General features: G+C 48.7%; 6 protein-coding genes and 2 long non-coding RNA genes across 16 annotated transcripts; 3 read left to right on the plus strand and 5 right to left on the minus strand.

Moving 5' to 3' along the window:
* The first annotated feature begins 3,478 nt into the window (after positions 1–3,478).
* Positions 3,479–10,109, plus strand: LOC129519237 (uncharacterized). 2 transcript variants are annotated; one of them, XR_008666383.1, is made up of 4 exons: positions 3,479–4,477; positions 5,288–6,900; positions 7,913–8,039; positions 9,128–10,109. It is a non-coding gene; the product is annotated as an uncharacterized LOC129519237 (long non-coding RNA). The 2 variants fall into 2 exon arrangements; XR_008666382.1 differs by having other exon boundaries at positions 4,178–4,477; positions 5,577–6,900.
* A 1,591-nt stretch (positions 10,110–11,700) lies between these two features.
* LOC129519877 (spidroin-2-like) lies at positions 11,701–14,837 on the plus strand. The gene is made up of 4 exons (XM_055340704.1): positions 11,701–11,724; positions 12,895–13,525; positions 14,581–14,635; positions 14,786–14,837. The coding sequence occupies exons 1-4, from the start codon at positions 11,701–11,703 to the stop codon at positions 14,835–14,837; spliced, it is 762 nt and encodes a 253-aa protein (XP_055196679.1).
* A 12,048-nt stretch (positions 14,838–26,885) lies between these two features.
* LOC129519878 (speedy protein E4-like) lies at positions 26,886–31,758 on the minus strand. Its single transcript, XM_055340705.1, has 7 exons — positions 31,749–31,758; positions 31,306–31,449; positions 30,599–30,793; positions 29,890–29,948; positions 29,322–29,407; positions 27,623–27,791; positions 26,886–27,463 (listed from the first exon to the last, which is right to left on the minus strand). Exons 1-7 carry the CDS (start codon positions 31,756–31,758, stop codon positions 27,404–27,406), a joined length of 723 nt encoding a protein of 240 aa, XP_055196680.1. The 3' UTR covers positions 26,886–27,403.
* Positions 31,759–34,220: 2,462 nt separating this feature from the next.
* On the minus strand, positions 34,221–35,076 carry LOC129519238 (uncharacterized). Its single transcript, XR_008666384.1, has 2 exons — positions 34,354–35,076; positions 34,221–34,292 (listed from the first exon to the last, which is right to left on the minus strand). It is a non-coding gene; the product is annotated as an uncharacterized LOC129519238 (long non-coding RNA).
* A 3,340-nt stretch (positions 35,077–38,416) lies between these two features.
* On the plus strand, positions 38,417–51,847 carry ZNF12 (zinc finger protein 12). The gene is made up of 5 exons (XM_055339579.1): positions 38,417–38,528; positions 39,396–39,460; positions 45,258–45,384; positions 45,635–45,730; positions 49,049–51,847. Exons 2-5 carry the CDS (start codon positions 39,446–39,448, stop codon positions 50,899–50,901), a joined length of 2,091 nt encoding a protein of 696 aa, XP_055195554.1. The 5' UTR covers positions 38,417–38,528; positions 39,396–39,445; the 3' UTR covers positions 50,902–51,847.
* A 120-nt stretch (positions 51,848–51,967) lies between these two features.
* LOC129519231 (zinc finger protein 271-like) lies at positions 51,968–82,558 on the minus strand. 3 transcript variants are annotated; one of them, XM_055339570.1, is made up of 6 exons: positions 82,295–82,558; positions 81,738–81,882; positions 80,100–80,155; positions 68,556–68,697; positions 68,190–68,285; positions 51,968–65,905 (listed from the first exon to the last, which is right to left on the minus strand). In XM_055339570.1, exons 3-6 carry the CDS (start codon positions 80,151–80,153, stop codon positions 63,351–63,353), a joined length of 2,847 nt encoding a protein of 948 aa, XP_055195545.1. In that variant the 5' UTR covers positions 80,154–80,155; positions 81,738–81,882; positions 82,295–82,558; the 3' UTR covers positions 51,968–63,350. The 3 variants fall into 3 exon arrangements, with proteins under 3 accessions (XP_055195545.1, XP_055195546.1, XP_055195547.1); XM_055339571.1 differs by lacking the exon at positions 81,738–81,882; XM_055339572.1 differs by lacking the exons at positions 80,100–80,155; positions 81,738–81,882; positions 82,295–82,558 and adding an exon at positions 71,416–71,533.
* A 16,069-nt stretch (positions 82,559–98,627) lies between these two features.
* On the minus strand, positions 98,628–118,408 carry ZNF316 (zinc finger protein 316). 4 transcript variants are annotated; one of them, XR_008666380.1, is made up of 7 exons: positions 118,324–118,408; positions 113,870–114,252; positions 113,552–113,733; positions 112,555–112,681; positions 111,898–112,011; positions 101,329–104,007; positions 98,628–99,685 (listed from the first exon to the last, which is right to left on the minus strand). XR_008666380.1 is itself a non-coding variant. In XM_055339569.1 (6 exons), the coding sequence occupies exons 2-6, from the start codon at positions 114,222–114,224 to the stop codon at positions 101,684–101,686; spliced, it is 3,060 nt and encodes a 1,019-aa protein (XP_055195544.1). In that variant the 5' UTR covers positions 114,225–114,252; positions 118,324–118,408; the 3' UTR covers positions 99,814–101,683. The 4 variants fall into 4 exon arrangements, 3 of the variants coding, with proteins under 3 accessions (XP_055195544.1, XP_055195542.1, XP_055195543.1); XM_055339569.1 differs by lacking the exon at positions 98,628–99,685 and having other exon boundaries at positions 99,814–104,007; positions 113,552–113,691; XM_055339567.1 differs by lacking the exon at positions 98,628–99,685 and having other exon boundaries at positions 99,814–104,007.
* Positions 118,409–129,442: 11,034 nt separating this feature from the next.
* Positions 129,443–136,716, minus strand: ZNF853 (zinc finger protein 853). 3 transcript variants are annotated; one of them, XM_055341313.1, is made up of 4 exons: positions 136,432–136,716; positions 136,091–136,185; positions 135,515–135,632; positions 129,443–132,958 (listed from the first exon to the last, which is right to left on the minus strand). In XM_055341313.1, exons 3-4 carry the CDS (start codon positions 135,597–135,599, stop codon positions 130,821–130,823), a joined length of 2,223 nt encoding a protein of 740 aa, XP_055197288.1. In that variant the 5' UTR covers positions 135,600–135,632; positions 136,091–136,185; positions 136,432–136,716; the 3' UTR covers positions 129,443–130,820. The 3 variants fall into 3 exon arrangements, with proteins under 3 accessions (XP_055197288.1, XP_055197286.1, XP_055197287.1); XM_055341311.1 differs by lacking the exon at positions 136,091–136,185; XM_055341312.1 differs by lacking the exon at positions 136,091–136,185 and having other exon boundaries at positions 135,515–135,637.
* Positions 136,717–139,950: the final 3,234 nt, after the last annotated feature.

Genomic DNA, 139,950 nt, shown 5'->3' on the forward strand with positions numbered 1-139,950 from the left:
TGCATGAAAAATGGGACCTCCGACCTCTACCTCAGCAGAGATTCAAATTAAGTAATGTGCAATATTTGATGGTATCCCAGGAGGGGATGGACGTGAAAAAAAACCCTGGTTTCTTATTGTCTCTCCGTGGACTCCAATCCATGGACTCCCAGCTCCTAGGAGTACAACATGATGACTCCACTGAGCTCGTTCTGGAAGGTCCTGGGTTCTTCTAGATTATCTGTGAAAGAGACTCCTGTGTTCCTGACTTCCGACTGAAAAACCTGCGTCTCCCCGGGGCTCAGGGATCTGCAATTGAGAAAGAGGGGAAGGACATCAGATTGCAAGGAGGCACCTCTCCAGATACAGAGATTATTCACCTTCTCAGTCCATTGTAATCAGAGTTGAGACGAATTTATAAATCCACTTTATCCCTCATCATTCGTTCTAAACCCCAGTTCATTTCCAAGCTTGACTTTTGGACTTTGGTGATCCTGGCTCCAAAAACTTCTTCATGTACCTAAGAACAGGCCCAGTCATCTACTTTATAGCCAGGGCTCGCTCTAGGTGATTCTGTTCAGGGACCAAAACAAACAACCTTGAGAGAATGTTGCTTTAGACTGGACACTCGCCTTGGTCCTTTTGTGCTACTTAGAGTCTGAACTAATCACCATACCGCAAACATCACTCACACATCAACATCATGAACCATGAGTCCAGATGCCTAATCCCCCATTCTAACCCTAGATCCGGATGTTTAACCATAACACCTAGTCCTAAAGTTGGTCAGTGCTATGTGGTCTGAATGTTTGTATCCCACACGCACACCCCAAATTCATACATTGAGATCCTAACCCACAAGGTGATGGTGCTAGATGGGGCCACTGGGATGATTAGGGCATGGGTGGGGCCCTCTTGAATGGGATTGGTGCTCTGATAAAAGAGACCCCAGTGACCTAGCTCTCCCCTTCCACCATGTGAGGACACAGCCAGAAGGTGGCAATCTGCAACCCAGTAAAGGTTCTGACCAACCCAGTAAAGGTTCTGACACTCCGATCTCAGACTTGTCCCCTCCAAGTCTGTGAGAAATAAATGTCTGTTGTTCTTAAGCCATCCATCCACTCTGTAGTCCTCTGATGTAGGAGCCTAAATGGACTAACAGAGCTATAGTTCACATGAGTTGAACCCAATCTTCACTTAATCCTCTACCCAAATCTATAAGTTTATGTGTCGATCACAATAAGCCATGCTGAAACTGTTATTTCTTAAGCTTCACTTGTTCTGACAAACGTCCTTGACCAAAAACCTGAGGGGAAAGGTATAATTGAACAAAATGGGACACTGGTCCGGAAGCAGGCAGGGGACATGAAAGATGCACAGGCAATCTGGCCATAAGCAATGTGCTTGAAAGGAAATTTGGATGAAAGCATAACTAGACATAATTTCTCTTGTATCACTAGATAGGTAGACTCTTCCATCAAATATCCTACTGTTAGACGTATACGTTGTTGTAAACAAGTCCCTGTGGTTGATACCTGTGAGGGATGAAAGGCCAAAAATGAATTAGAAAGTCTGGGGATCCCCGGGTGGCTCAGCGGTTTGGCGCCTGCCTTCGGCCCAGGGCATGACCCTGGAGTCCCGGGGTCGAGTCCCACATCAGGCTCCGTGCGTGGAGCCTGCTTCTCCCTGTGCCTGTGTCTCTGCCTCTCTCTCTCTCTCTCTCTCTCTCTCTCTGTCTCTCTCTCTCTGTCTCTCTCTCTGTGTGTGTGTGTGTGTCTGTGTCTCTCATGAATAGATAAATTGTTTCTCTAAGATTTTTACTTATTTATTCATGAGAGGCACAGAGAGAGAGAGGCAGAGACCCAGGCAGAGGGAGAAGCAGGCTCCACGCAGGGAGCCCGACGCGGGACTCGATCCCGGGTCTTCAGGAGCACACCCCGGGATGCAGGCGACACTAAAGCGCTGCGCCACCGCGGCTGGCCCGCTGTGCCACCGCGGCTGCCCTGGATAATAAAATCTTAAAAAAGAAAGAAAGAAAGTGAATACACAATTTATGGAATCAATTGAAAACTTCCTCACTTTCCACAGAAAATCAACATTTCATGAAAGCTATCCTTGGGGCCCCATTGCCGTGAATGGCATTCTTTCAGCCATGCCTCTGTGACAGACCGGTTTTCCCTAGTCTGGCCCCCACACATCTCCCTGAGGTCATGCCTGTGTGTGGTTGTGAGCATGTGGCTGGGACCTGAGTCCGCGTCTGGCTGCGTGGCTGCTCGACTTTACAGTGTGTGGGAAGGCTCATGTGTGGGGCAGGGGAGAGGAGCGTGGTCTAGCAATTGGATTCCTCAGATTTCCTCAATACACAATAAGTCATGGTGCCTGGACCCGTGACATACCTCCCCTCAGGCCGATGACCTCGGGCCTCCGTGGTCCCTCTAGGGTATGAGGGTGCGATCTCGCCCCCACACCCACAGATCTGGATCGAAAGCCTGGATCTGGAAGACAAACAGATCCCTGAGAAGACAACCTCCAGGTGGATTCCCCCTCCCTCCCACTCTCCAGGCTCTAATTCTTTCTCATCCTGAATCCCATGTCCTAACATGTCCCCCCCCCCCCATTCACCCACCCCTAATCCCCACAGCCCACCCACCTCCTCGCACTCTTCCCTGGACACCCTGGTCTTCCAGCCCATGGATCGGATGAATTGCAATCGCAGTTTGTGGAACAAGGGACGCTGGGAACGGTTCTTCCCATAAAGGAATGAAAAGATGGCTTGTTTGGGGGCCTGGTTATCCTCTTCCATATCATTGGCCAGGTAGCTGGAGAAAGACATGAGGTTGCTGGTCAGGAGCAGGACAGGAAGGACCCCCCCCACCTGAGCTCAGCTTCCCAGAAAAGATGTAGTCGGCTTCCTACCCAGCGTCGTCGAGCGCCCCCCAGTCATCAGGAAGGCACGGCTGGGCAGAGACTTCTCCCGCTTTGAGGAGAAAGACAACTCACCCAGAAGCTTGAGGGCATATGCTGCTCTGTTTTCCCATCCCTGAGCCCACCCCCTTCCCTTCAGCCTGTCTGTGCACACACCTGTCGCCCTGTGGAGCAGGGGCATGTGTACAGCTCCTGCTCTATTTCTGTAGTCCTGGCTTTCCTCCCAAATGACTAATATAGGACTGGGTTCATGTAGGTGCAGTAATTCAACATGCACTTCTTGTTTCTCTCTTCCCATCGCCTCATGGTCCCTGGCACATCAGATGTACTTTATACGTGTTTGTTGAATGAATAAGTGAATGCTTTCTCTCACGGTCAGGGGCAATACTGATTACCTCGTAGACCCGACCTAACTTAAACATTTGCAAAATGTAAGGAATTGTGCTGAGTGTTTTTGAGAGCATGGTAATATTTTGACAAGACCTGCCTCAACAGGTGTCTAGTGTAACGGGATTGGGGAAGGGGGAAAGGGGCAGAAGGGGGTAGTGAATGAGAAATAACGTTAGTCCAAAATACCCATGAGACTAGAATTTTAACAGAAGTGCTACTAGGGTGCAGAAGTCAGGGAGGTTAGGGGGCCATCTGAAGATTTTGCGGTTGGAATCAATCTCGAGGAAAGGTCGTTTTCTTCAGGGAGACGTGCAAAATCACCTAGACGGGAAACACAGTATAGAAACGGAGGGAAGGGTACTTGGAAGGATGAAACACGAAGAGGGTGAACAAGTTGGATGGAGATGAGGGGGTTGGAGCTAAGCTGGAAACTCTGACCTTGACCACTAGCACCCCTAGCCCATGAGATTGTTATGGAGCGTAGAGCAGGAGACGATGCTTTGGAAAGACTTCAGGCATATAGCACCCACTGGCTTGGGACGGATTTGTAAGAAACACCAGCGGGAGCCTTTACGACAGATCTGTGCTATGTCTTGAGGCTGAATTGAGGCATTTGTGCTGGGAGTGCAGAGGAGGAAGACAGTTATGCTTGGTATTGCCACGGGAAGAAGACAGATCTCAAGGATCAGAACTGGCTGCTGCTTGAGCCTAGTTGCTTGGGGCGAGGCAGCCTCTGTTCTTTCCTTCCCTCCTCTTTGGAGAGTTTTTGTTTCCTTCTCTTCAGGGGGTCTCTTAGCTGATGTTAGGGGCATTTGTGTTTACAAAGAATAGCATAAAAAACCACTATAATCCTACTGTTTTTATACACAGAGTAAACAGCTCAAAAAAAAAAAAAAAGTAAGTAAATAAAACCCGCAAGATTTAAAGAGTTAGAAACAGGTTGAGAAAAAGAGCCGAAAGATCAGAGTCCCACTTCTACCCTCCTTCCTCCCAGGTTATTGACTACTGCTGATGGATGAGGCGAAATACTCACAGTGCCACGAAGAAATGAATTCGCTGGTACTGCCAGGAGAAGAGACCAGCGCGGCTAAAATAGGCGATGACCATGGACAAGAGATACTGGCGGAAAGAGGAGAAAAGCCGTCATAGAAGGGTCCCATCCTGGGAGAGGAAGACCAGTGAGGTGAGGGGACAGGAGGCTGGAGCAGGTGGTGCCTCTTTGACATGTTGGGTGAACCTGCTTCTTTGGTGTCAGACAGTTGGTTACAAACTGGGGAAAGCAAGGGAAGAGTTTGTGGTGCTCCCAGGATGGCTAGTTGTGCTGGTTTGAGGGCTTGTGTTTAGGACAGCCAGCTTGAGGGGGGTCTTTGATAAGCTGGAGCCAAAGGAAGCCCCCCAGGAGCAGAGAGGCAAAGGGACTTAAGGTAGCAACAGCCAGAGGGGCACAGCTGGTGCTCAGGTCCCAGGGGATCTGCAAAAGCCACGAGGTCCCCGACCAGAAGTCTTGGTAGGCATGAGGTTGGAGAGAGGGTTGAGGAGGCATTCCCCTGCCCCAGGACAGGTGTTGGAGCAAGAGTCTATCTTAGTGGAGAACAACAATACCTTGTCGGATACTCTCAGATCTTTGTCCCAGGCCAGAAATCTTTTGATGACAGGATCCTCTGTGAAAAGAGGGCAGATGTCATGTTGGCAACTGGAATGGGGTTACTGTGGGAACCCTCTCTTTGTTCCAGAGCAAAGAGAACAGTACCTCCCCTGGGGAAGTTTCAGGATGTAGCCAAGGGTGAGGCTGATGGGCAGAGGGGAGAAAAGACCATGGACTGGCCAAGAAAAGTTGGCGGCTCCCCCGTGTCGGGTGACCCAGAGGCAGGCAGGTGTCAGCAGTGCATCTGCAGGATGGGATCTGAAGTAAATAGTGATGCTGTCTCATCATGCATGGATGTGCCACTGCAGAGACCATAACATCATCCGCTGTCATTTTCTCATTCCACAGTGGCATCGGGGTACAAAGATGGCCTGTCCTCCCCTCCCCGCCCCCGCCCCCGGCCCCGCCCCCGCCCCGACACAGCGGAAGGCACTCAGACTCAAAAGGCCAGTAAGCGCTAAGATGTCTCAGGAGTGCGACCGCACCTAAGCTTTCTCATCCCTCTGTCATTTCTAAGTGTCCCCGATGAGGGGTCAGTATGGAGTCCTCCAAGGATGGAGAGAGAGAGCTCAGCGACCTGCAAAGAATTATTTTCCATTGGAAAAGCGTAGCCATTGGAAGTTTCTTGTGTTTTCAGGAAAAACGAATAAGGTTGGAGGGTGCTGTTCCTACCGAGCAGCCTGTTGAACGCCTCGTGGTGCTCAGGGAGCACTGAAGATACCCGCTGTCTCTTCAGCTTCATCTTGAGTCCCCTCAGTGTCTCCACCACCCAGATGTCGTTGGCCTCAGGGGCTGTCTCCTCGTCGGATTCGATGTCTCTCTTCCTTCCGCGGGACTGAGGCAAGGGGCAGGGGTCTACAAAGGGGGCTGAGTGAAGAAACCAGGCTACAGTACGAAGCTTCTTCTGTCTTTGGAATTCAGCCACGCTTTCCACACCCGCAAACCCAAACTCCCTCTTCATTCTCTGTAGCCTCATAGATGATTGGCCTCTCCAAAACCACCTTTCATCTTTGTCCTTCATTCATATGCATTTGCCCCCATTCATCTTTGCCACTGTTTCATACCTCCCACCACGCCCTCAAAACTCTTCCTCGTAGATCATTTCTCCCATGAGGATAATGGGATAATGTCCTCTCTTCCTTTCTCTCATCTTTGGATCTCATCACCTAACCCTCCTTCCTTGCTTCCTGGGTTTTCCTGCCAGTGGGATACCCTTGTCCCCGGCTCCCGTGCTCTCTTCTCCAATCCCTGGCTTTCTGAATCTCTCCTGTCACGTGCAGTCTAGTCAGACACACCTTCCTGGCTTCTGTACCCATTTGTACTCACTAGTCAAGCCTGTCAAGGCTTCTCCCTCCTGCTTCTCCCTCCTGCCTCCTCACCTGATGGTCCTGGGCTTTCTTCATCTACCACGGCCTCCGGGGGGTACCCTGATGTGCTAGGCTGGGGGCTCTGGCCCTCAGACTGGGCGGACGGTTGACAACTGGCCATGATTTCTCCCAAGCTCTTTGCGCCCTCCCAGGAGACTCAGACCCTCCTCTTCTCAAACTCCCCTTCTGGCTTCTGGGTGAACCCAAGCCCTGTTATCCCTTCTCTAAGCTGGGGCCAAGCTAGGAGTATGGACATGCTCTGCGAAGATGCTCTTGTCCACCTCCGTTGCCAAGAACCACGGAGTCCAGTCTTTCCAATCAGGAAGGTCAGAAGCCTCTGATGTCATGCACCATTCCAGCCTGGCAGCCATTTTGAAGGAAGACACGTGCAACTGCGAGACCGAGGTCCACTTCTGGAGTTCAGGATCAAGGCTATCTCAAGTCGCCGATCCGGCCTGCAGCCATCCTCCAAAACGGTCCTCGGGGTGTCTGGATCACTCTACTCCTCTCCAGCAGATGCGGGGCTCTCTGCATCCTTCTATTCCTGTTTCAGGGTGCAGTCTGGCAGGAGAGGGAGGAAACAGACGAGGGAAGGTAAGATCTTACAAGAGTGAAATAAGTATGTAGGGAACGTCCAGGTACATGGACTTGTTGGATTGAAAAGTTAGGTTACGTCGCTTAATTTGGCAGAGCTCTCTCACTTGTTTTACTGATGCTGTGTTGGGGATTCTGTGCTGGGGGAGCATTCATGCTCTACTCTCCGGTGTCCCTGAGCCCGGGAGGTATTTTGGGAGCCTGCTCCTAGAAAATTGTACGTGTGCTCCCACACACATCAGATGCTGTCCCCGATTTCAGAAGTCCATGGATCACCCAGAACCTGCCCCTTGATTGCAGTTAATCAGCTCTAGCTTGCATGTAAAATTTTGAGCATGTGTATTACCCTTGACCTAGGAATTTCACTACTCCTTGTGTATCGTATGAATAAAATGTTGTGACGTGCCCACAAAGGCTGAGTGGAAAAACCTCCAATTGGAGGCAGAATCTGTTTTATTGAGAAGGTGGGAAGCCCCCAGGAGCACAGATGCAGTCACAAAATAACTGACTGGCTGTCCTGTAGTATCAGGGGAAGCTTCTTCCACACCTCGTACCTCCTTCCTCTGCTTTTCACCTGGGCATCTGAGTCTTACTTGCTCCTTCCTTCTTTTGGTGATAACACAACACAACATAAAATGCAGCATTTTAATCATTGGTGAGCGTATAATTAAGTGGCCTTAAGCACATTTGCGTTGCTGTGCTGCCATCAGCAACTTCCGTCTCTAGAACTTTGTCATCTTCCCTCAAACTGGAAGTCTGCACCCATTGAACCCCCATATCAGGCTCCCTGCTCATGGGGCGCCTGCCTTCCTCTCTCCCCGCTGCTTGTGTTCTCTCTGCCACTCTCCCTCTCATTCAAATAAATGAATGAAATCTCAAAAAAAAAAAAAAAATCACACAACAACAACACCTGCCCTCTCCACTAAGTCACAGCTAGCCAGGGGCTGCTCACCCTGGCCTGTCATTCTCTAGTGAGTAATGGTTTCTGTGTTTCCCTTCTGTGACCCTTAAGACCTCGAGACGCCCTAGGAAGACGGCTTGCAGTGCTAACTCACAGAACAGAATTCTGGGATGGGGAGACGGGAAGAGGTTCTGGATACCGACTTCGAAGATCTGGTGTCTGAAGCTCAGTATTAAAGGTAAATCTTAGTCTTTGACTTTTATACTGCCCTGCACCCTGGCTGACATATACTTGGTGGGTCCCAAAGTCAGGTTAAGCTGTATCGTCTGTGGTTATCGCCTCTTTGAAACGTTCTGAAATGGTGTCTCCATACCAATTTGCCCATGTTTGTTTGCAAATCTTGTTTTGAATCAAAGATCTATCCTTCATAAGACATTTGCAGGAGGAATGTCTCTTCCTTTTCTTTGCTGCGTTGAGAGAGCAGGGTCCTAGGATTTGTTTTTTAGAAACAAGGATTGTGAAGCCCTAAAGACCGAAGCGGACCCCAGGATTCACTTCAGCTGTTTTGATTCAAATCCTGTAACCTATTCACTGTGTCCCCTTCTCTGTCTGCCCAGACTTCTGAGGATAGACAATCTGGAGGACATAAAGCAGGAGATAGAATACCTGTCTAAACGATGGGGGTGGTGGGGAGGTGGGAACGAAATGGTTTTGTTACAAAGCAGCCTGTGCCCCTAGGCAAACCCTCCCTTCTTCCAGGCCCCCATTTCTTCACCTATAAACTAAAATACTTCGATAAGATAATCTGTAAGGGGGCTCTTCCCTTACAGCATAACCAAGGCAGTGAGAAAGCCAATTTGACATGACCAGGTATACAAATGCTAGGGTTGAATTGTGTGCCCCCTCGCACCCCTACCACCCCATTCATGTGTACCACCCCCTGGTACCTCAGAATGTGATTGTATTTAGTGGTGGGATCCTTATGGAAGAAATCAAGGTAAAGTGGGGTCTGTAGAATGCTGTCCTTTATGAAGGGAAAATTAGGGGGGGGGGCGCCTTGGGGGCGCAGTTGGTTGAGCATCCAACTCGATTTTGGTCCAGCCCCTGCTCTCACGGTTGTTAGATTGAGCCCCACATCAAGCCCCAGAGAGGTCTGTTCCACACCAGAGAGGGGAGTCTGCTTCTCTCTCTCTCTCTCTCTCTCTCTCTCTCTCTCTCTCTCTTCTCTCTCTCTCTCTCTCGCTCTCTCTCACCCCCCCTTTCCCCTCCCGTGGCTTGCTTGTGCTCTCTCCGTAAAATGAATGCATAACTTTTTTTTTTTTAAAGGGAAAATCTGGACACAAACATCCAAGTAGAGAGAAGAGAGTGTGATGACACAGGGAGAGAAGACTGACATCTACCAGCCAGGGAGGGAGGATGCAAGAGCCCCTCCCCCACAGCACTCAGAAGGAACCAGCCCTGCCCACACCTGAATCTCAGACTCCCAGCCTCCAGAACAGTGAGAGAATGTATTTTTGTCGTGCCCACACCTGAATCTCAGACTCCCAGCCTCCAGAACAGTGAGACCATGCATTTTTGTCGTGAACGCCTGAAAGCTGCCTGGTTTGTCTTACTTTGTTACAGCTTCCCTGTAGGCAGATCCAACCAGTATTTTTGAAGAAGAGGGAATTCAGATTTGACAGTCACTTTCCTGATCCTTCTGCTGCCCCTTTCCCTAAGGCAAGACGCGTCCATGTCCAGAGGCTTCAAAGAAGAACCGGTTCTTTCACACAGATTAGAACCTTGAATGCCTCTGGCATTTCCTGGTCAAGGTGACTGTGTTCATTTTGGAAAACAAGGTGGAAAGACTTCAAGAGAAGAATGATTTACAAATCTTGAAGATGGGTGCCAGTTAGCTTAATAAAACTGATGCATTAAAGAGAGAAAAATAAACGGGAGCAAACCGAGGCGACTACTTAGGAAATTAAGGGTGGGAAAGGCTTCTTCAAAGACAGTGTCTAAGCAGATGAAAAGTATGAAGAGGAAGTGAACGATTTGAACACAGAAACAATATCCATATGACAGAAAATAAAGTAAAACATTAGGTTACAAAGATCAATGACTTGGGTCGCCTGGGTGGCTTTGCAGTTTGGTCGCTGCCTTCTGGCCAGGGCATGGTCCTGGGGTCCCGAGATCCAGATTGGCCCCCGTCGGGCTCCCCTTGGGGAGCCGGCTTCTCCCTCCACCTGTGTCTCTGCCTCTCTGTGTGCGTCTCTCATGAATGAATGAATGAATGAATGAATAAAGCTCGATGATAAATTGGGAGAAATATTTGTGTTTTTTCCAAATACAAAAAGAGAAAACTTTTTATTTTAAACACTAATGAATGAAGAGATCTTAAACGATATGAAAAGATGCAGGTCCGCTGCTTCTGGCCCAGACGGACACACGAGGTGAAGATTTGCCCTCCCAGGTTAAAGAAGTTTCTAGAAGGAGGAGATAGCTAAAATCTGTCATTTCATATTTTCATGTATCTGGAGTGAAGGGTGAGCCTTAAGAGTGTCCAGTTCAGTGCCCAGAGAGTATTCAGGCCGAGGTAGGGGGCTGAGGTGGTGGGGCAGCCCAGCGTGTGTCAGTTGCAGGAACGCAGTGGGATGTTCGGGGGGTGGGGGGGGCACGACAGCCAGAGTTCACAGGCAGAGAGCCAGAGTGGAGAGGTGGGAGGGCGTCCGGGTCTTCAGCTGAGCCAGGCAGTGCCCTGGGGTGGTGGGGCGGGGAGCCGGGGCTGAAGGCCAGGACCCAGGGGACTGGGGTTCTGCCTGTCTTCACCGACGTGCTCGGCGCAGCTTCTGTCCTTTACCTGCTGAATACGGAAAAGAATATGGAAGGGATGTGCCTGGCGATCTTCTAGGCTCAGGCCCAGGGGAGGTGTGATCGCCTGGCTCCAATTGCAGCATTCCTTCGGTGAGCATTCCGGCACCAGCCACACTTCGTAGCAGCAAGAGCTGGGCAAGACTGCTCCTGGCTACACTGCCACTGCCATCGGCAGCTTCGGGAGAAGCACACCCTTTGTGCGCGATTAGTTTGATGCAGCAGCTCGGCTAAGGGAAATCGGGAATGGGTTATGTGCCCGTTCATTGGTATAAAAGAGTACTTACTGTTACTTTTTCGAAGAGATTTACGGGGGGGCGGGGGGCGGCGGGAGGGGGGCCGTGGGTGGTTGGGTCGTTCAGCATCAGCCTTAGGCTCAGGTCGTGATCCCGGGCTCCTGGAATCAAGTCCTGCATCAGGCTCTCTGCCGGGGGCTTGCTTCTTCCTCTGCCTGTGTCTGTGCCTCTCTCTCTCTGTGTCTCTCATGAACAAATGCATAAAATCTAAAAAAAAAAAAAAAAAAAAAAGACAACGAAAAAACATAAGAGCGTTACTGGGGCACCTGGGTGGCTCAGTGGTTGAGCGCCTGTCTTTGGCTCAGGTGTGATCCTGGGGTCTTGGGATGGAGTACCCCAACAGGCCCCCTACGGGAAGCCTGCTTCTCCAGTTGCCTACGTCTCTTCCCCTCTCTCTGTGTGTGTGTGTGTGTGTGTGTGTGTGTGTCTCATGAATATCAAATCTTTTAAAAAAATTAAAGCATTACCTGAGTAAACGTGTAATATACATACTTCCTCTGTTGATCTCATATGTATCTCAATATCTTTTGAAGCTAAACAATTGTATTGCCCACATTACAACCCAGGAAGGTTGTTCTTAGGGGCCTGGGAGCCATCTCTTTGACCTGTAAACCTCAAGGAGGATAGTGTCCCTCTGTGTCTCCGGGAGGGGGTAAGCATGGTCTCTAGGCATCTTGCTATGAGCTGTAAACTACCTGCTTGACAGAGAAAGGTAAGAACTTTTTTTTTCTCCTTCACACAGCGGCAACTAGGATGGACCAGCACCCCGACTACCAGGTGAATTTAGGATGAAGTATGAAAAAATGCGTAGCAGATGGTGCTGACAAGTCCTGTAGGTGTGAAACAGGTTTACCACTTAGGATGAGCACTATCGGCTGAGCTACAATGAAAGGCAAGTCTCGGGTTTCTCCTTGCCAACTTGTTAGTGGTTTGCCTGGGATGTGCGACACAGTCTGGTTTAAAGGTTATTTAACAGTAGGATGGGGGGCCTGGGTGGCTTAGCCAGGTAAGCAGCTGCCTCTTGGTTTGGACTCAGGTCCGGGTGTCAGGGTTGTGGAATGAAGCCCTCCGTGGGGCTGCAGGCTGAGCCTGGAGTCAGCTGGGGATTCTCTCCTCTTCTCCCTCTGCCCCTCCCCCTGCTCTCAGGAGAAGGAAGATTGATTTACTCATGGGAGACACAGAGAGAGGCAGAGAGGCAGGCAGAGGGAGAAGCAGGCCCCCTGCAGGGAGCCCGATGCGGGACTCCATCCTGGACCTGGGCATCACCGCCTGAGCCCAAGGCAGACGCTCAACTGCTGAGCCACCCAGGCGACCGGGAGAGTCCACTTTTAATCTCCACCACCCCGCGGCGTTGAAGAAGCAATCGGCCAGGAACACCGTTATATAATCTCTCCCCCCAAATACTGCCACATCCTTGTCCTTAGGACCTCCTCGTCAAAACATGGCATTTTAACCTAACATACATTTAATTCGTCGGACGGGCAAATTCCCAGGTATCCGGGTTCGGGTCTGTGTGTGTGTGAAATGCGGTTGTTCCACAGTCTGTACTTTGCATTCGTTGTGCAACTTGGACAAGCTACCTTTTCTATTTCCTTCTCCTCTCTTGGAGAAACCATGCGCCTGTCTTATGTCATTGCTTATGTCATTGCTGAACATCCCGGTGTTTTCGTGAACCGTGTCATAGTTCAGTGACGTGCACACGTGCACCCTTCCCCGTCCTCTCCTGCTTGTGGAAGTCTCGGTGCCAAGCCGACAGACGTCAGGGCAAGGAAAGGACCAGGGATCCAGGACGCAGACACAGCCGCTCCTGGAAGCGACACGTCTCCTCGATTCCTCACGGGAGCGAAGACAACTGGGCCATTGGGCAGTAGGTCCGGATGGTCAATCCTCTGAGCACGGTGCCTCTTCCCCACCCGAGGAGGTGGAGACTTTCGAGACGTCCCCTAGCGTGTGGGCGCTTGGACTCCCGGGAAACAGAGTCCGGGGATTTGTGCCGCTCCCCCAGGGGGCTCCCGCAGGACCCGGGCCGCACGCCGGCGGCGCCGTGGTGCGCATGTGCAGCTCGGCCTGTGTGCGTGTTGGCGCAGGCGCAGTGCGGCCGCGCTGCTCTCGCTTCCTGTGCGTGCGCAGGTCCCCGCTCGCCGCGGTTCCCAGGCTTCGGCCTCCGGCGGCCGAGGATTCCCCGGGACCTGCGGGGCTGTCCGCCGTCCGGCCGGGCCGGCACCCAGCGGGCGCGGGTCCGCGCGGGCCGGGCGGAGGCGCGAGCGGGATCCCCCCAGCGCGAGCCCCGGAGCCCGCGGGCCTGGGCCGGAGGAGCCGGGCGGTCGAGTGGCGGCGGCGGCGGCGGCGGCGGCGGCGGCGGCTGCGGCGGGGCCCGGGTCCGGCCGGTTTGCGGCCGCAGGACGGCGAGGCGTCGGGCGGCCGTTTGGGGCCCCGGAGGGTGGTCGGCCCGAAGTGAGTTTGCGCGCTAGTTCCAGAGCCGGCGCCCCGGGAACGGCGGCCCCGGGAGGCGCAGGAGGAGCAGCCCCCGCCCCGGATCCCTCGCGAGCCTCGGGGCAGCTCGGCGGGTCCCGACGGGGTAGGTCGTGCGCTTGCGGGCCTCCTGGCGGTTGTGGATCTTCCGGGCGGCCAGAGTGCGCGCGCGCGGGCGGGGAGGGATGGGCGCTCCCCCGGGACGCGGGACTCGTGGGGTCCCGGCTTCCCGGGGGCGCAAGGGGCTCCCGCCTCCCCTTGCCCCGTCCCCCCCTGGCTGCGCCGTCGCCCCGTCCAGCCTCCAGACGGGTCTCTAGGCGCCCAGGAGTGTGTGCGGAGCCGGCTGCGTTGTGCCCTGGGGCATCTGCCGGTGGAGCGCAGGGCCGGTGTGCCAGGAGGGCCGGGCTGCGGCTGCCTGGTTGACAGAGGGGGAGCCTGGGCCTGAGAAGGGAGGCGGCTTGTCCAGGGCGACGGGGTCCGTGGGTGGGCTTGCTCTCGGCCTGGGCTCCTGGGCGCGCGTGCTGGCCGCCCTGTTAGTTTTCGTGATCAAAAGGTTCTTCGTGTAGCTAGCGGACGAGCCAGTGAAGGGAGAGCATTTGAAAACAAGTGTGCCTTGGTGCACATTTACCCTATTTTAGAGACCTGGTGTTTCCTGTTCCTGTGCATACGTGATTTTCAGTAATTTGAAGAGATCAGGAACTACGTAGAGAGCACCGTGAAGAGGAGGGTTTTTTTTCGACGTGAGTTTAATGAAGGCAAACGGTTTGAAAAACCATTGAAGATAACCCATCGAGGGCAGCCCGGGTGGCTCAGTGGTTTCACGGTCCTTCGGCCGAGGGTGTGATCCTGGAGATCCAGGGTGGAGTCCCACGTGGGCTCCCTGCATGGAGCCTGCTTCTCCCTCTGCCCGTGTCTCTGCCTCTCTCTCTCTGTCTCTCTGGGTCTCTTGTGAATAAACAAATACATAAAATCTTAAAAAGGAAAAGAAAGAGTAACCCATCTGGTCACCTCGTGATACGTGGGAGGGACCCCAATTCTGTTGTACCTTTCTCTTTTCTCACATTTTTAGCCTCTTCCGAGTGTTCACACAGGGAATGAGATTTCTTTGGTGGTATTATGCAGGATGACCAGCGACTTCTATCCTTTCCTCTTCTTCCCCAGGTCCACCGTTAACAGTCTTTGGTTTCCAAGAGCAGCAGAAATTAACGAATCCCAGGTGAGTTTTCCTGTCTCCGTGCTTGGTTTTGTAATGCATTTCAGGAGATTTGTGTGGGTCCAGATTTTAAAATGGGAATTTGGAAATAAAAGACGTTATCACGTCAAATGCACTTCTCACCCTGTCAGATCAGCACCTGTTGTGCCCCAGATTGCGAATGCCAGAAAACCGCCAAGGAGCCGATGCCGATGCAAGTACATGAGGTTTATTAACAAGCTCGAGCTTGGGTCCAAGTACAACCCGACACAGCGGAGCAGGGACTTGGAACCTGAGGTGGGTTACAGCTGGGTTTTTATGGCTGGTCTAGGGGTAAGGTGGGGTCTTTCAGTAAAGCGTGGCCGTGTGAGAATCTCCAGTAAAGAGGTCTCACAAGCTCTTGCTTCCTTTTCAGATCAGGGCGTGCTTTGTGGGTTTTTGTGTAGCCGGGGAAGGTAGAGTTCAGTACCTGGTCACAGTGGCGTGAGACGGCTACCGAAGCTACAATGCCTGTACTTGTGCCAATGGTAAGCTTGAATGGCCCGAATATTCTCAGCCTCCACACACACCCAGAGTCTTTTGTCGAGTTCATGTGTGCGGAGCTACCCCTATGGGGTGGGGCTACATTCGTGACTCGGTGCCTGATAGTCCCAGGAAAGGAGCGTACCGTGCGTTACATGATTTGAATTGAGCGTAAGAGGAAACCATTTTTGTAACTTGTGGGTTTTCAAGATTCTTAGGACTTGAGAAACTGTCTTTGTGAAACTGATGTAGTTGTGGGTAGCTTTCCTAACGATGATCATTGAATCATTGCAACCTCTGACACGTTTGTTGCTTATCTAAACCGAGGACCTGGTATGTATAATTTTTCCAGGCACCAAAATACCGTGATCCAAGGTAGACATATTTTCATTGTTACTGTTTTGTCCAGGGTAAAAGCTGAGCGTGAGTGTAATGGCCTGCGCATCCTTCAGGTGGCTTCTGTTATTACTACTTGCTTGGGTTGGGCAGTACATAATACAGCGAGGTATTCTCCTAGTAAATGTGCATTCACTGCCGTTCCCATTTCAATTCTTAGCATCTTGATTTTGTCCTCACACCCTCTCTGGAACGTATTGCTAAAGATTAGCAGTGAGCTGGGCCCCTGGGTGACTCAGGCAGCTAAGTGTCTGCCTTTGGCTCAGGTCCTGATGCTGGGGTCCTGGGATCGAACCCCGAGTTGGGCTCCCTGCTCTGTGGGTCTGCTTCTCCCTCTGTCCCTCCCCCCACTTGTGTGTGCTCTCACTCTCTTGCTCTCTCTCTCACTGTGTTGCTTCACTATCAAATAATAAATAAAATCCTTTAAAAAAAGATTAGCGGTGATCTCGGTACAGTCAGATGCATCAGACATCATCCAGCTCTTACCTCCCGTGATCATTCGTCTGACGTATTACTTCCACGTGTCTTTTCTTCGTGGAGTCTCCCTTTACTTGGCTTTTAAAAAAGTTCACCTGCAGATATTTTTGCTCTTTAACTGATCAGGGGTGTTTGAAAAAGTAGTGAGGGTAACCCGCAATACCTTTTTTTTCTCAGTGTGTGGTATCTGGTGTTCAACGTTTCGCCATCTTCTGGATGTGTTTGAGGTGGTTCTTTTCAATCAGGATACACAGAGACCACTCTCTCCAGGTGGCTAAGTCTTTTAAATCATTTACTGATGGTTTCCTTGTATGTCTCTTACGTTACTGCTTTGTAGTCTATGTTTTGAAGAAATTGGGCTTATCCTGTGTTTCCCGTAGTCTGGATTGTGTGGACCACATTGCTGTCATTCTAACTTGAAGACTTTTATCATTACCCATATGCCTTATCTAATTGGTAGTTAGCTCCGGACATTGACCCAGTTCTGTTCAGTTCTTTTGCAAGCCTTTGCTGCCCATGACTCTTGTCCGCTTTCCCCTGGAGGCCGTATCATCTTCCTTTGTTTTTGTGACGTTAGCATCCATTGGTTGATGTTCATTGCCAAGATCCCCCAGTTCTTTAGGGGAGACAAGATGGTGCTATGTTACTTTACCGTTTCTTTGTCTCCCAGCTAGAATACTTTCCTAAAGAACAACATCCTTTAAATAGTTCTGTGTTTCTTACAGACAAGATTATTTTCACAATATCCAGTAGGCTCCTAAGCAACTGGGTTTTTTTTTTTTTTTTGATTCATTTTGTTACCATTGTGAGCTCATGGGTTTACACATATTTTAAGTATTTCAGTACATTGAAGTCGTTTCTCTCTTTGATGTCTAAGTGGTTCTGTGTTTGACCAGAGGAATCCCTACAGATGGGTTTCTGAGTCCTTTTGCAAAATCCTCTATGTATTTGATAGCATTCATTTTTATTCAACATTTTATTTTGAAAAACCTTCAAACGTACACAACAGTCGCAAGGATCTTAGAGAACTCCCATGTTCCCTTTGCCAGATACTCCAGTTTTTACCTCTCCCCACATTTCTTTATTAGCTCTCTCTGTGTGTTTGTGTGTGTGTGTGTGTGTATGTATATTTCTTACCTGAATCATTTGAGAGTGGATGTCATCTGTCATGTCCGTTTTCAGATTGTACCTGCTAAGATCAAGGATATTGATGGATGGATTGAATTCCGGAAGTGGAGAATCATTATAACAGTCTCATGTAGCCAGTCTGGCTTTCTTTGAGACGTGTTGGCATCTGATTTCACCCTTTTACTTTCAACCTGTTCCATCTTTAACTTCAAGTGCAGATAGTTGGATCTCGCTGTTTTTAAATTTTTTTTTTAATTTTATTTATCTATGATAGGCACACAGTGAGAGAGAGCGAGAGAGGCAGAGACACAGGCAGAGGGAGAAGCAGGCTCCATGCACCGGGATCCCGACGTGGGATTCGATCCCGGGTCTCCAGGATCGCGCCCTGGGCCAAAGGCAGGCCCAAACCGCTGCGCCAGCCAGGGATCCCTCTCGCTGTTTTTTAAATCGTAGTCTGACAGTCTCTGCTTATTAATTGGTTGCTTAGACCACCTTACGTGTAATCTGACTATTGATATAACCAGTAAGGTTTGTAGATCTGTTTTGTTTCTCTTTGTACCATTGGCTTTGTTTCTTTTTTCTTCTTTTGTGAACTTCTTTCCTTTCAATGGATTGTGTATTTTTTGTGATTCTGTTTTACATCTTTTGCGGGGTCTTTAGCTCTAACACTGTTATGTTTTTATTGTTTTGGGGTTTCTGTTATGCACCTTTAATATTTTACAGTTCATCTTCAGGTAATGTACTGTTTCACTTCAACTGTAGGGAGCCTGTGGTTATTTCCATTTCTCCCCTCTTGGTCCTTATTTGTTGTTGCATATTACTTTTTTTTTCTTTTTTTAAGACTTACTATTGATTTTTTCATGAAAGACATACACACACACACACAGAGAGAGAGAGAGAGAGAGAGAGAGAGAGAGAGAGATATGGAGAAAGGCAGAGACACAGGCAGAGGGTGAAGCAGGCCCCATGCAGGGAGCCCGACTCGGGAGTGGATCCTGGGTCTCCAGGATAAGGCCCTGGACTGACGGCGGGTCTACACGCTGAGCCACCCAGGCTTCCCGGATATTACTTTCACAGGTAGAATCAATCCCCTGGACGTTGTGAGTTTTGGGTAAAGCATTATTTTTTAAGGAATACTCAAATAACATCGTTGCCATTTCTGGTGCGCTTGGTTTCTTTATGTTTTATGTCTGCCCAGATTTAGATCTCCTGTCATTTTCCCTTCTGCGTGAAGGACATCCTTGAACACTTTAAGGCTTTCTTTTTTTTCTTTTCCAATATTTTATTTAAATTCTAGGTAGTGAACATGCAGTGCAGTATCGGTTTCAGGAGTAGAATTCAGTGATTCATCACATATATAAGACACCTGGTGCTCATCACAACAAGTGCCCTCCTTGATACTCATCCCCTATCTAGCCCCTCCCGCAATCAGCTGCCTCCATTCAACCCTCAGTGTATTCTCTATCCTTAAGAGTCTTATGGTTTGTTTCCCTATCTCCCTTTTTCCCTCTTCCCGTATGTTCATCTGCTTTCTTCAGTTCGTAATATGAATGAGATCATACGGTATTTGTTTTTCTCTTACTTTGCTTAGGTTGAGTATAGTGTACCTCTATCCATGTCATTGCAAATGGCAAGAGTCCATTCATTTTGATGGCTAAGTAGCATTCCGTTGTGTATATACACCGCATCTTCTTTATCCATTCACTACTCAATGGACATTTGGACTCTCTTCATAGTTTGGCTGTTGTTGATAATGCTGATATATGTCAGGTTTTCTTTAATGATCGGCAGGGACAATTAAAGACCGCAGAACCAGGTGGTAGGTTTGAGAGTGCTTTAATGGGAGCGCTCCCTGGTGTGGTTCCCTGAAGCCACGCCCAGGCAAACTGCAGGGGTGTTTATAAAGAGTTTTTGGCGGAAGCTGGGGCCAGGGCGGCATTCGGGTTGGGGCAAGGGTTACAGGGTGGTGGGTGGCGGGGGTGGGGTGGGGGTGGGGGATCTTGGTTTTGTAAGCTAAGATAGTGTAGGGCAGCAAGGCAGCTTTGGCAGGCAGATGGGGGTGGGGCGGCAAGGCGCCTTTATTGGGAGGTTGCTGGCCTCGGGTGGGCTGTTGTGACGTCCCCAGTCTCGCCAGCCCAACACTATAAACATCAGAATGTTTGAATCTGTTTATTTTTGTATCCTTTGGGTAAATAGTTAGCCAGTAGTGCAATTGGTGGATCCTAGGGTAGCTCTATTTTTAACTTTTTGAGGAACCCCATACTGTTTTCCAGCATGGCTGCACCAGTTTGCATTGCCAGCAACAGTACAAGAGGGATGTTGTTTCTTGTATGTTTAATTCGATTATGGGGTTTCTGACAGGTGTTAGGTGATATCTCATCGTGGTTTTGATATCTTTCTCCGGTGATGGGTGATGTTGAGCATCTTTTCATGTGTCTGTCTTCTTAGGATGTCTTCTTTGGAAAACTGTCTCTTCGTGTCTTCTGCCCATTTCTTAAGTGGACTATTTGCTTTTTGGATGTTGAGTTTGATAAGTCCTTTATAGATTTTGGAACCCTTTTTTTGGTGGTTGTTAGGATTATTTATTTATCTGAGAGAAAGAGAGAGCACAAGGGGAGGGAAGGGGCAGAGGGAGAGAGAGACTTCCCAAGGTGACTGAGCTCTGAGTACACAGCTGGACTTGGGGCTTGATCCCAGGCCTCTGAGATCATGACCTGAGCTGAAATCAACAAATGAGCCACCCAGGGGCCCTGGAACATTTCTTGTAGTTGCTAATGAATTCTTTCAGCTCTCATGTCCAAAAATGCTTTTTGTGTGTGTGTGTGTGTGTGTGTGTGTGTGTGTGTGTTTGTGCCTTGGTTTTGTTTCAAGGCAGCTTTGCTGGTTTTTCTCCTGTCCTTCAGACATGTTCCTCTACTGTCTCTTCCCGCATCTGTTTTCTTGCCTGTTTGCTATTTCTTTATTGTTTGGAACCATCATCTTGTTTCTTGCATCATTTCGTTGAGGTCATTTGAGCTGTTTCCTAACCTGCCTTCACCTGCCATCCTACAGAGGCCTAGAGCTTCCTAAATATCCATTTTAAATCCTAGATGTCTCATAAGTTTATGTCTGTTTCCAAGCTGTCAGACTGTTTTTCCTCTTGGTCTCCATGTCTGCACAACCTAGTCTCTCCCGCTACCCTGAGTCCATCAACTGTGTGTCCCACTTCTTAATGTTGTCCCTCTTCTAGAGCTGCTCTAATTAGATTTTAATGTCCCTTGCCCTTTTGACCTTGGTGGTTTCACTTTCTGAAAGCGCTCCATGCTTATCAGCTCATGTCATTTACTAGAGTTGCAACCCCACCGCAGCACACGCGCGCACAACGCACCCACAAACACAGTTTTTCCTTTGGCTTCTCTTTCCTCAGTTGCTCACTGTCATTAGGTGCTCCTATATAGAGAGCTATATTGATATCCTAAATTTCTCGCATCACCTGGGCTATTCCAAATCCCTGTGAGCACCCCATTACTTCAATCCTTATCTGTTTAACTTCTCCGGTATCTCCTGTGATTGATCTGTCCTCAAATCTGTATCTTCCCTGACCACCTGAGTTCTGACAGACTCCTGACCATAGCCAATGTGTTGTGGAAAGAATTTGTCTGGGTCTTCTGCCTGGATCCTGGAAGAGAGCTTCTAAATCTTTGGGATTGCCTAAGTGATGGGAGTGTTTGTTATCCTGCTAGGCCTCTTGGACCAAACCTGAGCTGATGCTAAGGATAGGGGCCAGCTATGTCAGGAACACCAACAGGGTTGGGGCTTTTGAACCACTTGATACCAGCCCAATCTCTAGCGGAAGGAAGGGAGCCTGAGATTGAGTTCAGTGTATGGCCAATGATTGAATTAATCACACTCCCATAATGAAACTTCAGCAAAAATTCCGGTCACCACACTTGGGTGAGCTTCCTGACTGGTGATACACATGTATGTGCCAGGAGCATGATGCATCCTGAGGACACTGAAGTGTTCTCTGCTGCTGCCGTTGCCCAAGATGGTTTTCTCCAAAATTCAGGATTCATGTCATTAGCTCTTTCTTCTCCATGCTTATCTTATTTGACAGCTTTAGCTCCTCTTACCTTATTGTGCTTCTCAGAAAGTTCTCCAAAGCCGTCTTTTCTATGCAGCTGTTACCATTTCATCACACGCTCTTATTTTCTTCTACCACAAAAAAAACTGGAATTGGGGGTTGTGAAAGGGACGCCTTCTGTGATTGAATATTGAACACACAATGCTTGTGTTCCCTGCACTCCTGGATCTGCTTGCCTTGGAGCATCTCCTGGAATGCGTAATCTTGCTGAGTCATTTTGCCTTCCTTGTAAATTTCAGATTACTGTCTAGGTCCCCATAGCGCTATCTTCCTTTCTCTCCCCATTTTCTCCCTCAATATCTTCTCGTTTCCTACTTAAAGACATTAGCTGAGGGGGTGCCTGGGTGGCTCATTTGGCTAAGCACCTGCCTTCAGCGGAGGTCATGATCCTGGGGCCCTGAGATGGAGCCCCAGGTCAGGCTCCCTGCTCAGTGGGGAGTCTGTTTTTCCTTCCCCCTCCGCTCCTCCCCCTGCTTGTGTTTGCCGTCTCTCTCACCGAAATAAATAAATCTTTAAAGAAAAGAAGACACCAGCTGAAGATCTCCTTGTCTTCAGTTTTTTCTACATGAACAATAACTGAGAGTTAGTTTTGAAAGTTAAGAAATGTGGCTGACATCTACGGAAGACTCACAGCAAATATCATCTCAATGGGGAAAACCTGAGAGCTCTTCCCCTAAGGTCAGGAACACAGAAGGTATGTCCACCCTCATCACTGCTGTTCAACACAGTACGAGAAGTCTGGGCCTCCGCAGAGAAGAAAAAGCAATAAAAAGCATCAGAATCCGCAAAGAAGAAGTCAAACGCACTTTTTGCAGATGCCATGGTACTCTACATGGAAAGCCCCAAAGATTCTACCCCAAAATTGCTAGAACTTGTATAGGAATTCAGCAAAGTGGCAGGAAATAAAAATCCATGCACAAAAACCAGCTGCATTTCTATACACTAACAATGAGACAGAAGAAAGAGAAATTAAGGAGTCTCTCCCGTTTCCAATTGCACCCCAAACCATTAGATACCTAGGAATAAACCTAACCAAAGAGGTAAAGGATCTGTACTCAGAAAACTGTAGAACACTCATGAGAGAAATTGAGGAAGATACAAAGAAATGGAAAAACGTTCTATGCTCATGGATTGTAAGAACATATGTTGTTAAGACATCTGTGCTACCTAGGGCGGTCTATACATTCAGTGCAATCCCTGTCAAAATATCATCAACTTATTTCACAGAGTTGGAACAAATCATCCTAAAATTTGTATGGAACCAGAAAAGACCCTGAGTAGCCGCCAAAGGATTGTCAAACAGACAAACAAAACGAAAGACTGGCGGCATCACGATTTCAGACTTCAAGCTCTATTACAAAGCAATATTCAAATGACGGCATAGTACTGGCACAAAAACAGACACGTAGATCAATGGAACAGAATAGAGAATGTAGAAATGGACCTTCAACTAATCTTCGACAAAGCAGGAAAAATATCCTGTGGAAAAAAGACAGTCTCTTTAACAAACGGTGTTGTGAAAATCGGACAGCCACATGCAGAAGAATGAAAGTGGACCATTTCCTCACACCATACACAAAAATAGACTCAAAATGGATGAAAGACCTAACTGAGACAGGTGTCGATCAAAATGCTAGAGGAGAACACAGGCAGCAAACTCTGTGACGTCTGCTGCAGCAACGTCTTACGACACACGTCTCCAAAGGCAAGGGAAACGACGGCAAAAATGAACTATTGGGACTCCATGAATATTGAAAGCTTTGGCCAGCAAAGGAAGCTGTCGAGGAAACCAAAAGATACCCAACACGATGGGAGAAGATATTTGCAAATGACGTATGAGATAAAGGGCTAGTATCCAAGATCTATAAAGAACTTATCAACCTCAATACCCAAAGAACAAATAATCCAACAAGTAATGGGGAGAAGAAACAAAAGGTGCTCAGCAATAGAGCACCTGCCTTTGGTTCAGGTCATGATTCCAGAGTCCTGGGATTAAGTCCCACATCAGGCTCCCTGCGAGGAGCCTGCTTCTCCCTCTGCCTATGTCTCTCCCTCTCTCTCTGTGTCCCTCATGAATAAATAAATAAATAAAATATTTTTAAAAATCAAATGGGCAGAAGACATGAAGAGACATTCCGCCAGAGAGGACATACAAATGGCCGACAGACACATGAGACTACGCTCCACATGCTTCGGCATCAGGGAAACAGAAATCAAAACCACAGTGAGATACCACCTCACACAAGTCAGAGTGGCTAAAATTGATGAGTCAGGAAATGATAGACGTTGGCAAGGATGTGGAGAAAGGGGGACCCTTGTACACTGTTGGTGGTAATGTAAGCTGGTGTGGCTACTCTGGAGGTTCCTCAAAAAGTTCCAAATAGACCTACCGTATGACCCGGCATTTGCACTACTGGGTATTTACTCCAAAGACACAAGTGTAGTGATCCAGAGGGGCATCTGCACCCCAATGTTCATAGCAGCAATGTCCACAGGAGCCAAACTATGGAAAGAGCCCAGATGTCTATCAACAGATGAATGGATAAAGAGGACGTAGTGTGTGTGTGTGTGTGTGTGTGTGTGTGTGTGTGTGTATGTATAATGGATTATTACTCATCCATCAAAACGTGAAGTCTTGCCATTTCCAGCAACATGAATGGAACTAGAGGCTATTCCGCTAAGCGAAATAAGTCATCGAAAGACAATTATCTTATGATTTCACTTATACATGGAATTTAGGAAACAAAGAAGAGGAGCATAGGGGAAGAGAGGAAAAAATACAACAAGACGATATCAGAGAGAGACACAAACCATAAGTGACTCTTAATCATAGGCAACAAATGGAGGGTCGCTGGAGGAGAGGGGAGTGGGGGAATAGGATGACTGTGTGACGGACATTCAGGAGGGACATTAAGGAGGGACTGGGTGTTACATGAGGCTGATAAATCACTGACCTCTACCTTTGTAACCAATAATCCATCATATGTTAATATATTGAAGTGTTTGTTTTGTAAAAGAAGAAGAATATGGAGGCCATGTCCTCTTGAAGGGAAATCAGCACTATCCACCTTAATCTAAGATAAATTCTTGGCACACAGTTGTAAATATTAAAGGAAAAGAAAAGACAAAGAAAAACGTGGCTAAATAATCACATCCCCATTAAGCGACAGTATCATTGAACAGTGAACAGATGAGACTGATGGTGATGACCACAAACATCATGAAGGTAAGAAGACATCTCTTTATTATGTTTCCCCAGGAGACACCTTGCAGTGTCCTCTTTAATAACCTAAAGTAACATACCAACATGTCATCAAGGCAAGTTAAAAAATGACACCTGGTTCTCACAGTTTAATAACGAAGACTATCAAATAAATATTTACAGTTACAAGAACATGAGGGAACTAACCCGTCTGGTTATAAGTATAACTGATGTATTATATAAGTATAATAAAAACAAAACCTATCCTGAATATGTAAACAAAGTTATAGTTATGCAGCAGCTGAAATCTCATCACAAAACTACGTTGGAATAGCATGTCTTGGAAACTATGACTATTTCAGAACTATTTAAAATAAATACATAAATAAAAACTAGAGAAACAAATATAATCTAAGGGCAACATTTTCAAAATGAACAAATGAAATTCATGACATATGTTTGGCTGTCACAATCCTTCGGGTTCTAATTTTATATTTTTGAGGTAATTTCCTCCTCCCCTGTGTCCCAGTGCATGAAAAATGGGACCTCCGACCTCTACCTCAGCAGAGATTCAAATTAAGTAATGTGCAATATTTGATGGTATCCCAGGAGGGGATGGACGTGAAAAAAACCCTGGTTTCTTATTGTCTCTCCGTGGACTCCTCTCCATGGACTCCCAGCTCCTAGGAGTACAACATGATGACTCCACTGAGCTCGTTCTGGAAGGTCCTGGGTTCTTCTAGATTATCTGTGAAAGAGACTCCTGTGTTCCTGACTTCCGACTGAAAAACCTGCGTCTCCCCGGGGCTCAGGGATCTGCAATTGAGAAAGAGGGGAAGGACATCAGATTGCAAGGAGGCACCTCTCCAGATACAGAGATTATTCACCTTCTCAGTCCATTGTAATCAGAGTTGAGACGAATTTATAAATCCACTTTATCCCTCATCATTCGTTCTAAACCCCAGTTCATTTCCAAGCTTGACTTTTGGACTTTGGTGATCCTGGCTCCAAAAACTTCTTCATGTACCTAAGAACAGGCCCAGTCATCTACTTTATAGCCAGGGCTCGCTCTAGGTGATTCTGTTCAGGGACCAAAACAAACAACCTTGAGAGAATGTTGCTTTAGACTGGACACTCGCCTTGGTCCTTTTGTGCTACTTAGAGTCTGAACTAATCACCATACCGCAAACATCACTCACACATCAACATCATGAACCATGAGTCCAGATGCCTAATCCCCCATTCTAACCCTAGATCCGGATGTTTAACCATAACACCTAGTCCTAAAGTTGGTCAGTGCTATGTGGTCTGAATGTTTGTATCCCACACGCACACCCCAAATTCATACATTGAGATCCTAACCCACAAGGTGATGGTGCTAGATGGGGCCACTGGGATGATTAGGGCATGGGTGGGGCCCTCTTGAATGGGATTGGTGCTCTGATAAAAGAGACCCCAGTGACCTAGCTCTCCCCTTCCACCATGTGAGGACACAGCCAGAAGGTGGCAGTCTGCAACCCAGTAAAGGTTCTGACCAACCCAGTAAAGGTTCTGACACTCCGATCTCAGACTTGTCCCCTCCAAGTCTGTGAGAAATAAATGTCTGTTGTTCTTAAGCCATCCATCCACTCTGTAGTCCTCTGATGTAGGAGCCTAAATGGACTAACAGAGCTATAGTTCACATGAGTTGAACCCAATCTTCACTTAATCCTCTACCCAAATCTATAAGTTTATGTGTCGATCACAATAAGCCATGCTGAAACTGTTATTTCTTAAGCTTCACTTGTTCTGACAAACGTCCTTGACCAAAAACCTGAGGGGAAAGGTATAATTGAACAAAATGGGACACTGGTCCGGAAGCAGGCAGGGGACATGAAAGATGCACAGGCAATATGGCCATAAGCAATGTGCTTGAAAGGAAATTTGGATGAAAGCATAACTAGACATAATTTCTCTTGTATCACTAGATAGGTAGACTCTTCCATCAAATATCCTACTGTTAGACGTATACGTTGTTGTAAACAAGTCCCTGTGGTTGATACCTGTGAGGGATGAAAGGCCAAAAATGAATTAGAAAGTCTGGGGATCCCCGGGTGGCTCAGCGGTTTGGCGCCTGCCTTCGGCCCAGGGCATGACCCTGGAGTCCCAGGGTCGAGTCCCACATCAGGCTCCGTGCGTGGAGCCTGCTTCTCCCTGTGCCTGTGTCTCTGCCTCCTCTCTCTCTCTCTCTCTCTCTCTCTCTCTGTCTCTCTCTCTGTCTCTCTCTCTCTCTGTGTGTGTGTGTGTCTGTGTCCTCATGAATAGATAAATTGTTTTTCTAAGATTTTTACTTATTTATTCATGAGAGGCACAGAGAGAGAGAGGCAGAGACCCAGGCAGAGGGAGAAGCAGGCTCCACGCAGGGAGCCCGACGTGGGACTCGATCCCGGGTCTTCAGGAGCACACCCCGGGATGCAGGCGACACTAAAGCGCTGCGCCACCGCGGCTGGCCCGCTGTGCCACCGCGGCTGCCCTGGATAATAAAATCTTAAAAAAGAAAGAAAGAAAGTGAATACACAATTTATGGAATCAATTGAAAACTTCCTCACTTTCCACAGAAAATCAACATTTCATGAAAGCTATCCTTGGGGCCCCATTGCCGTGAATGGAATTCTTTCAGCCATGCCTCTGTGACAGACCGGTTTTCCCTAGTCTGGCCCCCACACATCTCCCTGAGGTCATGCCTGTGTGTGGTTGTGAGCATGTGGCTGGGACCTGAGTCAGCGTCTGGCTGCGTGGCTGCTCGACTTTACAGTGTGTGGGAAGGCTCATGTGTGGGGCAGGGGAGAGGAGCGTGGTCTAGCAATTGGATTCCTCAGATTTCCTCAATACACAATAAGTCATGGTGCCTGGACCCGTGACATACCTCCCCTCAGGCCGATGACCTCGGGCCTCCGTGGTCCCTCTAGGGTATGAGGGTGCGATCTCGCCCCCACACCCACAGATCTGGATCGAAAGCCTGGATCTGGAAGACAAACAGATCCCTGAGAAGACAACCTCCAGGTGGATTCCCCCTCCCTCCCACTCTCCAGGCTCTAATTCTTTCTCATCCTGAATCCCATGTCCTAACATGTTCCCCCCCCCCCTCCCATTCACCCACCCCTAATCCCCACAGCCCACCCACCTCCTCGCACTCTTCCCTGGACACCCTGGTCTTCCAGCCCATGGACCGGATGAATTGCAATCGCAGTTTGTGGAACAAGGGACGCTGGGAACGGTTCTTCCCATAAAGGAATGAAAAGATGGCTTGTTTGGGGGCCTGGTTATCCTCTTCCATATCATTGGCCAGGTAGCTGGAGAAAGACATGAGGTTGCTGGTCAGGAGCAGGACAGGAAGGACCCCCCCCACCTGAGCTCAGCTTCCCAGAAAAGATGTAGTCGGCTTCCTACCCAGCGTCGTCGAGCGCCCCCCAGTCATCAGGAAGGCACGGCTGGGCAGAGACTTCTCCCGCTTTGAGGAGAAAGACAACTCACCCAGAAGCTTGAGGGCATATGCTGCTCTGTTTTCCCATCCCTGAGCCCACCCCCTTCCCTTCAGCCTGTCTGTGCACACACCTGTCGCCCTGTGGAGCAGGGGCATGTGTACAGCTCCTGCTCTATTTCTGTAGTCCTGGCTTTCCTCCCAAATGACTAATATAGGACTGGGTTCATGTAGGTGCAGTAATTCAACATGCACTTCTTGTTTCTCTCTTCCCATCGCCTCGTGGTCCCTGGCACGTCAGATGTACTTTATACGTGTTTGTTGAATGAATAAGTGAATGCTTTCTCTCACGGTCAGGGGCAATACTGATTACCTCGTAGACCCGACCTAACTTAAACATTTGCAAAATGTAAGGAATTGTGCTGAGTGTTTTTGAGAGCATGGTAATATTTTGACAAGACCTGCCTCAACAGGTGTCTAGTGTAACGGGATTGGGGAAGGGGGAAAGGGGCAGAAGGGGGTAGTGAATGAGAAATAACGTTAGTCCAAAATACCCATGAGACTAGAATTTTAACAGAAGTGCTACTAGGGTGCAGAAGTCAGGGAGGTTAGGGGGCCATCTGAAGATTTTGCGGTTGGAATCAATCTCGAGGAAAGGCCGTTTTCTTCAGGGAGACGTGCAAAATCACCTAGACGGGAAACACAGTATAGAAACGGAGGGAAGGGTACTTGGAAGGATGAAACACGAAGAGGGTGAACAAGTTGGATGGAGATGAGGGGGTTGGAGCTAAGCTGGAAACTCTGACCTTGACCACTAGCACCCCTAGCCCATGAGATTGTTATGGAGCGTAGAGCAGGAGACGATGCTTTGGAAAGACTTCAGGCATATAGCACCCACTGGCTTGGGACGGATTTGTAAGAAACACCAGCGGGAGCCTTTACGACAGATCTGTGCTATGTCTTGAGGCTGAATTGAGGCATTTGTGCTGGGAGTGCAGAGGAGGAAGACAGTTATGCTTGGTATTGCCACGGGAAGAAGACAGATCTCAAGGATCAGAACTGGCTGCTGCTTGAGCCTAGTTGCTTGGGGCGAGGCAGCCTCTGTTCTTTCCTTCCCTCCTCTTTGGAGAGTTTTTGTTTCCTTCTCTTCAGGGGGTCTCTTAGCTGATGTTAGGGGCATTTGTGTTTACAAAGAATAGCATAAAAAACCACTATAATCCTACTGTTTTTATACACAGAGTAAACAGCTCAAAAAAAAAAAAAAAAGTAAGTAAATAAAACCCGCAAGATTTAAAGAGTTAGAAACAGGTTGAGAAAAAGAGCCGAAAGATCAGAGTCCCACTTCTACCCTCCTTCCTCCCAGGTTATTGACTACTGCTGATGGATGAGGCGAAATACTCACAGTGCCACGAAGAAATGAATTCGCTGGTACTGCCAGGAGAAGAGACCAGCGCGGCTAAAATAGGCGATGACCATGGACAAGAGATACTGGCGGAAAGAGGAGAAAAGCCGTCATAGAAGGGTCCCATCCTGGGAGAGGAAGACCAGTGAGGTGAGGGGACAGGAGGCTGGAGCAGGTGGTGCCTCTTTGACATGTTGGGTGAACCTGCTTCTTTGGTGTCAGACAGTTGGTTACAAACTGGGGAAAGCAAGGGAAGAGTTTGTGGTGCTCCCAGGATGGCTAGTTGTGCTGGTTTGAGGGCTTGTGTTTAGGACAGCCAGCTTGAGGGGGGTCTTTGATAAGCTGGAGCCAAAGGAAGCCCCCCAGGAGCAGAGAGGCAAAGGGACTTAAGGTAGCAACAGCCAGAGGGGCACAGCTGGTGCTCAGGTCCCAGGGGATCTGCAAAAGCCACGAGGTCCCGACCAGAAGTCTTGGTAGGCATGAGGTTGGAGAGAGGGTTGAGGAGGCATTCCCCTGCCCCAGGACAGGTGTTGGAGCAAGAGTCTATCTTAGTGGAGAACAACAATACCTTGTCGGATACTCTCAGATCTTTGTCCCAGGCCAGAAATCTTTTGATGACAGGATCCTCTGTGAAAAGAGGGCAGATGTCATGTTGGCAACTGGAATGGGGTTACTGTGGGAACCCTCTCTTTGTTCCAGAGCAAAGAGAACAGTACCTCCCCTGGGGAAGTTTCAGGATGTAGCCAAGGGTGAGGCTGATGGGCAGAGGGGAGAAAAGACCATGGACTGGCCAAGAAAAGTTGGCGGCTCCCCCGTGTCGGGTGACCCAGAGGCAGGCAGGTGTCAGCAGTGCATCTGCAGGATGGGATCTGAAGTAAATAGTGATGCTGTCTCATCATGCATGGATGTGCCACTGCAGAGACCATAACATCATCCGCTGTCATTTTCTCATTCCACAGTGGCATCGGGGTACAAAGATGGCCTGTCCTCCCCTCCCCGCCCCCGGCCCCGCCCCCGCCCCGACACAGCGGAAGGCACTCAGACTCAAAAGGCCAGTAAGCGCTAAGATGTCTCAGGAGTGCGACCGCACCTAAGCTTTCTCATCCCTCTGTCATTTCTAAGTGTCCCCGATGAGGGGTCAGTATGGAGTCCTCCAAGGATGGAGAGAGAGAGCTCAGCGACCTGCAAAGAATTATTTTCCATTGGAAAAGCGTAGCCATTGGAAGTTTCTTGTGTTTTCAGGAAAAACGAATAAGGTTGGAGGGTGCTGTTCCTACCGAGCAGCCTGTTGAACGCCTCGTGGTGCTCAGGGAGCACTGAAGATACCCGCTGTCTCTTCAGCTTCATCTTGAGTCCCCTCAGTGTCTCCACCACCCAGATGTCGTTGGCCTCAGGGGCTGTCTCCTCGTCGGATTCGATGTCTCTCTTCCTTCCGCGGGACTGAGGCAAGGGGCAGGGGTCTACAAAGGGGGCTGAGTGAAGAAACCAGGCTACAGTACGAAGTTTCTTCTGTCTTTGGAATTCAGCCACGCTTTCCACACCCGCAAACCCAAACTCCCTCTTCATTCTCTGTAGCCTCATAGATGATTGGCCTCTCCAAAACCACCTTTCATCTTTGTCCTTCATTCATATGCATTTGCCCCCATTCATCTTTGCCACTGTTTCATACCTCCCACCACGCCCTCAAAACTCTTCCTCGTAGATCATTTCTCCCATGAGGATAATGGGATAATGTCCTCTCTTCCTTTCTCTCATCTTTGGATCTCATCACCTAACCCTCCTTCCTTGCTTCCTGGGTTTTCCTGCCAGTGGGATACCCTTGTCCCCGGCTCCCGTGCTCTCTTCTCCAATCCCTGGCTTTCTGAATCTCTCCTGTCACGTGCAGTCTAGTCAGACATACCTTCCTGGCTTCTGTACCCATTTGTACTCACTAGTCAAGCCTGTCAAGGCTTCTCCCTCCTGCTTCTCCCTCCTGCCTCCTCACCTGATGGTCCTGGGCTTTCTTCATCTACCACGGCCTCCAGGGGGTACCCTGATGTGCTAGGCTGGGGGCTCTGGCCCTCAGACTGGGCGGACGGTTGACAACTGGCCATGATTTCTCCCAAGCTCTTTGCGCCCTCCCAGGAGACTCAGACCCTCCTCTTCTCAAACTCCCCTTCTGGCTTCTGGGTGAACCCAAGCCCTGTTATCCCTTCTCTAAGCTGGGGCCAAGCTAGGAGTATGGACATGCTCTGCGAAGATGCTCTTGTCCACCTCCGTTGCCAAGAACCACGGAGTCCAGTCTTTCCAATCAGGAAGGTCAGAAGCCTCTGATGTCATGCACCATTCCAGCCTGGCAGCCATTTTGAAGGAAGACACGTGCAACTGCGAGACCGAGGTCCACTTCTGGAGTTCAGGATCAAGGCTATCTCAAGTCGCCGATCCGGCCTGCAGCCATCCTCCAAAACGGTCCTCAGGGTGTCTGGATCACTCTACTCCTCTCCAGCAGATGCGGGGCTCTCTGCATCCTTCTATTCCTGTTTCAGGGTGCAGTCTGGCAGGAGAGGGAGGAAACAGACGAGGGAAGGTAAGATCTTACAAGAGTGAAATAAGTATGTAGGGAACGTCCAGGTACATGGACTTGTTGGATTGAAAAGTTAGGTTACGTCGCTTAATTTGGCAGAGCTCTCTCACTTGTTTTACTGATGCTGTGTTGGGGATTCTGTGCTGGGGGAGCATTCATGCTCTACTCTCCGGTGTCCCTGAGCCCGGGAGGTATTTTGGGAGCCTGCTCCTAGAAAATTGTACGTGTGCTCCCACACACATCAGATGCTGTCCCCGATTTCAGAAGTCCATGGATCACCCAGAACCTGCCCCTTGATTGCAGTTAATCAGCTCTAGCTTGCATGTAAAATTTTGAGCATGTGTATTACCCTTGACCTAGGAATTTCACTACTCCTTGTGTATCGTATGAATAAAATGTTGTGACGTGCCCACAAAGGCTGAGTGGAAAAACCTCCAATTGGAGGCAGAATCTGTTTTATTGAGAAGGTGGGAAGCCCCCAGGAGCACAGATGCAGTCACAAAATAACTGACTGGCTGTCCTGTAGTATCAGGGGAAGCTTCTTCCACACCTCGTACCTCCTTCCTCTGCTTTTCACCTGGGCATCTGAGTCTTACTTGCTCCTTCCTTCTTTTGGTGATAACACAACACAACATAAAATGCAGCATTTTAATCATTGGTGAGCGTATAATTAAGTGGCCTTAAGCACATTTGCGTTGCTGTGCTGCCATCAGCAACTTCCGTCTCTAGAACTTTGTCATCTTCCCTCAAACTGGAAGTCTGCACCCACTGAACCCCCATATCAGGCTCCCTGCTCATGGGGCGCCTGCCTTCCTCTCTCCCCGCTGCTTGTGTTCTCTCTGCCACTCTCCCTCTCATTCAAACAAATGAATGAAATCTCAAAAAAAAAAAAAAATCACACAACAACAACACCTGCCCTCTCCACTAAGTCACAGCTAGCCAGGGGCTGCTCACCCTGGCCTGTCATTCTCTAGTGAGTAATGGTTTCTGTGTTTCCCTTCTGTGACCCTTAAGACCTCGAGACGCCCTAGGAAGACGGCTTGCAGTGCTAACTCACAGAACAGAATTCTGGGATGGGGAGACGGGAAGAGGTTCTGGATACCGACTTCGAAGATCTGGTGTCTGAAGCTCAGTATTAAAGGTAAATCTTAGTCTTTGACTTTTATACTCCCCTGCACCCTGGCTGACATATACTTGGTGGGTCCCAAAGTCAGGTTAAGCTGTATCGTCTGTGGTTATCGCCTCTTTGAAACGTTCTGAAATGGTGTCTGCATACCAATTTGCCCATGTTTGTTTGCAAATCTTGTTTTGAATCAAAGATCTATCCTTCATAAGACATTTGCAGGAGGAATGTCTCTTCCTTTTCTTTGCTGCGTTGAGAGAGCAGGCTCCTAGGATTTGTTTTTTAGAAACAAGGATTGTGAAGCCCTAAAGACCGAAGCGGACCCCAGGATTCACTTCAGCTGTTTTGATTCAAATCCTGTAACCTTTTCACTGTGTTCCCTTCTCTGTCTGCCCAGACATCTGAGGATAGACAATCTGGAGGACATAAAGCAGGAGATAGAATACCTGTCTAAACGATGGGGGTGGTGGGGAGGTGGGAACGAAATGGTTTTGTTACAAAGCAGCCTGTACCCTAGCAATCTCCTTCTTCCAGGCCCCATTCTTCACCTATAAACTAAATACTTCGAAGATAATCTGTAGGGGGCCTTCCCTTACAGCTAACCAAGGCAGTGAGAAAGCCATTTGACATGACCAGTAACAATGCTAGGGTTGAATTGTGTGCCCCTCGCACGCTACCACCCATTCATGTGTACCACCCCTGGTACCTCAGAATGATTGTATTTAGTGGTGGGATCTTTATGGAAGAAATCAAGGTAAAGTGGGGTCTGTAGCATGCTGTCCTTTATGAAGGGAAAATTAGAGGGGGGGCGCCTGGGGGGCGCAGTTGGTTGAGCATCCAACTCGATTTTGGTCCAGCCCCTGCTCTCACGGTTGTTAGATTGAGCCCCACATCAAGCCCCAGAGAGGTCTGTTCCACACCAGAGAGGGGAGTCTGCTTCTCTCTCTCTCTCTCTCTATTTCTCTCTCTCTCTCTCTCTCTCTCTCTCTCGCTCTCGCTCTCTCTCACCCCCCCTTTTCCCCTCCCGTGGCTTGCTTGTGCTCTCTCCGTAAAATGAATGCATAACTTTTTTTTTTTTAAAGGGAAAATCTGGACACAAACATCCAAGTAGAGAGAAGAGAGTGTGATGACACAGGGAGAGAAGACTGACATCTACCTGCCAGGGAGGGAGGATGCAAGAGCCCCTCCCCCACAGCACTCAGAAGGAACCAGCCCTGCCCACACCTGAATCTCAGACTCCCAGCCTCCAGAACAGTGAGAGAATGTATTTTTGTCGTGCCCACACCTGAATCTCAGACTCCCAGCCTCCCAGAACAGTGAGAGAATGTATTTTTTCGTGCCCACACCTGAATCTCAGACTCCCAGCCTCCAGAACAGTGAGACCATGCATTTTTGTCGTGAACGCCTGAAAGCTGCCTGGTTTGTCTTACTTTGTTACAGCTTCCCTGTAGGCAGATCCAACCAGTATTTTTGAAGAAGAGGGAATTCAGATTTGACAGTCACTTTCCTGATACTTCTGCTGCCCCTTTCCCTAAGGCAAGACGCGTCCATGTCCAGAGGCTTCAAAGAAGAACCGGTTCTTTCACACAGATTAGAACCTTGAATGCCTCTGGCATTTCCTGGTCAAGGTGACTGTGTTCATTTTGGAAAACAAGGTGGAAAGACTTCAAGAGAAGAATGATTTACAAATCTTGAAGATGGGTGCCAGTTAGCTTAATAAAACTGATGCATTAAAGAGAGAAATAAACGGGAGCAAACCGAGGCGACTACTTAGGAAATTAAGGGTGGGAAAGGCTTCTTCAAAGACAGTGTCTAAGCAGATGAAAAGTATGAAGAGGAAGTGAACGATTTGAACACAGAAACAATATCCATATGACAGAAAATAAAGTAAAACATTAGGTTACAAAGATCAATGACTTGGGTCGCCTGGGTGGCTTTGCAGTTTGGTCGCTGCCTTCTGGCCAGGGCATGGTCCTGGGGTCCCGAGATCCAGATTGGCCCCCGTCGGGCTCCCCTTGGGGAGCCGGCTTCTCCCTCCACCTGTGTCTCTGCCTCTCTGTGTGCGTCTCTCATGATGAATGAATGAATGAATGAATAAAGCTCGATGATAAATTGGGAGAAATATTTGTGTTTTTTCCAAATACAAAAAGAGAAAACTTTTTATTTTAAACACTAATGAATGAAGAGATCTTAAACGATATGAAAAGATGCAGGTCCGCTGCTTCTGGCCCAGACGGACACACGAGGTGAAGATTTGCCCTCCCAGGTTAAAGAAGTTTCTAGAAGGAGGAGATAGCTAAAATCTGTCATTTCATATTTTCATGTATCTGGAGTGAAGGGTGAGCCTTAAGAGTGTCCAGTTCAGTGCCCAGAGAGTATTCAGGCCGAGGTAGGGGGCTGAGGTGGTGGGGCAGCCCAGCGTGTGTCAGTTGCAGGAACGCAGTGGGATGTTCGGGGGGTGGGGGGGGCACGACAGCCAGAGTTCACAGGCAGAGAGCCAGAGTGGAGAGGTGGGAGGGCGTCCGGGTCTTCAGCTGAGCCAGGCAGTGCCCTGGGGTGGTGGGGCGGGGAGCCGGGGCTGAAGGCCAGGACCCAGGGGACTGGGGTTCTGCCTGTCTTCACCGACGTGCTCGGCGCAGCTTCTGTCCTTTACCTGCTGAATACGGAAAAGAATATGGAAGGGATGTGCCTGGCGATCTTCTAGGCTCAGGCCCAGGGGAGGTGTGATCGCCTGGCTCCAATTGCAGCATTCCTTCGGTGAGCATTCCGGCACCAGCCACACTTCGTAGCAGCAAGAGCTGGGCAAGACTGCTCCTGGCTACACTGCCACTGCCATCGGCAGCTTCGGGAGAAGCACACCCTTTGTGCGCGATTAGTTTGATGCAGCAGCTCGGCTAAGGGAAATCGGGAATGGGTTATGTGCCCGTTCATTGGTATAAAAGAGTACTTACTGTTACTTTTTCGAAGAGATTTACGGGGGGGGCGGGGGGCGGCGGGAGGGGGGCCGTGGGTGGTTGGGTCGTTCAGCATCAGCCTTAGGCTCAGGTCGTGATCCCGGGCTCCTGGAATCAAGTCCTGCATCAGGCTCTCTGCCGGGGGCTTGCTTCTTCCTCTGCCTGTGTCTGTGCCTCTCTCTCTCTGTGTCTCTCATGAACAAATGCATAAAATCTAAAAAAAAAAAAAAAAAAAAGACAACGAAAAAACATAAGAGCGTTACTGGGGCACCTGGGTGGCTCAGTGGTTGAGCGCCTGTCTTTGGCTCAGGTGTGATCCTGGGGTCTTGGGATGGAGTACCCCAACAGGCCCCCTACGGGAAGCCTGCTTCTCCAGTTGCCTACGTCTCTTCCCCTCTCTCTGTGTGTGTGTGTGTGTGTGTGTGTGTGTGTCTCATGAATATCAAATCTTTTAAAAAAATGAGTAAACGTGTAATATACATACTTCCTCTGTTGATCTCATACGTATCTCAATATCTTTTGAAGCTAAACAATTGTATTGCCCACATTACAACCCAGGAAGGTTGTTCTTAGGGGCCTGGGAGCCATCTCTTTGACCTGTAAACCTCAAGGAAGATAGTGTCCCTCTGTGTCTCCGGGAGGGGGTAAGCATGGTCTCTAGGCATCTTGCTATGAGCTGTAAACTACCTGCTTGACAGAGAAAGGTAAGAACTTTTTTTTTCTCCTTCACACAGCGGCAACTAGGATGGACCAGCACCCCGACTACCAGGTGAATTTAGGATGAAGTATGAAAAAATGCGTAGCAGATGGTGCTGACAAGTCCTGTAGGTGTGAAACAGGTTTACCACTTAGGATGAGCACTATCGGCTGAGCTACAATGAAAGGCAAGTCTCGGGTTTCTCCTTGCCAACTTGTTAGTGGTTTGCCTGGGATGTGCGACACAGTCTGGTTTAAAGGTTATTTAACAGTAGGATGGGGGGCCTGGGTGGCTTAGCCAGGTAAGCAGCTGCCTCTTGGTTTGGACTCAGGTCCGGGTGTCAGGGTTGTGGAATGAAGCCCTCCGTGGGGCTGCAGGCTGAGCCTGGAGTCAGCTGGGGATTCTCTCCTCTTCTCCCTCTGCCCCTCCCCCTGCTCTCAGGAGAAGGAAGATTGATTTACTCATGGGAGACACAGAGAGAGGCAGAGAGGCAGGCAGAGGGAGAAGCAGGCCCCCTGCAGGGAGCCCGATGCGGGACTCCATCCTGGACCTGGGCATCACCGCCTGAGCCCAAGGCAGACGCTCAACTGCTGAGCCACCCAGGCGACCGGGAGAGTCCACTTTTAATCTCCACCACCCCGCGGCGTTGAAGAAGCAATCGGCCAGGAACACCGTTATATAATCTCTCCCCCCAAATACTGCCACATCCTTGTCCTTAGGACCTCCTCGTCAAAACATGGCATTTTAACCTAACATACATTTAATTCGTCGGACGGGCAAATTCCCAGGTATCCGGGTTCGGGTCTGTGTGTGTGTGAAATGCGGTTGTTCCACAGTCTGTACTTTGCATTCGTTGTGCAACTTGGACAAGCTACCTTTTCTATTTCCTTCTCCTCTCTTGGAGAAACCATGCGCCTGTCTTATGTCATTGCTGAGTAGTAATCGTATCCCGGTGTTTTCGTGAACCGTGTCATAGTTCAGTGACGTGCACACGTGCACCCTTCCCCGTCCTCTCCTGCTTGTGGAAGTCTCAGTGCCAAGCCGACAGACGTCAGGGCAAGGAAAGGACCAGGGATCCAGGACGCAGACACAGCCGCTCCTGGAAGCGACACGTCTCCTCGATTCCTCACGGGAGCGAAGACAACTGGGCCATTGGGCAGTAGGTCCGGATGGTCAATCCTCTGAGCACGGTGCCTCTTCCCCACCCGAGGAGGTGGAGACTTTCGAGACGTCCCCTAGCGTGTGGGCGCTTGGACTCCCGGGAAACAGAGTCCGGGGATTTGTGCCGCTCCCCCAGGGGGCTCCCGCAGGACCCGGGCCGCACGCCGGCGGCGCCGTGGTGCGCATGTGCAGCTCGGCCTGTGTGCGTGTTGGCGCAGGCGCAGTGCGGCCGCGCTGCTCTCGCTTCCTGTGCGTGCGCAGGTCCCCGCTCGCCGCGGTTCCCAGGCTTCGGCCTCCGGCGGCCGAGGATTCCCCGGGACCTGCGGGGCTGTCCGCCGTCCGGCCGGGCCGGCACCCAGCGGGCGCGGGTCCGCGCGGGCCGGGCGGAGGCGCGAGCGGGATCCCCCCAGCGCGAGCCCCGGAGCCCGCGGGCCTGGGCCGGAGGAGCCGGGCGGTCGAGTGGCGGCGGCGGCGGCGGCGGCGGCGGCGGCGGCTGCGGCGGGGCCCGGGTCCGGCCGGTTTGCGGCCGCAGGACGGCGAGGCGTCGGGCGGCCGTTTGGGGCCCCGGAGGGTGGTCGGCCCGAAGTGAGTTTGCGCGCTAGTTCCAGAGCCGGCGCCCCGGGAACGGCGGCCCCGGGAGGCGCAGGAGGAGCAGCCCCCGCCCCGGATCCCTCGCGAGCCTCGGGGCAGCTCGGCGGGTCCCGACGGGGTAGGTCGTGCGCTTGCGGGCCTCCTGGCGGTTGTGGATCTTCCGGGCGGCCAGAGTGCGCGCGCGCGGGCGGGGAGGGATGGGCGCTCCCCCGGGACGCGGGACTCGTGGGGTCCCGGCTTCCCGGGGGCGCAAGGGGCTCCCGCCTCCCCTTGCCCCGTCCCCCCCTGGCTGCGCCGTCGCCCCGTCCAGCCTCCAGACGGGTCTCTAGGCGCCCAGGAGTGTGTGCGGAGCCGGCTGCGTTGTGCCCTGGGGCATCTGCCGGTGGAGCGCAGGGCCGGTGTGCCAGGAGGGCCGGGCTGCGGCTGCCTGGTTGACAGAGGGGGAGCCTGGGCCTGAGAAGGGAGGCGGCTTGTCCAGGGCGACGGGGTCCGTGGGTGGGCTTGCTCTCGGGCCTGGGCTCCTGGGCGCGCGTGCTGGCCGCCTTGTACTGTTAAGTGAGGATAAGTTTCTTAAAAGACCCTTTCAACAGTACACTTATGTTCTTATGAATAATTTTTAAACATCGTTCCTGAGTCCATCTCTTTGCTGAGAGCACCCAGTCCTGATCTTAAATAGTTAAAGGAGGTGGTAAGAAAATAGGTGAATGTAAGAGGCTATCTTGTTTTATCTTGTATTTAATGGTGGAGGATCATTTCAGTATGATTCAGTGTTTGTTCACTAGTGAGACACATGCATATTCACTCAGTTGCCACATGGTCAGGTGGGAGCTACAGAGTGGTAGATGCCCCCTCATTCTTCCAGTCACTTCTGAAGGTTTCAAGGTATGGTGTCACATAGGTGTCCTTTAAGGAATGTTCCTTGAGAGTACTTTCCTTGGCAATCCCCATCTCACAAAACTTCATTACTTCTCTTTTCTTTCTCCAGGTGTGCTCCTACTTTCACTGTCCTCTGTGTTTTTCCAAGAGCGGTAGAAAATGAATAAATCTGTGGTGAGTGTTTCTGTTTATGAATTTATTCCACACTTGCTTATATAATATTCCCTACAAGGTGAGGAGTTTAGATTTTAAGGTGGGGATGCGAAGGTAGAAGGGGAAGAGAGGTATGGTTGGGTAGCACGCGGAGTGCCAGAGTTGCAGCAAGCACCTCTGTCATGTTCAGATGTGCGGATAGCATGATCCTTCAGAGCCCTTAACGCTAAAGTACGAACGCTGCTTGTGCTTGAGATTAGTTGCAAAAAATGACAAATACTATTCATTGCTTGACTTACATGTACCTGCTGAAACAGTTTTGTTTTCTTGTGCATTTTGCGATTTCTTTGTTTTGCTGTAATTGTGAACAGGCTTCCTAAGTGACAGTCCCTAAACCATGGCCAGTGGTGCCTTACTTCTGCCTCATGTAAAGGAGGCATACTGTCCAGGGAGCTCCCAGTGCATACTTTCTCTGGTAACTAAAAGAGCATCCCCTAAGTGTATCAGTTTTACTGCTCAAGCCAGGGGTAGGATGAGGAATCTCGAGGAATGGACTTCCCACCCTCCAGTAAGTCTCACTAAATATTTCTCTCTGATCATCTGTCTGATTTGCCTCTCAGACTGGGCAGTGACACCTCTGGCAGGGATTGCTTATTTCCCACTCATGTTTTTCCCATAGCCTACAGTCTCGGTTCTGCCCAGCCCCTCCCAGAACCTGACCTGGTCGAGCCACTCCTTGCCTTTGACCACTCTGCCGCCTTTTCCCTCTGCAGAGTCTGTCCTATTGGTTTCAGTGACGAGCCTCTCCTGCTCTCTTCCTGACTGCTACTTCTGTCCTCTCCATGTGTCGTTTCTTGCACCCCCACTCATGACTTTTTGTTTTACACCTGTCAGACCTCGACCTCCAGTGCTCTGAACCACCCACTATGTTAGTTCTCCCATGTGGACCAGATGCCTCTGCATGGCCACCTGCCAGCGTTTCCATGGAGGTTGTCCAGAGGACACCTCAGGTTAATAGATCCAGTAGATCCAGAAGTAATTATTTGTAGCCCCCTGCCCTTGCCTTCTGCTCTTGTCCCCGGCCGCCCTTTGTTCCATTACCCCGCCTGTCACTCTGTCCAGAAGAATGGGATTCATTCTGAGCTCTTTCTCCATCCTGTGTTATCCTTGTTGTTGTGGTACCTGGTACCTGTAAGTGGCTTCTCTCCCTTCCCCTTCATCCTTTTCTTGCCGCATTAAAATTGCTCGTTCTTTCATCCATGGACCATTAAAGAAGTTTCCGTTCTATGCTACTTCCTTCCTCTGCTGGCTCAATATATTTTCCACATTGAGCATTTCTCCAAAAATGTTAATCACATCGCTTTACCACCGTTCAGAAAGCACCTCAGGGGCTCCCTGAGTGAGTGGCAGGAAATGTGGGAGTGGGGGTGGGGAAGCAAGGGGACCTGGCTTGGCTTGTTGGTGAGACACAGAGTGGGAGTATGGCCTGGGTGTTCTAGCTGGGCTAGGCCCTGATACTACATGGGTGGCCCTGGGTTTGTTCTTAATCACCAGTGAGCTTAAGTATATTTTCACATGTTTGGAAGATCTTTCTTTCTTTCTTTCTTTCTTTCTTTCTTTCTTTCTTTCTTTTCTTTTCTTTTCTTTTCTTTTCTTTTCTTTTCTTTTCTTTTCTTTCTTTTTTTTTTTTTTTCAATTAGTAAGCTTATTTTTTAGAGCAGTTTAGGTTGGTAGGAAAATTAGCCAGATGGTACAGGGAGACCATCAACCCCTCCCTGTCTCAGTTCCCTGCTGTTGTGAACATCTTAGTGTGGTACATTGTTTCCTTGGGTGGGTCAGTGGTGATGGGTTATTATCTGAAGCCTGTCATTAATGTTAGAAGTCACGGCTTGTGTTGTGCAGTTCGGGTCCTGCATCTGTATAATTGCGTGTGTCCACCGTGACAGTATCCTACAGAACATGTTACCGCCCTAAAAGCTCCTTCCTTGGGTACCACGTATTCATTCCTCCCTCCCCTCACCTTCTTTTCACTGTGTGTATAATTTTGCCCTTTCCAGAATGGCCTGAACTGTGTGGGTTCACTTATACATGTATTTATTTCAATAAATACAGCATAGTACCAATAAAGATATTTTCTTACTATTTTCTCTGCTTACCGAATCATAAGAATACAGTTTATCACACACATAACATATAAAGCACGTGTTAATCAAGTTTATGTTACCAGTAAGGCTTCTGGTCAGCAGGACACTGTTAGTCGTTAATTTGGGGGGAGGGGTGTCAAAAGTTGTATGTGGACTTTGAGCTGTGGGGTCAGTGTCCCTAAGCTCTGCGTTGTTCAAAGGACTCATACAGTTGTTCAGTTGGAGTCATACAACCTGTGGCTTTTTTAGACGGGCCCGTTTCGATTTTTGTACAAAGAAGTGCTTGCTCATGCCCACTGCCAGGCTTTCTGTCACAATACTGTTCTTTGTTTTTCTTACTGACTTACACAGTAGACTTGAACATTTGTGTGTTTTTCCTGCTTGAATCACATTAGTAAGCATTTTCTTCCAAACGTCAGTGTTTTTGGCATTACTGAAAGAACTCAGAGCTGGCTATGTATCTTCATTACGTAGAAAACTTAACTTCATTTCAGCATTAACATTTAACTTTTTAATGTTTTCATTTTGATGAGTTGCATACTATACATTTTTAAAATTTCTCAAGGTGAGCATGTTTGCGAGGATAGGATTCCTAGTTTCAGAGTACCCTCCTCAGCCAGCACTGGTGCCATGGCTTTGTTCACAGTCAATGGTGGCAAGTGGGGAGGAATTTATGCTCTCATGCTTCCCTCTAGATTTTGTTTTCCTCTCCTGGCTCTGGAGGACGGCTGCAGTTGTTCTCCTTGGATAGGCCACATCATGGTGTGCTGACTTCCGAACTCTGGAGGCCTCGTGTGTCCGAGAATGTCCTTTCTCCTGGATGTTCAGGAGTCTGGCTCGGTGGGGCCCCGTGGACTACGGTCTTCTGGCCCCAGGAGGCTCTTGCTGTCTCTGTTGTTTGGGTCCCAGCAATGCAAGTGACGTCTGTGACACGCACAGGTGGCTGTGGCACACAGAGGCTCTTTTTTAGAGTCCCTTTGTGCTTGGATTTTTGTCTAGACTCCTCTGAGGTCTATTCTTTCTCAGTTTTTACTGGTGCAGTGCCAGTGCTTTACCTTTCCTTGTGAAAGGAATCTCAGAAGGGTAAAGAAAACCTGTCATCAATCACAACTACCACCACCCCCTCCTCCCGACCCCATGGCAGGGGAGGGAGCAGCACTGTCAAATTGAGACAGTCACAGAGTATCCTCACTCAACACATCTGATCTAGCTTCTGTGAAGATACGTAGCCAGCTCCGAGTTCTTGATTATGAAGCTATCTCTGGAATATTAATTATACTCAGTGTTCTTTTAAGACATCAAGGTTTGTTCTCTTTTGAAACACACCTAAATCCCTAAATATCTGCAGTTCTGGCTGGCTTCTTAATTCGTTAATCAGGTTTTCTGAAGCCCATTTTCTTTGAGTTTCAAATATTTGTAAAACTGCTTGCTTGAAGCTGGAGAAAGAACAATACAGTTTTCTCCTCCCTTTGCATGTGAGTGTGAACTTGCCAAGTGACTCACACCAATCAGTAAAGAGAAACTCAGTTTGGAACATTCACAATAATGCTGTTTTTAAGCAGCAACAGTGTGTGTATTTTATGTGCATCATAAACAACAAAAACTATCATTTAAAAAAAAATTTCCTAATGAAGCAGAAATGCAAGCACTAAAAAATACCCTTGCAAATTGTACATTTTGTGAAGTTTTGGGCTCCGATCTTCATCAGGGTGGCCACAGGCTTAGCTGGAGATGTCTGAATGAAGGGTGGGCAGAGCTCCTCAAAGACCTGCTCACTGTTGCTCTGCAAGACCATCTTCTGACAGGCCAGGCTGGGCCAGTTCTGCACACACATTGGTTTGGATTGGGCAGGGACCACTTTATAAAGTGCTCAGTGCCCCACCAGCAGCTGGTGCTCTGACCCCAGCACCTTTACCCTTCCCAGGCCAGCAGAACGTGGCCCCTGGATGTCCTCTCATCCCAGGGACCTTGGGAGAATAACAGGTTCCAGTGACCAGGCATCTCGGGAATCTTGCCAACAGGACACATTCTGTACTCTTCAATCGTCCCACATCAAGAAGCTTAGATTTCCAGTTGTCATGAAGAGTATATGGTCCTTTCCAATGGCCCCTGACCTTGACACGCCTTTCCCTTCACTGCCTTCTACACCACTCCTTCCTCAATGTTTTGTCAGAATCCTTGGGGCCTCTTTGTTAATAGCACGTTGACACTGCTTTATGATTTTTTCCTTGGTGGCCGCATAAGTTTGATACCTGCATTTCCTTTAGTTGCTTAAACTTCTGTGTCTTCTGATTAGTTTCTGTCATTATTTGGAAAGAGCAATAAGACGCATAACAGATAGTCAACAGTAATACATAGGTGTCATTGAGAAGTATGTATTATATCCAGAGAACTTTGCTGAGGGCTTTCCATGGATTAGCCCATTTGATGCGGGTACTATGTTATGTGAAAAGCCTTACTATTAGTTTTATCTTAGAGTTAGTGATACTGCAGGACGTTATAATGGCCAGTGTATTTGAGTGGAATAGTATTCAGAAGTCCCACATTTGGGATCCCTGGGTGGCTCAGCGGTTTAGCACTGCCTTCGGCCCAGGGCGTGATCCTGGGGTCCCAGGATTGAGTCCCACATCGGGCTCCCTGCATGGAGCCTGCTTCTCCCTCTGCCTGTGTCTCTGCCTCTCTTTCTCTCTGTGTCTCTCATAAATAAATAAATAAAATCTTTAAGAAAAAAGAAGAAGAAGACCCACATTTAAAGGTCTGGTTTGGGCAGCCTCTGGGTCTGTTATGAGCTGTTTGCCCTCTTCAGAACTGTGCTCCTGGCCCCCTGGAATGTGTAAATGGGAAGAAAGGGGATTCCGAATTCCCTGGCTGGGAATTAGGAACAGCTAAACCAAACAATTGCTGACAATTCATATGGCAGCCGTGGTCAGATCTGTGTATGCCTACCTTGCAATAAAATACACATTGGAACATTGGAATGTTCCTTGCCGAGCTTGCTCGTTGCTTAGTTGTGGCCAGTATAGCAGATCAGCTCCTGTAAGCTGTAGGAGGAACAGGTGTGAGCAGAACCAGCAGTTGAATTTCGGGCTGTGAGTTTGGATCTGGGACATGTGTGTGGAGTTTAGGAGCGAAGTCTGGGTGGGTGGTATACATTTGGGACATGCTGACATATAAATGGGAATTAAAGCCATGAGGTCCTGTAGGGTCACAGCAGGGTGCAGACAGGAAAGAGTAAAGGACCAAAAACAGCCATGGCCCTCTAACTTCAGGATGACATAGAGAACAGGGAAGCTCGTAAAGGAGACAGAAGGAGCAGCAGGAGAGGTCAGAGGGGAGCTAACATTGATAATATTATGGGAGCAGAAAGGGGGAGCAAAGTGCATCCTGCATTTCTATGAGTGCCGGTCAGACCTGTGCTTCTTGGGGCAGGAGCTGTATCTGGTGGCCTTTGGGTCCCCAGCAGCCAGGATTGTTCCGGGCTTATAGTGCAAGATGGTATTTTCTTTTTTGTGTATACTGAATGAACTTATCTTGGCATATTTCTGATATCTTTGTTTTCTTTCCACAATAAAGAAGGTATACAGTGTTTATAGTTAACTTCACCAGTGAGCTTGGAAAGCTCTCGTCCTCATATGCCTTCACCTTATCCAGTTCTGATCACGGTACTGTTACAGGGGCCAGTGTCATTCAAGGATGTAGCTGTGGACTTCACCCAGGAAGAATGGCAGCAGCTGGACCCTGAGCAGAAAACCACCTACCGGGATGTGATGCTGGAGAACTACAACCACCTTATCTCCGTGGGTAAGGACAGCCCACTTTCTCTATTGCTAAGATACACAGGATTTCCCTCGAATGTGCCGACTTTCACTTTGAATTTGATGGGACTGATGTGAGTGGCCTGTTCTGGGGACCAGGCAGGGCATTTTGGTCTCTACCTCCTCAGTGAAAGGTTCTAAGTGTGGTGCTGGTCATGAGGCAGCACCATCCTCAGATGACAGAGACCCAGCAGCCCTGCAGTCAGGCTCAAGTTCTCTTTCGTTTCTGTTAACAGGCTGTCACATTATCAAACCGGAAGTTATCATCAAGTTGGAGCAAGGAGAAGAGCCATGGATAGTAGGAGGAGAATTCCTACCACAGAGTTACCCAGGTGTGTTAGTGCAGGCAGTGCGGAGATTGGTGCTTTGGAAGGGTTTTCCCGGGGATTCTTCATGGCCCCAAAGCTGCAGAAGTGACTACACACAGTCATCTGTGTGCTCTGGCAGCCCGGGTCCCGCTCCCAGCACCTTCTTCCATATGAGAATCTGGGTTTGCAGAGCATTGCCATGTGTGCCCCTTCCCAGAGCCCTCACCAGTCACGTCCCCCTTCCCCCATGCCTCACGTCTCACTCGCTCTCACAGCATTTTCAGCCACCCGCTGTTGCGGGTTCTTTGTTTTCAGGTGTCCATAAATCTGTCATTGAAAAGTAACTAATGGGACTCTTCGGTTCTTGCCACGTTCCTTTTTATTTCCTCTTTTCTGTGAAATGCCTCACACTGGTTTCTGTCCCCAGTTTCACAGCTCACTATTCCGAGGGCAAATTCTCAACCCCATCCTGAGCCTGAGCCAGGAAGTTGTGTGGCACTATGCCTGGGTGCTGCTCATCCTCCCTGAGAACCAGGCCTTAAGTTTGGTGACAGCAATGTCTGGGTCTCCTGCCTGCCCCTCTTGTCTCTTACTGTTCTGTCCCAGCGCTCAACTAGCATCCTGTCCTCTGTGGCACTCAGTGTGGTATATAGGAGTTATGATTCCTTTTCCTGAAGGGTCTACTTCCCCCTTCAGTGGGTTCTGGTTCCTGAGTTCTTCAAAGTGCTCCTCCTACCTCTGTCCTTAGGGTTGTCATTTGACTGTCTGATGCTTTACCATCCCTGTCCCCCTTCCAATATCTCCTGTGGTAGTTGCTCAGGGCACTGGCAGGATGTGTTCTTTGGAGTTTCCAGGGGACCTTGTCACTGGCTGCCCAGGAGGAGCCTTCAGTGACTCCTTGCCACTTCTGGAGGGAGTGTTGATTCCTCCTCTTCCCTGTGCTGCCTGTGTTTTCACAGAACTCTTGCTAAACTCCATGGGGCCCTCACTCCTAAATGCCTTCTGTTCATGTGCTCATTGTCCCTGGAGCTTTACCTCAGAGGGGTGTGCTCTGTTGGCAGATAACAACACATCCTTCCAGACGGAACTCAGCATTTCCACCCCCTCCTCCACGTTTTCCCTCCTAGCTCTTATCATTATTCCAGTCGCTTCTTCTCCTAAGGTGACCACCTCATGGCCAGACCTTGAAAAAAGTTAAGTCTGATCAAGTAATCTGTTATTTGGTAGTACATATTTTTTGCTTGAGCTTCTTTCTTCCCTAGATTATATCCCATAAAGAGAAGGGCATGTTCCCCCTTGCCCCTTAGTATGTAATCTGTAGTCTGCATTTGAGTATCAGGAGCCAGGCAGGTGAAAGAACTTTCTAGTCCATCTATTGGAAAATAATTTATAAGCAATTCTAAATATGCATGCCTAAGTCACATCCCCATTTATTCTGCAGGTGACTGAAAGATACGCATGGGATTCAGGTTAAGAGCAACTGCTCTGATTTCTACTTAAGAGTTTAAAGGAAATATGGAATAGGATCATACTTTCTAAGAGACCGGATTTGCTTAAGAGAGTTGCATGGTGTAATTTAAAACTCAGCATTTCATGTGGAATGTTGATGATCTGATGCACAGCAGACAGTCATTGCATGGAGAGTAATTATTTTCAGTTTTAAGGGGAGATGACATTAATGAGGTGAGAAAGGAATTGAGACATTTATGTTTTTTTGTTTTTTTTTTAATATGGAGACTCCCTGAATGGTTTTGAGTATATCAGGGTGGAGGTCCAGTGAACTGAATAAAACAATAAGAGCAGAGCTGGGCGTTGTTGGCACCTCAGCAATCTTAGAAGAAGCTAATGGTGCCTGAGATAGTACTCCATCTCTCCCAAGTGATTATGAAGTGGTGTGGTGCCCAGTGTTGATCCCTCCTCCACACACACACCCAAGCCCCCTTGGGTATATCAGATGACACTCTTTGCCAAACAAATAGCTTGGTTTTTCTGGAGCAGAAGTTATTCTTTGTAGACTAGTATAAACCCAGTTTGGAATTCATACTGTAGATCTAGGTGGAAAGTATTCTTTGTCAGATGTTATCTTCCATTTATCCTTGGGAGGACACAATCAGTACAGTTTCATTTGATGTGGATGAAAGCAAGTATAGCAGTCAAGTTTGTCTAAAATCTTGTAAGATAAGTAAAAATAGCAATTTGGGGAATCTGATTTTTAAGGTTTGTAAGTGAAAATGAAACTAAATGAAAATCAGGAGTGGTGAAGTCTGTTCACAGTCAAAATTAAGTGACACCAGTGTGTCAGAGGCAAGACTAGTTTAAGGAAATTGCCAGGAGATTGAAAATGGGAAAAACAGTTGCTGCATTACTGAGCATATGTTTTGTGCCACATGCTGATCTGAGCACATTATGAATTGACGTAATCCAACAGCAACCATATAACTTAGGTACCATTGTCTCCATGTCACCTGTGGGTGATTCTGAGCCGCAGGTGACATAAGGACTCTCCCCAGGTCACCCAGCCAGAATACATGTCCAGATAGAAACAGGTAAAGTTTATAGTCTGAATGAGTTCAGTTTAAATCATAACATCAGTAGAGTATTTACAAAACCTTAAACTTCTGAAGAGCTGTTATGCTCTGGTCTATTTTATTCTTCCTGTTGGAGATACAGAGTTCCTGGGAATCTCCTCCCAAGTGACATAGAACCACAATTAGCTAGAGTCCTGGCCACACGGCTGCTACTCTAAACATGGGTTTGGGTAGAAGCTGATGTGGCCCTACTGTGTGGAATCTGGGCAAAATAGTTTGGAATGACCTAGGCCAGTGAGAATGTTGCCACAAAATCTCAGTAAAAGGTGATGGTGCCTGAGACTATAGTTGTTTTTTCCAACTTGCTGCAGAGCGGTATGGTGCCCAGTGCTGGTCCCCTCCTCCACACCTGATGCCTCTGAGGCGCCTGTGCACCACTCCTCCTTGGCAGTGCTCCTCGTCACCCTTCATTCACCCCGTTTGCTGCCTGTCAGCTATGCATCTACTGTCCTTCCTTTCCCTGTAACTGCTGTGTTTATATTTTACTGTTTGTATCCAGTTTTGAACAAAATCTTAAAAAGTAGCAAAGATCAAATGTGCTTGTGTTTTTCCCTTTTCCTTACCTCAGAAATATGTGTGTATGTGCACATGCGTGCGTGTTTATTATAAACCATAACAATAGGGGAAAGAGGTACACTTGCAGTGAGTCCATGGAGCTCACATTTACACCAAAATGAAATGCTTGCCTGTAAGTCACCTTCCATATCTTATGTAGGAAGATATATAAAATTATGTTAATTTTGCCTCTTTTTAGAAGAAGTCTGGAAAGCTGATGATCTGGTAGAAAGAGTCCAGGAAAATGAAGGGAAATATTCAAGGCAAGCTGTATCCTTCAACAGCAAAACCCTGATTGAAGAGAGAGGTAATGTTCTTGGTAAGACTTTTAATGTGGAAATGAACCCCATTCCTTCAAGAAAAATGTCCTATAAATGTGACTCGTGTGAAAAGAGTTTGAAATCTGTTTCTGAATATATTAGTAGTGATGGCAGCTATGCAAGCATAAAGCCTGATGAATGTAGTGCATGTGGGAAACCACTTCCCCATGTTAAACTTGAGAAAACTCATCCAGGAGATGAATCTTATGAATTTAATCAAAATGGGGAAGCTTATAGTCTAAATGAAGAAAGTATTTATCAGAACATTCATATTTTGGAGAAACCCTTTGAATATATTGAATGCCAGAAAGCCTTTCAAAAGGATACAGTTTTTGTTAATCATATGGAGGAGAAGCCCTATAAATGGAATGAATCTGAAATAGCCTTTCTGCAAATGTCCAACCTCAGCACACACCAGAGGTCTCATATGGAATTGAAGCCCTTTGAATGCAGTGCATGTGGGAAATCCTTCTGTAAAAAGTCAAAGTTTATCATACATCAGAGGACTCACACAGGAGAGAAACCTTATGAATGTAATCAGTGTGGGAAATCCTTCTGCCAGAAGGGGACCCTCACTGTCCATCAGCGCACACACACAGGGGAGAAACCCTATGAATGTAACGAATGTGGGAAAACCTTCTACCAGAAGTTACACCTCATTCAACATCAGAGAACTCACTCAGGAGAGAAGCCCTATGAATGTAGTTACTGTGGAAAATCCTTTTGTCAGAAGACGCACCTCACACAGCACCAGAGAACACATTCAGGAGAGAGACCTTATGTTTGTCATGACTGTGGAAAAACCTTCTCCCAGAAGTCCGCACTTAATGACCATCAGAAAATTCACACAGGTGTGAAGCTCTACAAGTGTAACGAATGTGGGAAGTGCTTCTGCCGCAAGTCTACTCTCACCACACATCAGAGGACACACACCGGAGAGAAGCCCTACGAATGTAATGAGTGTGGGAAATTCTTCTCGCGGTTATCCTATCTCACTGTACACTATAGGACTCATTCGGGAGAGAAGCCCTACGAATGTAATGAGTGTGGGAAAACCTTCTACCTGAATTCAGCCCTCATGAGACATCAGCGAGTGCACACCGGAGAGAAACCATACGAATGTACTGAGTGTGGAAAGCTCTTCTCTCAGCTCTCGTACCTCACTATACACCACAGAACTCATTCAGGAGTGAAACCCTACGAATGTAACGAGTGTGGGAAGACCTTTTACCAGAACTCAGCCCTTTGCAGACATCGGAGAATACATAAGGGAGAAAAGCCCTACGAATGTTATATATGTGGGAAGTTCTTCTCTCAGATGTCATACCTCACCATACACCATCGAATTCATTCAGGAGAGAAACCCTATGAATGTAATGAGTGTGGGAAAACCTTCTGCCAGAATTCAGCCCTTAACAGACATCAGAGGACACACACAGGAGAGAAAGCTTATGAGTGTTACGAGTGTGGGAAGTTCTTCTCTCAGATGTCCTATCTCACCATCCACCATCGGATCCATTCGGGAGAGAAGCCCTTTGAATGTAATGAATGTGGAAAAGCCTTCTCTCGGATGTCATACCTCACTGTACACTATAGGACTCATTCAGGAGAGAAGCCCTACGAATGTAACGAGTGTGGGAAAAAATTCTATCACAAATCAGCCTTCAATAGCCATCAGCGGATTCACAGGAGAGGGAATGTGAATGTACTGGATGTGGGGAGGCTTCTCTGAAGTCAGAGAACCTTTCCATGTGGTGAGTGGGCAGCTCCTGCTGACCCACATCAGAGCTTACACGGGTGATCTGCACAAGCCTTTGTGTTAGACTTGAAGCCTGAAAGTTCACAGGGTAGAAACCCCAACTGTACCAAGACCACAGGACTTGTTGGATAACAAACTATACAGGAGTAAAAATATATATGTATTTAGAATGTGTATGCACTTCACCGTGGACTCAAACTGTTTTACATATCAGGGAATTCATGCCAAGGGAAAAATCTCTCCATTTTAAGGAAGGTGGAAAATGTACTCCTTTGGAAATTACAAAATGTTATGCTTCTGATGTAGTATTAAGCTTCTTGAAAACAAAAATACAGAAGATAAAGATACTTATGTAAATAGAAGCTGTAAAACCACCTGATAGTAATCAAGACCACAGCATAGCAACCTTACACTCACATGGGAGTGCTTCCTGGGAATGTAGGACTTAACATTTTTGAGGGGTTTTCAGTTTCTTTGCTTGCTTTTTAGGATGCTACATGAAATGTATGTTCAGTTTGAATCATGTTTGAAAAGTCATTGTATCCTTATTAGAATAATTTGTAATACATGGTAAGGTAGCCCATTTTAAATAGCTCTACCATGTTAGGATCCTGATATTCACTGCCCCTGAACTAACATCTGATAGTATAAAGTATGCTGCTTCTTGTACTCTTGCCTGGAGTTCATAAATGTCTTTGTTGTTAATGAACTAAGTCTTCTGTGAAGAAGCCAATGTCTTTATAACATGTTCAACTGTATCTGAGTCAGCAAGAGTTAGAAATCTATGCATATGGTAGAAAAGCGCATAGATAATTTTAAGATGTTACTGCCAGACATTTCCAGTAGTCTAAGAAGCGCCTATAGTATTTACTGTACTCTATCAGTTACATTTACTTAAAATATTTAAGTACTTAAAATATTTCCATTTGTATCAGTTTTTTTTTCTCCATCTGTTGTTTTATTTGGATGCTTACATTAAGTGTGCAGAGCACACATACTATGTAACTTAGGAATTATCTGTATTTTTTTTTATAACGATAGTGTTTTTAAAAATTGTGCTCTATTCCTATGTAAATGAATGAAGAACTCTTCATATGGGTTTTTGGCAGACACTGTTGAGTGACCCTGGTTACTCACTCTTTATTGTTTGCTGGCGGAGTTTGGGTGTCCATTTCTCCTCGTGGAATGGGGGGAAATCCTGACAGGTTTCAGTTAATAATGATAATCCTTTTCTCATTGCCAGCAATTGGTTTAGAATGGTCACAGGACCCAGTTCTATGCAGATAAAGGAGATAGCTGACAGGTTATTTCTGAAAAGGTTCAAATAATGAATCGTGCAGAGTTAAGCAGAGTCTTCTGTTGAACATTGCCTTCATTGCATGTGATGCCTGGCTGTGTCTTTCAACAATGAATTATAATTTAAACATGGCAGAGCAGAAAGACTGGGAGGACTGGGACCTGAATGATGTTGAGCCACTGAACCAGCCAGCTGTGGCTCCTCTGCTTCTGGACTGTCCCTTCTGTAGGAGATGAAATTTACCTTGGAGCAGGTTGATTTAGGTTGCTCTGTTAGCAGATAGCTGAAGATACAAAGTTATACCTTTGTAGGAATTATGCAGTTGAGAAGTGGACTTTAGGTAAATCATTTATTTAGAAGTACTGATAGAGAGGTTGATCTAATTTTCTGTAAATTTTGATGTAAATAGTCGGGGCACTACCAATCAACTTGAAACAATTAAATGTGTATGTTTCCTTGAATGGTTACATCATTGACCTAAGAATCTTTAGAACCTGATAACAATGTCAGATATACCTTCCTTTTTACAATGCATGACATAAATTTTGTTTAGGTTAATTTCTTTTATTCATGGATCATTCTTCCACTGTTAATTCATAATATATGGTGTGGAGGTAAGGACGTTTGCTTTCCAGTGATTAGCCCCATAGCCTATATTTGAATAATTAACACCTGCCCACTGAGATGAAATGCCGTATTTTTCATGTATTCTGATCATTTGTGGCACCAGTTTTTGTTGCTCAGCACTTTCCCTCCATATCTTCTAGCTTATTGTGAGTATGCTATAGGAATGAAAAGTCTGGTAGATTGTATAGATTTGTGTAGGAAAATATACTCATAGTGTATTTGTTGAAATGATACCTATAAAGAGTTCGCACAGTAGTTTGTCATTATAGCTTAAATACACAGTATGCATTTTAAGTAAAATATTTTAAAAGTTTAAATGATTCACCACATTCTTTTTCTCTTACGGAGTGCCTGCACAGGAAAGGGCCTGGTGCACGGAATGGTCTTGAACTGCCTATCTGATGACGTAGTCATGTGATTAGTTTGTAGTTTCAAAGATGTCAGCAATTTCATTCTGTATCTCTGAAAGTGGAATCAGTGGCATGTTCTTCTATAGTGACATTTTTTTTCTTCTTCCCTAGAGGCACTTAAAATAATGGTTTGTCTTAAATTTGATGGAATGTAGTTTTTGAAAAGTTTTAACTGTTCCTGGCAAGAGTGTAAGATGCACACGCCTGAGTTCATGAAAGAGCACTAGCAGGATGTCAGGTCTCCTATCCTGCGCAAGGACTGAATGTGGAATTGGGGCAGAGCGGGAGCTTTTGTGCGTTATATATAGTCACCTTATAATTTGAAGTGTGAATGGATGATGAACTCTGAAAGGGGTTTTCAAGGGCTCAGCAGAAGGAACAGCTCTTCTGGCAGGTGGCCATGTGAGATTCCCCCAATTTTTTGTATCATCCTTGAGTCAGTGAAACAGTGGTTCATTCATACTTATCAAATAGGTCTAGTTGAAGCTATGGCGGTAACATCAAGGCCTTATCCTCTCAGAGATCCCAGAATCACCCTCTTTATTCCATGGCTGTGTGCCTGGCTGGCTGTCCAGTTAAGCTCCCCAAGCGAGGCTGTATAATCCATGTGACTACAGCCCAGATACTGCCCACTTTATAGAATGCCTGTAAATAAGCAAATTCCTTATCCTTTTCATCACAGAGGTGACTACATCACAGATAAATTGCTTTTCCCTTCCCTGAATTTAAAGTCTGTGATGTCTGCCAGACTGAACTGACATGGGCTACTGACTTGTTCCCAGAGCCCAACTTGGGCTGCCATGGAAGTAAGAGTGGTTTGCACATCCAGGAGACTACAGTGGAGAGGCTCCTGCATGAGGTGTGAGCAGGCAGACAGTGGTGAAGCAGGTGCTGGGGAACCTTGGGATTGAGATCTACACTCTGCTGCTCTTAATGTAGTGTCCCAAGCACCTTATTGCCCAGCACGGTGCCTTCATGAGACAGAAAGGATGCATCAGCTAGATGAGGAGTGGACACAACAGACACAGGCACAGTGCTGGCCTGGAGCATCCTCTTCTCACTCCACAGCCAGGTCATTACAGTAAGTGGGCACATTCTGTTTTGGATGGAGGAGAACCATTTGGTGATGATACCATGCCCTGAGAGCAGAGGATCCATCAGGAAGGGGGTGCCTCGTGGCTGGGGGTGGGCTTTTTCCTGTAATACATAGGTCTACTGAAGCCACCCTGAAGAACAGGAACTAGGGATTAGACCATCACCCTGTTAGTCATATCATCCGAGATTTGCAGATTCCCAAGTGAAAATTAATGCTAGAAAAAGCAAACCTATAAGTTTACTAAGAGCCGCACCATACATCTGCACAACTGGCAAGCTTAATGGAATGTAGAAATCCAGATTTCAAAAGAAGTGTATTGGTTATATGAAGCAAGAACAGTTACTCTAAAAGAGGTGGGGGACAGGGCATGGACACAGCCAAAAACCAGTTAGTGGATTGTGTGATAACAGCAAGTGGTTTGCCCACAATGCCAGGAAGAAGAGATGCATGTGATAAACAGACTCAGAACACAGTAGACATAATACCCGTATCCTGGAGTTCTTAAGATAGGATGGGAAGAAAATTATGAATTAAAAATTTCTCAAGTTAAAAAAGAATGAAATTAAAAAGAGCTTTTGTGTTGCCACATGGAAAGATACAGAAAAATCTCGGGCCTGTAAAGCAAAATGGTTTAACCTAAAGACTAATAACTAGAATACATGAGGATATCCAGCGAAGTAGCAAAAAGGCAGGGCTTGGAATCCTCCATCATTAGAAATAGGCAAGTTAAACCAGTAAAGTACCCCTTACACTGCTCAGAGTGGCAGAAACAATAGTGACATGAACGGTAATTGGTAATATCTGTATACTGTAGAAGTGCGTAAACTGGCCTGGAAATACCTTTTAAAATTCACATGTGTGCCTTCCCACACAGTGGCCCTACTAATACACTTTTCTATCCCAGAGGTACTCTGTACACACGTGGATGTATATACAGAATGATTTTGTCAACAAGGTTTTCGAGATAGCCTAGGTCACAGGAAGAGGTAAGTAAAACACGGATCAAGAAGTAGAGTGCTATCCAGCAGTTAGGAGTATATGCCATATCTGGATGTAGCACATTTGATAAAAGATAGACATGAATTTTTAAAAATGGAATGAGATTTCCTTACACAGGCTGCTGTGGAATGTGCTCAAGGTCATACAGACTAGTGTGAATGGAAAGAGAATGGAATCAGGGTTTGGAATGAAGAATCAGGTAAAGAATGGTTTCCATGCAGAAGCCAATATTGAAAATCAATGTTTTAAATTGAATGTTATGATGAACACTATTCCCCAAGACTCCAGAAACATTAAAACACACAAAAATTAAAGGACCAGAGAAATCAAAATCCTCAGTGTTATATGCTGTTAAGTTTCAGCCAGAGTTTCGCAGCCTAGGTGCCTAATTGATGTCTGTGTCCTTTTTAGCAACTTCACCCTAAGGCAACTTCCAGTAAAATGGTCGTAGTTGCTCCATTTGTTGGTCATTCTGCACTTTAATTTAAAACATCCTTTTAAACATTCTTCCTGGGATGAGGGAGTGCCCACCCTGAAGTTATCTGCATCACGTCATAGGACTCATTTAGTGGGACAACCTGTGCTGCTCAGGACTCCACAGTGTCCACCTTCCTTCCCTCTGTGAGAGATCCCCCTTGCGTCTAGTTTCAGCCAGGCACACCACTGCAGATCTGATTTCCCAGCTAGCTGAGGCCAGGGACTGAATTTAGGTCGAGGGGGTGTGAGTGGGGTAATTTGTCATCTTCTGAGTCCTAAAAGAGAACTGTCCTTTCCCACTGCCTTGTACTCCCTTCCTTGGCTGTGACAGAACCATGGTGCTGAGCCACCTTCTACCCTGAGAACAAGGAGAACACCTGAGGGCAGGATTTGGCTGACATGCCAGGTGAGAACACTTCAGGCTTGTGGGAACAGCCCTGCCTCTGTAGTGAATGTACCTGTCCCAATAAACCTTTATGGGACACAAAGTTCCAATTTCATTGAATTTCACATCACATAAAATATTATTTTGATCTATTATTGTGATTATTACATTACTTACAAATGTAAAGCCCATTCTTCGTTTACAGGCTGTGCCAAAGAGGCAGCACTCCAAATGTGGCCCATGAATTCTCTGTACTTTAGTGACTCCTCTCTAGGGAATGGGAAAGTACCAGGATTAAGAGGACTCTATTCTCTGGAGAACAACCTGGAATGGGGCTATCCTACCTCCCTGGACCACCTGTTAGTTTGGGATTGTATGTGAGATAGCAATTGTCTATCTTGGCAGCTAATCCAACACTAATACAGAATTAGCCAACAAAAATGAACTACTGTCACTTCTAAACTGTGACAAATGTGTTCCTCTCAAACCTAGTGGTACATACACGACTAGGAGAAAGTCATGGGAAGAAAGCAGAGTTAAGGGCAGCCCACTCAAAACCTTTATAATACAATTCTAGCAGAATCAGCGGTAATCCTAATAAAATATGCCGTATTTTTATCTTTAGAAAAATGCGTGCTCAGATCTTTATTTCTAAATATTACTCTTCCCCAAATGGAACCAAAGCTCTTTAACCAAGGCTGATCAGGAAACTAAAAGCATAGAACATTTACTTGTAAAAGGGAAGTGCTCAAGAATTGATGGGTGTGGCAGACGAGGGAAATGGAGGGCTCTATCCTCCCACCCCGCAGGAACAACTACTGAGCTGGCAACCTCTGCCAAACTCTAGAATCTAGTCCAAAACTCAAAACCACTAGGGGAGACTTGATGAGAGGGGGGGCAGCTGTGCAGCCAGAGCTGGGACTTTAAATAGCCCACCTGCCATCCCCCACACCTCCAATCAGCTGCCACATGGTAATAGCCTGCAGTCCCAAGTCCTGAGGCCAGGGGGCGAGTTACAGACCTCAAACAGTTTCAGGGTGGGTTTCACCTGCTGCACCACCATCTGTAGGAGGGCTGCATGGGCTTTCCCATGTTTCCTGGACTCAGTCACAGGTCTGGGCAGCTTCCCAGATGGTTTGTGCTGCAAGCATGGAAAGGCACAAATCCTGGCTGTAGCAAGCTGGGGCAAGGAATGACCATCCTTGGTCATTTTTTCCTCTTTTTCTTCCCCTTCCTATCTCTTTTTTAAATTCTTTTTTCAGCTCCAGCTGGCAAAACACACCTAACCCTTGGGTTGATGGAACAAAATTTAGTGCCTGCACAATACATAACTACTGAAACAAAAAAGTCAAAAAGCACATAAAAAGAACTGACAAAACAACAAAAACTCTGGGAGAGGGTGAGAATCTGGTTTCCAGAGTTGCCATATTATAACATTAAACAGTCTAGGTTTCAGCAAATAATAAGAGATGTAAAGGAACTAGAAGGTCTGCTCCTGTCACAGGAAAGGGAACCCGACCTCTGTCGCCACGAATCCCTCGTCTCTGGTCACTGGGGATTGGTCCCAGCCAGGTAGGTCAGGAGTGTGCCACTCTTGGTGGGTGATGATTGGATCTAAACACAAAATCCCAGAGGCTTTGGAGAGGAGCCTGGTAAGTCCACTCTGGAGACTGTCTCTAAGAACTAATGTGGGAAAAGCCAAGAAAGATTCAAAAAATAGAATGAAGAGACATGTGCTTTTCAATACATGGAAAAACATAGTAAAGCAACAGTAATTGAAAACATCTTGTTCAGCATGATTAGAAAATAAGGGGGGATCTGGGTGGCTCAGTGGTTGAGCATCCTGCCTTTGGCTCAGGTTGAGATCATGGGGTCTGGGGATCAAATCCCACATCAGGCTTCCTGCATGGAGCCTGCTTCTCCCTCGGCCTATGTCTCTGCCTCTTTCTTTGTGTCTCTCATGAATAAATAAATAAATAAAATATTTATTTTAAAAATCCTCTAGGGGTCCCCAGGGGGTATCTTTTTAAAAAGAAAAAGAAAATAAGTCAGTAAAAGAGAAAACATCCCTAGAATCAGTATTTCCAAGCTGCGAGTCAGGACTGCCTGCAAACAGGAGAAAACCCAAGACAACCAAGCTGCTGGCAGCTTTGACATTCAAACCAGCAACCGTTGGGCTACGTGTCTACCAAAAGCCCTAGGAGGAGCTCCCCTGGACCCCCACTGGCCTCAGATTAAGTGTCCATCCCAGGAACAGCTAAACTGGGCCCGAAGGGTGGGTCCTGTGACTGGCCCACCAGGGAATTTGCCAGCTCTGTAGTATCAGCTTCCCTTTCTGGAAGAATGTGGAGACGAGCGCTTAACAGACAAAAAGGAAAGCAAATGATAATTTAGTCTGTGATAAAGATAGTATTTCAAGTCGGGGACAAAAAGATTAATTCAGTGGCGTAAGGACAGCTAACACTTCATTAAAATAAAAATCAGGGATCCCTGGGTGGCACAGCAGTTTAGCGCCTGCCTTTGGCCCAGGACGCGATCCTGGAGACCCGGGTTCGAATCCCACGTTGGGCTCCCGGTGCATGGAGCCTGCTTCTCCCTCTGCCTCTCTCTCTCTCTCTCTCTCTCTCTCTCTCTCTCTCTCTCTCTCTCTCGTGTGTGTGTGACTATCATAAATAAATAAAAATTAAAAAAAATAAAAATCAGTCACATCAAGAAAAAAGTGGGAAAAGATCAATGAATGAACCAATTTTTAAAACTCAACTCATATTGGGACGCCTGGGTGGGTCAGCAGTTGAGCATCTGCCTTTGGCTCAGGGCATGATCCTGGGGTCTGAGATCAAGTCCCACATCGAGCTTCTTGCGGGGCGGGGGGGAGTCTGCTTCTCCCTCTGCCTATGTCTCTGTGTCTCTCATGAATAACTAAATCTTCTTTTAAAAAAGTCATCTCACATAAAGAATAATACTTAACTGGGTTGTAAAAAGAAATTTCCTGTGCCCTGCTTCTTTCAAACCAGAAATAACATGATTTCATCATGGCATGGAAATTCACAGGGCAGAAAGCAGTCACTGAATCATTTTCTCAAATCATTCTTGCTCCCAAATTCCTGTATCTAACACTTCCAAATTACAGAATTAAAAAATAATGCATACCTCTGTATACATTAGGATGCCTCATAGCTCCAAGTAATCAAAAAAACCTCAACTCCAACAGGCGTAAACTAAAAAATCTAATAATGACCTGTCTTCCTGGTACACAGCAGCTTCTGAGCTGGTGAATCCACCAATTAGTGTCCCTGCTCGTGGTCCTGCCCTCCCTCAGCTCACTATCCTATCAGCCCTGAGTCACAAGATGCAATCAATGGGGATCCAGATGGACAATGCCATTCTGTTCCTGATTCTTTATTGATGACAAAACCTTGCCCCAAAACCACCTGCATACTTCAGTTTCTGGTCCTTCTTCCAGTCCCAAACACCTCGTGGTTAGGGAGGATAAGCAGGCCACATCAAGGAGGAAGGGGATGGGAGCTGCCAACCCGCTATAAGCAACCTGTCTGCAGCAGGAAGCAAGGATCAGGGCAGTCTCTGACAATGTGCCTGTGCACATGGCTGCTGGGTTCCTCACACGCGGCCTGCACCACGTGCCTCTGCACCCTCACCAATCCCAACGGGAGTTGGAAAGAGAAGGGTGTTTTCTATACACAACTCTATTTTAAGCGCTTGCTAACAGCTAGACCCTGCCTCTGCACTTTATGAATGTGTGTTCATTAAACCAGGCAAGCCCAAGACACTTTTTTTTAAGGCATTTGGCTTTATTGAAGAGCAGATCAGTAACAACAGTCATCGCTAGTCCCAAAAAAACACAGAGAATAGGTGAGGTGCTTTTGTTGAACAGTTGTCAGAGCTGTTAGGAAAGGGTGAATACCCATGTGCTGACAACCGTGCTCAACACTTGCTCAAATTTTGTTTTCCTATTTTTTTGCTTCATTTAATTGTGCACACGTTCTTTTCCCAAACCACTTCACAGCTGCAGATGTGACAGTTCACCTGTTCTGCACAGTGTCCTAGAAACTCACATTCATAACCATTATCACACTGAAGACAATTACTCTAATTCCCTAATATTTTCCAATACCCATTCCACATTTAAATTCCTCCAAATAGGGATCCCTGGGTGGCACAGCGGTTTAGCGCCTGCCTTTGGCCCCGGGCGTGATCCTGGAGACCCGGGATCGAGTACCACGTCGGGCTCCCAGTGCATGGAGCCTGCTTCTCCCTCTGCCTGTGTCTCTGCCCCTCTCTCTCTCTCTCTCTCTCTCTATCATAAATAAAAAAATAAAATAAAAAATTCTTCCAAATGCCTCCAAAGTACCTACATGGTGTCTTTCTGAGCTGGATGTTTTTTGGATCCAATCAAGGATCATGCACTGCATCTGATTATGTCTTGTTAATATCAGGATTGAAAGAGTCCCGCTGGCCTTTTCCCTCTTTTTAAAATGACACTAATTGGGCAGCCTGGGTGGCTCAGCAGTTTAGCGCCCCCTTCAGCCCAGGGCATGATCCTGGAGACCCGGGATCGAGAACCATGTCAGACTCCCTGCTTGGAGGCTGCTTCTCCCTCTGCCTCTCTCTCTCTCTCTCATGAATAAATAAATAAAATCTTTAAAAAAATGAGACTAACTTCTGACGAGACCAGGCCAACTGTCTTGGTGGATGCCCCACATTCTGGATTTGATTGTTTTCTCCACTGAAGCTGTTCCCCTCTTCCTCTCTCTCTTGTATTTTCTGTGAACTAAAAGACTAAACACTAAACTCCCATGAAATACTCTGGCAAGAGCATGCTACAGTGCAACGCATAGACCTCACGCAAGAGGCACACGATGTCACCACTGTTGAGACTGCTGCATTTTATCACTGGTGAAAGTGGGGCAGTCATTCCATTGTGAAGGTGTACATTTTCCAGGGTCAGTGAGGGAGATATCTGTGGGAGAGTCTCTGGCATTGCACAAATACTCTTTCCTTTGCATTTAATGATCCTGGCATCCACTGACAATCTTTGCCTAGGTGTCCTAGGGGTTAGCAATTTTTAAAATTCTAACATTCCTTATACATTTATTAGCTGACACTTCTATAACAGTCAGCCTTCCTGAAACTGCTCCTACTAAAAAGGCAGGGTGAAAATTCTTTCCTTCTAATTACAGAATAAGAAGCTTGTGTTAAGACTCGCCTCCAACAGCAGAAATAAGCCCAAGCCCCTTTCTCTTTTTCTTCATTGATGTGGACACATTTTTTTAAATTCAAATGTTGAGCCAATTACAGTAGGTCTGTCTGACCATCAGAGTATCAAATTTGGCCAGGGAGAAACCCCCCAAGGTAGCTTCTGGGACCTTTGACCTTAATCTTTGAGTATGTCTTGCTTTTTTGACACAAGAGGTCCCAGCCTCACCCTGGATACTTCAGGACCCAGAGCTAGAGGCAGCTGTTTTTCCAAGGACTCCTGGTTCCTCGAGGGACATGCTGGCGCCAAATCTCATCTACAGGGGGTGCAACTGCTTTCAGGCCCTCAGTGGACAGAGCTAAGACATATATACACTTTTAAAAATGACTGATACTTTCAGTTCATATATCTTATTATGCAGAGTTTTATGTAAGTTCTTTCATTTTTATGGTCATGTTTTCTCTTAAACTGGAAGTTTGGTTCCTGGTTAACTTTAACAGTTTATTTTGCTTTATCTTACAATATACACAAACTAGATCCAAAGTAACACCAGTATTACTAACAAAAAATTAATGAGTGGTGTTCATAATTTTTTGCAGATCTTTGTTCTTAAACATACCCTGTTAAGGACATATAGTCATAATTCTGTGTTCAAAAGTTTCTCATAACAATTATTTTCTCTGTTTAGCTACCAATTTGATACAAAGTTGATGTGTTTTCAATTTCAGAATGATTTATTTTTCTATCTTGGAACAAATAAATAATTTACATTTGTTCAAAAGTCAAACTTTCATTAAAAGGTATGACCAAAGAAATCTTGCTTCCATCCCTGACTCCACCATGTTTGCTCCTGCCTCCATAGGAACTCATTTTTATTAGTTTGTAGTTTATCCTTCTAGTATTTCTCTTTACAAAAAATAAGCAATTGTGTGTATGTGTATATTACTTCCTCTCAACTCTTACATAGAAAGTAGCATGCCCTATGGTGGTGTGTATTTTGCCTTTCTTCTTAACAGTATGTTGGGATATAGTATTTCAATTTGTTAAACATGTCACTCATAATGCATACTGTACTACACACATACAAACATACACTGGGGGCATTTAATGTGAAATCTGTCATGATAATTATTAAGCTATGGGAAGATATTTCCTACGGACACCCATTTCAATACCCGCTATGGAAGGCAAACGTACAAGACATATGTATGCTATGTACAACATACCAAAGCCTTGATTACTCAGGTGTACCTGAGGCATCTGGTGCTGTCAAGTAGCCACTGCCACCATACTCTTCCAAAGGCCTCATATTCCCACAATAAGCATCATTAGCATCAGACACATCTTATACCAATCTTCAAAATCTGGTACCACATCAGAATCATGACTTCTAGTGTTACATTATTTCTAGAGAAAACAATATATCCACATTTCCAAACTGATAGATTTCCCCTCAATATTAATACTTTTCTTATACAGAGTTTGATCTTTTTCCCTCAACACTGTTCATGCATGTAAAACCTTTATTTAGTTCCACTCCAGTATCAATTACCTGATGATCAGTAAGTTGTGACTCTGTAAATCCCTTTATACTTTTGTTGCATTCTTACTGATTTTAGCCCTCTGGCTGATTCCTCTGAGACATATATTAGATTCATAGGTAGACACTAACATACAGGACATTCTCAGGGCTCTCTCTCCATGCAAGTTCTCCGATATTTAGTAATGTATCCAATATCCATTCCAGAGAGAGTCCACCAACTCCCACACCATGTGTGTCTTCTGATTGCAATTAAAGACTAAATCCCCACAGTAAGAGTTCTCCACCTGATTACAGTCTTGAGATTTCTTCCCGTGGGTTCTCAAGTTCACAAAACTTGACTTCACACATGAGGGTTTTCCACATTTCCTGCACCTTAGGGTATCTCTCTTATGTGAATTACCTGATGTTTTGTGAGAGTCGACTTCTTGCAGAAGGACTTCCCACATTCGTTACATTCATAGGGCTTCTCCCCAGTATGTGTGCGCTGATGAACTGTGAGGGTCGACTTCATACAGAAGGATTTCCCACATCGCTTACATTCATAGGGCTTCTCCCCTGTGTGAGTTCTCTGGTGATTAATGAGGTTTGACTTCACATAAAAAGTTTTCCCACATTCCTTACATTCAAAAGGGTTCTTCCCTGTGTGAGTTCTCTGATGTACAGTGAGGTGGGATTTCATACAGAAAGATTTCTCACATTCATTGCATTTATATGGTTTCTCTTCCGTGTGAGTTCTCTGATGTATGGTTAAGGCTGACTTATAACAGAATGATTTCCCACATTTGATACATTCATGGGGCTTCTCCCCAGTGTGTGTTCTCTGGTGTTCAATGAGGTGGGACTTCTGGAAGAAGGTTTTTTTACATTCCTTACATTCATAGGGTTTCTCCCCTGTGTGTGTGCGCTGATGTTTAGTGAGGTGTGACTTCTGGAAGAAGGTTTTCCCACATTCTTTACATTCATAAGGTTTTTCCCCTGTGTGTATTCTCTGGTGTTGACTGAGGGCTGACTTCATATAGAAGGATTTCCCACATTCATTACATTTATAGGGTTTCTCCCCTGTGTGAGTTCTCTGGTGTACGGTTAAAGTTGACTTATGGCGGAAGGTCTTCTGACATTCATTACATTCATAGGGTTTCTCTTCTGAATGTGTCCTCTGATGATCAGTGAGATTAGACTTCATAGAAAAGGCTTTCCCACATTCACTACATACATGGGGTTTCTTTCCTGTGTGATTTCTCTGGTGAATATTAAGAAGTGACTTCACATAGAATGATTTTTCACACTCATTACATTTAAAGGGTTTCTCTCCAGTGTGAGTTCTCTGGTGTATGATCAGGGTGGATTTCATATGGAAGGCCTTCCCACATTCATTACATTCATGTGGTTTATCCCCTGTGTGAGTTTTCTGATGTTTAGTGAGGGCTGATTTTTTATAGAAGGACTTCTCACATTCATTGCATCCATAGGGTTTCTCCCCCGTGTGAGTTCTCTGATGTACTATTAGGATCGAACTCATAGAGAAGGCTTTGCCACACTCATTACATTCATAAGGTTTCAAACCAGTGTGAATTTTCTGATGTTTAGTAAGGTTTGACTTCACACAGAAGGTTTTCCCACATTCATTACAGTCATAGGGTTTTTTCCCAGTGTGAGATACTTGATGGATAATTAGGGCTGACTTATAGCAGAAGGATTTCCCACAATCAGTGCATTTATAGGGTTTCTCTTCTGCATGCTTCCCCTGATGTACATGCAGAGCTGACTTATAGTAGAAAGACTTCCCGCACTCATTACATCCATAGGGTCTCTCCCCTGTGTGTGTTCTCTGATGGTCAGCAAACTGTGACTTCTGTAAGAAAGTTTTTCCACACTCATTACATTTGAAAGGTTTCTCCCCTGTATGTGTTTTCTGATGTTTAGTTAAGTTCGATTTTACACAGAAGGATTTCCCACATTCCTTACATTCATATGGTTTCTCCCCTGTGTGAGTCCTCTGATGGACTTTGAGGGCTGAGCTATGACGAAAAGACTTCTTGCATTCATTACACACATAAAGCTTCCCTTCTGACCATGCCCTCTGTTGATCAGAAAGAGCTGACTGCACAGGGGCTTCACTGCATTCACTGGGTTTCTCTCCTGCATGAGATCTTGGAGGGTCTGTGGGTTGTGATTTCTGAAGGGTTTTTCCAGATTTATTACTTCCACAGGGTTTCTCTCTTATGTGTGTCTTCTGATGCTGAGTCAGGTGGGACTCCTGGTAAAAAGATTTCCTGCAGTAACTACATTCAAAGGTTTTCTCTCCTCTGTGAGTTTCAGAAGGTGGAGTGAGATAGGACTTATTCTCATTTTCATTAGATTCCAAATTAACTGTCTGATGTTTTAAGAGGGTTGACTTCAGGCACTCAGTGACCTCACAATGATTCTTACTTGTGTGAACTTCCTGAAGAACTTCCAGGGCTGACTCATCACTGGTACTTCCCCCCAGTTCCTTATAATCACAGGATTTGTCTTCTGTTTGAGTCCTTGGAGGTGTAACGATGGCTGCCTTATTACGGGAGGTTTCTCTACATTCATCGCATTCAAAAAGTGGTCCCAAAGTCTGAATTTTCTGCTGCTCAGTACAGTCCTTATTACAGCTTGGGGATTTCTCATCTTGGTTATATTCATCAGGTTTCTTTCCAGTGTGAGTGTCTCCTTGGTTATTATCAGAAAGCAACCTCCCACATGCATTAATTTCATGAGAGTTCTTACTTGAATAATTTTTATCACTAATAATTGATTCTGAAACATTTTTCAAACTTTTTCCACATGAGTCATCTTGATGGGGTATTTCTCTGAAAACGTTATCTTTCTTCTTAGTCAGTGACTTTTTGTTGATGAGTAAAACTCGCCACAAATGTTCATTTTGGTCTTCCTCACTCCTGTCTGTAAGGTCATAAGAAAAATGAAGTGTACTTTAAAAATGTTAATACATTTCCTATGATTACCAAGACCAAGATAACTAAAATGTCTATCACCTTACTTAGTTAACAAAGTTAAATTGTGTGTGGTTAGAAAGATCAACATCTACTCTCAACAACTTTCCACTGTGCTTACTGTACTATTAGCTATAGACCCTTTGCTGTGCATCACATCCCCAGAACTTGAAGTCATGTTTAAGACAAAAAAAAAAAAAAATCAAGCTGATCTCAGACATCTGTAATAGAATTCAGTGCTAAAAGCACTGGAGAAAGAATTACAAATCCTTAAGGATTAGAAGTAAATCTCAGTAATTTTATATGTAGACAAAATGGCACTCAGATGAAGTAACACCAGTGAGTCTGAGTATCCAAAAATGCAGGGAAATATTGTTTTTATGAATTCTTAAAATGAACTTCAGTCAAGAAATGGTAAAATGTGGGATCCCTGGGTGGCGCAGCGGTTTGGCGCCTGCCTTTGGCCCAGGGCGCGATCCTGGAGACCCGGGATCGAATCCCACATCGGGCTCCCGGTGCATGGAGCCTGCTTCTCCCTCTGCCTGTGTCTCTGCCTCTCTCTCTCTCTCTGTGACTATCATAAAATAAAAAAAAAAATTAAATTAAAAAAAAAGAAATGGTAAAATGTAATACAGAATGTAATACTGTTTTTGAAGACTGATTTAACAAACCTACCAAGCTGGCTATCAGAATAGACTGGCTATCAAAATAGAATTAAAATATAAAGGACTTCAGATTTTAGAATTATTAGATGTTAAATTTTAAACTTCCTCCAAATCACTCCTCCCCAATCTCCCATCTCAGTAAACACCACCTACCCTCATCATCATGTTGTTCCGATTAAACCCTTGCAAACTCCCTCTCTCACAGGCCACTTCTGACTCAGCCGCAAATCCTCCTCTCTGCATAATGCAGGCCAACCTCCTCACCTGCACCAGCTTGTAACTCTAAGTCCCCATCATTTCTCATCTGAACCACTGCAAACATGTCTGCTCCGCTGAGAGCTGAAACCATCCACACCCACACAGCCTACTCACTATCTGTGTTAACTTGATTAGTATTCTGTTTTCATAACAAGACTTTACTACTCCAGGAAACCTGCCCAGGAAGCTAAAAGTTGCAAGTAAGTTTACTGTTCAGTTCAGAATCTTCCCCAAAAATCTTTTAAATTAATTGTTCAACTTTCCAGTAAATAATAAACTTATTCTCCAGGACTCTTCAATCCTTGTTGTGTCCACACATCCTAAACTATTAGGTTATGGTCCTTACTCAATAGTTCTCAAGCTCCTGTGTTACAAATATACCTGAAACCATGCCCTCAAATCCTATAAATAACCTGACTTTGTTCACTTTCCTCCAAGGCGGTATGAAACTGTCAGTGTGAGCAATCAATTCAAATCTGCCATAACAGCAGGTGATTCTGGTGGTCCTCTGAGGGAGCCAGCTCTGTATCCTGTCTCTGCTTCTACCTTCATCAACTACCCTCATGCCCATCTCTGATTTTCTTTGGACGGTAGCCAGAGAAATTCTTTTAAAACATTCTTCTGTGGAAATCCATGAACAGTTGTCCGCCTCACCTAAATCAGAATCAAAGCCTTACCTTGCCCTGTAGGATATTAGAGGGCAAGATATAGGGGCTCTGGCTATGACCCTGAAGTCATCTCCTACCAACGTCCCTCTCAAATGCATCCCTATAGCCATAATGGCCCGCTGCTATTTCAGCAAACACCTGCCACAAGAGCATGGCCCAGCTGTTCCTTCTACCTGGAATCCCCAGAATCCTGCTACCTGCTCTAATGCACACCTCATCAAAAATGCATTCTCTGACCACCTTTTAAAAGAGTACATCCCACTCTCTCTCCTTTTAGCCTGCTTTAATTCTCTTCAGGGGTCTTGTCACCACTTGATTAGTAAATTTTCTCATTTTCATCTATGTTATCCTACTATCTTGTAAGCTCTAGGAGCTCGGGAACATTGTTATGTTCACTGGCATATCTCCAACACCAAGAATACAAGTGGCAAGTAGGAGGCAGAAAATGGCAGCACTGGTATTTGCAAGTGACACTGTGGGGGCAATTTAGGTGATCAGGGGGCCTGTTAGCTTGCTGTTCAGTCACATCCGAAAGTCTGAGGGACCAAAACTGAACTACAGAAACACACACCAACCTCAAAACCAAGCCATCTGGGACCTGATTTCTGTGGGCTTCTTTCTTCCTCCACAATAACTAACTCACCTTGATCACCCTGGTCTGGGAATTCTCCCTCTAATGGCCACAGGTCTTCTCCTTGCTCCAGCCTGAAGATCACTTCTGGTTTGGTGAGGTGACACCCTGTGAGTGGGATATAGGGTAAAACTTGTCACAAGTGGCATGGATATCAGGGCCCCTGGAGGATGAGGAAGGTGCAGCTGCAGGAGCTACATGATAAAGGTGCTCGTTTGCACCTTTCATCAGGGAGGCAAGAACACAATATTGTTTCTGTGCCAAATGAGAACATCTTTGACCCATGAGATGTACACACAGTATCATTAAACACTCCAATAGCCCACAGATTCTGGCAGCTATGAAAGAAGAAAAGAAACACATGGTAACACCCCTCACCCACGGAGACCAGGTGGCTGTAGTTCTCCAGCATCACATCCCGGTACAGTGTCCTCTGTGTGCCTGTCAGTTGTAGCCACTCGTCCCGGGTAAACTCCACAGTCACGTCCCTGAATGACACGGATCCCTGACCAGCACATTTCTGTTCAAGCCAAAGAGATCAATATTGGGTGACATGAAACAGACATAAGGGACATAAGTCTTGGGATCCCTGGGTGGCGCAGCGGTTTGGCGCCTGCCTTAGGCCCAGGGCGCGATCCTGGAGACCCGGGATTGAATCCCACGTCGGGCTCCCGGTGCATGGAGCCTGCTTCTCCCTCTGCCTGTGTCTCTGCCTCTCTCTCTCTCTGTGACTATCATAAATAAATAAAAAAATTAAAAAAAAAGGGACATAAGTCTTAACATGTTTGAGAGTTTACCATAAAATAGTACAGCCAATTCTATACCTTCCCTTCTTTATACCCTGTAGGATAAAGTGATATGATGGGAAAACCCAGTATTAACTTAATTCAAACAAAAAAACTAAAGTTCCTCCTGTGTTTCTGAAATTGTCCTAGCCTGCCAAGATTAAGCTAAACCAATCCTGTTTTTTGAGACAGAGAGAGAGCACACGTGCACGCATGTGCAAGTGGAGAGAGGAGCAGAGGGCAAAGGAGAGAACCAGACTCTCCACTGAGCACAGAGCCTGACAGGGGGCTTGATCTCAGGCCCCTGAGATCATGACCTGAGCCAAAATCAGAAGTCAGATGCTCAACTGACTGAGCCACCCAGGTGCCCCAGGAGCTTAAGTCTTAATAAGGAGACAAATCATATTTTGGAACATTTATCCTATAATAAGGTATCATAAGAACTGTGCTAGAGTCATTTACAATTAGTATCAAATAATGGTAGAAAATACGGTTCTTTTGTGTTGTCAGGTTGGGCTTCAGAACATAGCAGGAGATTTTCACTGATGTGGCACCACTACATAAGCAGAGCCAAGGAGCCATGAGAAGCACTCAGAAGTGACAGGAGAATGGTATGTAGGACTGTAAGAAGATAAAGATCTGCACAGGTGTCCAAAGAGACATTACAGAACAAGTCTGGGTTTATTCCTATACTTTAATGACTCCAAAATAGTTCACCCCATCCTAGCGATAAGTTTTGGGTACCTCCAATTTATTTATTTATTTTTAAGATTTTATTTATTTATTCATGAGAGACACAGAGAAAAACAGAGAGGCACAGACACTGGCAGAGGGAGAAGCAGGCTCCATGCAGGGAGCCCGACGTGAGACTCAATCCCGGGGCCCCATGATCACACCCTGGGCTGAAGGCAGCACTAAACCACTGAGCCACCCAGGCTGCCCCAATTTACTTATTTCTTGATAGATAATATATACATTCTGCTAATTCACATAATAATGATAAGCTTAATTTATCTTTTTTTTTTCCCCCTGGCTAAAAGTTAAGTATAGACAACCTACTGTTTCCTTTACAATGGAGCATCCTGGGCCCTCTGCAGGTGGCAGGTATGACACTGAAGATAATGAGGAGCCAGCGAGGACATGAAAGCAATCGCTGTTACAGCTCTCAAATCAACAACCTAACTTTATAACTTGAGGAATCAGAAAAAGAAGAAATTAAACCCAAACCCAGCCGAAGGAAAGAAATAATAAAAATAGAAATAAACAAAAATAAACAAAAAAGAAAAACAATGGATAAAATGAAAACAAAAGACAGTTTTTTGAAGAGATGAACAAAACAGACAAGCTTTTACTTAAATGGACTAAGGGCAACAAGAAGATTCAAATTACTAAAATCAGAAATGAAAATAAGGACATTTCTACCAGTTCTGTTGAAATAAAAAGGTTTATAAGAGAGTACTATGAACAACTGTATGCCGACAAACTGGATAACCAAGAGGAAATGGACAAAATCCTAGAAACACAAAACCCAGTCAACCCTAAATCAGAAGAGGGATCCCTGGGTGGTGCAGCGGTTTAGCGCCTGCCTTTGGCCCAGGGCGCGATCCTGGAGACCCGGGATCGAATCCCACGTCGGGCTCCCGGTGCATGGAGCCTGCTTCTCCCTCTGCCTATGTCTCTGCACCCCCCCTCTGTGTGTGACTATCATAAATAAATAAAAATTTAAAAAAAAGACTAAATCGGGATCCCTGGGTGGCGCAGTGGTTTGGCACCGGTCTTTGGCCCAGGGCGCGATCCTGAAGACCCAGGATCGAGTCCCACGTCAGGCTCCCGGTGCATGGAGCCTGCTTCTCCCTCTGCCTGTGTCTCTGCCTCTCTCTCTCTCTGTGACTGTCATAAATAAAAAATAAATAAATAAATAAAAAGACTAAATCAGAAGGAAAATAGATGATCTGAATAGGTAACTGGTAAGGAGACTGGGTCAGCAACGGGGAATATCCCAACAAACACAAGTGCTAGACCTCACAGCTTCACTGTTTCATTTTACCAAAAATTTAAAGAGGAACTAATACCAACCCATCTCAAACGTTTCCAGAAAATTGAAGGGGACTGAACACTTCCTAACTCATTCTGTAAGGCCAGCATCACTCTGATACCAAAGCCAGGAAAAGACACCGCAAGAAACCTACAGACCATTATCCTTTATGAACACTGAAGCAAAAATCCTCAACAAATACTAGCAAAGCAAATTCAAAAGCATATAAAAAGGACTACATTCCATGACCAAGTGTGGTTTATTCCTGGAATGTGAGAATGGTTCAAAATATGAAAATCAAAAAAAATATATAAAAATCAATCAACACAATATACCATACAGTAACAGAATGAAGGGGAAAAAAACACAGTAATCTCAACTGATGCAGAAGAAGCATCTGAGAAAATCCAATACCCACCTTCATTATAAAAAGACTCAAGAGGGCAGCCCGGGTGGCTCAGCAGTTTAGTGCCGCCTTCAGTCCAGGGTGTGATCCTGGAGTCCTGGGATCGAGTCCCACGTCAAGCTTCCTGCATGGAGCCTGCTTCTCCCTCTGCCTGTGTCTCTGCCTCTCTGCCTCTCTCTCTCTCTCTCTCTCTCTCATAAATAAATAAATAAATAAATAAATAAATAAATAAATAAATAAATAAAATCTTAAAAAAAAAAAAGACTCAAGAAAGTAGGAACCCACCACAACATAATGAAAGTAGTACATGAAAAGTTCACAGCAAACATCACACTTACTGGTGGAAGCACAGTTCTTCCTCTAACATTAGGAACAAGACAAGGATGCCCACCTGCACCACTTCTATTCAATCTAGTACTGGAAATTTTAGACAAAGCAATTATGTAAAAAAAAAAAAGTGGGGGAAACAAAGAAAAGAAAGGTAACATTCAAATTGGAAAGAAAGAAGTAAAATTATATCTACTTGCAAATGGTATGATCTTATATGTAGAAAATCCTAAAGAGTCCACACACACACACACACACACACAAAAAAAAAAGCTACTAGAGCTAATAAGTGAATTCAGCAAAGTAGTGGGAAGGATACAAATCAACACACAGGAAGCAGCTGCATTTCTATACACTAACAACAATTTGAAAAGGAAATTATAAAAACAATCTCATTTACAAGAGCATCAAAGAGAATAAAATACTTAGGAATTAACAAAGGAGGTGAAAAATTGTACAATGAAAGCCACAGAACACTGCTTAGAGAAATAAAAGACATAGCTAAGTGGGAACACAACCCATATTCATGGATTGGAGAACCTAATATTGTGAAGATGTCAATACTATCCAAAGCCATCTACAGAATCGATGAAATCCTTATCAAAATCCCAGTGATTTTGTTTACAAAAATAGAAAAACTCATCGTAAAATTCACATGGAATCTCAAGAGACCCCAAATACCAAAACCAATCTTGAAAAAGAAATGCAGGACTCACACTCCTGATTACAAAACTCACTACAAAGCTACAGAAACGAAAACAGTGTGGCACAGGTACACAAATAGATAAACCAATGGATAGAGAGCCCAGAATTAAACCCTCACATATGTGGTCAGATAATTTTTTTAAAAAAAGATTTTATTTATTCATGAGAGGCACACACAGAGAGAGGCAGAGACACAAGCAGAGGGAGAAGCAGGCTCCATGCAGGGAGGCTGATGTGGGACTCCATCCTGGAACTCCAGGATCACGCCCTGGGCCGAAGGCAGGCACTAAACCGCTGAGCCACCCAGGTGTCCCAATTTTTTATAAGGGTGCCAAGACAATTCAATGGGTAAATGACAGCATTTTCAACAAATGGTGCTAGACATACTGGGTATCCACAGGCAAAGAATGAAGCTGGACTCCTACATAACACCACATACAAAAATTAACTTAAAGTAGATCAAAGACTTAAATGTACTATTTAAAACTGTAAAAGTCTTAGAAAAAAAATACATAAGGCAAAATCTCTATGACACTAGATCTGGCTATAATTTCTTGGATATGATGCATAGGAAACAAAAGAAAAAAGACAAATTGTGGACTTTCTGAAAATTAAGACTTTTGTGCATCAAAAGACACTATCAACAGAGTAAAATGCAACCCACAGAATGGGACAAAATATTTGCAAATTATATATCTGATAAGGCATTAGCTCCCAGAATACATAGAAGACTCCTTTAAAAAAAACACCACCACCACAAGAACAGCAAACATCCAATTCAAAAATAGGCAAAGGGACACTTGGGTGGCTCAGTGGTTGAGCGGGTGGCTCAGTGGTTGAGTATCTGCCTTTGACTCAGAGCGTGATCCCGGGGTCTTGGGATTCAGTCCCACATCAGGCTCCCTACAGGGAGCCTCCTTCCCCCTCTGCCTATGTCTCTGTCTCTCTCTGTGTCTCTCTCATGAATGAATACATACAAACTTGGGTTGTTTTTTTTTTTTTTTAAAAGGGCAAAATATTTGATCAGACATTTTTCCAAAGATACACAAATGGTCAATAAGCACATGAAAACATGTTCGACATCACTGGTAATTAGGGAAATGCAAATTAAAACTACAATGAAATACCACCTCACACCCATTAGGATGGCTACTATAAAACACACACAAACACGCACACAAAAAAAAACAAGCACTGGAGAGAATGTGGAGAAATTGAATCCCTTGCACACTGTTGTTGGGGATGTGGAATGGTACAGCCCTCTATGGAAGGGCATGGTAGTTCTGCAAAAAGTGAAAAACAGAATTACCATGTGACCCAGTAATTCTACTTCTGGGTATATACCCAAAAGAAGTGAAAGCAGGGTCTTGAAGAAATATTTACACCTGTAATTATAGCAGCATTATTCACAATAGCTAAATGTGGAAGCCACCTAAGTGATCATCGACAGATGAATGAATAAATAAATGTGGTATGTACATAAAAGAGTTTTATTCAGCCATAGAAAGGAGGAATGTTCTGACACATGCTACACTATAGATGAACCTTCAAAATATCATGTTAAGTGAAATAAGCCAGCCACAAAAGGAAAGATACTGTATGACATAACTTACATTAAATAATGTCATAGAGACAGAATAGAATGGTGGTTGCTAGGGACAAGAGGAAGGGAGGAATAAAAAGTTACTGTTCAATGGGCACAGAGCTTTAGTTTTATAAGATTAATAGAGTTATGGGAATGGATGCGGTGATGGTTACACATTATAAATGTATTAATACCACTAAACTGTACTCTTAAAAATAATTAAAATGGAAAAAAGTCTAAAAAAATAAAACAAATAAAATGGTAAATTTTATACACTACAATTAAAAAAACTGGGAAAAAACTGCATTAAAGGTAAGAAGGAACCCCTATCAAATATACATGGTTGGAGAGATAGACCATGCTAATACTAATCAAAAGAAAGCAGGAAGGACTATAATATTTTCAGATAGAGCAGACTTCAAAGTAAGAGATGCTATCAAGGACAAAGAGAAGCTTTCATAATGATTAAAAGGGTCAATTCTCCAGGAAAAGTTAATAACTCTTTAATGAGTTTAACGGGTTTAACTCTTTAACGTGCCTAACAAAGTGTCAAATAGATGAGGCAAAAACTGATAGAACTACAAGGAAAAAGAGATGAATTCACTGTTATAGTTGGTATACTTCACTGGTGAATGGGTTCACTTTGGTGAACTCCAAAGGCATGATCCACAGAAGAACTGATAAGTGGGACTTCATTAAAATTAAAACTTTCTGCTTTGTGAAAGATACTGTCAAGAGAATGCAAAGACAAGCCACAGACTGACAGAAAATATTTGCAATAAACATATCTGATAAAGAACTTATCCAAAATATACAAAGAACCTTAAAACTTGACAGTAAGAGGGGACTCTGGCTGGCTCAGTCAGAAGAACATGCAACTCCTGAGCTCATGGCATATAGATTACTTATAAACAAACTCTAAAAAGCACCCTCAACACTGAGAAAACAAACAACTCAAGATCTTAAGGTACACTTCACCAAAGACACATAGATGGCGAATTAGCATATGAAAAGGTACTCCACATCGTATGTCATTAGGGAAATGTAAATTAAAGCAAAATACCACTACACGTTTATTAGGATGATGCCCTAAATCCAGAACACTGATAACACCAAATGCTGGTCAGGATGCAACAGGAACTCTCATTCAATGCTGGTGGGAATGCAAAAACGGTACAGCCAGTGTGAAAGCCAGTTTGATGGTTTCTTACAAAACTAAACGAAGTCTTACCATAGAATCCAGCAATCACACTCCTTGGTATTTACCCAATAAAGTTAAAAACTTGTGTCCTCACGAAAACCTGCCAAAACCTGCACATGGACGTTTATTTCAGCTTTATTTACAACTGCCAATACTTCAAAGCAACTAAGATGTCTTTCAGTAAGTGAATGGATAAATACACTGGGGTCCATCCAGATTGTGGAACATTATTCAGTGCTAAAATGAAATGAGCAGGCAGCCCGGGTGGCTCAGGGGTTTGGCACCGCCTTCAGCCTGGGGCGTGATCCTGGAGTTCCGGGAAGGAGTCCCACGTCAGGCTTCCTGCATGGAGCCTGCTTCTCTCTCTGCCTGTGTCTCTGCTTCTCTTTCTCTCTGTATCTCTCATGAATAAATAAATAAAATCTTTATTTAAAAAATAATAAATAAAAATAAATAAAATAAAATAAAATGAGCTATCAAGCTACGAAAAGACATGGAGGAATCATAAATGCATACAGCTAAGTAAAAGAAGCTCATCTAAAAAGGCTACATACTATATGATTCCAACTATGTGACATGGAAAAGGCAAAACTATGAAGACAATACAAATATCAGTGGTTCCCAGGGGGAGGGAGAAGGGAGGGATTAGGAGGTAAAGCACAAAGGATTTCTAAGCATAGTGAAAACACACTTGACCCCTAAACAATAGGGTTTAAACTGCATGAGTCCACTTATACTCAAGACTTTTAAATACAGTACTATAAATATATTTTCTCTTCCTTAGGATTTTAATGACATTTTCTTTTTCTCTAGCTTACATTATCTGCAAAGCTTCTAGCCAATAGTAGGCTATTAGTAATTAAGTTTTGGGGGAGTCAAAGTTATAAAAAAATCTTAGAGCAAGGAATTGGTGCCCCTGATGTGTTGCTCAAGAGTCACTGTACTCTGTGTGATACTGTAATGGTGGATACACGTTATACATTTGTCAAAAATTTACAGAGTGAACACTAAGTGTAAACCCTAACATAAACTATGGACTCTGGGTGATTATATGTCAGGATAGGTTTATCAATTACAACAAATGTACCATTCTGCTGGGAGGAGGTTGATAATAGGGAAGAGTGTGGTTGGAGGGGGGTGGATGGAGTACATGAGCGATCTCTGTACCTTCTGCTCAATTTTGCTATAAACCTAACATTGCTCTAACAAAAAATAAGTTCTTAAATAGCAACAACAACAAAACTCCACCCTGCATGATCTGAGACAGCATTCAGAGAAGGGAAAGGAAACCCCAGTTCTCCCAGATGGCCCTGCTGGGTGTTCAGGCAGGATGGTTTACCCAGTAAGAGCAGAGTTTGGTTCCCAAAGAAGACAAAGCCTACTGATTGTCTAGTCGCCACAAATATGTGTCAAGTACCTACGAGGGGTGAGGCACAGGGTGAGGAAATTAAAGTATAAAGATGAACACAGGGGATCCCTGGGTGGCGCAGCGGTTTAGCGCCTGCCTTTGGCCCAGGGCGCGATCCTGGAGACCCGGGATCGAATCCCACGTCGGGCTCCCGGTGCATGGAGCCTGCTTCTCCCTCTGCCTGTGTCTCTGCCTCTCTCTCTCTCTCTGTGTGTGACTATCATAAATAAAAAAAAATTTTAAAAAAATAAAGATGAACACAATGTGCATCTGGACTTTGAAGGGATAATGCTCTGTCGACACGAGTCATTTCTGCACAATGGACAAAATACAGTTACAGGGACAGCGTGGAGTATTATGGAAACACAGAGGAGAAAGGCAATTAATCTAGAGGCAGACAAAGAGAGAGGAGAAGAAGGTTTCCTGGCTCCCCCAGTGGAGCTCTGAGACTCCGAAAAGGAAATGCAGTAAGGGTCAAAGTCAGCCTGCAGAGCAGGAAAGTGAAAAAAATGCACAGGCAGGTAGTAACCCCACGTGTTTAGGGAGCTATGTCAGAATTGGAATCACCAAAGAGTAACACGACAGGTTTACTTTTAAAATGCCACCTTCTTCACTAAACTATGAATTCCATTAGAAAAGCACCAGGTTTCTACATCATTTCCAGTGGAGTCTGTGGAACACAATTCAGTATCTGGTACATTGAACAAATGCCCAGTAAGCCAATGTTGAATAAGATGTAAAGAGTATCCAAACCAAAAAAAACATTTTTTAATAAAACAGGGAAATAGGAAGCGGTCACACTCTCGACAGCCTTAATTTTATATAGAACTTAGCCTTGGCCCTACAGGTGGTAGGAAGCTACTCAAGGGTCTCCATATTACAATGACATAATCTGAACAGCATTTCATATTAAAGATTTATTTATTTTTAGAGAGAGAGAAAGAACATGCATGTGGGTGTAAGGGGCAGAGGAACAGAATCTTCAACGAGACTTCCCACCAAGCGCAGAGCTTGATGCAGAGCTTAATCCTACAACCCATGAGATCATGACCTGAGCTGAAATCAAGAGCTGGACCCTCAACTGAGTCACTTCAGGTGCCCCTGAATAACATTTCAGAATAATTATTCAGGAGGACAGACCTAACCTGGGGGAGAAAGCAGCAAGGAGCTGTTCCAACAGTCCAGGGGAGAGAAAATTAAGCTCTGATAAGGGAGGAGGAATTCTGTAGGAAGAACAGGTTTAAGAACTGCTGACATCTTAAAAGTAGTAAAGCTGAGCTACACACAGGATATGGCTAAGGAAGGGAAGGCTGGGATGAATCCCATTCTGGTGCTTCCTTAACTGTGTCCCACAGATGGACCATCATCCAACAGCAAGGGAGGAAGCAGTAAATAACCATTTTAATTTTGGAACTGCAGAAACAAAGGTGCCTCTAGTCACCTGCACATAGAAGGACAAGATGTAAGAGAAGAGCCCAGGCTATAATAACACTTGGTACTACCACCACGGAGTGTATAAAATAGAAAGGACTGGCAGGCTTACAGGAGAGAGTGAAGGATGGAAATTTGGGGATAAGCCACGAGAATGGGCAAAAGAGGAGGAAGATGCCATGAGGGAGACAAAGAAATCAGAGTAGAAAAAAAGCCAGAAGAACAATGTCACAAAACACCAGAGAAAGAGGCCTTTGTAGAAGGTCAAAGTGGGTTAACTGCCACATGCAGCCAAATGTTCTGGTAAAGTAAGGTCTGGAAAACATCCATTGAAGTCCACTGTAAAGACATTACTGCCATGCTTTATCAGGACACATTTAGGCAAGTAGTAGGGAAGTGAGGTTTTATCCAGGGGATTAAAATGTGAACAGATAAACAGATACTCAGCACTAAGGGCCAAAAGATGGAAACAATCCCAAGTGTCCATTAACACATGCATGGGGGCACCTGGGTGGCTCAGAGGTTGAGCCTCTTCCTTTGGCTTAGGTCCTGATCCCTGGGATCAAGTCCTACATCAGGCTCCCTATGGGGAGCCTGCATCTCCCTCTGCCTGTGCCTCTGCCTCTCTCTGTCTCTCATGAATAAATAAATAAAATCTTTAAAAAAAAAACCCACATGAATGGGTGAAGAAAAGGTCATGCATCTGTACAATGTATCTGAACAATATTCAGACACTGGAAGGAAAGAAGTTCTGATATATGCTACAACATGGATGAACCCTGAAAAATATTAAGTGTAAGATGCCAGACACAAAAGGACAAAGATTGTGTAATTCCACTTATACAGAATATCTAGAATATGGAAATTCATAGAGTCAGAAAGTAGATTTGGTTACCAGTGACTAGAGGGGCTAGGAGTTACTGATTAAGTATTACAGAGATTTGTCTGGGGCTATGAAAGTAGATGTGACAGATGTGCAACATAATGTAATTCATGCCACCAAACTGTATGCTTATGGTTAAATGGTTAAAATGGTGAATTCTGGGAACCCTGGGTGGCACAGCGGTTTAGCACCTGCCTTTGGCCCAGGGTGTGATCCTGGGGACCCGGGATCGAATTTCACATCGGGCTCCCAGTGCATGGAGCCTGCTTCTCCCTCTGCCTGTGTCTCTGCCTCTCTCTCTCTGTGTGTGTGATATCATAAATAAATAAAAATCAAAAAAAATTTAAAATAAAATAAAATGGTGAATTCTGTTATATATATTTTTTCATAATAAAAGAAATGCGGGGGCACCTGGGTGGCTCAGTCAGTTAAGCGTCTGCCTTCAGCTCAGATCATGATCCCAGGGTCCTGGGATCCAGCCTCATGTGCTCCCTGTTCAGTGAGGAGCCTGCTTCTCCCTCCCCCGCCAAGTAAATAAATAAAATCTTTTTTAAAAAGTAAAAGAAATGTGAATGGATAGTGCATAAGCATTTACCAAACACTCTAAGTTTGAACAACCTGCTTTCCAACTCTTTAAGGAGTTAAGAAAAAGCCATCCATTTCTTTCATGCCTCCAGACAGCCTTAGGGTTTTGTCACCAGATCAGAGCGGATGTTCAGAAAGCTCTCCAGAGCCCAGAAGCACTTTGGTCCTAATAAAAACCTGAGTTCTGATCTCTACTTCCAGTAAAGAAGGACTACAGGCAGCAGGGGGTCACCATAAGGTTCTTACTACCTGAAGAACTTCAAAGACAATTTTTTCCAGACTCCAGAGTCACTAAGTCTTTCTGTCCCAGGAGTAACTGGCTGGTTCCTCTTTGTGGTCACTAAAAATCCTGCGTAGGTCAGGAAACTCAAAGGACAAACCTTTGATGACTGTGAGGTCACATGACTTACAGCTACCACTGCAGGCTACACAGGTACCACTCACTCTTCATTTACCCAGAATTAGCTTTTTATCTATTTCTACTTTTCTACTTTAAGATATGAACACACTTACAAAAATCACAAAATCTCCTGGAAAATGAAATAGGGAATGAAGGAAAGAAACAACTCACCTGGGATTTGTCCATTTTCTGTTGTTGAAAGAAAGTCAAAACCTGGGAAGGCATACCTATAAGACAAGGAAAAAGCAACAGGATAATGAGAGCTGGCTGGCCCTGCAGCACCTTGATTCTTGTACAAACTTCTACACACCAGCTGGGTAATCTCCAATCCTGGAGAAGAGAAGGAAGGTAACATCTGTCCCTTGTGACTCCTTAAACCTGCAATATTTCCTACTGCTTTAGCTATGTCCCTCTCCCACTAACACAGAAACGTTTAAAACAAGACTTTTTTTTTAAGATTTTATTTGTTTGAGAGAGAGAGCTTGGGGGTGGGGGGGCGGCCGTGAGCAGAGAGGGACAAGCAGACTCTGCGCTGAGTGTGGAGCCCAACAAGAGGCTTGATCCTATGAACCCCAAGATCATGACCTGAGCAGAAATCAAGAGTCAACCGAGTCACCCAGGTGCCCCTAAAAACAGAACTAGTAAGCAAATACCTGCAGGTCAAAATAAGAAATACAATGTCTTCATTAAAACTGATCTTGCAGGGCACGCCTGGGTGGCTCAGTTGGCTGAGCCATCGACTCTGGGTCCAGCCAGGGTTGTAGGATCGAGCCCTACCACAGGCTCAGCCTGGAGCCTGCTTGGGGTTCTCCTGCTTCCTCTCCCTCTGCATCTCTCCTACTTGCACATGTTCTCTCTTTCTAAATAATTTTAAAAAAACAAAATAAAACAACTGATGTTACAGGGGAAAACAAACCTTAAAGGCTATTTTGTGTATCTGATTTACTGACAATAATACTCACCCCTTGAGTCCAAGAATCCTCAAAGCTTTGGAAAAAGGGATAGGTACCTTAAACATAAGTCTTTTTAAAAAAACTGTTTCTCAAAAGATCCTTTTTTAAAGATCTTATTTATTTATACATTAGAGACATAAAGAGACAGAGACACAGGCAGAGAGAGAAGCAGTCTCCATGTGGGGAGGTGGATGCAGGACTTGATCCCGGGACTCTGGGCAGACCTCAAAGGATCTTTTAAGAAAAAACTTATTTTGGGCAGCCCCAGTGGCACAGCGGTTTAGCGCCGCCTGCAGCCCAGGGCGTGATCCTGGAGACCCGGGGATCGAGTCCCACGTCAGGCTCTGCATGGAGCCTGCTTCTCCCTCTGCCTCTCTCTCTCTCTCTGCATCTCTATGAATAAATAAATAAAAATCTTAAAAAAAAGAGAAAACTTATTTTAATGTGATTGTGTGGACAGCACCAAGTCAGGGGTCAGGGACTTCGGCTTCTATTCAAATCTTAGGGATCCTACAGGAGTCATTTCCCCTTTCAGGTTCTTTTCCCCTTTTCTGTCAAATGAGACAAAACCAGAAAACCTGGCAAACTCTCCGTGAACTATGACTCCTGACCCTGTAAGATCAGGAAGGCACGAGAACACATCTCCAGATGCCTGACCCGGTGACTAGTCGCTGTCAGAGAGTTGCCCACCTTCTGGAAAGAATCAGTGGAGAATGAAAGGAGGAGAGTGCCTTCGGGATGGGGTGGAAATAAAAGCTTCCCAGCTGTAGAGCCAAGGAGGTGACATCTGTCACACAGCGGGTCCCCTGCCAGCACCTGGCCCCGGCTCCCTCCTCCCAACTGCAGAGTGACTCACAGCTTCTGAATGTGGCGAAGCCACCCAGCCGTGGCGTGCCCCCTAGGCTCGCTCTTTCTGCCTCTCTTCTGCAACTCCGAAGAGGGTGGGTTCCTCCCGGTGAGATTCCTGTTCCTGAAGCCAGGCTCTTCTTGCCTCAGGGGAGCTGCTTTGTTCCAGGAGAGCCGGGGGGGGGGGGGGGGGGGGGGACCAAACCCCCTCCAGCTGGAGCCTTCATCGGGGGCCCCAGACCCGCCTCCCTGAGGACACGAGGACACACGCTGCTCTCAAGGAACCCAAAGCAGGGGCCCGAGGACAAAGGCGGGCTGGCCGCCCAGAAGCGCCCTCAGCCCCTGGACAGCGCAGAGGCGGGTCCCCCGCGCCTGGGGAGGGGGCGGGGGGCGGTACACGGCGGAGCGGCCCCCGCGGCCCCCGCGCGCCCAGTCGTGCACCAACCCAGGGAAACCCTAAGGAGCCCCAGGAGTCACACGCGCATTTCGGTCACGCGTGTGAGGCCTCGGTGCCGGGCTCTGACGGGTGTAGAGCATGCACGGCACGGCACCGGGTCCCGGTCCTACCTCGGCGACCCCCCCGCCGGGGGCGGCCGGCGCGCGGTCCTCCGGGCCGCAGTCGGGCCCCCTCGGCACCTACGAGGATGGAGACTCCCGCGGCGAGCGCAGCCTCCCTTCCTGCGCGAGCGCTCGGGGCCCCCCGAGGCGCCCTTATTCCGGGTGGATACTGCCCCCGCCGGGAGGGGGCGACCGCAGCGGGCCGGGGTCTGCTGCCCCCCTTCCCACGCCCCGCGCCGCAGCCCCAGGCGGCCAGCGCGGACCTCGGCCAGGTCCTCTGGGACACACTGCCCGCCCTCGCGCGACCGCCCCCGCCCCCCGCACCGCCCCTGGGCAGGCCGCAGACCCCCAGCACGCCCCGCGGCGGAGAGAAGCGCGCCTGCGCACTGAGCCCGACGCCCGCCGGCCTGGCGCGCACGGAGCCCCGCGGGAGGCCCCGCCCACCTGAGGGGCGGGACCTGCGCGCACCCGCCCCGCCCCCACATCACCCCACGTCCACCCCTCGCCCCTCCCCAGCTTCACCCCGACCCCGACTCCCACCGCACTCTGCCCCCACATCAGCCCACTCTCACCCCGCCCGCCCCCTTGTCACCACTCTTACCCCACCCCACCTCCCACATCACCCTTCTCCTACTTTCCCCGCCCCTCCCCAACTTCGCCCTGACTCCAACCCCACTCCGTTCCCACGTCACCTGGACTCCTACCCAGCTAAGACCCCACTTAGTTACCCCACTCCCACCTCGCCCCGCCCCCATATCACCCCACTCCCACCCCACCCCACCCCACATCACCCTACTCGCACCTCGCCCTGCCTGCATGTCACCTCGATCCCATCCCAGCCTGCCCCCACATCACCCCACTCCCACCCCTCCACGCTTCCACATCACCTCGAGTCTCCCAAGTCTCCCCAACCCCAGCTCTGCCACCTCTCCTGCCAGGTGGTGAGGGGCCTCCCCAAAGCTGCCAAACAAGGCAGACACACTCGGGAATACAGATGAAAAATTTTAACCAAAGTAGCCCTTGTTGGGCAGCCCGGGTGGCTCAGCGGTTCGGCGCCTGCCTTCAGCCCAGGGTGTGATCTTGGGAGTCCCGGGATCGAGTCCCGCGTCAGGCTCCCGGCACGTCGGGCTCCTGGCTTCTCCGCCTGCCTGCGTCTCTGCCTCTCTCTCTCTCTCTGTCTCATGAATAAATAAATAAAATCTTTAAAAAAAAATAGCCCTTGCAATCAGTTGCCCAGCCAAGCAATTTTTAAAGATGTGAATGAAAATGAAATAAAGGCAAATAAACTTCTAAGACATAATACACAAAAACTGAAGTTTTAAGTAAAAATACACAGACACTAAAAACGAAAGTATCTCCCACTTTTTCCCAGAGATGACTATCCTGAACCGGTAGTAGTGCATCCTTCTGACAGTTTTACCATAAAGAAAAAATAAAAAGGTCTCATGAGGAGCCAGAGAACAGGTGGAGGGCACTGTAACGCTGATGAAGGGGACTTTGAGATTGGTGGGAGAATAAAGTATGTAATACATGGTTAGCTCAAACAGTGACCACGCTCAAATACAATATGTTTCACCTGGATTCAAGATTTTAAAATTCAAAAGCAAATTCTTTTTTCTTTTAAGGTTTATTTATTTATGATAGAGAGAGAGAGGCCAGGAGGAGGGAGAAGCAGGCTCCATGCAGGGAGCCCAACGTGGGACTTGATCCCGGGACTCCAGGATCGCGCCCTGGGCTAAAGGCAGGCGCTAAACCGCTGCGCCACCCGGGGTTCCCCTCAAAGGCAAATTCTTTTTTTTTTTTTTTCAAAGGCAAATTCTTAAAGCATAAGTGAATTTCAGAATATACAATCCATGGATGGGAAAACACGGGACAGCACACTAAGAAATCATTAAGCTGAAAACTAACTAGTTTTATGTTAGAAAGTTACACATTTCAGTTTCAGATTAAAAATTGGAAGAAAGGGATCCCTGGGTGGCGCAGCCGTTTGGCGCTTGCCTTTGGCCCAGGGCGCGATCCAGAGACCCGGGATCGAATCCCACATCGGGCTCCCGGTGCATGGAGCCTGCTTCTCCCTCTGCCTGTGTCTCTGCCTCTCTCTCTCTCTCTGTGACTATCATAAATAAATAAAAAAAAAACACATTTAAAAAAAAAATAAAAAAATAAAAATTGGAAGAAAGCTTAAAGACAAACCAGGAAAAGATTCTGTGATCTTAATTTATTAACAGCTCTTACAAATCATTGGAAAGATCAGCATTACTATTGTCACTCCTTTAAGATATGAAAAGGGAATTAGTAAGACAAGTTGTATGTGGATGATAAATATATGAAAAAGTCCTTCATGACAAACTACAGACATGCAATGTTTAGGACATTTTTGGCTGACTCACTCTTAGGAGAATAAGACTCTTGATCTTGGGGTGGTGAGTTCGACCCTCGTGTTGGATATAGAGATTACTTAAGATAAATAAATAATTTTTTAAAAATATATTTTTGGAAAATAAAATTTGAAAAGGGTAAAATAATACTAATATCCAGGGTAGGTACAAACTTAGAAAAATATTCATTTCTCTCATGTCTAGTATGAGGATAACTCATACAAACTTTCTGGAAGCTACTCTATTAACAAAAACTACCCTTTGATCTAGTAATTCCATACTTTGTAGTGAATGTTAATGAAATAATGACCCAATGATGTATGTATATGAATCACGTTCAATTAACTTGTAATAGAAAAATAATGGAAGCAATATAAATTTATAGACTATTTAAATGTCTAGTCAATGAATGTGCAAAATATTTTGCACAAGGTGGTAGCCATTTTTAAAAAATATTTTATTTATTCATGAGAGACACAGAGAAAGAGGCAGAGACATTGGCAGAGGGAGAGGCAGGCTCCTCACACGGAGCCAAATGTGGGACTCAATCCCAGGATCCCGGGATCACAATCTGAGCCAAAGGCAGACAGACACTCAACCACTGAGCCACCCAGGCACCCCAGTGGTGGTCATTTATAACAATAATGTAAGGTAAATAACTCACATGTTACAATGTTCATAATCGATTTTGGAATCAAAGTATACTACCAGATAAATACATGATAGGGTCCTTTTTTTATTTGCTTGTGTACTCTAAAGAATATCAACAAATACGTGCTTTTAAAAATGAACAAAGACAGGGGTGCCTGGGTGGCTCAATCAATAAGCATCTGCCTTTGGCTCAGGTCATGATCCTGGAGTCCTGGGATGGAGTCCCACATCAGGCTCCCTGCTCAGCAGGGACCCTGCTTCTCCCTCCCCCTCTCCCCCTCGCTCATGCTCTCTCTTGCTATCTCTTTCTCTCTCTCTCAAATAAATAAATAAAGTCTTTTTAAAAACAAACAAAGACAAACCCACAAACATAACAGTACAGAACAGTGTGGATACTCCAGACATGGTTCATTCACAGGAATCTAAAGAATGGAATTAACATCTGAATATCAACTAGAGGGACACTATCTTGAATTGCAAGCAAAGCATGTCAGCTTTACTATTCTACAAGTCCTGTATATTTTAAATTTATAATTTAATGAATTTGTATTATTTAAAATTTGGGGCTATTAGACTATTAATATTTTATTAGCATTACTTCAAATTTGTATGATTAAAAGACCTATAGGAATACAACAGCACTCTACTATGCTTCCTCTATAGCTACTATATTTGCATATAAAGTCATGGGAAAGATCAGGATAGCTGTACAATTGTCAATGGTGATTTCATTGGAGGAGTGGACTTTAGATCGATTTAGTCTAAATAAGATTTTAGACTCCTCTACAAACATCTTTCTTCTCCCACAGGGAAAAGATATGCACTCTTATTTGTGGACTTTTAAGGCTCAAGGCAGCGCTGTACAATAGTCCCACCCTAAAGAGGGGGTCAGCTCACATTTGCAAAGACAATTCCAAGCAGGGACAGCCTGTCCCTTGCTGTGGATAACTTTGGTCAAGACCCTTCAACTGCCCAGACTTCAGCACTTCCACCCAGAAAGAGCAAAGGGATGGATCGTGCAGTGAGTTTCCAGCTATGAGATGTCACATGCCTATGATCTGACAATTCCAGCATTGCATAGCAGAATGCCCTATTAAGTACCCAAACTCGAGATGCCTGGGTGGCTCAGTAGTTTAGTGCCTGCCTTCGGCCCAGGGCATGATCCTGGGGTCCTGGGATTGAGTCCCACACCAGACAGACTCCCTGCATGGAACCTGCTTCCTCCTCTGCCTATGTCTCTGCCTCTCTCCCTCTGTGTCTCTCATGAATAAATAAATAAAATCTTAAAAAAAAATAAGCCTCCAAACTCCTAGAAATCTGGGATCTGCAACCTCCTCACACTGTAAGGTAAAAGAAAGACACCTGGGGAGGCTAGGTGGCTCAGTTGATTAAGCGGCCAACTCTTCATTTTGGTCATGATCTCAGGGTGGTGAGATTGAGCCCCTCATCAGGCTCTGTGCTCAGCAGGAAGTCGCCTTGAAATTCTCTCCCTCTCCCTCTTCCTCTGCCCTTCTCCCTGCTTGTACATTCTCTCTCACCCTCAAATAAATAAATAAATAAATTTTAAAAAAAGAAAGACACTGCTTTGCTGTTTAGGCATAGAGCTGGCTATATGACATCATGTTGATGGAAATATGACTAGGTAAAAACATGTTTGTGTCTATTTGAACAAGTGTGTTCTTAGAGTGTGTCTGAGAAGCAGCTATGCAAAGATGTGGAGCTGGGGCTCTGGACCTGAGTGCCTGGGCTCAAATCCCAACTCTCCAGCTTATCAGACCTTGATACCTTTGGGTGGCTCTCTGTGGCTCACTTTCCTCATCTGTAAAATGGGGATAAACACCCTTACTGGAGGTAGAGCATGTACCCAGTAAGCCAGGGACCAGGGTATGCAGACAGAGTGCTGTTCAAGGTATTAGTGGCTTTTAGGTGTTTTTAAGGAATCCATCTGAATGTATATTGCATCTTGTGTGAGTGCGGTTACATGCTCTATGGTGCAGGGGGCACTTCAGTTTCTTTGACATAAGGAAGTTTATAGATAAACCAAAGAGTAAGAAAGTAATAACTTTATTATGTTATGTGTGTCTCCCCAAGATTCACAGGCTGAAACCCCAATCCCAGCGATGGTATTTGGAGGTGGAGCCTTTGTGAGGTAATTAGGTGTGAAGGTGGACCCCTCATGAATGGGATTGGTGCCCTTATTTGAAGAGGTCAGAGAGCTAGTTGTGACATTAGAAGTCAGTATGCAACTCAAAAGAGGGCTCTCACCAGAATCCAACCATGCTGGCGCATGTTAGATGTCCAGCCTCCAGAACTGGGAGAAATAAATATTTGATGTTTAAGCCATCCAGTCTATGGTTACTTGTTACAACAGCCTGAACTAACACAGATTCCATGGGATGTTGCACTCTCTCCATCCTCTCTGCGGCAACCTGTCAGGCCACGTTTTCCAAGTGGTACAGCTTAAAAACCTCTTGATCAGTCTTCCTGGTGTCTGAGTGACTGAATAGAGCAGCTGTTCCTCCTCACCCTACGCCCCCCCAAACACACATGACAGGTATTATCAACAACAGAAGTTAAAACCTGTCATGTGGAGCCATGCAGAATCTGGGGCCAGTCATTTGTCACCACGTCAAAGTCTAAGACACTGTACCAAGCTCTTCCCACATGTAACTTGCAACAACTGTACCATGCAGGGTTTTATGCTATGCAGTCCTATAAATGTGCAAAAACTGAGACTTTTGGAGGTTAAGTAACCTGCAGAGGTCATAAAACCAGGACATATTGGAGTTAAGATCTGAACCACGGCCATTTTCTCACACTCAACTCCTAAGCATAAGACCAAATTAGCACCATTAACAAAAGTATGTGTTACATCCTGCTGCTAGCAAACTTTATGGGAGAGCCATCCCAGAGGCCATGAGAAAAAAACAGCTATCCAGAATGGAGAGGCCAACTGAGTCAGGTGAAGACACAGCCCATCTGTCCTGATGTCTTCTTTCTTCCCTCCTCTTCCACCTAAAACACAAGAACAGAAACTGTTCAGGACAGTTGCGTTTGCATCCCTTGCCCTCTCTCATCTCTAAGGAGTAAGAGGGGTGCCTGGGTGGCTCAGTGGTTGAGCTTCTGCCTTTGGCTCAGGTCGTGATCCCGGAGATGGAGTCCTGAATTGGGCTCCCCGTGAGGAGCCTGCTTCTCCCTCTGCCTATATCTCTGCCTCTCTCTCTGTGTGTCTTATGAATAAATAAAATCTTAAAAAAAGAGGAGGAGAGAGAAATGCGGTCATTCCATAAGGAAATCTACCCTGACCTCTCTCAGGGCCTACTCTCTTTCCCTCCTCCTTGGGAACCACCCCATCCTGACAAAGCTCCTTGTCCACATTCATTGAAAAAGCCGGATCTCAGACTAAAGGTTCTCTAACTGTGAGGGATGCGGACACTACTTGACAGGGAAGTCTTGAGGAACCTGGGAAGGGAAGAAATGCAAAACCAGAAGAAAAGCACCCCCCTCCCTCCCTAGCCCTAGTGAGGGCAAGGAGGAAGAAAACAAGAAGGCAGCTGGAAGAAGGTGGGAAGAACTTAGCTGCCTCAGCCAATCCCAAGGGAGCAGCAGGAGGCATGGAAAGCCTGTTTTCCCCAATCCTGAGAAAGCAGGGAGCGTGGGAAGCCAGCCTTAGCCAATCCTGAGGGATCAGCCTGGGTGTATTTGGTGAACCCTTCAACCAATTAGAAAACGTCATCTATCCCGCCAAAGGTCCCTTTGCAAAAACCATTTTGGCCAGCAGATGTTTTTTGGCAGGTTGCAGAAATTGGTTTAAGGAGCTTGTTGTAGGAAATGTAAGTTCTCAGTTATTAATGGGAAACAGTAATATCTTCTGCACTAGAAAGACGCTTGGTTCTTTCTCTCCCACACATCTGTTTTTCTGGGAAAATGTCCCAGAATTCTCCACAGGATTTAAATCCTCACAAAATAAGAATTTTAGAGAATTTAGGAAGTTATCATCCAAGCATCTAATCTGAAATTAGAATTTGTTTGGCTATCAATTGGATTTTTTTTACTATTTGCATTTTTTAAGGTAAAATTTTCCTTTTTTAGAAAGTGAAAAAAAAAAAGTTCTAGGAACACTAACAAATTTTACTTTTAATTTCAAGGCATTTGATTCCTGTACTGTTTTCCTACCCCCTAGAAGGTAACATTTCCTGCTTATTAGGAAATAAATAACTTTCTTAAAACTCTCTTCTGAGCATTTATGTTTGTAACAACTGCATGAAACAATGCATTCTGAGAACTTAACCCTAAAAGGGCCAGGAGTGGTTTCAATGGTTTCCACTCTTCTGATTCTGGAAGGTAGCCTTTGTATGGAGATAACAGAGGTGCTGTTTTATTGGGGCAATAAGTGACATAGAGTGAAATGAACATAGAAGTTTTGGCGTATGTATATACCCATAAGGCCATCACACAATCAAGATAATGAACATAATAATATACTCCCCAAAATAATACTGGTTTCCCACTTCTCCCTGTCTCCCCCAACTCCTAGGCAATCAGATATGCTTTCTATCACTATAGATAAATTTGCATTTTCTAGAATCTTAGACTTTTACATCAAGTGGGATTATATTCCTTTTTGAATGGCTTCTGTAAGCCAACATAACTATTTTGAGAATCATCAATGTTATTGAGTGTATTAACACTCCTTTTCATTGCCAAGTAGTCCACTGTATGAACAAACCATTATTTGTTTACCCATTCACCTGTTACTGGACAGTTGGGTAGGTTCCAGTTCATTTCTCTTAGGTAAATACCTAGGCATTGAAGAGCTGAGTCATATGGTAGGCATATACTTAACATTTTAAGAAAGTGCCAAACTGGCTGACCATTTTCCATTCCTACCAACGACAAATCAGAGTTTAAGTAGCTTCCTGTGCTTGTCAACACTTGGTATAGTCAGTTTGTGTAGTTATTTATAGTCATTTTATTTTTTTATAGTCATTTTAAATAGGTGTGTAGTAGTATCCTATCATGGCTTTGTTTTTCCCTAAGATTAATGGTGCTGAGCTCCTTTTCACATGCCTAATTCCCATCCAAAGATTGTGTCCAAATCTTTTGCCCATTTAAAAAAATGGTGTTCTTTTTTCCCTTATTATCAAACCTTTAGAGTTCTTAAAACTATATATTTCTAGATACAATCCCTTCATTGGGTATGTGATTTGTAAACATTTCCTTTCAGCCTTTTCATTGTCTTTACAATATCTTTTGAAGTTCTTGACTTTAATGAAATCCAATGTATAGTTTTTTCTTTTATAATCTTGTATATAAAAAAATTCTTTGCCTAACCAAACATTTATAAAATTTCTCCTATGTTTTCTCAAAAGATTCTTGGTTTTACATTTGGGTCTCTGATCTCCTTTGAGCTAATTCTGGTCTGTTGAGGGAGATGTGGATCAAGGTACCGCTCTGGTCCAGTAGTCAAATAGGAATTCAGAAAAAAGTAGAGAAAATGATGGGAAAGTCAATATTACAGAGTGCTAAGAATTTTCCAGACTTAGGAAATATTTTCATATACCAATTCACAAAATAGGTTCTCAGCAGGATAAAGTTAACAATTCCCACTTTCCCATTTAACTGCTATCTTTATAAAAGTTTATTTATAGGAGTTCCTTGAGTATTTTAGATGATAGTCCCTTGTGAATTTTAGATATTGCAAAGATATTCCTCCTCTGATATCTATTTATTTATCTCTGGAGTCCTTCATAGTGCAAAAGTTATAAATTTTGAAATAATCAGTTTCATCAATTATTTGCCTCATGGCTACGATATTGGAGTTTTGTTGAGTCCTTTCCTATCCTGAGGTCGTGCAAATCTAGCACCTACATTTTCTTTTGCTAATATTGTGCTTTTACCTGTGCATTTAGATCTTCAGTGTATTAGGCATCCACTTCTTTATATGATGTGAAGTAGGGATCTAGTATTATTACCCAGTTTCCCTAACATTGTCTACTAAAACAATTTGTGCTTTCATGTCATTGGTAGGGTAAGTGAATTCCTCTTTACTCTTTGTCCCCCACAGAAATTTACCAAGGCCCTCATACAGCTCAACTGAAATTTTTACTGAAATTGTGTTATTTATGAATTAATTGGGAGGACAATTGACATCTTTATAATATTAAGTTATCCCCTCCGAAAGCACAATACAATCATTTACTCAGATAGCTGGTAGAGAAACACTGTTGATATTTGTAGGTTGATCTTCTATGAACACTTCTATAAGTTCTAATCTGTTAGCAATGGATTCTTATGTTTTTCCAGAGAGATGGTTATGTTATTTGAGAATTATAACATTTTAATTTATTCCATTGTAATTGTTTTACTCCCTCTCCTTGATTGGAAACTTCAGCATTATGTTAAATGGTAGGAGGATGGTGGACACATATGTTTCTAATTTTAATTTTTTTTAATTTATTTATGATAGTCAGAGAGAGAGAGAGAGAGAGAGAGAGAGAGGCAGAGACACAAGCAGAGGGAGAAGCAGGATCCATGTACCGGAAGCCCGATGTGGGATTCGATCCCGGGTCTCCAGGATCGTGCCCTGGGCCAAAGGCAGGCGCCAAACCGCTGCGCCACCCAGGGATCCCATGTTTCTAATTTTAAAAGAAATCTAAAAAAAAGAAGAAGAAGAAGAAGAAGAAGAAGAAGAAGAAGAAGAAGAAGAGGAAGAAGAAAAAGAAATCTGTTTTTCCATTAAATATAATGTTTGCATAGATTTCTGCTATAAAACCCTTACAAGGTTAAGACAGTACCTTTCTGGTTCTTTTTTTTTTAAGATTTTATTTATTTATTCATGAGAGGCATAGAGAGAGAGAGAGGGTAGAGACACAGGCAGAGGGAGAAGCAGGCTCCATGCAGGAAGCCTGACATGGGGCTCGATCCCAGGTCTCCAGGATCAGGCCTGGGCTGAAGGTGGTGCTAAACCGCTGAGCCACCCAGATGCCCTTCTTTCTGGTTCTAGTTGAATTTTATCTAATGCTCTTTCTGGATCAACTGAAATATATGAATTTGATGGATAATATACACAATTAAATAACTATATATAACTGCAACACATAATTAGCATATATTACTCATAGTGTTATAAATGTGTATTAGGTATAGTGATATATACAATTTAAACACAGTTATGTATGCCCAGAATTTGATGACTAATATATATAGTTTTAAAATATTCACAAATATTGTTTTTAGACATAAATGTGCATATAACTGTAGTGCACAGAAACAGTGAACAGCAAATTAATTATAATCACTTCCACAGGGGAAAGGAAGAGAATGAAATTACCCAGGGATACATATATGAGTTCTAGTGCACCTGTAACATTTATTTCTAACAAAATTAAAATTCTGAAGCAATATAGAAAAACATCGAGTCTGGGTACATAAGAAAAGTTCGTGGTTGTTCATTATAGTACAATCTCAGTGTGGGTTATTTTAAAATTTTTAGTTAAGACAATGGCTTTGTTTTACCCATCAGGTTGCCAAAGATCAAGAGGTTTGATAACACGTATTGCTGGCAAGCCTGTTGAGAAAACAGGGGCTCACGTTGTTGATCAGAGTGTACGATGTTATAATTATTTCAGCAAAACTCAAAATGAATGTACCCTTTGAAACAGCAATTCCATTCGAGGAATTTATTGTATTGATGGTATTAACAAGAGTGCAAAAAGGGCATATACACCTTCCACCATTGGTTGTAGTAGCAAAAGACAAGGAGCATCTAAAGTGTCCATTGGAGGGCAGCTGAGTGAATAAGTAACAACATTCATACAATACGACTATGTAGCATTAAAGTAAAGAGGTAGATCCCATTGTGCTAATATGAAACTAACTTTAGGGCATAAGGTTAAGAGGATAAAAGCATTGTTTGGTATTCCAGCATTTGTTGAAAAGAAAGGTAGGAATATATATGCATTTGAATATGCATATTGTTTCTCTGGGACACAAGATTAATAACAGCAGGTGCCTTTCAGGAAGGGAATGGCAAGCAGATACGACTAGGGAGTAGGTATGAGAAAAACTTCTTTTTTTACTCTAAACTAAAGCCTTCTAATATGTTTGAATTTGTATAATATGTGTGTATTAATTTCCCAAACATATATAAACTTTTGTATCAATGGCATTTTAATGTCCTTGTCATCCTTTTGTCTTGTAGGAGTTTCTAAAAAGGTAGTCTGTACTTGTTTCTTTGGGGCTGAGGAGGTGTGGGGCTTTGGAAGATTTAGGTGGGCAGAAAGGCTGCCCAACTCAATAGCGAGTTGTAGCTAGGGACCACTCCAGACCTGGTGCCTTTAGGTCTAGACATCATCTATCCCCCGTCCACTTTCCCCCCCCGATCATGTTTATTACATGGATTCTTTTTATAGACATTGTGCTGGTCAGAAGAAAAGAACAAAACAAACTGTCCCCACTTTGTTGGATGGTACTGGCCCACAGAGCAGACAGCCTTTAAACCAGCAGCACATGTAATACTGCACTTTGTGCAAAGAACTCTGAAAGTGAGAACCATGCATTGCTGGAAGAGAGTGGACCAAGGAGATCTAAATCAGCTTAGGGGAGCAGAAAACCTGTCTGACAAACACGTTTATGCTGGAACCTGAGGGATGCTTTGCCGTTTAGGACTCTTTCTGGTGCAAATACAGAAATTCAGCTCAAATGAGCAGAAGCCAAAAATGGAAAATTATTGTCCTGATTAAAGAGTCTAGGATGGGGCTCACTAGCTTCGGATGTGGCTGGGGCTTGGGGGGTGGGCGGGGAGAACCGGGAGTGACTGGAAACCAGAGAGAGCTGGTGGTAGTACAACACTGTAAGTGTACTACATGCCACTCATCTGTACACTTCAAAATGGTTAGTTTTATGTCACATAAATTTCACCTCAATTAAAAAGAAAAAGAAGAAGAATCTACATGTGATTTTGTGGCGAGGATCCAGAGCATTAGGAATGGCCTCGGGGTGAAGTAGTTAATAATATTTAGTGGGAGAAGGACAGATGTGTTCTGATCCCATTCACTAATAAGGTTCCTTAATGTGCTGATGACACTTTCAGAAGATACTCTAAGTCAAATACTGGTATGACACACCCACAGTCTCCTTAAATGATTCACTAAAACAAGCCAGAGCCATCTGATTATTCCCTTCAGTGCATGCAAATCACAGGATTTGCTGGCCATTGGCAGGTAGCTTTGTCTGGGAGCTGTGCCTGGCTGACACATTATGACATTGGGACCAGGCAGTGACAGCCCTACAAATCCTGGTGTCAACAAGTAGCTTCCTGTGGGGTTCCCTCTTGATGGCAGGGGGTAAGGACATAGTGAATAGGCATGGGTCTACATTCTCATTTCTTTCTAAGTGTGTCTACAGAGGTTGGAACACTAACTACTGCATTTTTCCAGCCTTCTCTGCTGCTGGACTCAAATCAGGCCCAACCAGTTAGATGCACTTGTGTTAAGATTTGGGAGGCAGAGGAAAGGAGTATACATTTTCCTGATGCTTTGAGTATGGTGCTAGCAAAAACATTGCTTTCTTTACAGGCCATCCAATGCTCAGCCGCCAGCTCCATGAATGAGTATGACAAGTGGAAATTTAAAAAGTTCACACTTTTGTCACCTGTCCAGCATATTGCCATCTCTGTCTGGAAAGAAATCCTAAAGAGGACAGGACACTAGAACTGGCATCTTGGCAGTGATTCAGGAAGGCATGGCTGGTCCTAAGACTGTTCTCAACTGACTTGCACTAAGGGGCTGAGCTAGGTGGGTGACACCTGGCCCAGACCCTCTAAGAATGGGCTGATCAGCTGGAAAGAAAGTCCTTGAAGGAAGGCTAGAGCTGGGCCTATGTGCATCGGATGTTGTAAAGGGCTAGGTTTAGGATGAGAGCCAGGAGAAGTGCCAACATGAGGTAGAGCCAAAGCTCAGAAAGCCTGGAACCAAGATTAAAGGAAAGAGTTTCCCCCAGGATTTGCAGGAGAGAGTATGGGTACCAGAATATTTAAAAAGAGCCTGAAAAGGGGCGTCTCGGTGGCTCAGTCTTTGAGTGTCTGTGTTTGGCTCAGTTTGTGATCCCAGGGTCCTGGGATCGAGTCCCACATCAGGCTCCCCACAGGGAGCATGCTTCTCCCTCTGCCTATGTTTCTGCCTCTCTCTGTGTGTGTCTCATGAATAAATAAATAAAATCTTTTAAAAGAAAAAAAAAAAAAAGAAAAGCCTGGAAAGGCAGGATGCCTGCCAAGACTGGAGCCTATCTCTGTGTTTTCTTCTGCATCCACACTGGTAGTGAATAGAAAAGAGCCACATCTCACCTGGTCAAGGGGAGAGATTTCCAGCCAGAGATTACCCAATATATCAGTTACTATAGGAGTACAGTGGACATTACCCATGGCTTTTGACTCTCCAGGGAGGAATCCTCTGTGTGGGTCTTGTGGGAGGCAATGCCTGTATCCCACTATAGATGTTGAAGGAGCCAGGTATTCTTAATCCCCTGGCAGCTGGGAAGTGTGCCCCTGACCCAAGCCCATCCTATCACATGCTTCTACCTGGAACTTTGAATCTTCAGGGGATGATGCAAGTACAGAGGGTCTATTGAGAAACCACTTCTGACAGCAGCAGCAGCAGCAGAGGTTGGTCATCCTAACTGGAAAGTTCCTGGCAGGGATTGGGGTGGGGTGGGCAGAAGGACCTTGGCTATGTCTCCACTGCCCAGCCCACTGTGATCTTGCTCTTGGGGAACTCATGTTCTTGCTGCTTTTCTGCTCAGCCATTCTCAGCATGTGGCTTCCATCCTTGAAGTGACTTGTCTCAAGATGGCAGCTGACCTCTACCCATCACATCTGCATTCTATATACAAGAAAAGAAAGATCAAAGAGCAAAAAGGTATACTCCCAGCCAAAACAGGCCCTTTTAAAGAACTTTTTTGGAAGCCCCACATAATGATCTTTTCCTTACATTTAATTGGCCATTTCTGTCTACAGAGGAGGCTGGGAAATGTCACTGGGGGCACATTGGCACCCCCAGGAGTACAGAGATTTTTCTTAGAGCAAAAGAACGGAAGAATGGATATAGACTAGACAACTCGGGAGGGTAAAGAAAACAAAGTTAAGGGGAGGTAATAAAAATGATATCAATCTGGGCAAGATAGCACATCAGGTTTGTATTCAATATTCTTCTTGTTTCCATCACATAGCAATGAAAGATAAAATTTGTCAATAATCAAAAAGATAGAGCCAGGATCAAACTGCAAGGTAAACATCTCTTTGGATCAAAAATAAGCAGAAGCAATGTGAGTGGTGAGAGGAAAGGCCTCATGGGTTCTAGGTTTGGAAGTGAGCAGGAGGTGCTGGGGGCTCAGCTCTGGGGAGAAAAAACACTGTTAAAGCTCCTGGTGAGAAAAGGACCTGAAGCAGGTTCATGGAGGTGAAACAGAGCTGAGAACAAGGGCTGCCCACTTGCTGTTGGGGACTGGGGATTATAGGGAGCTGGGGACCTAGGGAGGTGGGCAAAGGGGACTGGGAGCCAGCTTCCTGACCAGGAATCCAGTCCAGTTGCATGCTGCCTCCTTCCATGGGTCTGCAACATGACTGGTTTCCTCCCGGAGCGGGGTCTCAGAGCACTGGTTACTGTGGAGGTAACCAACAACCGCTGGACTTCTGGACAGGGGGAGAGAGAGAATGAAACCCAAACACTGCCCAGAAAAACGAACGAATAAAAACCTTCCTATTCAAAATGAGCCTGCAAAGTAAGTTTCCAAAATATGAAGGAATCTCATGCCAAGAAAAGCAGTCAAGAGATTTACCAAATCAAAGCATGATACAGATTAAGCTTTATGGAACACTATGGTAAGAACCTAAATAAGTATGCTCAGGGTAGTAAGATACACAGACATAATTTCAAAATTAAAAAAAAAAGCAAAAATTGCAGAGAGCCTCATAGTGGCCTCTGTGGGCACCAGTTATGGGAAGTGGCATCCATATTCAGTCTGGGTCTCAAAGTGGAAACAAGATCCTGGTCTGTTCTTGCCTCAGTTCTTGTCTGAAGGGAGTTTACTTTATTCATGGCTCCACTATTTCCTACATCCCAAATCTTCCTCTTTCTTGGTCAATTCTTTCATTTTGTGACTTGCCTCCTAAGAACGGTTAAAGGGTGGTAAATTTTCTGAATTCTTGCATATCTAAAAATATCATTTGTCCTCATAACTTGAACAGCTTGGCTGGATATAGAATTCTAGCTGGAAAATGTTTTCCTTAGGAGGAAAAAAAAATCAACCTAATAGCATTGAGCACCCAGGCACCAAATTGTGGTCCCTAAATATCATTTTCCACTAAGGGAATCCTCACTCCTTGGAGAATTGGGTGGCTAATAGGTTTTGGGTAGGAAATTTCCAAGGTAAACCTGAGATATCTTGTGTTACCAGAAACTATGGAAGCTATAAACTTGGTCTGGGTGAGGATGTTTCACAGCCACAGCTCCAGAAATACCTGAGCCAAGGCCATGAGGGTTTTTTTTTTTAATAACCTATTTACATGTTTGAAAGAAATAGAAAAATGCAAGCCATTCACCTCTGTAAAATTAAGAACAAAGCAAAGATTAAAACAACTGTTGATGTCCCCCATTGGCGAGGCCATAGCACTAGACCACTAGCACTTTCTCACTGCACTTGGAGAATATGCTATTGGACTGGAGTTACCCTTTCCAGTGGCAATTTAGCTATATCCAAAATTTTAAATATCTATGCCTTTGACCCAGCAACATCACCTCTAGTACCTGTTCTCATTTAAATAGGTAACTAAAAATCTACATAACTGCATGGAAATATGTACAAGAACCTACATTGCAGCACTGTTTGTGAGGATCTAGAAACAACCAAATATCCATTATTGGAGGAGGAGGAGTTACATAAATTATGGTACATCCACGAAATGAAATGCTACGATGGAGCAGTTAAAATGAGTGAGGTAGTTCTGTCCAGGAGAAAAGAATGTCCTAATATATTATTGTTAAATGAAAAAAGCAAGTTGCAAAGGAACATGTAAATTATGTACACAGTGGTGAAACATTTCCATGTATGTGGAAGAAACATGCTCCCACACCTCCTGCAGCAATTCTGGTGTCCCACAGCGGGATGTGGTATGAGTCTGGGGGGGGGTAAGTGTGCACATAACACATATTTTGCATTGTTGGAATTTTTACAACTAGCATGTATCTTATTGCATTGTTGGAATTTTTACAACTAGCATGTATCTTATAATTAGGAAAAATAATGAACAAGGATCATAAAACTTTATTTAATAAATATAACCAAAAAATTCAAAATACTTTATTCCATATGTAGCCAATTAGAGAGAAAAAAAGAGAAGGAGGTGTCTGAAGAGATCAAATGAAAGGGTCAGGAGAAAGGTAGGAAGTTGGGGAAATGCAAGCATTAGAGAAACAGGGAAATAACAAAGGTAGGTGGAGGCCAGAGGGGTGCTCAGAGCCTCACGACTCTGAAGTACCACCTTCCATGGGTCATATCTCATGGGGTCTTCTATTCCTTGGCAGTGATAAAGATGCTAAACTGACACTTGGGGAATCAATCAGGGACTCCAGAAATTTAAAAGTCCTCCCAAAACCAGAAGGGCTGTCTGCTGCTTTTCTGACCATCAGGATTGCCGCACCCGCCCCCTTCCCCAAATAAAAAAGAATTTGGCCAGACATATGTAAGCTCTATCAGGGAATAATTTACCTTTTCTGAATAGACCTTAAGATCCTCAAGGCCATCTTTTTTTTTTTTTTTAACCAGGTCTTAACATCCATCTGCCCACTCAAAGCCTTTTTTAAAATTTTAACTGAAATGCTGGTTTCTATTCTGATGCCTTCAAATCATATCTGAGAGTTTACTTCATAGTTCATATTTTCCAAATCCATTGGGAAAGAATGGGAGGTCAGATCTGATTGTGGGATGTGGGGATATCATGTGGTGAGAAGGTGGTCAATAAATCAGTTCAAAGGAAGGTATTTGAGGGTACTAGGGAGATGCATTTTGCCCTGACACAGAGCAGATGAGCCTGGCTAAACCTATGAAGCGTTGAGGCCTCTGAGGAATTGTCTATGACTCAGCACATGTCTGGACCCCCAGGAAGGGCACCTGGTCCCTCTCCTCTGACCATGGGAAGGCTGGAGAAAACAATCCTAAGCATAAGGTCCCGAGATAGGTATATTACAGAGTATGTGGCAGTGTGGGGTGCCCGCTGGGGACACGCAGAAAGACTTGGTACACAGGTAGCAGGAACCAAAGCTCATCTTGGGCTGACTCCAGACAGGCCAATTCTAGTTTCAGAAAAGAGAAACTCCTAAAAAAAAAAAAAAAAGTTGGTTTTTTTTTTTTTGTTTGTTTTCCCAGAAAAAAAGGTCTGAGACCTTGCAGAGCCTCCCTGAGGGCATTGAGGAGCGCCAACAACATGGAATCCAGTCAGAAAGCTCATTTCTCCACTCTTTATTAAAGCTAGGTCCTCCTGCTGACGGCTCCAGGCCAGGGCAGAAGCAACTGGGGCCCAGGAGGGGCATCGCAGGTATGCACTCGAAGGGGTGCACAAGGAGGGATGAGCGCAGAGCCAAACCTCAGCCATGCAGGGCTACACCACTTTACCCTTGGCCCCTGAGGTTCCTGTCCCACAGGGAGAGGAAAGAAACTGAGAACAGGAAAGGCATCGTCCAGCATTGCTAATGCCCCCTGGGACCCTTGCCCTCCTCAGGACCCCAACCCACCCCGCCAGGTGAATTCTTACCACCACCATCCACACCCCCTTCCCACCCACCAACTACCGTGCCTCCTACCCCGCCCCCAGCCCCAGCAGCCTGGCTGTAGGCTCTCAGGCCCCGAGGCCATGTCTACACTAAAACAGAAGGAACTAGGTCTAAAAGGGAATGCAGTTGCTTCAAAATTTGTTTTCTGGCCCCACTCACAGTGGCCCAAAAGGCATTAAAGAGGGAGGGACCTCATGGGAGCCATACTTCAGCTGCCTGCCCAGTGGCTCCCCATGGCCCAGCCCGGGGAGTGGGGAGGTGGGGTGCCCACCAGGTGTGGGGCTTGCATAGCTGGATGCCTGGCTGGTCAAGGAGCCACAGGCTCAAGTCCCACACCCCCAGAGGTGGACTGCCACTGCACAGACTGCCCGCCCTGTGACGTGGGGTTCTAAACAGAAACACTACTTGCTTCTAGCATAGAATAATGACAGAAGCACAGTTAAAGGGACCTGCAGACGTCATAGAGCCCTAACCCCACAGGGATGTGAGAAATGATCCTGCTGCTGACCTGTCACTTGACAATTGGTTATTAAATCTAAACAAGCACTGGGCTCAGAGGGCAGGTGGCACCCTGGGCAGGTGAATGCTGGAGCCATGGCCGCAGCAGCCAGCCAGGCACCCCCAAGGGTCTCTGAGTGTGCCACCTCCAGCTGCCAGAGGCAACAGTACCGAAGGACTCAAAGGGGGAGGCGGAGAACAAAACCTGCCCAGCAGAACTAGTGCCTGGCTGATCTAGGTGCTCAAGTGGGGTGAGAGTGAGTGACCCTCCCCCAGAATAAGGCTTCAAACTCCCTCAGGACCCTGCGAACACCTGCAACCCATCCGCCTGGGGCCACAAATTTGGTTTCTGGCTGTTCCTCCTCCCCCCAGATTCTTCAGGCCATACAGGAGATGGAAATAAATATGCACAGTAGACAGAATAAAAGCTTCCCAGTTGCATCTCTGTCCCCCCTGGGGAGGGAGGAACATCGTCCTCCGGAAACCCATAAAAGGCTTCCCCTAGCCCCGCACAGTCCTTAAAACTTCTGGGACACACTCGAATGACCAGAAGGTCCCTGAAGTTTCTCACTGAGGAATGGGAAGAAGTCGTCAGCCAGACCCACGGGAGGAGCCAGATGCTCTGCTCTCGACCACCCCACCCTCCCCTCGACGCAAGGGCTTCCCCTCCGTCGCTGTACAACCCACTTACAAACTCATTAGCCACCGGTCCCCCAGGCCACCGCAATCGGAATCCGAGTGAAATAAATAACATCGCCTGCCATCCCTACCGCTTGGCTCGCAGTCTTGGTCGAGGTGGCCGCCCCCTGCCCTCGCCTCCTCCGCGCGCGGTCCTCCTTTCCCCACGCGCCCCCTGCACGGCCGGACGAGCTTGGCGGCCGGGTTTCCTGGGGCCGGGCAGGAGGGGCGCCCGAGGCCGGGGGGGTGCGGTGCACCGGGGGCTGAGGGGAAGGCACCGCACCAGGACTGGGGCCCTCAGCACCCCGAGGCCAGAGGAGCAAGGGGCCGGCGGCCCAGCGGGCTGCACCTCCGTCGGCCTCGGGCCATCACAGGATGCTCTCCTCGTAGGCGCCCGAGGGCCCCGCGAAGGTGGCCGTGGCCTCCGAGCCGAAGCTCGTCCCGCCCGCGAACTCCAGCAGGGTGCTGCCGCGCTCCCCGGGCCCGCTGCCCGCGCCCGGCGGCCCCTTGGCGGGCGCCTCGGCCTTGGACGCAGGGGCCGCCGGCGCCGTGCCGGGCGCGCCGGCCGCGCTGCGGTGCGTCTTCATGTGGGTGAGCAGGTGTGAGCTCTGCGAGAAGCGGCGGCCGCAGTTGGCGCAGGCGTAGGGCCGCTCGCCCGTGTGCGTGCGCTGGTGCGTGACGAGCACCGAGCGCTGCGAGAAGCGCTTGCCGCACTCGGGGCACGGGAAGGGCCGCTCGCCCGTGTGGCCGCGCCGGTGCTTGGCCAGGTTGGAGCGCTGCGCGAAGCCGCGGCCGCAGTCCGTGCAGCGGAAGGGCTTCTCGCCCGTGTGCGTGCGCCGATGGCGCTTGAAGTCCGAGCTGTGGCCGAAGCCCTTGCCGCAGTCGGGGCAGCGGTGCGGCTTCTCCTCGGCGTGCGCCCACTGGTGCCGCGTCAGCGCCGCGCTCTGCCCAAAGCGGCGGCCGCACTCGCCGCACGCGTAGGGCCGCTCGCCCGTGTGTGCGCGCCCGTGCGCGGTCAGGTGCGCGCGCCGGCTGAAGCCCGCGCCGCACACGCCGCACACGAAGGGCTTCTCGCCCGTGTGGCCCCGCACGTGCGCCGCCAGGTGTGAGCCGCGGGCGAAGCGCGCGCCGCACTCGGGGCACGGGAAGGGCCGCTCGCCGGTGTGCGTGCGGCGGTGGCGCGCCAGGTGTGAGCCGTACACGAAGCTCTTGCCGCAGTCCGCGCAGCGGTGCGGCCGCTCGCCCGCGTGGTAGCGCTGGTGCTTGGCCAGCGCCGCGCGGCGCCCGAACGTCTTGCCGCAGTCGGAGCAGATCCACGGGCTCTCCTCCTCCGCCAGCGCGGCGGGTGCCGGCTCCGCCAGCAGCCCCCCGACGGCCGGCGCGAACGCGCGCAGCCCACCGCCGCCCCCGCCCCCCGGCCCGCCGCCGCCGAAAGGGTCGCAGGTCAGCCCTGCGCCCTCCACCAGGGCCAGCCGGCTCCCCAGGGGTCCCGACAGGGGGCGCCCGTCGGCCTGCAGCCGCTCCCCAAAGTCCGGGAGGCCCAGGATTGGGAAGCCGTCCGGGTGGAGCCAGGACTTGGGGTGCACGGGAAAGTGGAAGCCGAGGGGGTGCGAAGAGGGTCCTTCGCCCTCCCCCAGGCCATTGCCCAGCTCGAGGAACCGCCTGTCCGGCTCGGGGTCCTCCTTGCTCCCGGGGGTGGGCCCCGCCGCCACTGCCTCCTCTCTCGCCTCGACCTCGACCTCTCCGTCCGCCTCGCCAGCCTCCGCCTCCTCTGGCCCCTCCGGCCCGGCCTCGGCCTCGGCCTCCTCGGGCCCTGCCGCGGCTACTGTGTCGCAAAGCTCCCGCCGAGGGCCGTCGCTGCCCGCCTCCGCGCACCCGCCTCCGCGCCGGTGGCGCTGAAAGTCCGCGCGCAGGCGGAAGGCCTGGCCGCAGTCAGGGCAACAGTGCGGCCGGTCAGCCGTATGCACCGCCTGGTGCCGCGCGAGCGCCGAGCTCTGGCTGAAGCTGCGGCCGCAGTGCGGGCACGGGTAGGGCCGCTCGCCCGTGTGCGTGCGCTGGTGTGTGACCAGATAGGAGCGGCGTCCGAAGCCCGCACCGCAGAAGGCGCAGCGGTAGGGCCGCTCGCCCGTGTGGATGCGCCGGTGCGTGACCAGGTGCGACTTGTAGACGAAGCGCTTGCCGCAGTCCGGGCACGGGAAGGGCTTCTCTCCCGTGTGCGTGCGCTGGTGGATGGCCAGGTGTGAGCGGTACACGAAGCCCTTGCCGCACTCATCACAGCCGAAGGGCTTGACGGCGGCATGGTAGCGCTGGTGCTTGGCCAGCCGGGACCGGTGCGGGAACACTTTGCCACACACGTCGCACGTGGTCTCGGGCCGCCCCACCGGAGCAGCCACGGCGGTAGGAAACGCCCAGGGTGCCAGCAGGCTTGCACCAGGCTCTCGGCCAGACAGGAAGGGCTTCGCCTCAGACCCCTGGGCCAGGCCCCCGAGGCCCCCGGGGTCTGGACCCCACCCCTCCGGAGTCTGCGCTGAATCAGAGTCATCGGGACCCCATGTCCCAGGAACGTCTCCCACGCCGTAGGCAGCTGACCAGAGGCCCGGGGGCTCGTTCTCTTCCTCTGCCACCTCTGCCAGGAAGTCCTCGTCCTCCTCCTCCTCGTGGTCTTCTAGGTCATCGGTCCAGAACCAGGCCCCTGAAGGTGACAAAGGAAAGCCAGAAGGGAGAGGTGAGAGGAAGCTGAGGCAGCCCCTTGCAGGCTCCTCCCCAGAGAAATCACAGCTTGAGTGGGACCCTAAGCACCCCTAGCACTGAGCCTCCATCCTGTCTGGGGACAGGGTACCTCTCCATTCCACCAAGGGAGAGGCTGTGTGCGTTCCAGCACACGGGGAACAGTAAAGCCACTGCCTCCCCCAGTTACTGGGAACTCTGTGGAGGGGAGAAATATGCATGTGGGTGTCCCTCCTAGGGGAGGCTGAGATTATTTCTTGGCCTGTCCTCAAATGGCATCAACTAATTAATCCGTCTTCCAGATCTCCAAGGCCTGCCATGCTGCTGAGGAACAGCAAGCTCTACAAAGTTGGTGACCTTGCCTATAGCTTCCTAGGAGACCAGGGGCTAAGCCCATTACAGGAGTCCTGTAGCCTGAAAAACAGACCCCTGAGCTGTTTTCCCCAAATCCCCTTGTCTTCTAGAGAACTCCACCCACCCCTGCCACTCCCCACCACCGCCCCTGGCCCGCTTGGCCCAAGGCAAGCAGGGCTCTGGTGCCAGCACAGCCCTGGGACCCTGCAGCTGAGGACATGCCTTTGTAAGCATTTGGGCTTTGCTCAGCATCCCCTCCACTCTCAGAGCAGAACCTGAAAAGGCTGCCTTGAGCCAAGAAGACCTAGAGGGGCCATGAGCCGTAGCTCTCTGCTCATCCTAACAGCCTCCAGCAAGCACAGCCCAAGTTTTCCTGCTAGGCCACCCCAAACCTTGACTTCTTCGTAGCAGCCGTGCATTTGGGAAATAGCCCCAAGCTGGCTAACACTGGGGGAACTGCAAGTACCTTGCCATCACAGAAGACCAAGGACATCTGCTCCCCAAAGCCCTGTTGTTCTCTACCTCATCTGCCAAACTGCACCCTGACCTCTCACTTTAGTGCAGAGTGTGGACATGGAGTCAGGCCTGGAGGGTTTTCTCTTTTACAAGATGGAGTGCTGACATGCCTGCCATCACACCTGGGAAGGAACTGATGTTTATGGAGCAGGCACAAGAAACAGGGGGTAAACTGCCTGAGCCATGGTGGCCCCAGGTATTCCAAAGCACCTGTGCACCTACTTCCTCAGGTACACTCTGCCCCATGTGTGTCCACAGTGGTGGCACACGATGGTGTAGCCCACCTCAGAATCCTAGTTTCTGGAAGGTTCAAGCTCTGAGGGTAGGAAGCCCCTCTTCTACCCCCATGTGGGCCCACCATCAAACTGTGGCCAGTGTCAGGCATCACCTGGCTGGGTGAGTCTGGATCACTGAGTCTTGCCCCCAAGGGAAGGTCGGGCCCCAGGAGGCTGCCCATTCTGGCTCAGCCCTTGTCCTGTATTCTGTATGGCACTCTACACATATGGTGATATGGTCATATGGGAAAATAGCACAGCTTGGGGTGAAATAAAGCCAGACACACAACTGTTCTGGCATGATTTCAGCTGTAAAAGAAAAAAAATGCATCATTTAAAGGGATACAGAAATGGGTTATTTTATTTTTTCATAATTGCAATACTTTCAAGTTTTCTACAGTTAGTATTACAATGTTATAATAAAAATGAACTTTAAAATAAAAGACAAAAGTTTCCTGAACTAAGCTCAGTTTACCTCCAGCTGCCACTCAGAGCCATGAGTGGGTGATGGGATGTGGGTGGCCCTTTGAAGAGCTCAGAAGAGGCTGGAGCACCCTGATGAGACGAGACGGGGTGGTGGAGGGACAGGCAGTTCAGCTGGGAATTCCTTCTATGAGTCTCAAAAGGAATTTGCTACAAGACTCAGATGAGGGTCTTGTGTAATTAGAATCAGAGGCCCCCCCTAAGGCAGGGGGAGTTCAAAATGAGGAACAAGGTCAATGTCTTAGTGGGGTTTGTGTGCACCCCAGCACCTAGCCAGGGTGAGCACCCGCTGGACACAGAGCAGACATGCAGGTCAAATGAAGGCCCACCAAAATGCAACCTCAGCCACTCAGAACTGGGAAGGGTGTGCCTGGCTCCAGTGACTCACCCAGAACAGCTCTTCCTCGCAGTTTGGGAGCAGCAGAACCCCCCCACACACACCCCAGGAAAGGTGAGCCTTGTCCTGCTCCCACTTCAAGCTGCTGAACAACCAGCTCTCCAGAGGGAGCGACCATGGGAGGGACCTCCAGAGCTGCTACAGCTGCTTGTCCAAGCCTGAGAAAACACTAACCACATGGCAAAGTGCTGGACAGCACCACTGACACCAAGTGAAGGACAGTAAGAGCAGCCATGACCTGGGGCAGAGCTGGCTGCACCCCAAGATCTCCAGAGAAAGCAGGGCCACTGAAGGGGATAAAGAGGAAGACGAGCCTGCCCTGAGGCCAGGGTCTGTTCCCTTGTCCTTCTATCACCAAAGTGGGCCAGGGTCTGGAGGCTGGGCCCTGGAGTAGGGGTGTCCAGTGGAAGGGTCACTCCAGGCTGCAAGGGGGACCCAGTTCCCAGGGAGTCTGCTAGAATCCAAGTGAGCACTTACCAGGTCTACTTGTGAGACAAGAGCCAGGGCAGAGAAAATGCTTTTACAAGGTGGGTGAGAGGGTATTTTGTTACAGTGGCCCATAAGGTCAAACACAGTTGCTTCTTCCAGAACCCACAGGAGTAGGGTAGAAAAGAGGACTCTGGGAAGTGAGAGCTGCTGTTTCATCTCCCTGAGACATTTGCTCCCAAGGACTATGACCCTGGGTGATGATTAGCTAGGATGGAACCAGTGCTCTGAGGCCCAATAACAATCCCAGAGGCTGACCAGTGGCCTTGTCAGGAGAGCCCCAAGGGCACCTCCAGTAAGTGCCCTACCCAGGCACTAATCAAAGGGCCTTGGAGAAGATAAACGCCCCCAAACCACACGCCTGGTGCACCTCCATCCCTGAGCTGCTCAGCACAACCGACACAAAGCTCTGAGAATCATGCCATTGTTTCTATGACTCCTGCCCCCGAACCACCTCTGCCCCTGTCCAGGAACCCAGAGGCCTGTCCCAGGCCCAACCTGACCCAGGCCCTATGGAGAGTCAGCTGTGGGTTTGCTCTGACCAAATCCATGTCTGTGGGGGCCTGTGAGTGAAGTCAACACCTGCTCCTGACTTCTCCATCCAGACCCAGGGACTTGAGGTGGGCTTAAGGAGAGCCCCCTACCTAGGGTCAGTTACAAGAGGGGGACTTGGACACAGGCTGGTGTGCCCAAAGCTGCAGGTGGGCTCCTTTCTCCAGCTGGTCAGCTGCCCCTTCTTCCCACTGGGCAAGAATCTGGTGACTAGGGCTATACTCAAGTGTGGGGGAGATGGCAACTTCTGACAGGGCCAGGCTTCTGTACTGGAATCTGTCCTCCCAGGAGGATAGGGCCCACACCCCCATCACTGGAAATGACCTCTCTGGCCTCAGTATCCTCATTTGTACCATGAATATCATACCAAGGGCCAGTTATTAACAGGAGCCTGAGGCCTAGCTCTTCTTCACATGGAGTGTTTCCTGGTTCTTTCCACCTGCCTACACCAAGTGCAGGGGTCTGAGGCAAGACAGAACCCAAGTACCTTATTCCTGGCTTATAAAAAAAAGGGGGATACAGGGACATCTAAGACCCGCTCAGGGGGTGGCAAAGGAAGGGAAGACCCACACTAAGGACTAACCTCCCCTGACCCCAGTTCTCCTGTGGGCAGACAAGCCCAGCCCAGAGGCCCAGCCCAGGTGCTCAGGTGCCCAGCTCAGGTGCTCAGCCCAGGTACTCAGCCCAGGTGCTCAAGGGCTATGTGAGGTAGGGATTACATGCAGGCTGGTGCCAGGCCTGAGCTTCCACTCCACAGCTGCTCCTGACTTCCTCCTCTCCAAAACCACAGATTGTGTTCACTGACCATGGGATTCTTTCACCTTGGTGTTCTCTTACTGCTTTTATCTCTATCCTTTCCCAGGTCATCTTTAAGCAGATGTAATCCTGCATGCTGTATTTCTCTGCCATCCTTCACTTTCACATGAGGGGCAAGAATAGTAGCCAAGGAGGGCGATCAGCTGCCGGCCTGCTGGGTGCCAGGCCCACGCTGGAGACAGCACAGGGGTGGACAGTATACAGTGCCAGCTCTTATAGTGTCTGCCAGAGGCGGCAGACAGGAAATGAGGAAGCAAATATCTGGGCAGGACCATTTCAGACAGTACTGTTTGCTGTAAATCCGGGGGACATCCTGGAGTGATGCAGGAGGGGGTGCTCCCAAAGTCTGTATACTCAGAGACCATGGGACTTGAATGGAGTCCTAAGAGCTGAGCCAGCCACACAAAAGGCACTCTCGACAGGGGAACAGTAGGCAAAACACCCCTGAGGCAGGCAAGAGCTTGAAGAGAAAGGTGGTCTGTGGGCCTGAAGAGCTAAGAATTCATGAGATGAGCTTGGGGGGAGCGGCAGGCCTCAAGGCCAGAGAAGGGCCCAGATGCTTTGCCAAGTACACAGGGAAGCTGCTGGAGGGAAAGGCAGAGGCAGCTTGGGTGGGAACACCTGTGGCCACATGCCTGATGGCCTCATGGAAGCCTGGGACAGGGTGAGGCAAGGGAGGCCGCGTCACAAGGATTACCGAGGCATGCAGTCAGGCCCACTCAGGGTCCAAGGATGCTGCAAGGGGGGCCAGGGGTAGGAGAAGCAGTGCCATTTCAGTTTCAGACTCGCTTTGAAAAATCCATCAGATAAGTGAGTGGAGATGTCAAGCAGATGGACAGGCAGACAAGGTGAGGGCTGGAGAAAGAAGCTGAGGATGGGCAGTGTAAATGTATGTGGTACTGAAAGCTCTGGCCCCGGTCACTGAGAGAGAACAGAGAGGACACAGTACTGTCCTGGTCTCGTAAACAAGCAAAGGTAGGTGAAGAAGCACCCAGGAAAGCAGCTCAGAAACCAGGACCATGTGGGGTCCCGAGGGCCAAAAAGGTCCATCTCCGAGAGCAGAAAGACACAACAAAGACACAAGGCCAGGGATCCCTGGGTGGCGCAGTGGTTTAGCGCCTGCCTTTGGCCCAGGGCACGATCCTGGAGACCCGGGATCAAATCGCACGTCGGGTTCCCGGTGCATGGAGCCTGCTTCTCCCTCTGCCTGTGTCTCCTCCTCTCTCTCTCTCTCTCTCTCTCTCTCTCTCTGTGACTATCATAAATTTAAAAAAAAAATAAAAAATAAACAGCTGCATTCTTTACAAAAAAAAAAAAAAAAAAAGACACAAGGCCAGACTGCCAGGCCTGGGTGGTGGTAGCATCCTCAGAAGGTGTGGTCAGCCGGTAGGCAGACTATTCTCCAGCCGTGATTCCTGCTCCTGTGCAGACGTGGACAGGAAATGGGGTCCTGCCAGGGGCTCCCACAAAGATAGGGTGCTATCTATGCCCTAAGCCAGGTGAGGAGAAAGGCGTAGGAAAGGGAGTGGGGTCAGAATAGGTGAGGAGGGGATCCCTGGGTGGCTCAGCGGTTTAGCGCCTGCCTTTGGCCCAGGGCGCGATCCTGGAGTCCTGGGATCGAGTCCCGCGTCAGGCTCCCGGCATGGAGCCTGCTTCTCCCTCCTCCTGTGTCTCTGCCTCTCTCTCTCCCTATATCTATAATCAATCAATCAATCAATCAATCAATCTTTAAAAAAAAAGGTGAGCTGGAGGTGGTGGCCCTGGTCTGGGAGCTGGAGCATGGAGCCAGAAGGCAGAGCAAGAGCCTTCAAACCAGCGTGGCACAGGGCATGGGGCACCTGAGTAGGCAAATCTGGCCAGAGTCCAAATCTTTTGGCCCACTTTTTCAAGAAGCACAAGGAGGAATACATTTCTGTTTTGCCATACTACAATTGAGAAATCCAGAAACTCCGTCAGGCTCTGAACAGTCAGCATCCATCTCGCTCAGACCCAGCAATTCATTCTCAATGGACTTGGCCACACAGAAATGAGAACAGGGAGAAAAGGGAAGGGAGACCATTTAGCAAACAGACCATAGTTATAGTTAAGAAAAGCCTTAGATGGGACACCTGGGTAGCTGAGTCAGTTAACTGGCTGGCCCTTGATTTCAGCATAGGTCATGGTCTCAGGGTCCTGGGATCGAGCCCCGAGTCAGGCTCCATGCTCTGCAGGAAGTCAGCCTTTAGGATTCTTTCTCTATCTCTCCCTCTCCCACTGCCCCTCGCCCTACTCACACACATGCTTGCATATGCTCTCTCTCACTGTCTCAAAAATAAATAAATAAAAATGGCCTTAGATGAATTTGCCCCACTGTAGCTGACCCCAACCCTGGCAACTGTACCCCTTCCCAACAGACAGGGACATATCTAAGATTATGCCTGCACCCACCTTGGGCTCCCTGTGCAGCAGGGGTGGAGACAGGGGGAACTTTGAGCCCAGTGACTAGCCAGGGGAAGAGAAGGGCACTGGCCCAGCTAGCCAGCCTCCTTGGGGTGCTGCCAAACCCCAGCCAGGTTCACAGGTCACGTCATGAGAACCACCCATGCTGAAGCCTGCAAAAGGCTATAACCCAGGAGCCTCCAAGAAGCATGGAGAACGGGGGCACATCTAGCCCACATGATGAGACTGATCAAGGCAGGCCTGTGGCCCCTTTATCTGCAGGTGGCTTTTCTGAGATGTGTCCATATACAGGGTCCACCTCCCACTGAGACCCCCTTTGAAACACCACCTCTGTCCCAGACTCATCCTGGAAGTGACTATGATGGTCTTGCCAGCCACAGCCCACCCATCTCTGAAGCCCAGGAAAGATTCCCAGAGAGGGCTCAGCAGACCATGGAGACCCAGGGCAAGAAGGCCATTCTGCAACCCCATGGAAAGTGAGCCCACCTCGGTCAAGCCACTTAGACACCACTTTCAAGTCCATTTCCTCATCTGCTAGGTATACTGGCCACCTCTTCCCTGCCACTGCGCAGGGTCGTTGTGAGGAGACAGAGTAAATGAAACAATACTCCGAAGAGTACACACAAAGGCCTAGCAACATTGTCTGTGCTTTTCTGTATTTGTATTGTTTGAGTTGCTCTGAGTCTCTCCAGGCATGTGATGGGCATGAGCCATCCACTGTCTCTCACTAGGGTGAGGTCACTCCAGCCCGAAGGCAGACACACTGGTAGGGAAAGAGCCTCCACAGACTTCTCTGAAACACCGAGCCTCACTCACAGACCTCCTGAAGAGCCTCCACTGAACCAGTCCTGCATCCTCAGTTTGGAAGTTATGGATTTAGTTCAAATTCTTTATTCTCCATGTGAGTAAAGTAAAGCTCAGAAAGTTGGAAGAACAGAGCCAGAGCCATGTTGGCAGTCTCCAGAGGAATTTGCCACCCTGAACACTTCCTGTATACATCCCTCCAAAATCTCCTTTCTGGAAGGTACAGAGCTGCCCACCCAGGCCAGCAGTTGCCTCCAAGACCCTTCGCTTAGAAATAGCTAAATGGATGGAAAAGCTACAGGACCAGCTCGAGTGTGGGAACCTGAAAGGTGAGCACCAGCCCTCTTGGAGAGTCTGCCCATCTCCTGCACTTGGTCCCTCCGAGCCAAACACTGAACTGGCCCTCACTTACCAAAAAGAGAAAACCAAAAAACCAAAAACAATGAGAGGCTCCAAGGCAAAGACAGGGACATTTTCAAAGGTTCTTAAGAGGAACCCATAGATTCTCTAAGGATTCCCCAGCCTTGGACTTCCACGGGCTAGAATCAAGAGAAGCCAACCCACAAAGGCAGAGGTTAGACCATGGACACCTCCCTGTCTCCACATGGCCCACTCCACATCCCAGACCACCAGCACCAAGGCTATGGCAGAGAGCTCAGGTCAGGCCAAAGTCTGGCAAAGCTCTGAGGAGCTCTGTCAGCAGAAACCCCACAAGATTCCATGTCCTACTCACCTGTGTAGACGCCAGTGACAATGTCTCCTTCCTCAGGACGGGGGCTATCTGGGACCCAGGGTTCCTCTCCTTGCTCCAGCCGGAAGATCAAATCTGGCTTGGGGATTGGGTATCCTGGCCACAAGAGAAACACATACAGCTGCAGGGCCACTCTGGGCAGGCCCTGCCCTCACCCCACAGAGTGCCATCCCCAACATGGCAACCAGCTCCTCACTTTCTCTCCCCTCTTCTCCATTCTTCTGAGGACCAGCCCTCCCACCTCCCGGCCTCCACCCTGGGGGAAATCCCACATTCATGAATCTGGAGCTTTGTCCCAATACCTGCAGCTCTCCTGCTGAGCCCCTCCACACCTTCATCTCCTCTATCATCTGACTCCTCAACCCCGGTGGCCTCTAGGGAGTATACAGCACAGAGACCAGCACCAGACTGGCAGCTCCCAGAACACATCCACCTGGCTTACAGCACTTCTGGGCCACCGTGGAGACCCCAGAACACAGCCCCATCCAGAAGACAGGTAGTCCCTAGGTCCCTAGGACTTCCCCTAAGAGGTGGGCTGGCTCCAGGACCTCCTGCTCCTAGATCCTGGGGCTTCAGAAGCCACTCTCCCAAACAGCTAGGCTGCTGGCAGTCATCACACCAGGAAGCTTCCCTGCTTACCCAAGGACACCAGGATCCCATAGTTTTCCTGCATGACATCCTTGTAAAGGTCTCGCTGGTCTGTATCCAGCCTTTCCCATTCCTCTAATGAGAAGTACACAGCCACATCTTCAAAGGTTACGAGCCCCTGGAAAACAAAGCGCCCTGGCCACTGCCCTGAGCTGCCCTAGGAGAGAGGCAGGGGAGCCCCTATAAAATGAGCAGCAGAAAATCTCTTCAAGAAGAGAGCGGACCATTGTCCTGTAACATGGCACTCACAGGGATGCAGCCTGATATCCCATCACTGACAGGCCTGCACAGGCCCAACAGTACGGAAGGTGTCTGATCCTTGCTGTGGCCTTAGAAGGCAAGGAGCCCACTTCCATTCAGGGATTAGGAACCCAAGCTCAGAGGCAGTGAATGCCCAGCTCATGGGGGGCAGAGCCAAGACTCATGCTGAGGTCAGGAGACCATGAGGCTCAAGTCCAAGGCTCTGCGAGGGAGGCTGTATCCTCCCCTTCTACATCATCATCCAGCTTAAGCCAGTAGTCATATCAGCAGTGTGAGGGCCCACACCCGGGTGAGGACATGGCATCAGCTACGCTGACTCGGGGCACTGGTGCCCAATCTAACTGGGCTCAGCAGGAAACCAGAGCCCAGACAGGTGACAGGCACTTGAGGTCAGGGGACGCAGCCCAGCCCTGGGGGAGAGCCAGGCCTTTGAAGGAACTACACACAGTGCAGCCCAGTGAGTGGCAGTCAACATCATCAAGACTTGATGGCCTGGGAAGTGTTGGGCCCCAGGAAAATGGAACCACATGCCAAGGGCTTGGGGCTACAGACCCCCACTTGCTTCTTGCCACCTCGTCCTTGCTCCCAGCCTAAGCTCACCCTGAGGACCACAGGGTCCACAGTGCCTCAGCTTTGCCAGCAGGGGTCTCTAGGACAGTAGGTACCAAGCCCCCCTCTCAGGAAACCCTGCCTGGTTAACTGAGCTGCAAACAAGAGAGCAGCTCACCTGAGATCCAGCTGTCAGAGAATCATCATCCTCTTCCTCTTCCTCTTCCTCCTCTTCCTCCTCTTCCTCTTCTTCCTCCTCCTCATCATCCTCTAGGTCCTCATCCCTAGGTGTGGCTGGACCCCATGCGGCCTGCAAGGCTGAGGAGAAGATCTCTGAGGGGCCTGCTTTCACGGTCACCTCTGCTGGGACAGCAAGTAGGGTCAGGAGCTCCTGGGTCCTGATGCTCCAGCTCCAAGCATGTCGGGCCCAAGAGCTCTCCCGCCTGCCCTCCCAAGCCCCCACAGTCGCCCCCCAGGAGCCAGTTCCTTTTCTTACCCTCTTCCTGAAGAACTGGGGACTTGGCATCACTGCCACGGCTTAGACGCTCCTGGGTCCCCAACATCAGACTCTGCTCCTCTGCCACCGCGTCCTCCACGTCCTCGTCCTCCTCCAACTCCACCTCAACCTGATCCATGTGCCCTGCCCGCCCCCCCTCCTCCTCTTCCTCCACCACCTCCTTGTCCTCCCCTTCTTCTACCATGATCTCTTCTTCCTCCTCCTCCTCTATCTCCACCTCTTCCCCCTTTTCTTCTTCCTCTTCTTCCTCCTGAGCAGGGCCACATTCCAACCCATCCTCTGCCTTCGCCAGCTGCGTGGCTGGTGAGTCTGGAGTCACACGCGGGGCTGCCATCTTCCCCGGAGGACAGCCTCAGCTCGGCCTGAAACACAGTCGGGTGGCAGTGATGAGCCACCTACGGCACACTCACTCGAGTTGCTCCTCGAGCCTCACACCGCCCTGACGGAGGCAGGATTTATCTCCCCCGCTAGACAGTAACGGCACCAGAGTTGAAGAAGGACTGGGGCTCTTTCCACGATCGCACGTGGCACAACTGGGACACTCTGTACCCTAAAAAACCACAGAGCCCCTCTCCATGACCCCATTATGCGGCCTCAGCTCTTTCTTGCCAGCAATTATGTGCTGGGTATGAACGGTGGTGCTTTCTTGAAGTAAATCAGGGATCTAGCCCAGGTCTTGATCCTCAGGGGCCATGAAGAACAGGGAGTCCAGGCAACACGGCCAAGAGTGGCCCACTTTTGGCTGAATGGGGTGAGTGCAGCCTGGGAGGAACAGCTAAACCAGCTCTCAATGCCCACACTGTGCCGGTAGGGCTATGGGGGGAGAGGCCTGGGCATGCGCAGGGGTGCAAGGAAAGACCAGCAGGTCAGGCTCCTTCCTGCCAGAGGCGGCACAGAGGCGGCGTATGTGTTACCCTCTGCACCTCCCTTGCCCCTTGCTCTGTACAGAGTATCTGGAAAAACTTCAGTGGATCACAGAGATTTGGTTCATCACTGGACCAGCAAAGATGATCTAAAATATCCTGTGACATCTCTTCAAATTTAAGGATCAGATAATCCCAAGGAGAGAACCATCATAACCCCAGTGGCTTATAGGGTTCTACGCACCCCAACATCACAGCTGGCTCAGCCCAAGTGCTCTGGAGAGACACAGCCATGCTGCCGCACGGCCCAGACCAAGGGTGGTAGACTTGATGGACAGCAGGCTACAGGTCCAGGGGCCACTCCTCCCTCCTGGGCACACACCCTTTACCAGCCCAGTGGAGGCCCAAGGGCAAGACAGAGTCAGAATTTTGACAAGTCAATTTCCATGGCTTCTTTTTGAATGAAAGCTTAAAAATGAGCCCATCACCCAGCACCAACCCCATCAGCACCTAAGACCTAACTGGGCTATTTCCAAAGAGCTTCAAGCCCACTGCAAACACAGGAACCCCAAAATCTTGGGATGAGGGTATGAATGCCAGGATACTGCAATGTCAGGCCACATGGGACAGCTGGGCCCACCCATACCTCAACCAGCTCTACCGGTAGACATCTGCCACAGAACCCCTACAATGGGACAGGGGCCCCCACATAAAGATGTGCAGGGTCATGAGAACGGCTCAGAACCCTGGGAACCTATGAGAAATCTGCTCAGTGAATAGCTCTTATTCCACAACTCATCGCTCTTCTTATTAAAAAGGCAACACACACTCATTTTCTGAAGCGCTCTATGCTGCTGCTTTAAATCCACACTTAAACAGCTAGGGAATGTGGAGCATTCATTAAGGCCTCCCAGTAGAGCAAGGCCCCGGTCCAGGGGCTGGAATGCACGGGCACCCCGAAGCTACCTCTGTCCCGCTCCTCATTCTCCCCTCTATCTGACTAGATTGCAGATTCACCATTCCTGAATCCAAGGTCACAGGGGAAGACCTATGCCTTGGTGGGCCACCCCAAAGCCAGTGCTGTTGGTCTCCATAGCTCTTCGGGCTTGTAAAGGCGCCGAGGTGTAGACAGACATGTGTGCCATATGCTACTCAAGCCACCGCCAAGAAGATGCAGCCCTACCCAGCACTCAGGGCATTGAGAATGCACAGCAAACGTTTCCTAACCTCCACCCACCTGAGGACCCACAGAAGGCTTTCGTCACTCAGGCCTCAGGCTGCAAATCCTGGCTGAACCCAGATACCACACCAAGCCCAGCAGAGCTGCCTCCTGCCTGGTCACCATCCAGAGCAGACTCCCATAGGCCAGTCTGCTGTATCCAAGGACCCACTCACTAAAGAAGAAAACCCTAAGGCTTTGGAATAAAGTGGCCCCCTGCTGGTCCCACCTCTGGACCTTTGCCCATGACATTTCTTTTCCCTAGAACTTGCTTTTCCTCTTCACTGATCCTCTGGAGGGAGTCTCCTGGGTCCCATTTCATACAGTTCCATGAGCTCTGCCCTCACAGCACCTCATTTTTATATATTTTTGGAACTGCTTACTGCCTGTCTCCCCAAGTACATGATCAGTTGCAGGAAGACGAAAGGTCCCTTTGTTCACCTCCGAATCCTCCTCGTGCCAGACACAGAGCAAACACTCAAATATTTATTAAGGAAGTGACTCTAAAGTCTGTAATCAATGTGATGAACATGAGCTTTTAAAAACTCAGGGGTGCCTGGTTGGCTTAGTCAGTAAGGCACATGACTCTTGATCTCCTGGTCGTGAGTTCAAGCCTCACATTGGGTGTAGAGCTCATTAAAAACAAAACATCTCAGTATTCTGGCTGCACTGGCACATTCCAGAATAGACTGACCACTCTTCAGGGTTCTTCAAGATGGAACCCACTCCAGAAGCACTAAGAATCTCTGCCTTTGAAGAAGCTGTGGCCTGAAGTCCCTTCTCCCCAAAAATGTACCTGCTGGTAACCAGAGAAGGGAAGGGGTCAGCGCTCACCCTGCAGATACAACCATGGCCTAGCACAGCCAGATACCCCCACATGCCTCAACCCAGAATCGAGAACAGAATCATCCTGGAAAACAGACTTCAGTAACTCAGGCACCAGGTTCCTTCTGCATCATCAGGCAGGTGCATGCTGGGCACACTCCCCCAGACCCTCATGCTTTCCTTTCTTCCCATCCTGTCAGCCTGCTGACACTCCTCTGCCCAGTTCCAGGCATCGAATTCCAGGTCAGAAGTCACAGAGGGTCAAGTAAGCAGCCTCATGAACATAAACCCCCACATCATCCCAGACCCTTATTTCCACCCGGGCCATGCATCCTAGGATACAGCACTGCAGACACTTGGAGCTGAGAATGACAAGGCACCCTCCATGGAGAGAAGGGAGAATGACAAGAATGAAAAAAGTAGCAAAGTTTGGAAACTGTTAGAAACTCTCCACAAAAGTCCCCAGTTCAAGGAACCTACATAGAGAAGGAGAACTGTGTGGGTGCACATGGATCTAGGTCCCTTCCCTCCCTCTAGGTGACTGTCCTCACCACACCCCTGTTATTCAAAGCCTTCCAGGTTTTTGTCTTCTCCAAGAACCCTTCCTTCCTTGACTACTAGGATCCTCACTGTGTGTCCATGGATTGGGCTCCCCTACTTCCCAGGATCTGCTCCTGGTGCATCCGTATGCATGCAGCCATCCCAGTTCCCCCAGGCCAGACCCTCACCATGCTGGCTGGCCAGCTCCCCAGACCTGCCAACACTTGTTGAACCAGACGGAGCGCCAAAGTCTCCCCACACAGGTGCAACTAGGAGTCTGATCCTCCGGCCCACCTCGCCTTCTCCCTACCCACCTAGTCCTCCACCGAAGACCCACCCCTTTCCCACCTCTGTGGCCGCATGGGGCAGCCCAGACCCTGCCCAACCCCAGGGATGGGTTCCCCTACCCGACTCCCAGCAGTAGCAGACGGCACAGCAGCCCACCGGGGCCTCCATTTGCAGAGAGGGAGGACCCAGACGAGGCCCCCAAGGTCACTGAGCAAGCTCACGGGGCGCCCGGCCAAGGCACTTCCATCCCTCCAGGGGGCTTATCGGGCTTGGGCCGCCCGAGGAGGCCGCGGCGCTGACAGCCCCTCCTGGATGGGTGTGTCCCCGGGGGCGGCCACGGCCCAACCCCCGCCCCTCGGGCCTAGCCGGCGGCGGGCAGCTCCGGAAGACTCGCGCGTGTCCTCCCCAGCCCGCCGGCTCCGCGCTGCCGGCCTCCGCCCGCCCCGGGGGTCGGGGCCCGCCCCCATCGCGCGGGCCGGGGCGAGGGGCCGTGCGCCGCGCCGGCCGTGGGCGCGGCCTCCCAAGGCCCGGCCGGCGCTCCGCTCCAGCCCCGCCAGGCCCCAGGCCCGGCCCCTCCGGCCCCGCGGCCTCCCCGCGGCCTCCCGCGGCCTCCCGCGGCCTCCCGCGCCGGCGTGGAGCGGCTGCCCGACCCGGCCCCGCGCCCCGCGCGCCGCCGCCCGCACCTGCCGCCCACTCACCGCGCGCGCGCCGGGCCGGCCGAGCCGCCGCCGGACGCCGGGGCCGGGCCGGGCCTGCGCGCCCCGCGCTACACAAAGTGACGGCCCCGGAGCTGCGCGGCGGCGGCGCGTGGGCACCGGAAGTGCCGCCGCCGGGCCCCGCCCCGCCCGCGCCCACGGGGGGCCACTTCCGGTCACGCGGGGTCGAGCGCGGCTCCCAGAGGGGGCGTGCGTGGAGCGAGAGGAAGCGCCCCGCGAGTGAGGGAGGGCGCTCTGGGTCCTGGATCTCGGCCCCGCCCGCGGGGACCCCAGCGCCCCCTGCCCCGACCCGAGATCCCACCTCCACCCCTGGACGCCCCAGCACCTGGTGTCCCAACCCGAGACCCAGACTCCAGGGCACCCCAGCGCCCTCTTCTAACCCGAGACTCCAGCCACCCCTGGGAGCCCTAGCGCCCCCTACCCGGACCCACGATCCCGACTCCATCCCTGGACACCCCAGCGCCCCTGTCTCGGCCAAGACCCCGACTCTACCCCCGGACACAGCAGTGCCCCCAGCTCCGAGACCCTGGCCCCAACCCCTGGACACCCCGTCTCTGCCCTCCCCCTGGAGTCACCACGAGAGATCCCTCAGCTCTCAGCCTACCCTCTCCCCAAGCCCAGTCGGGATTCCTGATTGAACCAAGATTCAGGGAGTGCCTACTGAGTGCCAGATCATTGGAGCTAGGCCCACCCCGCCTTGGGACCCTCTCCACGTCCTGAGGCAGTGGAGGTAGGTGATGAGCTGTGGAGGGACCTCGTAGAGACATCTATACAGTCTAAGTGCCATGACACCAGAAGGCCCCGGACGATCCCTTGCAGGTGATGGGCAAGTGGGACTGTAGCAGGTGGGCCAGGTGTCCAATGCTCACTGGCCCTGCTTGCAGGGCCACCAGTGCCTGCAAGACCAGTGCCGCTAACTGTGAGGGTTTTACCCGGAACGATGACGACTGAGGGGTGGTGGGCTGGAGCAGCCTCTGAATGCATTAGGGCCTCGGATTAGAACTTCACCTGGATGGACATGTAATCGGGACAAAGCAGAGGGCCACCTTTGGGAATGGAAGGGTCCTCCAAGCAGAGGGAGATACAGGTGGTCAGTGGCTGTAGGAGCTGTGAGGTGAGGCTGTTGGACTCAGGGTCCACCTGCCGCCCTCCCCAAAACCTGTCTGCATCCACTCCCAGGGGACACAGCTGGGTCTGAGGGTGAGCTCTTGAATTCAACAGAGGTCCAGGCCCTTTTCAGCCTGCCTGCAAACCTTAGTCAGGAATGGTGCAGCCCTGCACCTTCCCTAGCTCCCACCCCACAGGTACTATTATTCTTAAACTTTCTGTAATGTCCCCCAGCCTTGGACTCTTGGGACAGAGCAGCAACTTGACCAGGCTTAGGCCAGGTTTAAACCTGCCTGAAATAACAGCTTCTCCCCTCCAAAACCTCAGCCCATGGCTGGTGAGCTTCTCAGGCCTACAGAAGAGTCAAACCTGTGTCCTGCAGAGGGGTACGGCCTCCCCTCCCCTCCCCTCCCCCCAAGCCTCACCTCCTCCAGCCCAGAGCACCAGCTGTCCACCCTCCAGCTGAGTCTAAGTCTCCACAGTGATTGTCTTTGGCTTCTGGTGTTTTTAAAATGTTTTGAAATTACTAACACTTAAAAATTGAGGGTCTCCTGTAAAAAGATTGCAAACATCAGAAACTCTCCCAGAACCAACAGCTCCCTCCCTGCCCTCATCAGGTAGGGACCCTGCATCACCCCAGCATCTCTTCAAAACTCTTTTTTGGGGACTCCTGGGTGGCTCGGTGGTTGAATGTCTGCTTTTGGCTCAGGGCATGATCCTGGGTCTGGGGATTGAGTCCTGCATTGGGCTCCCTGTGGGGAGTCCGCTTCCCCCTCTGCCTGTGTTTCTGCCTCTCTCTGTCTCTCTCTGTGCATTTCTCATGAATAAATAAAATCTTTTAAACACACACACACACACACACACACACACACACCTCTTTTTGGTCTATCCCCCCCACCAGATACCTAAACGAAGACCGATTTTCTTTGCCCTCCCTTCTCTGAAGAGATTTTCAAAGGCATGGAGTCCATGGGCCTCTCCCCACCCAGCAGACTCTGCCCTCCACCACGCTTGCTTGAGTCTCCACTACCTTCCAGAGGCTGAGCAGGGAGACTGCCTCATCTGGCCTATTTCTTCCCCTCTCTGAGGCTCTCCTCCCCACCACCCCCAGAAGCCTCTCCTTCCTCCTGCCCTCTAACAGGCAGAGCCCCCAAAGCTTGTCCAGTCCAATACACCACGTGCGGCAGCCACACAAAGGCCCCACAGTCCACCACCCAGTCAGCATGTCCAAGGTCAAAGTTAGGCTTGGGACATTCCCCCAAGGTACTGTCCTCCCCTGCCCCACACCTGTGACTTCAGAAGCAAGGTGTACTCAGGTAGACCTGCCCACTCTTCAGTGAAAATCAAGCTGCTTGATAGGAGCCTTCATATCTGTGCTTATTTTATAGTCAAATCAATATAATTCCTGACTCTTACAACCCCACCTGATCTGGTTCCTTCCAGATCAGCTCTCCACTGGATCCGGATTGGGTGCCTGGGGTGTGGTGGGACTTGCCAACTGCCTCAGACTGGCCAAGCTTCTGCAGGTGACCCTCCTCTGGGCCCCAGTCAGCTTTGTGCCTACTCTGAGCAGATCCAGGCTGTCCCAAATGGGTCATGCTTTGGACTCTCATGTCCTGAAGTCACCTGGCCTTAACTTTTCCAGCAATCGAAGCCCAGAGCTGACAGGGATTGGAACTGGCTGGCCCAACACCTATAGGCACAGAACCTGAGCAGAACCATAGGGCAGGGCTCCTGCCAGGCAGGCCTGTCTTCCCGGGGGTGCTAGAGAGCCAGATTCCAGCCTTGACTCCCCCCTCCTCCTCTCCCCTTCACTCCATCATGCAGTGATGTTCCCGAAAGCTCTGGGTAGCCTTGAGGCTTGGGTTGCACGAATCACAATCCTGACTTCCTGGGCAAGTCCTGGCCATTGGCCTCTCTGTAGATCCTCAGGTCTCTGATGGCACCCCCATTCCCTCTGAGGCCAGCAACCTCAACTCTGCTTATCCTTTATTCTCAGCAGGGATTCTTAATGGGCCCTGTTCCCTTGCACACCTGCATGCCCACCCGCTGAATGCAAGGCCCTGTGCTCATTCTAGGAGTTCTCTAAAGAGTTCAGGCCCCGCCAACCAGGTGGTGAGGAGGGCAAGGGGACAGAGCCTTCACTTGGGCCCCTGGCTCAACAGACCCCAAAAGTCAGGACTGCAGACTGAGCTATGAAAGCTGACCAGAGGTGCCAGGGCTGAGTGGGGCAAGAGATTAGCAGGCATGAGGACCAGCAAGAGCAAAATGGAGCCCAGACTCCACTAAGGCAATGGTCCCACCCACAAGCAGATGCTGCTAATAAGAGCCCTCTGAATTTACCACGGGGGGCTCTCAGAACTCAGAATTGCAATCCTTGTGGCAGTGACAGAGAAGCCCTGGGTAACAATTATAAATGTAAACAAGGGGTCAGTATTCCATATTAGAGGTCATTGGAATTGAGAGGGATTTGGTAGATGGATAGGCTGGGATCTAGGTGTGCCTCAGTTCTGCTGATTGTCTGCCTCTGTGAGGGGCAGCTGGTGGGTCAGAAATAGAAGGAACCTCTGAGGAAGGGACCTGGTGCCCCTTGAGGCCTCTGCCAACAGAGGTCAGCCTGGGAGGGAGGTACAGTGAGCAGGAGAGCAAGCAGACCTGTATCAGGGGCTGGTCCACCCTCCACTCAGCTGTGTATGAGCCACCAGGAGAGAGGAGAGAGGTGGTTGGCAATATGTCCCAGGAGTAAGGCTTACCCAGGCCTGTGTACCCCAAAAGAGCAGGAAGCAGACAGAACAAGAATAACAGAGCCCCAAAGTGGACGTTGCCACTCAGCCCAGCCACCGACTGGGGTTGGTGGAGGTACGCTGTCCAGAGGGGAAGCAGCAGCCTCTCCCAGACACAAGGGCTAGCCTTAGCTTGAACTCCTCCTGCACCGTGCTACCTGGACTGGTCTGGGGAGACAGCAGTAAGGGACACAAAGGAGCATACCTCCCTGTAACCTGTGAGCCGTGGGCCAGGTGTTGAGGGAAGTGCAAGTGGGATGGGTGGCATTTCAGCCAAGCTGGAAAGAGGCCCAGAAGCTGGAGCAGGTGAGATCCCACCGGAGCAAGAACCTGAAGGTGGGGAGCTTGGGGCCAGTAGGGGATTTGGGACCACCGAGTGCTGCATTAGGGCCCCCATGGTGACAAGCAGCCACCAAAGGCACCAAGCAGAGGTGGCTCATGATTTGCCAGGTTGGATGGTGTGGGTGCACTGTGGGGAGGGGTGGGGGGCATGGCAGGGGTCTAGGTGGGCAGCAGGCAGCTGACCCAAGGCTGTTGAAATAACTTAGGTGGGAAGTGACAGGGCTTTAAGATGACAAAGTGTCTTAGTTGGTTCAAGCTGTTATAACAAAGATACCAAAGACTGAGTGGTTTAAACAATAAACATTGATTTCTCATAGTTCTGGAGATTGGGAAGTCTGAGATCAAGGCATTGGCAGATTTGGTGTCCAATGAGAACCTGCTTCCAAATTCATAGCTGGCACTCTGGCTGTGTCCTTATTCAGTGGAAGGGTCAAAGGAGCTTTCTGGGGTCCCTTTTATTAGTGAGGGCTCCACCCCCATGACCTAGTCATTTCTACACCCTAATGCCATCACATTGGGGATTAGTGTGAGATGAAAGGGGGGCTGGGGGGGAGGACACAAATATCTAGTCCACAGCTCAAGGTGACAGAGTCAAGCTGTGGAAATGGGAATTTCTACTGTCTGGGGGTGGGGCAGGGAACCTGATAACTCTGGGAACATTCCCAGGTTCTGCATCCTTGGCACCACAGTAAAGGACTCTGCCCATCGTCATTCCAGAGGGAGCCCCTCCCCCACCGCAATCCCCCCAACCCTAGAAGCCATGCCTGCCCAGTCTGTCATATGAGTCCATCCCAGCCTCCCACCTCAGCAGTGCAGGGCAGGCGAGGAGAGAGCAGTCGTACTGAGGCCAGGCCAGAGGGCAGAAAGAAGGAGCAGGCGGAGATGACACATGTGTCCAGTCAGCGGGGGCGGGGGGGGGGGTGAATCCAGGCACATGCAATGGAGCAGAAAGGAACAGGCAGGGGTGGGGCCTAGACTGTAGGCAGACGGGGTAGGGGGTAGGGGTGACAAAAAAACAATTTCCTTAACCAAACTTTCAGTCTCGGCCTCTATCTCAATTAGGCCCTGACTTCCAGCTTCCCTGTCTGTATCACCCAGTTTTAACAAAAATCCTGTCAAGTTGGTTTAGCCAGAGTCCCCACCTTGGTTATCTGATCACCCTCCATATCTGGTCATGGTCCTCACCCCTCCACACCCCACCACCAGGATGTCTGATTGCCTTGGCTTGCCTTCAGCAGGAATCCTGTCTGGTCTGTTTAACCAAAATCCCCCCCACCCCTGATGTTTCTTCCATCTTAGTAAATGTCCATGCACCAACTTCCCGCTACCCTGCTCCTTGGCTGTAAATCTGCACTTGTCCTTGCTGAATCCCAATTTTGGTCCAGTTCTATTCTGAGGTCTCTTTTTCCCTATTGCATTAGGTCCTGAATAAAATGTTTTTACTGCTTTATTATTTTGTTAAAGATTTTATCTATTTATGAGAGACACGCAGAGAGAGAAAGAGAGAGGCAGAGACACAGGCAGAGGGAGAAGCAGGCTCCACACAAGAAGCCTGACATGGGACTCCATCCTGAGTCTCCAGGATCAGGCCCCGGGCCGAAGGCGGCACCAAACCGCTGAGCCACCCGGGCTGCCCCTGTTTTTACTGCTTTAACTACTGTCTGACTCTGGTTCTTTTTCGCAGTGGCATTTCTGCCATCTCACCGTGCTGGGCATGTGGGGCTAGGTGGGAACTTTGGTTGGCATCCCTCTGTGCTAGACTCCTTGCCAGTCCCTGGCATGAGAGTCCAGGAGGAGCCCAGAAGGGCTTCCTGCAGGAGGAGCCAGTTGAGCAAGTCCTGAGAGCAGAGTGGGAGGGAGCTCTGCCCAGACAAGGGGCCAGTCCCTGAAGGCAGTGGCAATGCCTGCAGTGGGTCTGTGCAGAGGCAGCGCCAGCCCCAAGTGTGTGTGCTCCTAGAGAGACAGAGATGGCTGGCATGGGCCTCCCAGAATTCCAAATGCACCTGTATGCCACATACCTCCCACATTCCTGTGCCCCTGCTGTCGAACCACAGGAAGGCTGACACACAGAATGAGCTTCATGACAATCACTGGGGGGCTGACAACCTCTTTACGGCCATCATCCCCTTGGAGGGGTGAGCAGGAATTAGGCAGAAGAGGCTACTGTTAAACTCAATTTCATGACTACATCTTTAACAGGCCCCCAAAAGCAAAAGTCTGTTTTGGGGGACACCATTTGATTTCTTACATCTTGTTTAAAATCTGTTTTTAAGTTAGTTACTTCTTCTTCAGGTGGATTTGGGAAATCTGTCGAGATTGAATTCAGCAATGAGTAGCAGGAAACCCCAGCTAAGCAGCAGTCTATGCAAACCAAGGTGTTACTGCCCTCTGGTGAGAGGTGTTCTGATGGGGGTGGTCCCAGGCTGCTCCAGCAGCTCCTCAAGGCTGCGGACAACCTCCCCTCGCCACCTCTCCCACCCTAGCCCCATTCCTTCCCTCCCCTGCCCATGACTGAGTCCCTCAGCAGTTTCCTAAACCACACCCCTGGGGCAAGGGGCAAAAATCATCAGTGTACAGATTAAGTGGCCTTGTTCAAATTTGATTTGTGTTTATGTATTTACTTACCTCACCATTGATTGCTTACTTATTCTGAAAACAGATAAATAAGTTGAGAGTAAGTCAATTTTATGGCCAGTTTGTACTGCCTGACAGAACGTGGTAGGAAGGAGCCTAAAAGGTTTTCAAAAGGGTGTGAGGTGGCAGCCAGAGAAAACCTGAAAAAAATTTTTATGTTATTTATTTATGAGAGACACACACACCCACAGAGGTAGAGACATAGGCAGAAAGAGAAGTAGGCTCCCCACAAGGAGCCCAATGCTGGACTTGATCCTGGACCCCGGGATTATGCCCTGAGCTGAAGGCAGCTGCTCAACTGCTGAGCCACCCAGGCATCCCCTGAAAAGCTTCTTTTAAAAAAAAAAAAAAAATTTATTTATTTATGATAGTCAGAGAGAGAGAGAGAGAGGCAGAGACACAGGCAGAGGGAGAAGCAGGCTCCATGCACCGGGAGCCCGACGTGGGATTCGATCCCGGGTCTCCAGGATCGCGCCCTGGGCCAAAGGCAGTCGACAAACCGCTGCGCCACCCAGGGATACCCCCTGAAAAGCTTCTTATTTGAGGCAAGGAATTCGAATTTTCTCCTGCAGATCATGTGAGACAGAGATGGTTTAAAGGGGTGCTGGGAAGAACTTTCAGTAATACCCAGTTGTTACCTTGTCACCTTTCCTGCCACTTCTCCTCCAGGTCCTCTGATAGCATCAAAGAGAAGGTCTCTCTATGGGGCTGCTGGTCTCCAATACCTCTCCCACACATGGTCATCACCCTTTAGACAAAGACAGAGCAGGCCTTAAATTTGGAACTTCCACTGAGCAACTGGGTCTCACCATAATTTAACAACAGTTTTGTTTCCCTTGTACTTATTTTTACAGCTGCCTTCTATTTTTTAGGGAGGGGGAGGGGCAGAGAGAGAGAGAGAGAGAATCCCAAGCAGGCTCCATGCCCAGCACAGAGCCCGACTCAGGGCTTGATCCCACAGCCCCTTGATCTGCGCTGGGACTGTGACTTAGCTTGATAAACAGCATCCAGCATAAGTGACACCACACAACTTCTAAGGTTAGATCACAAGAAGCTTTGCAGATCTAAGCCCAGGTCTCTTGGGACTCAGACACTCTACTCCCTGGTCACATAGAGAAGTTATGGGTAGGCGCTCCAGTGGACAGCCCCACTGAGCTCCCAGCCGATCGCCAGTATCAACTACCAGCCTCATGATGAACCCATGTCTCAGCCCCACTGAGCCATCAGATGATCACATGGGGGAGAAGAACCACCCAGCTGAGCCTAGGCAATCTGCAGAACCATGAAAAATAATAAAGCATCTGTTGTTTTTAGCCACTATTTTAGGTGGATTATTGCACAATTATAGTTAACTGAAGCAGAGGGCATTAGGAAAAACAGGGGACATCTAGAAGGATTCCTGGGTGTTTGTCTCAGTCTCCAGGTAGTTGGTGCTGCCAGCCAGTGAAGGGAGGAATCAGGAGATGCAGGCTTGGCCAGGAATTAAGAGCTCTGTGTGATCTTATTGAGCTTTAGATTTTTGTAATATCCAAGTCTGGGAGACCGATGAGTCTTCAAGTCCAAGAGAGAAGTTCGAGGGTAGATCCTGATGTCATAGGCTGGAATGGAGTTGCCTGGGGACCCTACCAGATCCTACCTGCAGGGGAGGATCCTAAGGGCACAGCTATGCCCTTTGACTGTCTAGGGTGGGTCTCACAATTCATTTCTACAATGTCTAAAATTTTTAACGTAGGAATAGTAGAAAGCCTTATCTCATAGAAAATACAACCAGAGGAAAGAATTTGTGTGTGACTCTTTCTTGCTTTAGATGCAACAAACATATTTGAACTCTGGGCCTGTTTCCCTGTATTACTTAGCCTTTTGTGTTTGACACACAGTAACCCAGAACAATAGACACTCTTGCTCCCATTTTAGAAGCAAGGAAAGTTGTCACACAGTAACTGGTGGCCAGAATTCCAATCCCCAAGTCTTCCCTGGAGAAACATTAAAATTTCCTAAAAGATACCAAGTTGACTCAAAGGAAGCAAAGACCAGTAATGAGTCAGGCTCTTTTCTGCTTTATAGATTTGATTTTATCTCATTCCCTGGGGATTTTCCATTTTAGAGAATTCTGAGCTTAGCCAGCCAGCTCCTGATATGGCACAAATACAGCCCAAGGGCCAGCCCAAAGAGTTGGACATGATGGAACTGCAGCTACCAGGTAGAGGGGGAGTGCTTGCAGGGCCGAGGAGATGAGGAGCCTACCTCCTTGCTACATAGCCCTGGTGTGTCAAGTGTCTCTGTGCCCACGATTCCCCCACTCTGAATACAGGAATCCCAGTCTGGGAAGCACTGGTCCTGGGAGCTGTGAATGGGGATGAGCCGATGTTGGGTTTCTGGCCACACAGACAGGAGCTCAGGATGCAGAGACACTGGGGTGAGGACAGCAGGCAGGAGCCCTAGGCACCCTGGCTAGGGCAGGTGGGTGGGCAGCGCATCTTCTAGATCAGGCCCCCCCATCCCCACCCTGACTTGCACCAAGGTTCTTCCCATGACATTTGTTCAAGACATAAGTACAGGAGTGAGAGATGGCTCAGGCGCTGAAGAGGGTGCCTATTCCAGTCTCTGCTGGCTAGACTGCTGATAGGGATGGGGGTGGAGGTAGCCAGGACTGGGGACTGAGCTGGTTTGTGGTTAGGTGGCAAAAGCAAGGTGGAGGACAGTTGAGTGATGAGGGCAGTGATCAGGGGTGGGCAGCCCCCCCCCCCAATGGACAGAGCCTGCCTCATGGAGCCTTCCAGGAGCCACACCTGGCTGGGCTTCCAGACTCAGGAGTTATGGAGGGGGCGCACAGAGGGCAGGCTTGCATAGTCTTAGATGCCTATGGAAATGGAGAAGTCTAATAGAGGTGACAGAGATGCTGAGAAGTTCTGGGGACAAGTCAGGCCTGTAAACAGGAGGAATTTAGGATCTTGAGGTTAATGGATTCTATAAAATCTAGCCCCTAGCTCTCCCTTTCATTCCATCACCTGTCTCCTGTAGCACCGACCTCCCAGCCACCCGGAAACTCACAGTTCCTAATCACATCAGTCCCTCTGGCTCTGATCCACTTTACCATGTGACTTCTGTCTGGACCACCTTCCCCTCCAATCCCTCCTGACCTCACCTTGCAAACACCTATGGCTCAGCAAGACCTCCTGTGAGGTCACTGGCTCCCCATATCAGAGAGTCAGGTGCTCTCTCCCCTGTAGCCCATCCCATTGTATTACCACCTGTCTCTCTCCTACTGGGCTGTGAGCTCTTCGGCGATGCCTGTCAACACCTGGGGCCACCTGTTCTACACCTGGAACACGTCCCCTTCCCCACCCCAGGCCCCAGCACACGGCCTTCACTTACCAATAGGCTCAGCCTCTCCACCTGGATGCGGGTCCCTGTCTTGGGTTCCGCAGAAGTAGAATGCAGAATGTTCCCTCAAGGAAAGAGCCAGGGGAAGCTGGTGGGAGCAGGGGTGCGGCACAGGGGAGGGGATAAAGAGGCTCTCAGGCAAAGCCCTACAGAGGCAAGAGCCTTCCACCTTGTCTCAGGGCTCCTCTGGAGCAGAAGTGGTGCCTCAGACTTGTCCCAGCGTGAGAAAGGGAGCTGGGCTTTTGCAACTCTTCAGAGTTGGGTTAGGGGCCACTTTCCCTTCTCTGAGAGTGTGTGAGATAGAAGAGCTGCAGATGCTGCTGGGGGAAGCCAGGCAGGGTGGGGAGAGCCTACGTATCTGCACAAGTACCCACCCAAGATGTGGGCAGAGAATCAACACTTGTCCAGGCCACTTGTTGTCTCACACAGATCCACTCACACCCTGCATGCCCCCTCGTCTACCCCATCATCCCTGGGTCCCCTTGCCTTAGGACCTCTGCTGGTCTCAGAGGCCTGTCTAACAAGATGACTCAGACCTTCACCCCTGAGGGGTCATAGCCTCAGTTGAAAGATCTGCTATCCCACCCCCTCAGTGAATGGGTTACTCAGGGAAATGGCTTTAGCCCATCAGGGCCTATGGGGGGCAGCAGGGACCCAGGAAATCACTATTGTACACAAATACTGTAAACGGTGGCAGAGCAAGGGAAAATGCAGCCACTTCTGAAATGATTTCAAGCTGTCCTTAAGAGAAGCCCAAACTGGCCTTCTTGAGCATCTACACTCAGGTCCTCATCCCATTTTATGGCAAGACACAAAACCTGGGAGTGAAAACATAGAGATAAGACAATGTATTTCTTCCATTTAAATTTATTTTTCAATTTTTGTTTCTCACTTACCAACACATTTGTAAGATGTAGCAGGCTGTGTTAGTAAAGGAGAAGCAGGGGGACAATAAGGGGTGCAGGATCTAAGCAGCCACACATGGGAAGCCGAGAGCAGGAAACCCTTGGGGGCAGCAGGGGCGGGTAGCCTCCTCCACCATCCTGCCTTCCCACAGGGATTAACATTGCTGAAGCTCTCACAGATCCCCCAGACAATTCTGTAAACGTTGTAAAAAGCATTTCTGTTGCCTCCAACTTCTGTCCCCCAATTTATCCCTCTGACCCCCTCTCCCAGTGATGAGGCAGGATCTGCTCGGGCCAGCACCTTGCATAGCCTGGCCCAGGAGAACACTGCCCCTGGGTCTCAAGGCCCCAACCCCACAGCCTTAGTCCCCAGGGCAAGCAAAAGAGATGCTTAGAGCTGGTGGATCTCAGGGAGGTCAGGGAGGGGCTTCCTCAGAACTCTGTCCCCAAGGGGATCACTCTGCTGGACCTCAGGGAGCATTCTCAGAATGCCCTCTGTTTCAGCGGCAGGCTCCTGGTCAAGAGGACACTGAAAGGCCCCTGTGGGCTCGGGAACTTGGCAGCAAAGCCGGCTAGAGCCTGACTTTCATGCTTATTGGAGCCCTTAGTTCCCCTGGAGGGAAGGTGTAGCTCCCACCCAGGGAGGGGCTTCCTGGCATTTGTGCACTGACCCAGTAGACACTCTGACCCTGTGCTTAGGAACACATTTTAATCAGGATTATATCCACCCTGATGAATTTTCATTCTAGAAAGTACTTTCAAGGCAAATGCCACTGAGGACAATTCAATGCCTTGATCAGTTTTCTACAAAGTGCAGATAAATTTCCTTTCTTCCCCCATTTTTTTCTTTGAAGAAATTTTCACCAGGATCAAATCCTATTCCTGTGCGTTTCACCACATGTATTTGATTCCCTGGTTAGTGTTCAATGCATGTCTAATGTCACCAACTGTCACATGCATCACCGGCAGTTTTCTCCTGTGGCTCTCACTTCTACGAAGTCCAGTTTTCCAGGGGAAGGGCTTTGCAGACTCCTCACGGATTGGTACCCAATAAGAAATGTGTGCGGCGAGCTGTTCTTACAGATGTGCAACATCTGTGCTGCCTGGCCGCAGCGGCTTCCCTCTTAAGGAGGTGCAGCCTTCCCGAGGGTCCATGTGTGAACTTGGCCTCCCCTCTGCTAACCAGGGGGAGAGCCAGAAGCCTGGCCACAGCCAATTTCCAGGAGGCGCGCACACACCATGGATCAGGGCGGGAGGAGCCTGCGCTCTCCCGGACCCCAGCGTGCCCCCCCACCCCGTCCCCGCCCGTCCCCGCCCGTCCCAGTCACGGTGCCTTGTCCGCAGCCCCCGCTGCCTGCTCTGAGCGTGCTGGGCCGCCGGTGGCCGCGCGTGTGCCACGGAGCAGGCCCAGGCCCCGCGAGCGGCCGGCGCCGTGCAGCTGGCGCTCGTGGCGGCGGATCTGCACCTTGTGGCGGAAGCGCTCGCCGCAGTCCTCGCAAACGTAGGGCCGCTCACCCGAGTGTGTGCGCCGGTGGCGCAGAAGGTTGGACGAGACGCTGAAGCGCTTGCCGCAGTCGCCGCAGGCGTAGGGCCGCTCGCCCGTGTGCGTGCGCTGGTGCTGCACGAGCGCCGAGCTCTCGCTGAAGCGCTTGGCGCAGTAGGAGCAGGCGTAGGGCTTCTCACCGGTGTGGATGCGCTGGTGCGTCACCAGGTTGGAGTGCTGCGAGAAGCCCTTGCCGCACTCGCCGCAGCGGTGCGGCCGCTCGCCCGTGTGCGTGGCCTGGTGGCGCACCAGGTCCGTGCTGCGGCTGAAGCCCTTGCCACACTCCCCGCAGATGGTCGGCCGATCCCGCGCACGCCGCCGCCGCCGCTGCCTGGCTGGAGTCAGAGCCGCGCTGCCCGCGGGGCCGGGAATGGCCACCACCGCGGGCGCGGCCACGGCAGGCAGCACCATGAGCTCCTGCAGCACCACGTAGCCCGGGGGGGCCACCACGACCGCGGCTGGAGCCCCCGGGGCCGGAGTCCCGCCGCCCCCCGTGGCGGGCACCAGCTCCAGCTGCAGCTCCGGCTGCACGGGGGTCAGCTCCAGCTGCACCTCCTGCTGCTGGGCTCCCAGCTCCACTGGGGTCAGCTCCAACTGCACCTCCTGCTGCTCCTCCAGCTGCTGCTGCTCCAGCTGCTGCTGCTGCTCCAGCTGCTGCTCCAGCTGCTGCAGCTGCTCCTGCAGTTTGAGCTGCAGCTGCCGCTGTTCCTGCTGTCTCTCCAGCTCCTGCTGCCGCTCCAACTCCTGCCGCTGCTGCTCCAGTTCCTGCTCCGACCCCAGGTCCACTGGCATGAGCTCCAGCTCCACTTCTTCCTCCTCCTCTGGCTCCAGTGGACAGGGCTGCTGCTGCTGCTGTGGTTGCAACTGTTCTGGCTGCTGCAGCTGCTGTTGTTGCAACTGTTCTGGGTGCTGCAGCTGCTGTTGATGCAACAGCTGCTGATGCTGCTGTAACTGCTGCTGCTGCAACAGCTGCTGTTGTAACTGTTGCTGCTGCAGCTGCTGCTGTAGCCGTTCCTGCTGCTGCAGCTGCTCCATCTGTAACTGTTGATGCTGCTGTTGCTCTAACAGTTCTTGTTGTTGCTGCATCTGCTGCATCTGTAACTGTTGCTGCTGGCGCTGCTGTAACAGTTCCTGCTGCTGCTGCAAGTGCTGCTGCTGTAACTGTTGCTGCTGTAGGTGCTGCTGCTGTAACTGTTCCTGCTGCTGCTGCAGCTGCTGCTGTAACTGTTCCTGCTGCAGGTGCTGTAACTGTTCCTCCTGCTGCTGCTGTGACTGGTCCTGTTGCATGTGCTGCTGTTGCTGTAACTGTTTTTCCTCTTGCTGCTGCTGCAGCTGTAACTGTTTCTCCTCCTGCTGCTGCTGCAGCTGTAACTGTTCCTCCTTCTGCTGCTGGTGGTGTTGCTGCTGCTGCTGTAACTGTTCCTCCACCTGCTGCTGCAATTGTTGCTGCTGCAGGTGCTGCTGCTGCTGTAACTGTTCCTCCTCCTGCTGCTGCTGTAACTGGTCCTGCTGCTGTAACTGTTCCTTTTGTTGCTGCCACAGTTGTTGCTCATACAAGTGCTGCTCCTGAGGCTGCTCCTGTGCTTGTTCCTGCTGTTGTATCAGCTGCAGTTGGGGTTTCTGCTGTCCAGGTGGCACAGGTTGGGGTGTTCCCTGCAGGTCTTTCTTTTGTTGAGGCAGCTGGTCTTCCCCATCTTGCTGCTGCTGCTGCAACTCCAACTGCTGTTCTGATGGCTGGCTTTGTGGCTGCTTCTCTGGTTGCTGTTCTGACTGTTGTAGTTGCAACTCCTGTTGTCTGGGCTGTGCTTTGTCGGTGAATTCCCTGGCCCCCATTGGAGCTGAGCTTGTTGGCCGTGGTGGGCTGCTATTCTTCTCTTGAGCTTCTTCTTCCTCCTGACTTTCACTCCCACCGCTGCCACCTGTAGTGGAAATGGTAGGAAGCCAGGAGAGAAAGATCTACAGACAGCTCTCAGGGTCTGACCCCCTTGACCCCCCTCCACCCCTTGGTTTACCCTGCCCCACAGATGCCCACTCTAGGACACACTGCTGAGCTCTCAGCCAGGCCCCCAAAGCACTGGATCGATAGGCCATGGCAGCGTGGCAGAAACTGAAATGCCCAGAGGTGTGGGGTTGGCTTAGAAATGTGCCCAAAGGACTGTGGGTCAAGTTACTCTGGGCCCTGGCTCTCCAACCTCTTCTCTGGGCTTTCCTCCACACAGGCTCCGTGCTTAGATCTTGGCAGTGACAAGAGCCTGGGTTCCAGGGGCTCCCCAACACCATTCCCAGAGAAGCCTCTCATGCTTAACCACCATCTAGTAGGAATCAGTGAACAAGCCATTCCCACAGCCAAGCCACAGGCGCACGATGAACTCAGACCTCAGTGAGGATCATGCCTTAAATATGCAAAACTTTCCTTCTCTGTAAATAATAAAGAATTTATGTAAAGCTGCCTGAAAGTATTACCACAGGTGGTTTGTAAAAGTCACCGAAGTGTCAGGGAGAGCACAAGGCTTCCAGAGGGAAGTTCTCAGATTGGGCCCCAACTCTACCAGTTAGCAACTCTCAACCTCCTGCAGCCTCAGAGCCCTCCCTGTCAGTAACAGCTTCAGGATATCCACACTTTCAGCTTCAGTGGTGAAGGAGGTAGGGCCCTGGCATATCCTCTAGAACCTGGCAGGTGCTTGACAAATCACTCTGCCCACGGGTTAGGAAATTAGTTTGCAAAGTAATGAACAGTTTGGAAATAGCAAGGACACAACTGACTCCGTTTGAAATAGCCTACAGACTGGACGTGTTTGAGACTGTTAGTCTGGAATGGAAAGGATTATCTCCATAGCCCCATGTCAGTACGGTGAGTAGCCAGGTATGTAACCTCTGGGAACCTGAGTTTTCCTGACTCAGAGAAGATGGAAAACCAAAAGAAGATGGACCCTTCTCAGGGCCACAGTGAAAATTCGAGGGGGTATAAGTGCAGCCCAGTGTTGTGCAACATAGGTGTTACTCCACTGTCACGTTTCACTGTCTGCACAGTATCCACCTGTTATTTCTCATTTTGAGCATTCATGCCGTGTTCATAGAAAATCCCAAGAGGCTTGTTCCATTCCCAAGTCTGATTTCAACCCTGCTCTTCCTATAGCCTCATATGTTCAGTTTTGTAAAAGAAAGCAGAGGTTCGATTTAAAAAATTTTGCTTTCTGGCCACTTTTTCTAGGAGCATATTGATTTAATAAAAAATGAAAGGATATCTCCATGTAAATAATTTCCTTTTAGAAAACTATTTCTAAAAAAAGAAAGAAAAGAAAGAAAGAAGAAAACTATTTCTAATAACATTCTTTTTTATTTTTTTTAAGATTTTGTTTATTCATGAGACACAGAGAGAGGGACAAGTATTTTTCATACACACACACCAGCAATGAGTATGTGGCTGGTGAGCAAAGACAGCCATGAAAACCTGTCTCCCCCACAGCAGGTCTGAGCCAAACCAGCCTCCCAGCACCTCTGGGAGGAACAGGGACACATCGTGCCTCTGTGTGAATCCTCACATTTCTAGCACAGCACTTGGCTGTGTGGCTAGTCCTGGCTTCTTGCAGCAATGTCAGCATTTTTAACGATGATGTTTTAGTAAACATATTAAGTGTCACCTGAAGTGCATACCCTTCCAAGACTTTTCTCAGTTAAATATTTGAGCCTGAAGACGCTTCATTCAGTCCACACATCCCTAACCAAACCTTCCAATTCCTTTGGTTCTTTTCATGCTGTTCAACCCTGGCCCAGCCCCCACTTGGTGTGCTCAAAGCACAGGGAGGGAAATTGGCTACCAGGAGCATGACCATCATCGAAAGTTGGCCCAGAGTGAGTCTCAGATGGAGAAGGCATCTTGGAAGGTTCTACAGGGCCACCTATGCTTCTGGGCAAAAGGGGAGAGAGAAGGATGGAAAAGCAGAGGTCAGGAAAAGTAGACAAGGTCAGAGAAGGCCACAGGACAAAGGCAAGCCAAGCCAAGGGGCCAATGCCTGAGGTACAAGGGGCAGGGGGAGAGAGCCCCTGAATTCAATCTGAGAACTTGAGTCTGGAGCCAGGGACAGGTAGGAGGACAATGGAGGTTCCCTGACCACTGGGGACAAAGCAGCAGCTCCCAGCCAGCACATATCTGGGGTTCAGGGCATGGGCTGAGAATGTCTGCACTGTTGAGAGCCTGTCACCAGCAAAACCATGGCCTGATTGAGCTGCCTCAGAAAATCCTGAGGCGAACTGAAGTGGGCTGGTGTGACGTGAGTGGCTGCAGGCTGCCCTCCCCACCCGGAAACCACCAGGTGAGCACCCTTGTGGACAGCAGGCTGCCCACCATCCTGCAGAATGCACACCCCCACCCCCTTGGCCACAGCAGGCCTGGGGCTCTGTCAAAAGATCCTCTGGGAGCCTGAGGACTATTTTCTGCTTTAGGTCAGAGCCCACACCCCTCTGAAGCCCCTCACCTGAGAGGGTGTCAGGCCCTGGGCCCCCATCTTCAAGACACCGAAGCTCCAGCACGAAGGTTTTGGCCACTGCCCCCAGCTCCATCCTAGCGTTCAGACCCAGATCCTGAGGAGCCAGCTGTGCTGAGAGGAAGGAAGGAAGCTGTTCAGGTGGGCAGGAGTGCTGGGAGCACCCCACCTCTGGCTTGCCCAGTGGTGGTAACTGCCAGAGAGCCCCCCAGTCTCTGCCTCGGGCCCCAGAGCCAGCAGCTCCAGCCAGGCCGGAAAGGATAGTGCAGTCCACAGCTGGGGAAGGGAAGAGCAGGGCTGCCTGGAGGCTCAGCTCCCAGGGCCCCTTCATTTCCCTGCAGAGGCAATCCTTTCTCTCTTGTCTCTCAACTTTGCAAGGCCCACATTCAGCCCCATGCCTCGGGACTGCAGGTGCGTGTGCTCCACACTGAGGGCCAACTGTGGGAACCGGCCTTCAGTGGGATGGGGAGCTGGAGTCCCAGGAGGGACACATGAGGAAGTTTGCAGAAAAAGAGACACATCTCACGTTCCACCGCCTCCTTCAAAGCAACTGACAAGTGGGTTCACCTCCCTGGTTTCTTGCCTCCCAGACAGCTGTTGGGGTTCATCCGGTCTTCCAAGCCCACATGCAGGCCACAGGTTCCAGATGCCACCTCAGCTCCCTGGGAAGGCAGGATTCCAGAGCACTGCAACCCACGGAACCAGCCGCGGCCCAGGGGATCCTGAAGTCTGGAGGGTTCCCCAGCTCTCTCCTGCCTCCACCCTGGCCCCTGCAGACGTGTCAGCGCATCCAGTCCTGCCTCCCCTCCTCACAAGATAACTCCAGCCCCCCCCTTTCAGAATCCAGCTCGAAGCCCTCAAGGGCAGCGCCCCCGGGTTGGCCGGCTCCCCAACCCACTGGGCCTCACCTGGTTCAGCATTTCCTGCTCCTCACCGCGGCCTCTGCACTAGGGGAGGTGTGGTCAGCAGGGGCTGGAAGGTGCAGGCCAAAGCGTCAGCCAGCTTCTTCCTGAGGCGCCTCCATCCAGAAAGCGCCGGGGAGGCGCTGGGCCACCCGGGGGCCTCTCTGGGCACTGCGGCGGGGCTGTCGCTCAGGGCTGCTGAGGTCGCCCTGGGCCACAAAGGGGCAGAACGGAGTTCGCCAGCAGAAGTTGGTGTCGGCTCCCCGGAGAGGGCGGCGGGCGCGGGCGGGCGCGGGCGGGCGGGGGGCCGGGGGGGCGCGCGGGGCGGGCGGGGGGCCGGGGGGGCCGGGGGGGCGCGCGGGGCGGGCGAAACCGTCTCCGCCCGGCCGGGGTCCGCCCGCGGCCACAGGTGCCCGGAGCCGGCGCGCGGGGACGGCCCGCGCCGGGGTCCCGTGGGCTCGCCCGCCCGCCGGGGCGTGCGTCCGGCCGGCAGCGGGCGGCGGGCGGCGGGCGGCGGCGGCGGCGGCGGCGCAGCGGGCCGGGCCGGGCCGGGCCGGGGCCGGGGGCGGGGGCGGGGGCGGGGGCGGCGGGGCCGGCACAGGAAGTCCCCCCGGCATCCGCATCCTGTCCCCCGCCCGCCCCCCGCGCGCCCCGCGCCCCGGCCCCCGCGCCGCCGCCGCCGCCGCCGCCGCCGCTCTAGGCCGCCGCGAGCTCGGTGGGCTTAACCCTTCCAGGCCCGGCCGCTCGCCCGCGGGTGGCGACTTGCGCTGCGCGGGGGCTGCGGGCGAGGCTCCCGGCCCGGGCCCGGCGGCCGCCGGGGGGGCGCGTGCAGCCTCGGGGCGCCCGGGCCCCCGTCCACGCTGTGGTTCATTAGCATATTAGATGACACTCACCTAATGAGGAGGCCCCATTCCGCCCCCCAGCGGACCCAATGGAGGCCGCCCCCTCCGCACCTCGCACCTGCAACTCCTCCTCCTGGAGCCTGGGATGGCGATGGAAGGGGGGGGCGCGCGGAGTTTGTGCGCGCTTGGACCCCAAAGGACCGGACAGGGCCCTGGGAGGCCACCCTTGTTAACTGAAGGGTAAGTCCAAGAGCCACACCCCCACCCCCACCCCCGTCAGTACCTGACCCCCTTCGCCCTCTGCAGGACTCCATCCCTACTGGGGCTGTGCAGAGGCCTCCTCAGATACGCCACGCTAACCCCTGCCTGGGTCAGGGGCCTCCTCCTCCCGGATGCCTTACCTGACCATCTTGATATCCCATCACTTTGCTGCACCGCACTGTCCTAATCTGGAGGGTTCACACTGAGATCGGGATACTCGAATTCTCTTGAAAAACCCAAAGATCTGGCCCTGGAGAGCTGTTCCTGGGGTAGAGTATGAGAATGCCTCACTGGACGAGGGCAGAGCCCTCATAGGGTCACAGTCCTCTGCCCTCCTTACTGTCTCCATGCTCACATGGCCACCCATTTTTGGATACTTCCTGACCCTACAGGTAGTGGAGCTCTGGATTTCTCTAACCCTCCTCTGAAAAGCTTGCACTCTGTCTGGCAGCTTCACCCCCAGACTAGATACTCCAGAGGACAGAGGACCACCTCTGCCTCATCAGGGGAGTAAGTGCAGCAGGAAAGGGAGTAAGGAGGCAGGAAATCTGGATTCACAATGGCCTCTTCCAGTTGGGTAATGAGCAAATTATTACCTTGCATCTGTGGAATAGGAACAGCACTCTACTAGCCAGGAGTTTAAGGATAAGTGAGCATCTCCCCTCTGGCCAGCCAGATGTGCACCTTTCCCTCCCCTGGGAGGGTTGGGAGCAGAGCTGTCTCTGCCTCCTATTTCCTCCTGGGAGACCTCATGCCCAGAGGATCCAGATGATCCACTTACTCCCTGAATCTTTAATCTCTCTCTCTCTCTCTCTCTCTCTCTCTCTGCTGGCTTCTTTCCAAGAGCATTTGCTCATTCTCCAGGCTCTCCCATCTTAAAAATATGCAACCTCTTCTCTCTCCTGCCCTCCATGACCAAAGTTCCTGGAAAGATGCCCCATAGCAGCTCTGGCCATATCTCCATCTACCTGTCCCTCCTTCTCCTTCTCCAACTTGGCCTCAGCCCCATCACTCCATCCAGACAGCTCTCTCTAATGTCACCACTGACCTCCACGTCACTAGAGCTCGCATGCTATTCCTCTCTAGGCAGCTTTGGACAGTTCTCTGGTGGCTGATGAGAGGTACCACCCTTGGTTCCTCCTTCCTCTCTATCTGCCTCCTTTCTGACTCCTTTGCAGGCTCTACTTCCTTTACCAAACACATTGCTCATCTATACGCTATCAAAACCTATGTAAGGTGTCTTCCCAAATCAATGGTTCTGTCCTGAAAAGCACTTCTCCTGTCTATGACTGAACACCTCTTTTCTTCCTCTTCTTTAAATTAAAAAAAAAAGATTTTTTTTTTGAGAGAGAGAGAGAGCAGGCAGAGGGGTGGGGAGGGGCAAGCAAGAGGGAGAGAGAGAATCCCAAGCAAGCTCCATGTCCAGCATGAAGCCCAACACGGAACTCGATCTCACAACCCTGAGATCATGACCTGAGCTGAAATCAAGAGTCCAACCCTTTTTTTAAAAAAAAAAATTTATTTATGTATTCATGAGAGAGAGAGAGAGAGAGAGAGAGAGAGAGAGAGAGAAAGGCAGAGGCACAGGCAGAGGGAGAAGCAGGCTACATGCAGGGAGCCCGACGTGGGACTCAATCCCGGGTCTCTAGGATCAGACCGCTGAGCCACCTGGGCTACCCACGAGTCCAGCCCTTAACCAACTGAGCCACCCAGGTGCCCCTCTCAAATTTTTTTTTTCTCCAGGCAATACATATTCTGAATGAATAAGTCAAATTGTTCTGTGAGGCTTTAGCAACCACAAAAATCTCTCCTCGCTTCTGAGTCCCCTCCCATTTCTTCTGATATTTCCTCCCATGTTTCTAAATAATATGCTTATAATGCTATTATTTGGTTTTTCCATTTTAGGTAGTATCTGTGGACATCCCACTTTGGAAGATGCAGATTTAACTCCTTATGCCACGCACGCACATGTCCTCCTTTTACCTGCAATAACTTGTCTGGTCTTCATCCAGTTTTCTGGGATAGAACTTCTACACCTTTGGAATCTCTCCAGTGATAGGAATGTCTTTGTTATTCAGGGGGCGAGGGGACTGGATTAGCTTCAGGATGGGAGCTGGTCATACCAGAAAGACCAACCATGTGATTACAGGGTTGGGGCTCTGAACCCGGTGATATCAAACCAACCTTTGGGGCTAGAGATTGAGGTTAGTCAAATGGCCGAGGATTCAATCGATCATGCCTACATAATGAAACATCAATAAAAACTGTGGGCACCAAGGTTCAGGTGAGCTTCCTGGTTGGCGAGAGCCACTCGTGTCCAGAATAGAGGACATGGAAGCTCTACATTCAGGACTCTCCCAGACCTTGGATCTCTTCAGGGACCATGACTGGTCGTGCTTTATATCCTTTGTAGTAAAACTGT

Source organism: Nyctereutes procyonoides, unplaced genomic scaffold (assembly GCF_905146905.1).
Source record: "Nyctereutes procyonoides isolate TBG_1078 unplaced genomic scaffold, NYPRO_anot_genome, whole genome shotgun sequence".
NCBI lineage: Eukaryota > Metazoa > Chordata > Mammalia > Carnivora > Canidae > Nyctereutes > Nyctereutes procyonoides.

Bases quoted from the DNA above. Each gene is read 5' to 3' on its own strand.
- LOC129519877 (XM_055340704.1), top strand. From the start codon at position 11,701: ATGGACCAGCACCCCGACTACCAG. The intron at 11,725-12,894 runs GTGAATTTAGGA...GACGTCCCCTAG, and splicing joins ACCAGCACCCCGACTACCAG to CGTGTGGGCGCTTGGACTCC. The intron at 13,526-14,580 runs GTAGGTCGTGCG...CTTCTTCCCCAG, and splicing joins GCTCGGCGGGTCCCGACGGG to GTCCACCGTTAACAGTCTTT.
- ZNF853 (XM_055341311.1), bottom strand. The intron at 132,959-135,514 runs GTGAGGGGCTTC...TTTCCACTACAG, and splicing joins AGGGCCTGACACCCTCTCAG to GTGGCAGCGGTGGGAGTGAA.
- ZNF316 (XM_055339567.1), bottom strand. From the start codon at position 114,224: ATGGCAGCCCCGCGTGTGACTCCAGACTCACCAGCCACGCAGCTGGCG. The intron at 113,734-113,869 runs GTAAGAAAAGGA...CTGTCCCAGCAG, and splicing joins CCCAGTTCTTCAGGAAGAGG to AGGTGACCGTGAAAGCAGGC. The intron at 112,682-113,551 runs GTGAGCTGCTCT...TTTGTTTTCCAG, and splicing joins CTCTGACAGCTGGATCTCAG to GGGCTCGTAACCTTTGAAGA.
- ZNF12 (XM_055339579.1), top strand. The intron at 45,385-45,634 runs GTAAGGACAGCC...TTCTGTTAACAG, and splicing joins CAACCACCTTATCTCCGTGG to GCTGTCACATTATCAAACCG. The intron at 45,731-49,048 runs GTGTGTTAGTGC...GCCTCTTTTTAG, and splicing joins CCTACCACAGAGTTACCCAG to AAGAAGTCTGGAAAGCTGAT.
- LOC129519878 (XM_055340705.1), bottom strand. The intron at 30,794-31,305 runs GTGAGGAGGCAG...TTCTTCACTCAG, and splicing joins AGAAAGCCCAGGACCATCAG to CCCCCTTTGTAGACCCCTGC. The intron at 27,792-29,321 runs GTGAGTATTTCG...GTCTTTCTCCAG, and splicing joins ATTCATTTCTTCGTGGCACT to CTACCTGGCCAATGATATGG.
- LOC129519231 (XM_055339571.1), bottom strand. From the start codon at position 80,153: ATGCCTTCCCAGGTTTTGACTTTCTTTCAACAACAGAAAATGGACAAA. The intron at 68,286-68,555 runs GTGAGGGGTGTT...TCCCACTCACAG, and splicing joins CAGCCACCTGGTCTCCGTGG to GGTGTCACCTCACCAAACCA. The intron at 65,906-68,189 runs GTGAGTTAGTTA...ATGACCTTACAG, and splicing joins CCCAGACCAGGGTGATCAAG to ACAGGAGTGAGGAAGACCAA.